General features: G+C 48.9%; 48 protein-coding genes and 2 non-coding genes across 50 annotated transcripts in view; 20 read left to right on the forward strand and 30 right to left on the reverse strand.

Moving 5' to 3' along the window:
* Positions 1-2,365: 2,365 nt before the first annotated feature.
* Positions 2,366-3,014, forward strand: P153DRAFT_356125 (uncharacterized protein; the record flags this gene model as incomplete). The annotated part of the gene is made up of 2 exons (XM_033666623.1): positions 2,366-2,425; positions 2,529-3,014. 2 exons carry the CDS (start codon positions 2,366-2,368, stop codon positions 3,012-3,014), a joined length of 546 nt encoding a protein of 181 aa, XP_033524725.1.
* A 1,039-nt stretch (positions 3,015-4,053) lies between these two features.
* On the forward strand, positions 4,054-4,628 carry P153DRAFT_365953 (uncharacterized protein). Its single transcript, XM_033667934.1, has 3 exons — positions 4,054-4,086; positions 4,183-4,446; positions 4,502-4,628. Exons 2-3 carry the CDS (start codon positions 4,195-4,197, stop codon positions 4,571-4,573), a joined length of 324 nt encoding a protein of 107 aa, XP_033524726.1. The 5' UTR covers positions 4,054-4,086; positions 4,183-4,194; the 3' UTR covers positions 4,574-4,628.
* Positions 4,629-5,720: 1,092 nt separating this feature from the next.
* Positions 5,721-6,836, forward strand: P153DRAFT_288603 (Aha1domain family protein; the record flags this gene model as incomplete). Its single annotated transcript, XM_033663603.1, has 3 exons — positions 5,721-5,943; positions 5,997-6,079; positions 6,150-6,836. The coding sequence occupies 3 exons, from the start codon at positions 5,721-5,723 to the stop codon at positions 6,834-6,836; spliced, it is 993 nt and encodes a 330-aa protein (XP_033524727.1).
* Positions 6,837-7,631: 795 nt separating this feature from the next.
* Positions 7,632-9,766, forward strand: P153DRAFT_365954 (carboxypeptidase S1). Its single transcript, XM_033667935.1, has 5 exons — positions 7,632-7,747; positions 7,798-7,966; positions 8,022-8,582; positions 8,631-9,198; positions 9,252-9,766. The coding sequence occupies exons 2-5, from the start codon at positions 7,828-7,830 to the stop codon at positions 9,727-9,729; spliced, it is 1,746 nt and encodes a 581-aa protein (XP_033524728.1). The 5' UTR covers positions 7,632-7,747; positions 7,798-7,827; the 3' UTR covers positions 9,730-9,766.
* Positions 9,767-10,004: 238 nt separating this feature from the next.
* On the forward strand, positions 10,005-14,132 carry P153DRAFT_365955 (uncharacterized protein). Its single transcript, XM_033667936.1, has one exon. It carries the CDS (start codon positions 10,475-10,477, stop codon positions 13,898-13,900), a length of 3,426 nt encoding a protein of 1,141 aa, XP_033524729.1. The 5' UTR covers positions 10,005-10,474; the 3' UTR covers positions 13,901-14,132.
* A 287-nt stretch (positions 14,133-14,419) lies between these two features.
* On the forward strand, positions 14,420-16,794 carry P153DRAFT_365956 (lipase 1 precursor). The gene has a single exon (XM_033667937.1). It carries the CDS (start codon positions 14,558-14,560, stop codon positions 16,427-16,429), a length of 1,872 nt encoding a protein of 623 aa, XP_033524730.1. The 5' UTR covers positions 14,420-14,557; the 3' UTR covers positions 16,430-16,794.
* A 683-nt stretch (positions 16,795-17,477) lies between these two features.
* On the forward strand, positions 17,478-20,859 carry P153DRAFT_375119 (uncharacterized protein; the record flags this gene model as incomplete). Its single annotated transcript, XM_033669562.1, has 11 exons — positions 17,478-17,667; positions 17,716-18,080; positions 18,135-18,646; positions 18,701-18,941; positions 18,996-19,204; positions 19,252-19,624; positions 19,682-19,829; positions 19,973-20,155; positions 20,207-20,330; positions 20,382-20,485; positions 20,537-20,859. The coding sequence occupies 11 exons, from the start codon at positions 17,478-17,480 to the stop codon at positions 20,857-20,859; spliced, it is 2,772 nt and encodes a 923-aa protein (XP_033524731.1).
* A 576-nt stretch (positions 20,860-21,435) lies between these two features.
* P153DRAFT_t56 lies at positions 21,436-21,529 on the reverse strand. Its single transcript has one exon. It is a non-coding gene; the product is annotated as a tRNA-Gly (tRNA).
* A 511-nt stretch (positions 21,530-22,040) lies between these two features.
* On the reverse strand, positions 22,041-23,231 carry P153DRAFT_384624 (monooxygenase; the record flags this gene model as incomplete). The annotated part of the gene is made up of 1 exon (XM_033670358.1): positions 22,041-23,231. The coding sequence occupies one exon, from the start codon at positions 23,229-23,231 to the stop codon at positions 22,041-22,043; it is 1,191 nt and encodes a 396-aa protein (XP_033524732.1).
* Positions 23,232-24,015: 784 nt separating this feature from the next.
* P153DRAFT_384625 (ATP-dependent metallopeptidase Hfl) lies at positions 24,016-26,321 on the reverse strand (the record flags this gene model as incomplete). Its single annotated transcript, XM_033670359.1, has 2 exons — positions 24,016-26,241; positions 26,298-26,321. 2 exons carry the CDS (start codon positions 26,319-26,321, stop codon positions 24,016-24,018), a joined length of 2,250 nt encoding a protein of 749 aa, XP_033524733.1.
* A 281-nt stretch (positions 26,322-26,602) lies between these two features.
* On the forward strand, positions 26,603-27,702 carry P153DRAFT_365960 (DlpA domain-containing protein). The gene is made up of 3 exons (XM_033667938.1): positions 26,603-26,844; positions 26,898-26,955; positions 27,012-27,702. Exons 1-3 carry the CDS (start codon positions 26,788-26,790, stop codon positions 27,617-27,619), a joined length of 723 nt encoding a protein of 240 aa, XP_033524734.1. The 5' UTR covers positions 26,603-26,787; the 3' UTR covers positions 27,620-27,702.
* A 140-nt stretch (positions 27,703-27,842) lies between these two features.
* On the forward strand, positions 27,843-28,513 carry P153DRAFT_288472 (ubiquinol-cytochrome c reductase complex 17 kd protein-like protein; the record flags this gene model as incomplete). The annotated part of the gene is made up of 3 exons (XM_033663598.1): positions 27,843-28,137; positions 28,283-28,399; positions 28,449-28,513. 3 exons carry the CDS (start codon positions 27,843-27,845, stop codon positions 28,511-28,513), a joined length of 477 nt encoding a protein of 158 aa, XP_033524735.1.
* A 318-nt stretch (positions 28,514-28,831) lies between these two features.
* On the reverse strand, positions 28,832-30,406 carry P153DRAFT_384627 (MFS general substrate transporter; the record flags this gene model as incomplete). Its single annotated transcript, XM_033670360.1, has 2 exons — positions 28,832-29,722; positions 29,774-30,406. 2 exons carry the CDS (start codon positions 30,404-30,406, stop codon positions 28,832-28,834), a joined length of 1,524 nt encoding a protein of 507 aa, XP_033524736.1.
* A 499-nt stretch (positions 30,407-30,905) lies between these two features.
* On the reverse strand, positions 30,906-32,471 carry P153DRAFT_430584 (uncharacterized protein; the record flags this gene model as incomplete). The annotated part of the gene is made up of 3 exons (XM_033672844.1): positions 30,906-31,240; positions 31,346-32,065; positions 32,110-32,471. The coding sequence occupies 3 exons, from the start codon at positions 32,469-32,471 to the stop codon at positions 30,988-30,990; spliced, it is 1,335 nt and encodes a 444-aa protein (XP_033524737.1). The 3' UTR covers positions 30,906-30,987.
* Positions 32,472-33,733: 1,262 nt separating this feature from the next.
* On the reverse strand, positions 33,734-37,392 carry P153DRAFT_314146 (ubiquitin-protein ligase E3A; the record flags this gene model as incomplete). The annotated part of the gene is made up of 4 exons (XM_033664909.1): positions 37,207-37,392; positions 35,256-37,153; positions 34,688-35,206; positions 33,734-34,641 (listed from the first exon to the last, which is right to left on the reverse strand). Coding segments are annotated over exons 1-4 (3,477 nt in total), but the record flags the coding sequence as incomplete, so codon positions are not given.
* Positions 37,393-37,630: 238 nt separating this feature from the next.
* Positions 37,631-39,604, forward strand: P153DRAFT_365963 (uncharacterized protein). Its single transcript, XM_033667939.1, has one exon. The coding sequence runs from the start codon at positions 37,780-37,782 to the stop codon at positions 39,409-39,411; it is 1,632 nt and encodes a 543-aa protein (XP_033524739.1). The 5' UTR covers positions 37,631-37,779; the 3' UTR covers positions 39,412-39,604.
* Positions 39,605-40,027: 423 nt separating this feature from the next.
* Positions 40,028-40,167, reverse strand: P153DRAFT_t55. The gene has a single exon. It is a non-coding gene; the product is annotated as a tRNA-Thr (tRNA).
* Positions 40,168-40,524: 357 nt separating this feature from the next.
* Positions 40,525-44,563, reverse strand: P153DRAFT_314151 (uncharacterized protein). The gene is made up of 2 exons (XM_033664910.1): positions 41,160-44,563; positions 40,525-41,105 (listed from the first exon to the last, which is right to left on the reverse strand). Exons 1-2 carry the CDS (start codon positions 44,475-44,477, stop codon positions 40,725-40,727), a joined length of 3,699 nt encoding a protein of 1,232 aa, XP_033524740.1. The 5' UTR covers positions 44,478-44,563; the 3' UTR covers positions 40,525-40,724.
* A 466-nt stretch (positions 44,564-45,029) lies between these two features.
* On the reverse strand, positions 45,030-45,290 carry P153DRAFT_288811 (uncharacterized protein; the record flags this gene model as incomplete). Its single annotated transcript, XM_033663614.1, has 1 exon — positions 45,030-45,290. A coding segment is annotated over one exon (261 nt), but the record flags the coding sequence as incomplete, so codon positions are not given.
* Positions 45,291-46,246: 956 nt separating this feature from the next.
* P153DRAFT_265119 (kinesin) lies at positions 46,247-48,038 on the reverse strand (the record flags this gene model as incomplete). Its single annotated transcript, XM_033662859.1, has 2 exons — positions 46,247-47,869; positions 47,940-48,038. Coding segments are annotated over 2 exons (1,722 nt in total), but the record flags the coding sequence as incomplete, so codon positions are not given.
* Positions 48,039-48,656: 618 nt separating this feature from the next.
* Positions 48,657-49,682, reverse strand: P153DRAFT_338061 (ubiquitin-conjugating enzyme). Its single transcript, XM_033665769.1, has 4 exons — positions 49,588-49,682; positions 49,450-49,514; positions 49,103-49,327; positions 48,657-49,033 (listed from the first exon to the last, which is right to left on the reverse strand). The coding sequence occupies exons 1-4, from the start codon at positions 49,627-49,629 to the stop codon at positions 48,910-48,912; spliced, it is 456 nt and encodes a 151-aa protein (XP_033524743.1). The 5' UTR covers positions 49,630-49,682; the 3' UTR covers positions 48,657-48,909.
* Positions 49,683-50,504: 822 nt separating this feature from the next.
* Positions 50,505-52,612, reverse strand: P153DRAFT_288848 (choline-sulfatase; the record flags this gene model as incomplete). Its single annotated transcript, XM_033663616.1, has 5 exons — positions 50,505-50,683; positions 50,732-51,525; positions 51,581-51,690; positions 51,755-51,914; positions 51,966-52,612. The coding sequence occupies 5 exons, from the start codon at positions 52,610-52,612 to the stop codon at positions 50,505-50,507; spliced, it is 1,890 nt and encodes a 629-aa protein (XP_033524744.1).
* A 3,842-nt stretch (positions 52,613-56,454) lies between these two features.
* On the reverse strand, positions 56,455-58,685 carry P153DRAFT_384635 (DEAD-domain-containing protein; the record flags this gene model as incomplete). Its single annotated transcript, XM_033670361.1, has 2 exons — positions 56,455-58,258; positions 58,312-58,685. The coding sequence occupies 2 exons, from the start codon at positions 58,683-58,685 to the stop codon at positions 56,455-56,457; spliced, it is 2,178 nt and encodes a 725-aa protein (XP_033524745.1).
* Positions 58,686-59,076: 391 nt separating this feature from the next.
* On the reverse strand, positions 59,077-60,118 carry P153DRAFT_288721 (uncharacterized protein; the record flags this gene model as incomplete). The annotated part of the gene is made up of 2 exons (XM_033663610.1): positions 59,077-59,717; positions 59,764-60,118. 2 exons carry the CDS (start codon positions 60,116-60,118, stop codon positions 59,077-59,079), a joined length of 996 nt encoding a protein of 331 aa, XP_033524746.1.
* A 1,115-nt stretch (positions 60,119-61,233) lies between these two features.
* On the reverse strand, positions 61,234-61,515 carry P153DRAFT_268817 (uncharacterized protein; the record flags this gene model as incomplete). Its single annotated transcript, XM_033662889.1, has 1 exon — positions 61,234-61,515. A coding segment is annotated over one exon (282 nt), but the record flags the coding sequence as incomplete, so codon positions are not given.
* Positions 61,516-62,772: 1,257 nt separating this feature from the next.
* On the forward strand, positions 62,773-65,351 carry P153DRAFT_365973 (uncharacterized protein). The gene is made up of 3 exons (XM_033667940.1): positions 62,773-63,503; positions 63,556-64,803; positions 64,854-65,351. Exons 1-3 carry the CDS (start codon positions 63,078-63,080, stop codon positions 64,944-64,946), a joined length of 1,767 nt encoding a protein of 588 aa, XP_033524748.1. The 5' UTR covers positions 62,773-63,077; the 3' UTR covers positions 64,947-65,351.
* A 364-nt stretch (positions 65,352-65,715) lies between these two features.
* Positions 65,716-66,301, forward strand: P153DRAFT_288304 (ubiquitin-like protein ATG12; the record flags this gene model as incomplete). The annotated part of the gene is made up of 3 exons (XM_033663592.1): positions 65,716-65,863; positions 65,983-66,182; positions 66,254-66,301. The coding sequence occupies 3 exons, from the start codon at positions 65,716-65,718 to the stop codon at positions 66,299-66,301; spliced, it is 396 nt and encodes a 131-aa protein (XP_033524749.1).
* A 291-nt stretch (positions 66,302-66,592) lies between these two features.
* Positions 66,593-67,676, reverse strand: P153DRAFT_375134 (3-methyl-2-oxobutanoate hydroxymethyltransferas-like protein; the record flags this gene model as incomplete). Its single annotated transcript, XM_033669563.1, has 2 exons — positions 66,593-67,219; positions 67,272-67,676. 2 exons carry the CDS (start codon positions 67,674-67,676, stop codon positions 66,593-66,595), a joined length of 1,032 nt encoding a protein of 343 aa, XP_033524750.1.
* Positions 67,677-69,133: 1,457 nt separating this feature from the next.
* On the forward strand, positions 69,134-69,938 carry P153DRAFT_288195 (ubiquitin-conjugating enzyme E2 H; the record flags this gene model as incomplete). Its single annotated transcript, XM_033663587.1, has 5 exons — positions 69,134-69,186; positions 69,279-69,316; positions 69,366-69,480; positions 69,563-69,744; positions 69,799-69,938. The coding sequence occupies 5 exons, from the start codon at positions 69,134-69,136 to the stop codon at positions 69,936-69,938; spliced, it is 528 nt and encodes a 175-aa protein (XP_033524751.1).
* Positions 69,939-70,918: 980 nt separating this feature from the next.
* P153DRAFT_356146 (uncharacterized protein) lies at positions 70,919-71,785 on the forward strand (the record flags this gene model as incomplete). Its single annotated transcript, XM_033666624.1, has 1 exon — positions 70,919-71,785. One exon carries the CDS (start codon positions 70,919-70,921, stop codon positions 71,783-71,785), a length of 867 nt encoding a protein of 288 aa, XP_033524752.1.
* Positions 71,786-72,160: 375 nt separating this feature from the next.
* Positions 72,161-73,570, reverse strand: P153DRAFT_384643 (uncharacterized protein; the record flags this gene model as incomplete). The annotated part of the gene is made up of 1 exon (XM_033670362.1): positions 72,161-73,570. The coding sequence occupies one exon, from the start codon at positions 73,568-73,570 to the stop codon at positions 72,161-72,163; it is 1,410 nt and encodes a 469-aa protein (XP_033524753.1).
* Positions 73,571-73,849: 279 nt separating this feature from the next.
* Positions 73,850-75,843, reverse strand: P153DRAFT_365975 (uncharacterized protein). Its single transcript, XM_033667941.1, has 3 exons — positions 75,152-75,843; positions 74,762-75,100; positions 73,850-74,713 (listed from the first exon to the last, which is right to left on the reverse strand). Exons 1-3 carry the CDS (start codon positions 75,718-75,720, stop codon positions 73,984-73,986), a joined length of 1,638 nt encoding a protein of 545 aa, XP_033524754.1. The 5' UTR covers positions 75,721-75,843; the 3' UTR covers positions 73,850-73,983.
* Positions 75,844-84,920: 9,077 nt separating this feature from the next.
* On the reverse strand, positions 84,921-88,161 carry P153DRAFT_384645 (cephalosporin C acetylhydrolase; the record flags this gene model as incomplete). Its single annotated transcript, XM_033670363.1, has 8 exons — positions 84,921-84,936; positions 86,732-86,974; positions 87,028-87,127; positions 87,175-87,229; positions 87,275-87,330; positions 87,383-87,610; positions 87,660-87,858; positions 87,907-88,161. The coding sequence occupies 8 exons, from the start codon at positions 88,159-88,161 to the stop codon at positions 84,921-84,923; spliced, it is 1,152 nt and encodes a 383-aa protein (XP_033524755.1).
* Positions 88,162-89,427: 1,266 nt separating this feature from the next.
* P153DRAFT_365976 (NAD(P)-binding protein) lies at positions 89,428-90,793 on the reverse strand. The gene is made up of 4 exons (XM_033667942.1): positions 90,329-90,793; positions 90,075-90,263; positions 89,706-89,989; positions 89,428-89,644 (listed from the first exon to the last, which is right to left on the reverse strand). Exons 1-4 carry the CDS (start codon positions 90,782-90,784, stop codon positions 89,524-89,526), a joined length of 1,050 nt encoding a protein of 349 aa, XP_033524756.1. The 5' UTR covers positions 90,785-90,793; the 3' UTR covers positions 89,428-89,523.
* Positions 90,794-92,975: 2,182 nt separating this feature from the next.
* Positions 92,976-93,917, reverse strand: P153DRAFT_395792 (uncharacterized protein). The gene is made up of 2 exons (XM_033671427.1): positions 93,800-93,917; positions 92,976-93,754 (listed from the first exon to the last, which is right to left on the reverse strand). The coding sequence occupies exons 1-2, from the start codon at positions 93,910-93,912 to the stop codon at positions 93,112-93,114; spliced, it is 756 nt and encodes a 251-aa protein (XP_033524757.1). The 5' UTR covers positions 93,913-93,917; the 3' UTR covers positions 92,976-93,111.
* Positions 93,918-96,231: 2,314 nt separating this feature from the next.
* Positions 96,232-98,361, reverse strand: P153DRAFT_395793 (oryzin precursor). The gene is made up of 7 exons (XM_033671428.1): positions 97,777-98,361; positions 97,498-97,726; positions 97,290-97,444; positions 97,167-97,238; positions 96,902-97,113; positions 96,724-96,787; positions 96,232-96,631 (listed from the first exon to the last, which is right to left on the reverse strand). Exons 1-7 carry the CDS (start codon positions 98,032-98,034, stop codon positions 96,437-96,439), a joined length of 1,185 nt encoding a protein of 394 aa, XP_033524758.1. The 5' UTR covers positions 98,035-98,361; the 3' UTR covers positions 96,232-96,436.
* A 4,043-nt stretch (positions 98,362-102,404) lies between these two features.
* Positions 102,405-104,261, reverse strand: P153DRAFT_430600 (uncharacterized protein). The gene has a single exon (XM_033672845.1). It carries the CDS (start codon positions 104,136-104,138, stop codon positions 102,720-102,722), a length of 1,419 nt encoding a protein of 472 aa, XP_033524759.1. The 5' UTR covers positions 104,139-104,261; the 3' UTR covers positions 102,405-102,719.
* A 354-nt stretch (positions 104,262-104,615) lies between these two features.
* P153DRAFT_338101 (MFS nicotinic acid transporter-like protein Tna1) lies at positions 104,616-106,524 on the reverse strand. Its single transcript, XM_033665770.1, has 5 exons — positions 106,267-106,524; positions 105,971-106,208; positions 105,718-105,922; positions 105,414-105,668; positions 104,616-105,363 (listed from the first exon to the last, which is right to left on the reverse strand). The coding sequence occupies exons 1-5, from the start codon at positions 106,445-106,447 to the stop codon at positions 104,761-104,763; spliced, it is 1,482 nt and encodes a 493-aa protein (XP_033524760.1). The 5' UTR covers positions 106,448-106,524; the 3' UTR covers positions 104,616-104,760.
* A 747-nt stretch (positions 106,525-107,271) lies between these two features.
* Positions 107,272-107,964, reverse strand: P153DRAFT_395796 (uncharacterized protein; the record flags this gene model as incomplete). Its single annotated transcript, XM_033671429.1, has 1 exon — positions 107,272-107,964. The coding sequence occupies one exon, from the start codon at positions 107,962-107,964 to the stop codon at positions 107,659-107,661; it is 306 nt and encodes a 101-aa protein (XP_033524761.1). The 3' UTR covers positions 107,272-107,658.
* Positions 107,951-109,849, reverse strand: P153DRAFT_314200 (uncharacterized protein; the record flags this gene model as incomplete). The annotated part of the gene is made up of 6 exons (XM_033664911.1): positions 107,951-108,768; positions 108,842-108,876; positions 108,947-109,100; positions 109,150-109,265; positions 109,315-109,498; positions 109,703-109,849. The coding sequence occupies 6 exons, from the start codon at positions 109,847-109,849 to the stop codon at positions 108,289-108,291; spliced, it is 1,116 nt and encodes a 371-aa protein (XP_033524762.1). The 3' UTR covers positions 107,951-108,288.
* Positions 109,850-112,027: 2,178 nt separating this feature from the next.
* P153DRAFT_365983 (uncharacterized protein) lies at positions 112,028-114,070 on the forward strand. The gene has a single exon (XM_033667943.1). The coding sequence runs from the start codon at positions 112,093-112,095 to the stop codon at positions 113,740-113,742; it is 1,650 nt and encodes a 549-aa protein (XP_033524763.1). The 5' UTR covers positions 112,028-112,092; the 3' UTR covers positions 113,743-114,070.
* Positions 114,071-114,269: 199 nt separating this feature from the next.
* Positions 114,270-115,733, forward strand: P153DRAFT_338106 (ATPase get3). Its single transcript, XM_033665771.1, has 3 exons — positions 114,270-114,772; positions 114,823-115,412; positions 115,462-115,733. Exons 1-3 carry the CDS (start codon positions 114,383-114,385, stop codon positions 115,502-115,504), a joined length of 1,023 nt encoding a protein of 340 aa, XP_033524764.1. The 5' UTR covers positions 114,270-114,382; the 3' UTR covers positions 115,505-115,733.
* A 970-nt stretch (positions 115,734-116,703) lies between these two features.
* Positions 116,704-117,808, forward strand: P153DRAFT_384655 (alpha/beta-hydrolase; the record flags this gene model as incomplete). The annotated part of the gene is made up of 3 exons (XM_033670364.1): positions 116,704-116,782; positions 116,930-117,095; positions 117,151-117,808. 3 exons carry the CDS (start codon positions 116,704-116,706, stop codon positions 117,806-117,808), a joined length of 903 nt encoding a protein of 300 aa, XP_033524765.1.
* Positions 117,809-117,851: 43 nt separating this feature from the next.
* P153DRAFT_395800 (uncharacterized protein) lies at positions 117,852-119,025 on the reverse strand. The gene is made up of 4 exons (XM_033671430.1): positions 118,819-119,025; positions 118,732-118,775; positions 118,592-118,647; positions 117,852-118,522 (listed from the first exon to the last, which is right to left on the reverse strand). The coding sequence occupies exons 1-4, from the start codon at positions 118,846-118,848 to the stop codon at positions 117,903-117,905; spliced, it is 750 nt and encodes a 249-aa protein (XP_033524766.1). The 5' UTR covers positions 118,849-119,025; the 3' UTR covers positions 117,852-117,902.
* A 459-nt stretch (positions 119,026-119,484) lies between these two features.
* On the forward strand, positions 119,485-120,300 carry P153DRAFT_422303 (arad-like aldolase/epimerase; the record flags this gene model as incomplete). Its single annotated transcript, XM_033672358.1, has 1 exon — positions 119,485-120,300. One exon carries the CDS (start codon positions 119,485-119,487, stop codon positions 120,298-120,300), a length of 816 nt encoding a protein of 271 aa, XP_033524767.1.
* A 252-nt stretch (positions 120,301-120,552) lies between these two features.
* P153DRAFT_395802 (acyl-CoA N-acyltransferase) lies at positions 120,553-121,217 on the reverse strand (the record flags this gene model as incomplete). Its single annotated transcript, XM_033671431.1, has 1 exon — positions 120,553-121,217. The coding sequence occupies one exon, from the start codon at positions 121,215-121,217 to the stop codon at positions 120,636-120,638; it is 582 nt and encodes a 193-aa protein (XP_033524768.1). The 3' UTR covers positions 120,553-120,635.
* Positions 121,218-121,586: 369 nt separating this feature from the next.
* Positions 121,587-123,079, reverse strand: P153DRAFT_384659 (uncharacterized protein; the record flags this gene model as incomplete). The annotated part of the gene is made up of 3 exons (XM_033670365.1): positions 121,587-122,423; positions 122,476-122,830; positions 122,883-123,079. The coding sequence occupies 3 exons, from the start codon at positions 123,077-123,079 to the stop codon at positions 121,587-121,589; spliced, it is 1,389 nt and encodes a 462-aa protein (XP_033524769.1).
* Positions 123,080-124,540: 1,461 nt separating this feature from the next.
* Positions 124,541-126,022, reverse strand: P153DRAFT_375147 (glycosyltransferase family 76 protein; the record flags this gene model as incomplete). The annotated part of the gene is made up of 3 exons (XM_033669564.1): positions 124,541-124,985; positions 125,031-125,652; positions 125,701-126,022. 3 exons carry the CDS (start codon positions 126,020-126,022, stop codon positions 124,541-124,543), a joined length of 1,389 nt encoding a protein of 462 aa, XP_033524770.1.
* A 136-nt stretch (positions 126,023-126,158) lies between these two features.
* Positions 126,159-127,461, forward strand: P153DRAFT_365986 (L30e-like protein). The gene is made up of 3 exons (XM_033667944.1): positions 126,159-126,490; positions 126,546-126,732; positions 126,781-127,461. Exons 1-3 carry the CDS (start codon positions 126,416-126,418, stop codon positions 127,305-127,307), a joined length of 789 nt encoding a protein of 262 aa, XP_033524771.1. The 5' UTR covers positions 126,159-126,415; the 3' UTR covers positions 127,308-127,461.
* A 200-nt stretch (positions 127,462-127,661) lies between these two features.
* P153DRAFT_384662 (NAD(P)-binding protein) overlaps positions 127,662-128,777 on the forward strand; it is a gene marked incomplete at both ends in the record, with an annotated part of 1,413 nt that continues 297 nt past the window's right edge. The window contains one exon of the mRNA XM_033670366.1: positions 127,662-128,777. This exon is cut by the window's right edge and continues 297 nt beyond it. Coding sequence (XP_033524772.1) covers positions 127,662-128,777 — 1,116 coding nt within the window.

The raw sequence follows: 128,777 nt of genomic DNA on the forward strand, positions 1-128,777 counted from the left end.
GAAAGGACTAAACACGAACAGAACCTGCGGACACAAGCACTCACCACACCCTCCACCAACATTATCACATACCAATTAGCACCTTCACCACAACAAAAAACAAGGCAACGCTCCATACAGACCAACCCAAAGCCGTTCCAAACACCACTTTCACACACTACAAACCCTCTAACGAAACTTCTCCCCCCACACCACTCCCTTCTCATCAGGCTCCAAATCTCTCACATCACCCTCCAACCCTTACCCACAGCCCAAGCCCGCCCGTCACCGAGTCAAACCCGCCGTTACATTCATACCCGCAGCCCTTATCCCTGCTTGCACGTGACCCATCATCCCCAATGCGGCAACTTTAGCTTCAATCATGGAATGCAGATGAAGTGGCTTGGCGCACGGACAATGTTCGCTTTGGGGGGTGCATGCTCGGCTGTGTTGATGGCGCGGACGTGCGGGATGGTGAGGGAGGGTTTGTGGGGAGTTGGGATGTGATGTTTTGACAGGCGAGGTGTGGACTCATGCACTCATCTATGGTATGCCTTGCTTGAGAATCTCGGTATATCTATTGTTCGTATACTTGAGTGGCTGATCTTGGTTGTAGGGGGAAGTTGTTGGACTTTTCGGGTTGCTGGCTGGTGTGAGTGCGTGACCAGTTTGATGTTTCTCATTGAATACCCCGGTTTGCTATTATTGAGAGGCAGTGTGATTCCTATGACTGATTGGTTTTGATTCCACTTGGCTCTGAGAACCGATCTGGATCTTGGGAGATTGCTGCAATTTCACGGATCAGTGCCTTCCACAAGTTTCTTATCTGGTTGAGGTGCGTCCTTTCTGAGCGCAGAAGACTTGACGGGTTGCGTGTCTAGATAGATGAACCGAAAAGTTATGACCAAGCATATGCTCCCTAATTATCATTTTGACAAAGTTCTTTGACTGATCTCTTGATGCAACGAGGACGTCCTGGAAAAATATTGATAATCGACTAGATTATAATTATAGTTGCGCAGTATTCGCATCTTTACTATCCAAGGAACTGTGTCCGATGTCGAGTTGTGGCAATACCATGAATTTCCACGCATTGAAGTCGGCTACTGTTCAAGTCTGGGTCGTATCCCCGTTCTCTTTGTAATTGATTCCTCTCGGATGAAATGTTGATAGAAAGAGGGGGCATGTCGAGTCCCGACGATACTCACTACCTAGGCAGTTTTAGTAACCTATATAGAGATGCTCCAGGAGTTCTAAACTCATTGAACGCTTGCATTGGAATTTTGCACATGACGTCTCTGCCAGCAGCAATCATATCGTCAGAAGCCTCCTCGTGTCCGAACGTCGTCGCATGGCAAAGGCGCCTGGAATGCTCAGCACGAACTTCGAGGATCGCAATTGTACAAGAGAAATTGTGGCATCTTCGTCCGATTTGTAGTCACTGCGTGGCTCGAGCCGATATGTGTTGTAGCTGCGGGAGACAATAATACCTTCTGTACGATCTAAACAGCAAAATGTCTAAGATTATCACTGCCGGATCTCAAAGTGGTAAATATTTGCTTTTTTAGCTAGAGTTGACAATAGGTATAAGAGTAATTCTATTAAACCGACATTCAAGCCTCATCGTATACATTCCTGACATCGTATACTTACGTTGCGATAGGTATAGTTCGTACGGCTACTCAACGTACAAGCATCAGTGCCTTCAACATGACTTTGCCTTTACCAATCCTCAACGAAGGTGGTATTGGAGGATCGAGTACTTACAGATAAATCTGAGCGGCACTACAGCTGAACAAAAAGTACTCTTTTCTGTCGACGGACACGGTTCGTCGCGGACAGTTACTGATTGATATGGTAAATGTGAATATTCTGACTACGTCGCAGCTATGTTCTCGTTCCACTATTTTAGCGCAATATCCACGTTCATGCAGTTCGGAAGCTCTAGTAAGTTGATGTGATCTTCAAGAAAGGTAAGGTGAGCTGTGGCTTGAGTATGTTCGGACTTTTGTAGTATGTGGTGAAAACAGACTTCATTTCCACGTAAGCGAAAAGACCGCGATATTCCAGAGACTGGGCTTTCGAGGGACCAGTTTGATCATCTCCTAAGGGCTTCACAGATAAGGCGACCTGTAACAGTGTTGAGAACAAAAGGGATGAGGTTCACTTGAGCTCGACACGTATCGATAAACGATCGACCGCTAGACCGCAATGTATCTAGCCTGGGAGAGCTCCAAGCGAGTCTCCCACATGCCGCGCTTTATCGCGACGGTGACATCAACAACAATATATTCACATTTACGGCATTTCAAAGGTATTGACACGTTTGAGAAGTGTACTGGTAACACGAGATCTAATATCCATACAGAACCGTCCATCATCAACCATGTCGGATCAAAAAGCTTCCAAGTACTATCCTGCCGAGGAGGAGGCGCAAATGAAGAAGGTACGCGCCAAAAGTAGATTTAGAAGATGTTTGGAGGTGTTGGAATCGCGAAAAACATCCAAATTGTGGAAGTCGCGAACCGGAAGCTAACAATGCACACCAGGCCCGCAAGACCGTCCACCCCACCAAATACCGCGACTCTCTCGCACCCGGCACGGTTCTCATTCTCCTCTCCGGCCGTTTCCGAGGCAAGCGCGTCGTTCTTCTCCGCCACCTCGAACAGGGTGTACTCCTCATCACCGGTCCTTTTAAGTCCAACGGTGTGCCTCTGCGCCGCGTCAACCACCGCTTCGTCATTGCCACGTCCACAGTCGTCGATATCACGGGTGCTGATGATGAGGTTCTGGATCGCGTGAGCAAGGACGAGTACTGGTCGCGGGAGAAGAAGGATGGCAAGGGCGAGGACGACTTCTTCAAGGACGGCGAGACACCTCAAAAGAAGGAGACAGATCCCCAGCGGATAGAAGATCAGAAGAAGGTCGACAAAGCGCTTATGGCGAACATCAAGAAGGTGCCAGAGCTAGAGGGCTATTTGGGAGCTAGTTTCAGCCTGAGGAGCAACGAGAAACCGCACGAGATGGTCTTTTGAGCGAAGATGGGGATTGGAATACGCCAAAAACAGTTGAGAGGAAATGCATGAATGGGAAGACACGGACATAGGCTTTGCGATGTCGGGAAGATCCTCGAGGGTGTGCGAACACATTACTCCACACGATGTGAGACGAGCTGAAGCAAGCCGCATCACGACACGAATCAATACGTAGATGATACCCATGAAAAAATACAACACGATCAGGATCTCTTTCAACCAAGTCTCTGGGAGTATGCGGCAAACTGCGGTATGCTCAAAACCCATCTTAATGGATGCACACGGGAGTCGTCAGGCTGGTACGTAGGTATGAGATACCGATAACGGACTGGGCGTACGCGTTCTGAACGACTTGTTCCAGAGTTGCAAGGGAATCTTCACACACCGTTGCCTGAATCGTTATCCGTGATTATCGATAGCCACACTTGATCGTCACGGTCACTAAAGATCTTCCTTCTCCGTTCTCGCCTCCATTGCACTGTTCACCGATCTCCGCATATATGAGACTCTGTTCCGTTGATCTTCTTCGTCTCTCCGCTTTCCCAAATTCATGGGCTCGCAGTGGAGCTACCCATGTTTTCGCGGCAACGCGCGTCTGCTTCTCTGAAATAAGAATATCAAAGACTGGAAAGTCCATGCGCGTACTATGTTGATCACTCTATACGCGAAACAGCCCAGAGGTTGAGAGTGTGATTGTCGTTGAATAGTTGAGTTTTTTATATGAAAGTTTGGTAGACTATGACAACTAGTTCGAAGCTTGACCAGTATAGTTTTCTAAGGAGCCAGAATTGCATATCTTTCACAACGGGGAGCAAGTTGAGTATTGATCACCAGTTTTGAGGTGGTTGAGAGGAGAAGTTTGACCACTGTTCGTTTTTCGAATGTTCCACTCCGAAAGGCAAATGATCAAAGTTCAACAAGAATTCAATTTCGATTCCATGGCTTTGGGAAGAGGGGATTATATAATGCCACGAATACAAGTCCCCATGGACTATAAGAGAAGCTGATTCCCGTCCTCAATGTTTTATCATCATCCACCATCAAGTCTTACATTCAAATACAAGACCTTCCAGTATGTCTACATCGTTCCCTTCTCAAACACCAAGCATACCCCCACAAGATCAACTTCCATTCATTGGAGTCTTCAATATCTGACACAAACCAACAGAACACCTTCACAATGAAGCTCTCATTCCAGGCCACCCTCATCGCAGCAATGCTGCTCGCCATCGCTGTGCCGACCATCACGGCACCAGTGGCGCAAGACTCTGGGCCAGCTGAGAAGATCCTCCACGACTTGGAGGAAAACGGCAGCGATTCGGAGTCGGACATCGAAGAGGCTGGCCTCAGCTGGGAATGCCTGCCATGCGAGTTGTGGTGCAAGAAGTGGGGATGGACCGCATGCGATGCGATCACATGCTCCAAGGACGGCGTAAGTCATAAAGTAACGTCTTCTTGGATTACCAAGCTGATTTGTTCATGTGTAGGTGATGAGGGAGAATTCCGGCATCACGCCGGCATGCAGGTGGGCTGTCCGTGGTGAGAAGTGGGACCACTGAGTACCACTGAGTACCATTGAGTAGCAATGGGTAGCAATGGGTAGATGGGTCGGGGTTGTGGCTACTTAGGTAGCTCAATATCAAAAGTTTTGTCTTTGGAATGGAAATGAGTGATGCACCGTTTTTCTTTTGACTCGTGTGACAGTTGCTGCTTTGTTTATTTGTGATCCTAAGACTATTCCCATGAAGAACTGTTCATGAACGTCGTGCTTCTAGCAACTTCTATACGATTGGTGCGGTGATTGATGTTGTTATACCTGATCAAGTCCGGTTATGTGAAACGAAACTATGCTGCCGACCCATTACAGCATCAGTACTTTGAGAGGGGTGATGTGAGGAAGTCTTTGATGTGTTCTGCGCTGTGAATTCATGAAATGTAGGGTTGAGTGCACACGAGAAACAGCCCGAACGAGCATCAGTACTAAAGCTAGTAATGACGAATTCATGAGTCGTCTGGTGGAATTCCCCTAATCTCATCAATGATATTGCTCAGGAACGTACCTTAGAAGCATGCAAGTCTTCGCACAAAGGCATAGTTCTTCTATGTCAGTGTAGTCAAGAAGCCAGAAAGAGGTCTGAAAGAACGAGGTTGGGTTGGACTGTCTGGGCTGTGTTCAACATGTCTGGCGAATACCCAGGTCTCAAGTTTGAGCTGAGTCGGGTTTATTGGGGTTGCTTTCCAAAATGCTCAAGGTTGCTCACATGCTTGTGTTGAACTCCGTGACGAGCGGCCGTGTGACGGAGGGGACGGAGCATCGTCGGGCCGAACGCCTTGGCGGTGGACCTACCCTTCTCGAAGTTTCTGCTCCAACTTCTCTGTCTACTTCAACTTCGAATCACCACATCTTTGCTGCCCTTGCTGTCGCTACTTAAATTCCAGTCGCACAGCGTAGGTGCAGCTAGAGCAATATTCGGTAAGTCAAATACTGCAACTTCACGCCCAACACCCGATTGAAGGATGAGATACACGCTGGCACCAGTCTGAGAAGACTTGTACTCTTTACATGCGGATCAGCTACTTGGACTCAAAGTCTACCTCTGATAATCAATCCTCGCTTCTCCATTGCATTCGAGCTCTATGAATGCAAATGCTGACAAGTCAGTCATATAGTAAACTGTCCCAAGCTTAACGTTTCCGACTTTCACGATGGTGCTTCACAACCCAAACAACTGGCACTGGGTCAATAAGGACGTGTCAGGTTGGGCGCGGGAGTACCTCGACAAGGAGCTGGCCCAGATCTCGGCTGAGCAGGATGGCGTGTCGGCGAAGGTAGACAAGATTGTCAGCATGGATGGAGACGTGGACGTGAGCCAGCGCAAGGGCAAGGTCATCACCATCTTTGATGTGAAGCTAAAGCTAGAATATTCTGGTTGGTGAAGTCTTAGCTATGGTGCACACTTGGCCGGCTGACCTGGTCGGCAGGCAAGAACAAGGAGAGCGAGGAGACTAGCGGCACTATCACGATTCCTGAGGTCGCTCATGACACGGAGGAAGACGAGTATGTCGTATGTTCCCTCGCTCGACCTGTCTTTCTCAGTTAAGCCTGCCATCGTGATTTGGCTAACGCGTCGTTAGTTTGATGTAGATGTCTACTCTGAGGACAGCTCCAAGCAGCCTGTTAAGGAGCTGGTGCGGTCTAAGATCCTGCCACAACTGCGTACGAGCCTTGCAAAACTTGGCCCAGCGCTCATGGCGGAGCATGGAAAGGACATCCAGCACGCGCCTGGGTCCAATCCTTCAACTGGCTTCAACACCCCCAAGGTGTATTCGAGCTCCAGCGTCAACAAGTCTACCGATACCAAGTCTGGGGCGTCCAGTTCGCAACAGACTGGTTCTGGCGCTGTCGTGAATGTGACCACTATCACTGACAGCACAGAGTTTCGCACTGATGCGGCCAACTTGTTTCAGACTTTCACGGATCCTCAGCGCATTGCGGCCTTCACTCGGGCACCACCCAAGAACTTCACTGGAGCGAAGCCAGGTGGTACGTTCGAGCTATTCGGCGGCAACGTAAGCGGTGAGTTCACCGAACTACAAGAACCCACGCACATTGTCCAGAAATGGCGACTTGCACAGTGGCCTGCCGGACATTACTCGACGCTCTCTATCTGGTTTGACCAGAATGATGTTGATGCTGTGACGGTGATGAGGGTTGAGTGGAAGGGTGTCCCGGTTGGCCAAGAGGAACCCACGAAGAGAAACTGGGACCAGTACTATGTCCGAAGCATCAAGACTACATTCGGCTTCGGCACTGTGCTGTAGACGAAGAGATGCGCCTGAGGCCGTCACACCCGTGTCTACTAGCCCATCACGAGACCACGAGGCGTTTTGGAGGAATTGACGATTGCATACGAAGTGATGGATATCGATAGAATCAACGATAGCCTGAATGGCAGTAGCAGTTTGGAAGAACTGCTGCAAATGAAGATTTAGTTCTTCCCATGGTTTTGCTTGTGAGGCTCTCGTCTACTAGTTCGTCCTTCTGCGTTGTCCCAGCTCGCCTCGATCACATCCTAGTCGTGATTTCTGCATTGTTTTCTCCATCATGCCGACCAATCCAACAGCGTTCTCAACATATGTTGCCGACCGACCACCTATTTTCGAGCCATTAACGGTTCGGGTTTCCGTAACGCTTACGCGCATCCTTACCTACCTGCCTAAACCGTGTCTAGGTCGCTTTCTATGATCGTCGTCATGCACGGTACCGAGCTAGACACGCAAGCTCACACAAGCCCTGCACAAGAATGCTTGTTTTGAGGAACATGGAGTGTTCGCGATGAAGACCGAATGTCTTAATCTCAGTTACAAACGAGAGTAATCATGCTTTCAATGGAGTGATATCTGGAAATGCGGACGGGTTCGGAGGAATCGAATGCTATCTATGCTACATCCTTCGGTCGGATGCAGTGACGACATGAGGGCTCGGACATTCAGGATGGGCCGATGTCATCGATAACTACCATCCCGGTCCTTCGGCTTGAAAGAACAGTTGTTTAACCTCTAAGGGAAGGTAGTATGGACGGTTATCGCAGCTTGGGAATATGGCTCTCGAGCTTCGTGAGCTTAAGAGAAGGCCCTCCCGCTCACATCCGTAGACGTTGCGTCTCTACAATTGATTAATCTATTTTTGGCCAATTGACTTTTGGAGGGTTGTTGTTGTGTTTGCATACAAGGTAAGTCGAGCGTGCGAAATAACAAGCTGTGGAAAGCTAACGATGGATAGTAGAAATCGCAATTTCTCTTCTAGGCAACGATGGGCTTGTCAAAGTCATTTATCGCGACTTTGCTGGTCGCAAGTACGGCGGTCGCGCAATTCGTCCCTGCTCCCACGGACTTGACGACAAAGGAAGGATACGCAGGCATCAATGTTCGCTACAAGGAGGTACCCGCAGGTAAGTCCAGAAATTGATGTATATGCAGGACATTTGCTTAAATTGTACAATCTAGGCATTTGTGAGCTCGATCCCAATGTGAAGAGTTACTCTGGCTACGCGGATGTCGGCGAAAACAAGCACGTCTTCTGGTGGTTCTTCGAAGCGCGCAATCAAGATCCCTCCGAAGCCCCATTGACCGTATGGATTAATGGCGGCCCTGGATCGAGCTCTATGATCGGATTGTTCCAAGAGCTAGGACCTTGCGGCGTTGGGCCAGATCTCAAGCCGTTCAACAATCCGTATTCATGGTCGAATGCTAGCAACATGCTCTTCATCGATGAGCCTACAACCGTCGGCTTTTCTTACTCGATCCCCATTCCTGGATACAAAGATGACGGTGGGTTTATTGTCGAACTGCCCAATGCTACTTGCCCGGATTATGCGCAATCTTATGGCTCGTGTGGCACGTATTCAAAGTCGGATCTTACTTTGACGGCGAATACTACGGCTGGCGCCGCGCCGGACATGTGGAAAACGCTGCAAGGCTTCATGGGCGCATTCCCAGACTACGCGCGCAGTGGGTTCAGCTTTGCGACTGAGAGTTACGGAGGACACTACGGACCTATTTTCAACGGTAAGCACCATCTTGGGCCTTGTATATTAGCTGCTAACGTTTGCAAAGCCTACTTCCTCGATCAAAACGCGAAGAACATCACCGGAGCACACAAGATTGACCTCGAAAATGTGTTAATCGGCAACGGCTGGTTTGACCCTCTCATCCAGTACCAAGCCTACTACAACTACTCCGTCTTCCCCGGCAACACATACGATTACGACCCGTACAACGAGACTGTCAAGGCAGAATGGTACAACAACCTCTATGGCAAGGGCAACTGCGTCGACCAGACCAAGCAATGCTATGCTACGGGCGTAAACTCTGTCTGCGCTCAAGCAGACAACTTTTGCTACTCCAAAGTCGAGAACATGTATGACATTTACAGTGGGCGAGACGAGTACGATATGCGTTATTTGACACCAGACCCCTTCCCGTACAGCTTCTATGTGCAGTATCTCAACACACCAGAGGTGCAGACGGCGATTGGCGCTTACCAGAATTTCTCCGAAAGTTCAGGCACAGTAAGCAGTGCGTTTGGGAATACAGGAGATGACGACCGGGAGAGCGGAACTATCGAGGCTTGCCGGCAGTTGCTTGATGCGGGGGTGCAGGTCATGCTCTATTACGGTGACGCGTAAGTTCTTTTCATATGCAGATATTGTAGTCATTATGCTGACATGAACACAGCGATTACAACTGCAACTGGTTGGGCGGTCAAGTCGTCGCACGAGAAATCGACGCAGCCGGCTACTCCACGGCAGGATTCGTCAACATCTCCACCTCGGACGACATTGTGCACGGCCAGGTCAAGCAGTCTGGACTTTTCTCCTTCCTCCGCATCTACGAGTCAGGCCATGAAGTCCCGTTCTACCAACCGCTTGCTGCGCTGGAGATCTTCGAGCGCGCGTTAAAGCAACTTGATATCGCGACTGGCAAGGAGAAGGTGGAAGGTGGATACAAGACGAACGGTACTGCGACGAGCACTTATCGCGAGGGCAACAGTACGCTTCAGTTTGAGGTTACGCCGAGTAATGCGACGTATAACACAGCGTTGAATGCGCCTGATCCAGAGCCGACGTGGAGTGTTGCGGTGGAGGCGAGGGGATTGGAGAAGAGGGGTGGGTGGAGATTGGACAGGCCAAGATCGCCGAGGGGTGGGAAATGAACTACTCGAGGGCGCCGGTGATTGAATAGGAGCAGTGCAGAGATGATTGTTATATCAATTGTAAACTGTTCCTCAGACTCTATGAATTGGTATCCATGAACGTGGTTAAAAAGCGATTATCTTGATCATGGTGTGAGGTCGGAATTCGTGGGGCTTAGTGAGCATGCACGACATTTTGGGTCGAACGTCATTGTCTCCTGTGATGTTCTACCCCGCTACTCGAAAGACATTGCAGTTGCATCGAAAGACGTACCACTCATCATGAGTACCATGAGGTCTAACCGACCGGTACGTGTACGGTTGCAGCGGTGTTTCGGAGCTGGGCGTCTGAGTAAGATTGAAGCGGGCCGCGGGATCCCTGTAAAAGCTTGCGCAGGGCAGGCGCATCCTCAGTCGCAGAAGGCACCGCGACGCAGAATGAGCACGACAGCACCGCTTCCCTGGATAATCTACCACGAGACGCCCACGCTGCTGTACGACGCCCAGCATCTTGTGCCGTCTAATTGTCTGCTGCCCTCTTCCGCCGCGCGCCAGGACGCTGCCCTTCCGCACTGTGCCGCTGGAGTGATATCGACACAGTTCGCAGTTGTTGCGCGACAGGTCAAGCACGCCTCACTCACACACTGATGGTGCCCGCGGGCGTATGGCCTCGCTGAGAGGCACACAGAGCCCCACAGTGCTCGCATACCCTACAGCCTCGTAGGTGCAACGCGACAGCAGCCGCGCGTTCTTCGCGACGCCCAGCATGGCGCCCTCACACATGTTCTCCTACCTCAGGCCTGGCCACGCAAAGCGCAGTGCCCTGAGTCTGACCTCGCCAGACCCCGTGTCCAGCCCTACCATGCGCCCCCAGTCGCAGGACGCCGACTACTTCACCTCGCCGCGCTTCAATGCTCCCGACAATGCCAGCTTCGCCTCCTCGTCGCCCATATCGCCGTACCCCCCGCAGCTGCCCCCCATCACGCGCGTTGCCTCGCAGACCGAGAGCCAGAAGAAAGAGAGCAAAGCCTCCTCTGCGCGACCCATCTCGCACCGCACCCAGTCAGCCTCCCAGTCGTCGACGCATTTGTCCCCCTCGGTCATCTCGCCAAGCTACGCCGCGCACTCCAAGTCGCAGACCTCGCTACTGCTCAGCGGCATCAGTGAGAAGCTGACAGGCGGATCCAAGGCCACCTCGACGCCCACAGCCACCAAGCCCAAGTCCCGGCTGAGCCTGCGCAATCCCATGTCGCTCTTATCTCGACGGCGGTCAGGCCCGACGTTGGACCCACTGGCCGACGAAGCCCTGGTCACCCGCCGCTCGCCCACCGTGATGCCGCCCATGCCTGACAACTACGACCCCAGAATCAGAGGCAACATCGTGCACGACTTCAACGCGCCCAGACTCAACAGAACCCCATCGTATGATGTGAACGGGGGTAGTTCGACACCACAGGATCTGGACCGTGTCAGTCCACCAAAGATTGATAGAGCACATACGCCTGTCTTCCACGAGCACTTTGACGATGACACGAGCTTTGAGCAGTCGCAAGCCAATATCAGAGCCGAGCAACTGGCGAACAAAGATTTCGTCGCCAGAAACTCTGTGCAATTCCTTCCGCCCTCATCCTCACCTCTGCTCCCACCAACCATACCCGAGAACTCGCCGCCTGCTATTCCACAGCTGTCTTCTTCATCACCTCCACCACCGTACCAAGCCATCGCTGTTACCTCCTCCATTTTGTCTCCCGTTTACGAGGTTCATAGTCCAACGGATACCTCGCCCGACGCCACACCCAGGAAAAGGCAATCTTCAAAAACATTACCCCCCACACGGTCAAGGGCCACGTCAGTCACGGATCCCTCGTGGCAACCGGCCGGACTGCCTGCTCATCTGAGCAGTAGAGCCTCGAGGTTCAGCTTCCAAATTCCTGGGAGCGATTCCACGCAGGAGCAGGTAATGGAGGAAAGACATAAGCAGAAAGCCGCGGAAAAAGCCGCCAAGCAGGTCCACGTATCCGCGCAAACGCTCGAGGACGAATATGACGAGTATGGCATGGATGACTATGACATGGACGGCGGGTTCGAGGAAGACATTCCTATGCTTGGCGAGGAAGACGAGTTTGGTGGCCTTGGAGACCAGAGCATGGATACAGGCATCAATGCGTTCGATTTCTCGACTCTATCGATTCAACCCAGCTTATATGACTCTATGAGTCCGGCTGGACAGGCCCAGATACCCCTTGACCTGAATGGCAATCCGATTGGCTTCGCTGTGTCTGCAGAGATGCTTCGGCAACTCCAATATATGGTACCTGGTGGTAATGAAAACACTCACGAGGCCCCGACTGATGAGTCTTTTGAACCAGAATTGGTTAGTATTCAGCCTGAAACTCCACCCCAAACTATGTCCTCCAGTGCACCCACAGACAACAATCGAGGTCTCGATGACTTCGACTTCGACGACGATATGTATTTTGACGATGGTTTGATCGGAGAGCAGGAGGAAAATGATGCACCAGGGTTCGACGAGAACGTGTTTGACGACCCCGATGGTCCACTGTATGAGAGGAAAGCAAAGCCGCCTCCGGCTGAAGATACGCAGAGTCCACTCTCATCAAACGCCGTTGAATTTTTCAGCGCAGAGCCAAACCACGAAGCAGAAGATGACACTGTATCCAAGCATCTGGAAAAGTCTGAGCCTTCGCTCGCCCACAAGACGTCCATTGCGCAACGGTCCGCCATGCCCGATCTGAATGACATTGGTGCATATCACAGTGCTCTTGCTGACGCAGCACACCGTGCTGAAGCCGAGGGCCGTTTCTCCAGGAAGTTGAGTGTCGATACTCACCAGACGAGTGCAGAGGTTGATACGTCTTCTTCACAGAGCGACTCACACCCGAGCCTGGTTCCGGATGAGAGCCAGTATAGTATGAATACGGCCAATTACCCGTCATATGATGATGAGATGAACTCTACTTTCATGGACGATTACGATATGGATGAGTACGATTCTGCCATGGAAGAGGATCCCATGATCGCAGCTGCCAATGCTGAGGCGCTTGCATTCGATGATGAAGGCTTCTACGGGAGCGAGTTCGGTTTCTATGCGTCTGGAGTGGGAGACGCGCAAAACACCTGGGGTGGATTCTTTGGTTCTTCCGGCATCGGCCGCACGATCAGTGGTCGTAACGCCGTGCGAGAGCCATGTTTGACTCCCATCACAGAGCGAAGCGAGTATAGCACTCGCAACTCATTCATTGGTCTCAACCACTTCCGCGACGGGCAACAACCGCTGGCAAGCCCTGGTCTGGCACAACTTGCGCGCATGAGTCCGTTTGGTGGATGGACAGACGAAGAAGATCTGACCCTAGACGCGCTGAGGAAGTTGAGGAAGGGCGCATTTGGTGGCAGTACGGTGAGCTTGCCTAGCCAGCCGAACAGCCCACGCAACTCGTCCCCGATAGGCATGCAGTTTCTGCCTAGGGCGTCTAGTGCAGCGGGGAGCCGCATATGGGAACTCAACGAGAATGAGCCAGTGAGCGATGAGTCGGCCAACATATCGGACGACTACGAAGGCAACGAGCAAGACGACGAAGGGTTGATGGATGCCGTCAATGCCGATTATGGTGACGAGTCTGATAGCGAAGAGGACAGCGAAAATGAGACACCAGAGAGCCCGACGTTCAGGATGAGCAACAATAACTCGCTCTCCAGTCCGGCTAGTCACATCACAACGAACATGCCGCCTCTGCTCCCGGCGGCGCAAGTCCAAGCCTACCAGGGCATGTCCTTGATGTCGTCTTTTGGCCTGCCTCTGAAATCGGCTTCTAACACTCCTATGCCCATATCGCCATTCGCGATACCATTGGGCTCGCCTTTCCAAGGCCAACAACACCATCCTGCGTCACCACCGCCCATCGATACTTCGCTCTCCTCCCCCTCGAGCGGACCGCGTCGCCAATCTGTTGGGTTCGCATCACCTATCTCCATGTCGTCGCCCTTGACGCCAAATGGGAGTGGGTGGAGAGGCGGGCATTCGAGGAACGGCAGTGGGGCGGACAGCGTGACGTATGTGCGTGAGCACGATGAGGCAGGGGAGGGGAGATGGGTGCTTGAGCGGAGACGAACCGCCGAGAGTGGCGAGCTTGAGCTGATAGGGAGGGAGATTGTCGAGGGTGGGAGAATATGAAGCAGTTGGATTGGTGTTGTGGTCTTTTTCTTACTATTGCCCTTGGGCGTCTTGGAGACCGTAGTTGATTTTTTCTTTATTAGCGTGCATTGTGGGCGTTTCGATAATTTGGAGGCTTCGGTATGCGAAGATGAGCAGTGGATCAAGGCTGGTCCTCTGAGATATGATAATAGTCTTTTTAGAAATGGCAAGATGATGTTGTTGCTACACAGCATAACACGAGCCCTGCGGCATGATCTCCAAACGGCGCATGGTCCTAGTGTGGATCTCCAGCTTAAACTTTAACCTCTAGACCGCCCCGTAGTCACGATGAAAACGTCATGTCTTAAACACCAGCTTCTGCGACCGCGTTGCCAAAACGCGTTTCCCCTGCAGGACTACCTATTGCGCCCCACAAATTTTCTTTTTTCTCGAAGCAATCGTCTCTGTTCCAAAGCATGACTCAAGACGCGTCACCGCCCAGGGGAAGTTTGCCGACTCCCGTGCCTCCCAGTTATCTGGCATGTTGAAACCTGAAATGGATCGCCAACAACAACCCAACGCTGGGCATTTTCTCCCTATTGTGTCGAGTCGCCTGAACCCCCGGTTTCTTCTCTCTTCAGATGCAGACAATATCCATCTCATGATAGCCTGCCACCGACACTCTTTCCACCCACCATGGTCATTCGCATCCTCAACTCCAGCCTGATCTTCGACCGGCGCGTGGTCACCGCCATCGCTGGCGCCGCGATCCTCCTCTTCACCTTCACTTTCCTCTACTCGCCCGATCTGCGACCGAGCGCAGACTGGATACCGCCGCTGACGTCCAAGCCTCCGCCCTATTTCTCCGCTCCGCCCAAAAATGCACAAGACCCCAACATCATCGAGCTCGACTACCTGCGCATCAAGCCCAATGTCACAGATAAGGTGCGGACTTACTGGAACATCCCGTATGCGGCGAGCGCGGCGGGGAAGAACAGGTTCCGTGGCCCGCAGCCGCTGAACAGGACGTATGGCGTTGGTAGGGGAGAGAAGCCGCTGGTTTGGAGTGGGGAGTTGGGCATGTGCCCTGGCATACAGAAGATTGATGCAAATTCGAGGAACAAGAATGATATTGCAGGGGAAGATGTTCTGGGGATTAATACACGCTCTACAGAGGACTGTCTGAGTTTGAATGTCTTCACGCCGATTGATGCTGAGGCGGGAGATGATCTGCCGGTGCTGGTTAATATCCCTGGTGGTGGGTTCCACCTACCCGGGCGCAGTAATGGAGGTGAGATGGTGGAGAAGAGCCGGAGAGAAAAAGGCGTGAATGGGAAGCTGGACAAGGGCATTGTGGTTGTGACGATGTACTACCGCAACGGCATTTACGGGTTTCTGTCCGGGAAGGAAATTGCAAAGGATGGAGATTACAACAATGCGCTTAGGGATCAGAGAGCCACGCTGGAGTGGATCCAGAAGTACATTCGCTACTTTGGCGGCAATCCAGACCACGTCGTCTTGATGGGCACGAGTGCGGGCGGCGCATCGGTGCTCCTGCAACTCACCGCCAACGAGGGAGACAACCACGCCCCCATCCCCGGCACAGGACGGAAACCCCTCTTCCACGGCGCCATCGCGCAGAGTCCTGCCAGCCCGACATTCTTCACCCCCGCTCAGGCTGAGAAGTTCTGGAACGAGGTCGCAGATGGGTTGAACTGCACGGATATTGCTTGCGTGCGCGATGCCAGCCCAGGAGATCTCTACTACGAAAACTACCCCATGAACTTCCCCGACCGCAACACGCCTCCCCGCTGGATGTGGGCGCCCACCACGGAGCCCGAGGGCGGCATGTGGACAGAACCTGCGCCCGCCGCCATCATGAACGGGCGCTATGCCAAAGTACCCACCATCATCGGCTTCACGTCCAACGAGGGCACAGATCAAGTCAAGAAGACGACAGATACGCTGCAGGAGTTCAAAGACTACCTACAAAACCACTACCCGCTGCTCACAAACGACGACCTGAACCTGCTCGCGAAAACCTACCCCAACGACCGCCACTGGCCAGACAGCGGCCAATTCTGGGACGCCGTAGCAAAAGCCCAAGGCGACATCCGCTACATCTGCCCGACATACCTCGCCTCCACCGCCATGGCCACGCACAACCCCGCCAACGTACCCACATACCAGTACCAATGGGACGTAATGTGGGGCGTCGACATCGAAAACGGCTTCGGCACCAAGCACGCCGGCACCGTCGGCCAAGTCATGGTGCGCCGCCAGAACGAGATCAGCGACTACTTCATCAGCTTCGTCAAGTTCCTCGACCCAAATGTCGAGCGCACCAAGGGCATTGCGAAGTGGGACGCGCTGGACGAGAGCGGGAGGAGGCTGTTCTTTACGAATCTGAAGGAGGGCGCGAAGAGGGGCGATGGTACGAATATGCTTGGCCCTATGCGTGTTGATATGCGGGCGAGGGATCAGGCGAGGGCGAGGAGTTGTGAGGTTGTTAGGGGGTTGATGGGGAGGCTGCAGATGGAGCGGGGGGAGGCGGTGAGGCTGGATTGAGTGTGTGGATGCGGACGCGGACTTGGCTTTTGACTGCTGGGTTTGGGGGTTAAGCTTTCTGGATTAATGTGTTGGATTGGTTGTGGGTGTGCTTTTTGGCGTTTGGGGATTCTGCATAGACGTTCGGGTTGTAACGGGGTACAGATGAGCAGGTTTGGAGATTGTGGACATATACATATATGTATATGCTCGGCCTGTTGGACGGCCTCGATGCGCTACGTAGTCGTTGTGCTCAGCTGGAAGGTATAGTGGAACTATCTAGACATTGGATTACTGTGCGTCGAAGCATACTCTGTGAGTAGAAGTTCAACGTGCCAGCTATCGCGCCTGCCCGTTCGATTAAGTTGTTTGACATTGCCGTGAAGGAGAAGTGGTTAGCGTGTTTTGTGCTGACTTCACGTCTCTGCTTTGATCTTCCTGACGCTGCGGCCGTCGTTTCTACTCGCTTTCTTCCGAAATACACATCTCGCCCACGCCACACGGAGCACCATCAAACATGTGTCCGCCATCCTTACTGCTTACACTAGGCACTACGGTTCTTCACCGCGGATTCTCTGGTATTCCTCGCCACGGGACTGCAGCCGTCTCTCTCACCTTGTGCGCGCGCGTTTCGATCTTACTTCTCTCACCTCGATAAGTTAGTGTCTGAAGTTTGAATGATGGACATATAAAAAGTCGACGGCGCTTTTCAACCGTTGCTCCTCCACTCTCTTTCGTGGCTCCACCTATCGTTTACCATCCTAACTCTTTGAGCGCTTCATTCGTCGCTGTTTACACTCTACAATCCCCCTGAACACGAGGCCGAATGGCTTCCCAGACTTCTCTGGACCCGGGGATGGATCTAGATCCTGCACTTGCTGAAGATGAGAGTTCGTTGTTTGTGCCTGAGGATGGCGAGGTTTCACGGCAGAGTTCACTGGTACCTGATATCGAAATACTCGAGCCGATCCCACAGGTGTTTGATGATGTCGAACTGCCGCAACAGACCTTCCAGATGCCTGAGATTGTCGAACTACCAGAGCCGATCCTACAGGTTCCTGAAGTAGTCATGGTTGCACCTACCCCTGCTATCACGATGCTGGACACAGAGCAAGAACGAGAAGCGTCACCCTTTTGCCAGAAGCTCAAGACCATCGAGGACAACGCAAGAGCCGTAATCGCCCAATGGACTCCTGACCTATTGGGCCAAGCTACTGGTATTCAAGCAGAAACTTCAGCGTCGGGTACGAAGAGAAAAGGTGAGTGCTTTACTTTGACACGTCTTTCATTGGCTTACCCGTTTGCAGCTTCTGAGATGGACTCTGATACCAGCGACGATGACTCCGACTCTGGTTCCGACGACGATGACGACATGGTACCTCCGTACAATCCAGATTCTCAGCAGCGTCCGAAACTACCAATATATCATCCTGGCTTCAAACTTACGGAGGAACTCATTCAAGGGATTGTCGCTACATTCCTCGACTTCATCAGAGTAGCCAGGGCAAATGGCTACAACGACGATGAATCGAACATCCTTTGGAATGAGATAGTGAGGTGCAAAGAGATTCCTTACCAGGACGCAGTTCGCCTGGCTGTGGCTGGAGATACTGGTGCTGGCAAGTCCGCTTTGCTCAACGCAATCATGGGAGTGGACAACCTTACCATCGAGGTATATTCGGAATCCAAGTTTTTAGAATGATCATGAGGCTAACAAAGCACACAGGGCGATGAAGGTGGGGCTTGTACCTGCGTCATCACCGAGTTCTCACAGTCACCACCGACCCAGACAGCGCCGTTCGCTGCAGAAGTTGAGTTCTTCTGTCTTGACGTCTGTCGAAAGCTCGTAACAGATCTTTTCTCTCAATGGTTCAGAGTCAAACAGAAACAACGACAAAACCCGGAGGACGTTGACGATGAAGACACGAGTCAGATGTCAACAGCTCGAACTTGCTTGAACGATATGTTTGCTGACCGCCTGGGTTTCGAAAGTGCTGAGGCCTTCATGTCCACCGCAACATCGGCGGATGACCCAAAAGTCCTCGGACAGTTCTTGAAGTGGACTACTGACATCCACCAAATGTTCGTCCAAGATGGCGAGACGTCTGTTACCTTCGAAGCGAGTACCCCAGCAACTCTCGTTGAGCAATACCACCCTTTCACGCGAGCTATCAGTGTTGCGAACTTCAAAGGCAAACCGATGAGGTTCAGTCCCTGGCCTGTCGTCAAGGTCATTCGGTAATTACACTTCTATTAGTTGTTCACGCAAAAGACACTAACAAATAAACACAGAGTTACACTCAATTCGCCGCTCCTTCAGCAAGATATTATCATTTCTGATATTCCGGGTGCATCCGACGTCAATTACTTTCGCATTGATAACGCCAAGCGCCATCTCCAGTCTTGCGACATCACCATCGTCGTAGGCAAGATTGACCGCGTTGTAGATAATGTCTCCTTCACCAGACAATACATAGAGGCATATCGGCGAAGACGCAGTGGAAGCGTTATTCTGGTAGCCACTCGATCTGACGTAAGTGTTGACATGCCTGTTCACGCCTATAGATTACTAAGTCGCTTCATGTAGGACTTGAATGATGAAGGTGGTTCCAAACCATCAACAGACACTGAAGATCTTGCATTGATTGCCGAGAAGATCACAGAAGTGGGGCACAAGATCCAGTTGATCAAACATGAAATGGATCACAACAAACTGCACAAGAACGCAAAGGCGAACAAGACGCTGAAGAAGCAGAAAAACAAGCTCACGAAGCGAACAGAGGCTCTTGTGAAGCAGTGAGTATTGACCGGATCAAGTGTTAGCACTTTACTGACGATATCAGACGCAGGAACATCCGCATGGCTATGCGCAACAAACGAGTTGGTCAAGGGCTTGAAGAAGGTTACCGCTCTAACACCAAAGATGACGCAGGTGCTTCGGCTTATTGCGTTTCCAATCGCATGTACATGCGACATATTCGTGGATTCGATAAAACCAACGAGGGCAAGGCGCCTTCCATGAGTCGAGAAGAGACGCAGATACCAGCCCTCTGCGAGAGCATATATATTCTGCCTTCAAAGGGCAAAACAGCCAGCCTGGATCATTTCGTCAGGAACACAGTCCCAACCCTTCTGAGCATCATCCAGACCTCGTGCAGCACGACCACGCTAACACGTGTGAACCATCTGACTAGCATTGTCAAAAAGAGTCGACGAGTATGTTACATCTCATGGTTCTCCGTGGCATGAATCAGAAGTGCTAACAAACACTAGCGTCTTGAACAGAGGATCGACGAGCTGGCTCTCAAATTTCGTGCAACCGACATCAAGCTACTTCACGATAGGCTCTCGGACCATGTGTTGCAAACTATGTTCGACAAGAACGCGCTGAAGTGGCTCGGAAAATGGGAAACTTTGGTATGTTCCGACACCGATGACCATCGTTGGCTATCGCTAACTGCCCTGACAGAATGCCATGACCCACAAGGCTGTCTGCAACAAGAAGGGTTTGTACACTTTACATAGATATATTTCCACCGTGAATACCACACTGACGTCGACTAGGTATCTATGCCCAGAAGAAAAAGGGCATTAACATGAACTGGAACGAAAACCTAATGTCTGCAGTCAGACCGACTATCGATGTCACTTTCCGTACTCTCATCGATGAAAACTGTGACACCTTCAAAGCAGAGGCCGCACAAGCAAGCAAGGACACCCTTCGCGAGTTGGACCATATGCTGAAGAGTAAGTATCGAATTCTTAGCAAGTACAATAGATGGCTAACTTCCTCATCAGATGATCCCAAGGCGTTGGCCTGCGAAGCATATAAAATATGTTTCAAAGATAATCTGGCCCGTTTCGACGAGGAGATCAATAGGCAAGTCGACATGGCAGCAAAGCATCTCCGTGACAGCCTCATGTATGTTCTGAATACCGACATAAACATGCTCATACACTTACATCCTCTTAGCAAGACTCACTTGGAGTCCACTAGACTCTCAGAGGACGATTATTTTCCGGATGCTATGAGAGAGTTCTACGAAAAGGCTGTCAAAACCCCCACTGCCGGCAAGGGTAAGATTTCCACCACTTCGACATTCACATTTCACTGACATGAGTATCCAGGAGTCACGATGATGGCTGCACGATGCCGATATCTCCGCGAAGCCATCCCCGGACCCACCGGGCCTTTCTCTGAGATTGCCGGCTGGGCGAAAGAAGATGTCCAGGAAGCCGTCAACAATTTCAGTGAAGAGTTCAAAAAGGGTGTCGATGATATCTTCGTGAAGGTCCAGAATGCATTTGAGCGGATGAAGAAGAGGAAAGAGAACGATTCGCCGGAGGGGAAGAAGTTCCGGACTGAGCTCCATCAGCTGGTCGCTGAGGCTAAGAGGATCTTGGAGGGGGTTACGCGGGAGAGTCTCGAACTGTGCAAACAATACAAGTGAAGCGCAGTTTGAATGAGTTTGGATGGTGCGGGTAATTCAATGATTTTTGGGTGCGTGGATCTATTGGTAAGAGGGCTTGTTATGCGATTTCGAGACATTACTTCAGGGGTGGATTGGTTGCAAGGCATGCAAACTCACATCCACAAGGGAAGGAAGGTTCTTGAGTAGTAGAGTATTTCTGGCTGCCTCGATAGGATATCCGTATTTTCAATCATATTCAGATATTTTCTCCCATCTTCACAAATTCTGTTTCCTGCCCAGCAAGACTTTCATCCATTCATTCCGCCCTTTGACCATCTTAAACTTGGCCAGGGTAACTGCTAGGTAGAGCCGTAAAGTGTCAACTTGGAGCCCAGCGATTGTCGACTATCTTACGTGTAGAACACTACTGTCTCGTTGAAATCGAAATGGCTGCAAGTGGATGCATAAAAAAACACATTCAGAAGTTCATCAAACCTGGTCGCACAGCCCAACGTATACACAACCCCACCCACACACAAACCACACGCCAAAAAAGCTCAGAGCAAGTCTCAACCGCGGTGATCAAGGACCCTACATCAGCAAAAAAGAAATGCTTGCATCAGCCGTGAATCGAACACGGGGCTAGCCGAAGTTGCGCAACTGTGGAATTGCTTGGCAACGGCTAATTTTACCACTAAACCACTGAAGCTGAGATTGTTGATTGAATCTTGATGGAAAGATGATCAAAACTAATTTTTATATTGTGCCAAAATTTGGTAGTGCCGGGCGTGCATGTGCTAGAATGGGGCTGTTGTGGAGGTCAAGTGTGGGCCCAGATTCCAGGCCATGGGGTTGATTTTGACAGGGACCCAACCGCGGACGGAGAAGCTAGGATATTGACCTGTTGCTGTGTGGGTACGGCTTCGACTTGGTGTCTGGGTGTTTTGTAGTCTAGTGGGGGGTCATAATACAAATCAGAGGGTTGACGAATATGAACACTTACAGTCAGAAGAAAGCTCAAACATATGTCAAGCAGACAAAGATGCATAGAGTAAGTGACCCATTAAACTCCAGCTTACTGAGCACTTGCCTCAAGTAGTTCCACCACGGATGAAACCATCTAACCACCACCGTCAACAGACAGGACAAGTCATAGTATATCGTTTCATCTAATACAATAACACCCCATCTATCACCTTTTCCTTATGTCCAGCAACCCCCTACCCCACAACATAATGCGCCTTAAACCTATCCGCAAACTCCCTCGCCCCATCCTTACTAAAATGATTCCTCTTCCCCTCCAACGTCTTCCTCGCATTCCCAGCAGCCCGGGGACGCATCTCCAACTCATACGCCCCCAACGCCTCATCAACGCCCTTCTCCCCCCTCCAAGCAGCCACAAGCTCCCCAGCCAGCACCCGCGCATCCGCCATCCCGACATTAACGCCCACCCCCGCATACGGCGTCATAACATGCGCCGCATCGCCCACAAGCGTCACGCCCGATCGAAACGCCCACGTGAAACCAACAGGCAACTCGTATAACGGCCGCGGCGTGACGTCGTCCCCGGAATCCAGAATCACCCGCTGTAGGTCCGCGCTGATGTGGCTGAAGTACTTGTCGACGTACTGCCGGAGTGCGCAGCGGGCGTCGCTCCAGTCGATCCCGCACGTGGCGAGGAAGTCCTCGGGGACGCGCAGCGATGCGTAGGTTGTGAGGCTCGCGCCGTCTCCGCGCTGGGCCTGGACAGCCCAGCCCTCGCCGAAGGACATCATGGATCCCGCGCCCACGTAGTCGAGCAGCCAGGGATTGTCGCTAGCGTCGAGGCAGGTCACGCCGACGGTGGAGATGCCAGAGTACGTTGGTTTCTCCTCGGTGAGCAGGTTGCGCACGCGTGACCACGCGCCATCCGCGCCGATAACGACGTCGAATCCCGTTTCTTTCCCACCGTGCGAGAAGTGGAGATCGTACTTTCCCCCCTCGGCGGGGACAACCTCGTCCAATTTCCTCCCAAACACAACTCTCTCCCCGTCCAGATTCTCACCCAGGATCTTCATCAGCGCGCGGCGATCGATTTCCGGCCTCCCGTCGAACTTATCCGCCTCGCTGACCTCTTGCTTGTGGAGCGTGTTCTCGTCCCAGAGCACGGCGCCATCGCCAGCGACGATTTTCATGACGTCGGATTCGGGGCGGGCGTGCGTCTTGAATTGGTCCCATAGGCCTGCTTCTTTGAGCGCGAGTTGGCCTGTTTGGGGGTGTAGGTCGAGGGAGCCGCCTTGGGTGCGGAATACAGGGGAGGACTCGTAGAGGGTGAAAGGAATGCTGTTTTTCTGGAGGATGTTGGCTAGTGTTAGGGATACTGGGCCGGCGCCTATGATGCCGATTTTGAGGGGGTTGGGACGAGCTGGCATTCTGGGCTTTTGGGCTGGTGGTTGGACGGGCTGATGTTCAATTGGAGATGAATGGTTGAGTCTTGAATGTCGTGGATGTTTCTAAGGTTGAGGTTTGTCGATAAATATTAGATCGTGGAGGTCATAGGCTGTGAGGGCGACGACTGTGATTTGAACATTAACCTGCGCAATCATCGGGAATATATATAGCCATGCTGCTGCTGCCTATTTTTCCAACTGCGAATACTTCGGACACGGATTTAGGGGGTTTCGGGTTTCGGGCGCTCAGTCTGACGTTCGTGAAGCCTTTGGGCCCGAGACCCCGAAAAGAGAGATAGCGCGTTAAATCATTGTTCGCGGGAATAACGTCGCTACTGTTGTCAGAGCCTGAATGAGCGTTAATATTACTACGCTTCTTACTACAATCAGTAGTCAAGTAAGCTGCTTATCAGTAGGCTCACCAAGACTAATACTTCAAGGGAGTAGTTATTCAACCCACATCCCATCACGAGACTGACGAACAAGAACTTGAACACTCACAATCAAAAGAAGCGACACATATGTTTTTAGCTTTATATTCCCGTCCCCCTGCTAATGTGTCCATAAAAACGCTTCATATGCATGCCAGCCAAACCATTCGCTAGTCGCAAGTACACACTGATAATGTACAAAGGGATCCAAGCAAGCCTGCAGTGGCCGAGAAGCATGTGCTGCTCCAGCCCAGGCACGAGGGAAGAGGGCTTACAAAAAAACGCCATTCACTTCGTCATGTTTGATGTGCACTGTCCTTATTCTCCTCGCAAATTTACGCAAGTACCCCTGATGGTCCTGGTGGATTTGAGTCACCACCACCATCACCGCGCGCTGGCGGAAGTACTGCGGCTTTGATGTGTCTCTCGGGAAGCTTGATTGGTGTATCGGGCATAGCCATCATACGATCAGGCAACTTCTCGCCCTTGATGACCTTCAAGATCTCTTCCTTGTCCAGGGTTTCGTACTGGACGAGGGCTTCCGCTAACCGATCCAGCTCGGGTCGCTTCGTCTTCAAGAGATCTATGGCACTCGCCTTCGCCTCGTCGATCAGCCGCCGTACCTCGCTGTCAATAAGACGCTTTGTGTCGGGCGAGACCATCTCGTAATTTGACTTGAAGTCCACGTTGCCAAGCACATCGGAGAAACCACAGGCGGTGACCATGTTGAACGCTAACGATGTTGCTTGCTGAATATCTCCGGATGCACCGTCGGCTACGTTTTCAGCACCAAAGATGAGTTCTTCGGCCATCTTGCCGCCCATCATAACCTGTAGTTGGCGAATGTACTGCTTGCGCGTATGGTGGTGTTCCTCTTGAGGAAGGAAGAAAGTGATACCGGCAGCATGACCTCGAGGAAGGATAGTCGCCTTATGGACGTCGTTGAAGCCTTTTGTGTAGATACCAACAAGGGTGTGACCACCCTCGTGGTAGGCCGTGTGGATCTTGTCCTTGAGTGGAACTGTACGGGTCTTCTTCTCGGCACCCATCATGATCTTGTCCTTTGCCCATTCAAGATCAAGAAGAGAGACGTATTTGGACTGGAGCTTGGATGCCCGAATGGCCGCTGAATTGGCAAGATTCTCGAGTTCGGCACCAGAGAAGCCAGGGGTACCGCGAGCGATGGTCGAAAGGTCAAGATCTGGACTCAGGCGAATCTTCTTAGTATGATAGTTAAGAATGGCCAAACGCCCACCGACGTCAGGCAGCTCCACCTGGACGTGACGATCAAATCGCCCAGGACGAAGCAAAGCCTGGTCGAGGAGTTCGGCGTGGTTGGTAGCTGCGATAAAGATAACACCGGTGCTCTGATCGAAGCCATCGAGGTCGTTGAGAAGTTGGTTCAGGGTTTGTCGGTGGTAGTTGGCGTCGCGAGACTTCCTCTTCCCGCCGACAGCGTCAAGTTCATCGATAAAAACAATTGCAGGAGCTTTGGCACGAGCAGCCGAGAACAGTTCACGCACACGCTTGGCACCCACACCGACGTAGACCTCGTCGAACTCGGAGCCTGACATGTAGAAGAACGGAACACCAGCCTCGCCGGCAACAGCGCGGGCAAGCAGTGTTTTACCAGTACCAGGAGGGCCAATGAGGAGCACGCCCTTTGGCAGCCTACCACCGAGCTTGTTGTACCGTTCAGGGTGTTTGAGGAAATCGACGACGTCATTGAGTTCTTCCTTTGCCTCGTCGCAGCCATGGACATCGCTGAAGCGGGTGCTCTGCTGTTCCGGACGAACTTCGGCGCTGCTGGCCCCGCCAACCTTCTTAAGCACGCCGCTGTTTTCGACAAAGAGGGTAATCAATATCAGGGAGACGTAGGCTGCCAGACCAAAGGCCAAGATCCATCTGATCCACTTGGAGATGATGGACATCCAGGACTCCTCGACGACGACGTAGACTGGGCTGCTCTTCCCGCCGGTGCCTCCCGCAACGGTGCCAGTCTGGCCATCGCCAGTGTGCGCGCCGACGGCCTGACCGACAGTCTGAACCTGTTGCTGAGTGAGGCCACCGGAGCCAGTCTTTTCCAAAGCGTTGTTGAAGAGGCGGTTCACGACGCCGTTGGTCGCGAAGAGGCCCGTGTTGTAGCGATCGACAACGACCTGGGGCATGTTGGCGCGCATGCACGCCGAGTAGAAGGTGGCCTGGGTCGTTGCGCTGGTGGGGTTCTTGTTGGCAGCTTCTTCCAGACGTGCGAGCTGGTCGCGCGAGGGTGCTCCGAAGAATGATCGCCGCTGGGCTAGTCCAAGCCCAGCCATTCCCGGCGTGGGGAGCTGGCGGAGCTGCGAGAGGGGGCCATTGCGCGACAGTGACGAGAACTGCCTGGCCATGTGCGAGTGGAAAGTCGTGGACCGGGAGAGAGGGCTGCAGAGTCCGAGCGCATTCGACGTGTGCAGCTGGCGGGCGGCGGCGGCGGCGGCGGGCTTCCACCCAGCGCCTTGCCAGGGAACCCTCAGGACAGCCGCCATGATGGGCCTCAGTTCAGAGGGTGTGCAAATGGCATTCTGTGGACAGTGAGCAGTGTTCAGTGACGCCGTGTCGGACTCCCGTGGCAACTCACCCGAACGGCGGCGTGGAAAGCCATGTTGTGCAGTGATTATGCGGCAAGGCCGCGGAAACGCGTTAGGACTACCAGATTATATGTATGGAGAGAAATGAAGGCGCGGGCGGTTGCGAGGAATGTCGCGACGAGACGCCGCTGGACGCAGGCTGGTGATGGTTAGATTGTTGCTAGAATGCGGCGGAACATCGACGTCGTCCGCCGATCGCTCCTCCGCCTTGACAGCTGTCACGTTACCATTCGACCTGCTGACTAAACGGGTGTTTCCCATGCTGATACCTAAACTATTTACAACGTTCCTCTTGGTGAAAAACATTGCATAGCTGTTGACTGACACCTTCTGTAATCGTCTGTTTAGATCCAACCTAGCTGGACTCCCGCGGACATCCTGGGTTAGTGGGGCTGCCATACCATACCGAGTTCTATAAACGGCTTGCGAGACACTTGATTGCATTTTCAATACATGCCATTTCACATCATAAGAAGAACAATGGCCACTATGGCTTCCCCTAGGTGGAAGGAATTGTCCAAGTACGCAGCATGCGATGCACGTCCTCACCCTCTGCAACATCTAGTAAGGATACCAACTAAGCTGCATAGCTTGCGGATGGTTTGCTCAAGCTCAACGTCCCAGGCGTTGGCTTTCTCGCAGATATAAGTGTGTCCTATCCTGACCGTGAAATTGACCCGTTCCTCTAGACTGACACGTTCAAGGGCCAATGCCTCACACAGCCAACATCCCCCACCTTACGCCGAGGAAGATAGTTGCACCTGCATCAACCTTCCTTATGCTGCCAAAAGCCACGAAATCCTTCCCTAACCCAGCTCCAACATCTGAAAATGTCCCGGCTTCCAATCTGCCAGACTCAAGACCATATGCAGACTACACAGAAAGCGGCACCATTGTCGTCATCAGCCAGCCTGTAGGCCAATCGTGTGCAGTCGTTGGAGGCATCATGGCTGCCCGCATGAAGTATCTGGGCGCAGAAGGTCTGGTAGTCGATGGCAGAGTGAGAGATCTGGTGGCTCTGAACGAGACGCAGCTGCCAATCTGGTCAAAGGCGACGTCGATAATCGGCGCAGGCGCAGAGACCAAGTTTCACGCACGCAATGTGCCCGTCAAGATTGGAGGCTCAACTGTTGCACCTGGTGACATTGTCATGATCGACCCATTCGAGAACGGAGTCGTTGCAGTGCCCCAAGACAAGGTGGAAGAGCTGCTGGAGCTGTTGCCGAAGCTTGTAGGAGCCGACGAGAAAGTGATTGCAGATGTTGAACAGGGCGTTAGTGTCCAGGAGGCCTTCAAGCACCATCGAAACTAGCCATAACCCAGTCCCTATCTACATAGCAAAACTTATTCCAGTGATGCATGGCCGTGAACATGTCGAAACCGTCCACTGAGGTTGCGAGGAATTGGCTGACAATTAGTGCGCCAAGCATCTTCGATTTCGCTCGCGACTTCCCGGCTTGACAGCGTCAACCCTCACCAACGTCCACAACACCGCCCCGCCCGCCCCGCAACCCAATTGCCCCCGAGCCGCCACCATGGGTATCACCGATTTCTTCACCGACGTCTGGGACACGTTCGCCCACCCATCGCCCGACGCCGAGGCTCCCGTCCAGGGCGGCTCGTCCACCAAGTCGCCCGCCTCGGGCACCGACGAGGAGTCCGGCGAAGAGGCCGAAGTCAACAAGGCGGACGCCAAGAGCGGTGGCGAGTCTGAGGAGCAGGGACACCGACCCAGCCAGCCCAGCCAGCCCAGCGATGACGAGGATGAGGAGCCCGAGGAGGAAGAGGAGGAGGAGGAGGAGCCCGACCCAAAGGAGACAATCGAGAAGGGTGAGTCCCTCTACGCTCGCAAAAATACACGGGCAGCTTTCTTGATGGATTGGAGGAGCAATGGCTGATTTATGGCGGCGCGCCACCTCTATCCACCGCACGCAGGACTGTTGTGTAGAAGAACAAGGCTAACGTCATACCACAGAATGCGCCTCGTCCAAGGAGTGCCACGCCCCAAAGCACCACTACGATGAGTGCGTCGAGCGCGTAACAGGCCAGATCGACAACGACGGCAAGGCCAGCGAGGACTGCGTTGAAGAATGTACGCCACACCCTGCCACCTCTGCGTGGAACAGCTCTAACGTGTCTAGTCTTCCACCTCGCTCACTGCGCGACCCAATGTGCCGCCCCCAAGCTCTTCGCTCAGCTCAAGTAAATGTCTTGCGACAACGCCAACTGCAACCACCTGATCCACTATTTTTGCGCAGCTTTAGCCAGAAAGTGGCAGGGAGGCCCATTTGCATAGAGGGAAACGACCACGACGACGCTTCATGGACAACTGTATATACCAGGGTCATGTTTAGAATATCATGTACTATTTCCCCTCCCAAGTCTTGTCTGTACAGCAAGCGTTCACTCTTGATGATAAGACGGACGCTTACATGACATGTCGTGGGCATCATTATCTTTCCATCATCCCGTCAATTCACATTTCTTGGGCGGATTCATCCTCAGAATCATAATCCTCCAAGAGTCATTGCTCATGCCCAACCCCGCCTTCCGACTCCCCACCAACACTCCCCTCCCTATGCTCATCAACCCTCAACCGCCCCTCCCCCCCAGCCAAGCCCAGCCTCTTAATCCCAAGCATCAGCGGCAAAGGCAACACGGCCAGCGCAACAACAGCCTGAAAAACCAACGCATTGAACATGTTACCAGGCGGTCTCTCCCCTTCACTCCCAATGCTCTGCACCTGCTCCAAATCCACCGGCCGCCCATCCTTCAACGCATTCATAACAACCACAAACACAGCGCCCAGCGTCTGCCCCCCAGCCCAGCACATCGTCGAGCTCACCTCCGGACTCGCCGGATACGTAATCTCCACCAGATACTCCAGCGCAACGGGCAGCAGGCTGAACGACGCCGCGCCCAGCAACGCAGCGATGATGTACGGCGCGACGATACTGCGTGTCTGCGGCGCCCACACCATGGCCAGATACGCCACGGCGATGAGCGGACACAGAAGCTTGATGCCGCGGAGGTAGGCGTGCGTGCGATCCAGAACCGGACTTGTGATGGCAGCTACGACGAGGCCGACGACGATTAGAATCGCGCCGCAGATTCCGGCTTCGTCTTCGGAGAAGGCGTATGGGTATAGGATCTGGTTTAGCAGCGAGGAGAAGGCGTTGAAGAAGCCGACGTAGATGGAGAAGGTGAGGAGGAGGATGTAGAAGGGTGGGGAGCGCAGCATGTGGTTTAGTGAGACGAGGAGGGGGGTTCGCGAGAGTGAGGAGGAGGCTGTTGGGGGTGTGGGGGGCGAGGCGGGGATGAAGAGCGAGGGGATGCAGGCCACGGTTGCGATTATGGAGATTATGAGGACGGTCTGTGGGATGGAGCCGAAGAAGGGGTTTACGAGTTGAGCGAGCTGGAGAGAGGCGTGAGTAATGTATGTTTAAGTAAAAGAGAGTAAACTCACAGCGCCCCCAAATGGATTTGCCAAACTCGCCAGCGCGGTTGCGCCGACACGCCCCCGCTCTGTAAACCACATGTCACTGTACCGCGTCGGCGCCGCGAGCACAAACGGCTGAGACAGCCCCGTCAATATCTGCCCGAACATGACGACGCCGAAGGTATTCGCCCTTGTTCCTGCATACCGGATCCAATTCCCTATTAGCAGCAGCACCGACGCACACAGAATGCTCTCCTTCGGACTACGATGCAGCAAATACACAACGAACGGACATGCGGGAACAAACGCGAACATAAAAGCAGTAGACAGCCAATTTATCGCCGTCTCGGAGACGCCAAAGTACGCCGCCGAGCGCGTCGACACGGGCGCAAACGTCAGCCAGTCCCAGCTCACGACGACATTCAGAAGGACGAGCTGCGCTAGGCCGAACCATCGTCTTTTGTACACTTTGAAGTGCGCGTGGCTATATGTTTTTTTGCGTCGTCGTCTGCGTCCCGTCTCTGGTTCACGGGGCTCTTCGTCTGCTACTCTTTCTTGCGCGCCCGATCCAGATGGGCCGGCGTCTGTGACTTCTTGCTCGCTCTGCGCGGCGTTCTTGAGCATGTTGTGCTTGGCTTGTGTGTGCGCGAGTTCGTCCATCTTGACCCAAGTCATGTGGTTTCTCCGTGGATGGCGTGTCTAGTCGGTTCACTCAAGCTCCAATTCTTTCCCAGCTCTTGATTCTTCAGTGCACCAAAACTACAACAAAAACCAGAAATAAGCAGAGATGGAGACGGGCGCGCTGCAGTGTTATCGCCGCCCCCAAGGTTCACATCGATATCTCCCTACAAGCGCTGATGTTGAGTTGTGAGCCAAGACGGAAATGGAAAGGTGGCCCGTTGACACGGACTGACATCCTTGATCGGCGCTAGTCGACGACGAACATGCACGATTTTGATTGCTGAGGGGAACTGGAGGCGGGGCGGGACCTGGTCTGAGAACCTGGGGCCATTTCTGACGTTGGGCGAGGCCGACTGCGCTGGGAGGTACATAGGTGACTGCCATTTCGTGATCGTGGAGATTCAGGGTATGAGACAGACTGGCTCCTCCCGATGGAGAACAGCTGATCAACAACCATCCCGGAGCTCGAAGGATGCAACGTCTTGCAAGCGAGTTTACGTGCATGTCTGATCATGCCGTAATTTCCAGATCAGGACAGAAGCACATGCGTAGCGAGACACTCATCCCGATTTCCCACTCGCGTGTGCAATTGCCTTCTCACAGCGCTTGACATGCCGCTGGAAGTTATCCTTACGGTTGAACTCTATCGCAGGCGTGGCGCATCCTTCATTCGTGCAGCGAAATACCTGTTCGGATTTGAAGTGTTCTTTGTGTACGGTATGCTCGTGGCGCTCGAGGTCTTTCCGTAGACCGAAGGCTGCTGGGCATAGTGTGCAAGGGTAACGGAGGTTGTGTTTGCGGTTGTGGTGATTTCTGTAACGGTGGTGTTAGATTGTTTATTAGGGGATGGAGACGGGGCGCACTTGCCTTCTGAGACCCGCTGTGCGGAATTTGAGATGGCAGGCGGGACATGCGTACTGAAGGGTAGTCTTATCGTTGGTAAATTGGGGACGACTGGATACGGTGAGTGCTAAGCTGCTTCCAAGAGGTGACTTTGATGCTGGTGTAGGCAACAACTCCGTGTCAGGGCTCGCTTTCCCACCAATGTCACTCGGCAGTGATTTTGGCATACCAACACTGGACGACTGGCAGTATACGGTCGTATTCAGTGTTGAAGCGGGAACAAAGACCAGTTCTTCCATGGGCAGTGATATCTTGCTCCAAGGAGAGTCAATCGTGGAGCCTGTGAGCTTTGGAGAGAGGTCATCTCCAGACTCGGTATTGAGTAGAGTAAACGACGAGCTGCTAGAAGCTACCTCAGTATCCAACGAGAATATTGAGCTGCTTTCTGACGGTCTCTGAAACTCTCCTGAGCCACCATCTGATTGATGGTATTCGACTTCGATGTCTCTTCGGAGATCTAACGGTAACGTAGCTTGCGATGTATCCGTCAAGCCTTTCGAGGATGACTGAGAAGCACTCGACTCCAACGGTGCCGGCGATAGTGTGCTTAGATCCGACAAAGGGCCAGCGAGGTGTGGAAACATGACAGGATTCGGGCCGTATTCGACTTCCCATGGATCCACACTTTTACATTCTTCTTGATCCTGATGAGAACACGAAGGGGCCGGGTCATCGTACCAGTTTCCAACGCTCGCGGGAGCAGCAGTGAGGTATGAGGGTCGACCAACTATCTCACTGTCAGTTTACAGTCAGGAACAAGATCAACGCAAAGACAGTACTTGCCTTCGTAGATCGGTAAATCTCTCAGCAAAGACCTCTTGTCGATACCCAGGATTTGTTCCACAGTTGGTCGCTTCGGGATCAAAGGGTCTTTTAGTAAAGATCTGTTGTTTGTTCCTAGTATCTGTTCCACGGTTGGTCGCTGTGGGATCAGACAATCCCTCCGACCCTGCTCCTCTTGAGTTTCCTCCCGGGAACGCTTTCTCCGTCGACCTTCTCGCAAACATATATATAGGGCAGCAGGTATAGTGAAGAGTAGGCCGAGCATCACAACCCCCATAACAGCGCCAGCCTTTGCGCCGGTGCTCAACCCATTTTCGGCGGCGTGCAATGCCAACGTTGCGTTGGTAATGTTAGACATAGTGGATATGGAGAAGGATAGTCTTTAGGAGCACCCTATGTCAAATTCCGCGAAAGATGGACCTCAAGTATTCAAGAAAAATGGTCAAGGCTGAGAGAGGCATACTGATACCGTTATATCGCTTAGTCCCTTCACTGCCGTCCAATCAAATACGCCACCATCTCAGCCTCGTCTTCTTCTCATGGCTGTTTAATGATCTACCAGTAACATGAGACAATCAACGTAATCCTAGGAGTTATCCCAAAGTTCCCGTTGCTTCGTAGCTTGCATTTCCACTCCCAACGTTTCCCATCACATCCACCACAAAGCTAAACAATACCAGACGGATACAAGACAACACTCTACACCACAAACCCTCTCATTCGATTTCAGTATCCAGCAAGTTGTCGATTTACTCTTCCTAACCTCTTACTAGCTACTGTCCTTCGGCCAAGATACATGTATTTGCCTCCTAACTGCCCGCAGAAGATGAACTACCACTTTCTGGACACTGTACCAAAAGGACTAAAACACATCCAAATATCTACCTATTATTATTTTGCGTTTATAGCGTATTTATGCTTGTTACAGAGGCAGAAAGACGCAATGCAGTAGGCGTCCAGTATTGTAAATGTCTACCTATAATGTGAAGAGATCATCTTAGTGGCGAGATCCAAATTCTCTCGTACAACTAGGAGGATTACCACGCGAGATTCAGCTCTTACGCCTCACGCATTCTTATACCAATCGTCGGCATATGCGGACTAGAGAAAGCGTGGCACGATTGATGCGATATTGAGTGACATAGTTGCGTGTCAGAAGAAGGACTCTCTGGCTTGGGCTAACAAAAAGATCAAGAATGCGGGAGTAATGATCAGTCTCTCAACTAATCGATGTACCTAGGGTTAAGCTACATTCCTTTCTAGCGAGATACCAATCCTGAACTACGAGACTACACATAACGAGGAGAATGCACTAGAAGGTGTATACCAACAATACTCAACGCGTATGAATTTTACAATTTTTTCTGCATGTAGTTGTCAAGCTGTTGCAAGACATAACTGTGGCTTAATTTTGAGTATTCTGAACAACCAAGAGTAGGAATAGAGCGTACGCCTGGTAACTTCAGTACCCAGGGACCATACTCTCGCAGCCGCGAAGACAAAGTATATGGAAACTTTCAAAACTCCCTCTCTCTATCCATCCATGCATTACACATAAACACATCCACTACATAACACCACACCACCCAAAAAACCCCCCCACCCCCCAGATCATCACACAACCCCAAACCCCCTGGAATTCCCAATCGCCAACCTAACCTTCTCCCTCATCCTCCCCTCATCGCCATACTCAGGTAAATACAGTTTCCCAAAGCACGTCGAGCTAGTAGGCAAGCCCAGCGTATCGGGTCCACCGCGCACAATATGAAACGTAACGCCCTCATACCCCGTGACAGGCACGCGATCACTCGCCGTGACGAACTCAAGTAAACGGCGACAATCGTCCTGGTCGAGGTCTTCGACGACAGACCAGAAGGACTTGATGGTGGGGTGGGAGGCGGAGTAGCCTTCGTAGTATTTAGTCACGGCGCGGAGCGCGGGGATGGAGATCGTTTGTGATCCTTCGATTAGGTGGCGGAGGGTGGTGGGCGTGAAGAACGAGAGGGAGGTGGGGTTGATGCAGGTTTTGAAGCCGCGGTGGAAGGCGTGGAGTTGCTTTTCTACGGAAACGTGGGTTAGGTGGTGGATGTAGTCTGTGACGAAGGTGGTGCGGTTCGCGTTCGTGACTAGAATTGGCTCTTCGGGAGTTGTGTTACTCGAGGGTGGGGCTTGCATGTTGATGTCGATTTTCTGGCCGAATGCCTCGTAGCTGAAAGTGTAGTCGCGCATCATGACGTCTCCTACATCGCCGTCGGTCCATGAAAGAAGTTGCTCGAACGCTTTGGCGAGGCCGGGCCATCCATCTTGGATGAAATTGAGGCTCTTAGTGTCTGTTTCACGATCGCGGGAGGACTCTCCTGTGTCGAGAAGGTGGTAGTATAGAGCCAGAGGAAACGTGACAGGTAGTGTTATGCCGTTGTAAACTGCGAGACTGAAGAGAACACCAAGCATTTCGAACTTCCAGATCGGCTCCAGAGTGCCTGGTTGAAACCATGTCATCCTTGATTGTGGATCGATAGTGAACATTCCTAAGCGTGTTAGCGCGTACAATTCTAGGAGGGGCAAGATATGTACCATGTTCTGGCTTGAATGCCTCGCTGAGCACGACTCGGAAGAACTCGTACGTTACCCCACCGTGGTCCAGTCCAATCTCGCCCTCCTCTCGACCAATTTTGACTTTTAGTGGCTTCAGCATCGTTTTCCTATTCTGTCCCCACAGCAAATCGAGAGTGTCTTTCAGTGGCTGCTCTCGACTGACGTCTAACACTAGATAGTCGTTCAACGTAACTTTCAGCAGACTTTGAGCCAGCCATCGATGGGGCTCTCTGAGGTACGCATGAAGTTGACTTTGCAATTGGTGGGCGCGCGTTGTGCTATCATACTGCGTCATCATGCTTGCGAAATTGATAGTACGGAAGTACGCTACAAGGTACTCGGTTGGAAACAAACATGGGTATTGGAAGATGTGGAGAGTGTTAGGTTGCGATTCCCAGTTGAGGAACATGAGTGGTTCAACAGCCACATCAATACGCTCGTTGAAAAACGGCATGTGAAACATGTTGGAATGGACATTGAGGCGATCGCGATTCAAATCTATCAGTATCAGCTGACGTGGTATTCTAAGAGAGTATTGTTTGCTCACGAAACTTGTCGAGCAACATGACAGCGGTGCCCACGCTGTTCCATTTATTAATCTCCGCTTTGTTGTCCCACTTCTTCACAATGATGGTTTTCAGCCACTCCATGAATGTGGCAGTAACGGTCCACCCTGGATCTTCGTCTGGGTCATGAGACGACTTCATCCTTCGCTTGCTGGCGAGGGCGACGCGCTCGACCACTTCCAAGTGCTGGATAACAACGTCAACAAAAGACCCACCCGCATCATCCTGATACCTCCCTTGCTTTTGTAAGCTCTCCAAGATGTGTTCAAAGCAAGTCCGTGCTCCAATACCTCGAAGTAAGCGATCGGCAAGTCGAATGGCCGGCTCGTACTCTAACTCATCGATGATGTTCAGGTAAGGGTTTGAAAAGTCGTGGGTATTTGGAGCCGCATTGGGGATGATGACACCCCAGGATCTCAACTTGCGCAGCTGTGCCCATGTGTGTGACCACCCAACAGGAATCAGGGACGTCAGAGCATGAATGCAAATCATAACAATATGAGCCGCCTCATTGTTGTCGAGATAGCGAGCTTCTCCGGCCGTAGTTTTCTGCTGGTTCGAAGAGTGTCCAGACGAGCTATCCACAGATGCTCTCTTGCGCGAGGGTCTGAGACGAGGGCTCTTTTGGACATCGAGCTCGGGTGGTGGCGTAAACAATGCCTCCACAACAATCCATAGGCTGTCGAATATAAGAGCTCCATTTCGCCGGTTCCAATCTCTGAAAGAGTGTGTCAACCGCGCCGAGTCAAGGTGCGAGAGTGGTGAATCCTTGAAGGCTTCGTTGCTGTCATGAAAAGACTTGAGTAGTGTATCAGTGTCACTCAAAGTATAGAACAAGGACCGATTAACATATGGCTTGGTAGGTCGAAAACGAGCGTTCATGTCGTAGTCTATAACAAAATTGAAATCAGTAGACTGGTCCTTGCGATGATGATAGACCTCATCCTTGAGCTGATCGAGAACGTCACAATTCAAGTGCGAGACGATAGGCAAGACTGGATCTTTGCGGTCGGCAGGCTTGGGGTTATCAACAACACGTTGTGCTGCAGGCGAGGGCTTTGGTCTTCCCATCGCAGGTCCACTCTGTCTATCAAGGGGGGAAGGCTCCTTTCCAGTTTTTGATTTTGACAACTTGGGCGATTCAAATGTGCCGTCGAGCGACGTTGAAGTGACTGGTTTGGAAGCTTGACATTGACTTGTGGTGCTGGGCAGATGGTATGGGATTCTAAGGACTTGTTGGCCATTCTTGAGAAGCTCTGCAGCACTTTGCTCTGGATGGGGAGGACTGCTGGTCTGTGAATCTTGCTGCGATTGTCGACGAACGGTGGGCGCAGAATCATTCACGTGAGGCGTGACATGTTGCGCGTTTGTATAAAGACTGGATTCGTCATTTTCAGTCTGGTCACCTGAACGTGCATTGTCGAGAGAGCGAAGTGTAGTAAGCACTGAGGTAGGACTGGGCAGTTGCTTGGAGTAGGAGTATATCATGGTGACGCTGTCGTACAGATGCTGCCCGAGTGCGTTCTTGTCTTTTCTCGACTGGTGCCGCTGGGTGATGGCCCCTGCATGGCGTTGTTGCTGCACCAGCGTCCACACTGCAGGATAGACGCTGTACTGCGGCTCTGCACCATTGCGCCCGTGTCGTACGGCAGCACCCGCTGCACCATCAATCTCAAAGGTGGAAGGCGCGACCTTGAGCTCGTGTGGACACAGCCCGCGGTGGGGGTTGTCTTGGCTGGCGAGGTAGTGGGCCAGGGCGCGCGCGGTGAGCTGTGTGGGAGGACGGAAGGGCTTGGAGGCATTGCGCTTGTTGCAGGAGAAGCATGTGGACGTGTCGCAGTAGGCGCTCTTGCAGCCATGCAGGATCTGGGAGAGATAGCTGGCCACAGATCAGCATGTCATCTCGACTTGCATGGGACTGGAGTGACAAACTGCCGCACGAGATGCTGGAACTTTAGCTGCCTCTCCACCTGCGAGCACTCGACAACGCGGAGCGCATCTTGCACATCGATTACATTGCTCAGGCGACGCCGCGGGGCATCTGGCGGCCGTGCTAGCTGAGGCCGTCCATCTGAGGCGCTCATGTCACCGAGTGAGTGGATTGCATGGTCAGAGTCATGAGGGCTGGGTGCATCACGCAACGAGACGACCGCCGTAGGGCTGAGTGAGCTCTTACCCTGTGGCGGCGGCGATGCATGCGACGACTGCAGGGGTCATGGCGGACCCCTGTCACCCGTATCGATAAACGTCATCTCTGGTGCACACTCAATATTTTGCCGCTTCTGTCGAGTCCGCGATTGTTGCCGCCGTGACTTTTGATAAGCAAGACAAAGCCCTTCACTACCGCTCCCTAATCGTGGCTGACTCGGCGCACAAAAATTTGCCCCTCCGAACAGTCATAATTACCAGAAATCAGCGTGTGCCCCGCCATTTGCCTAATATTTCCCTCTTCCCTACACATCCTCCCCCTCCACCACACCAGACAAGGCCACAGCAGCAGACATCATGGCGTCGCAAGTCCCCACCCAGGCGAACATCCAGTCGACGCACCCCTTCACCTGCAACACGTGCCAGGTCGCCTTCCGCTCCAGCGACCTGCAGCGCACCCACATGCAAACGGACTGGCATCGCTACAACCTCAAGCGTCGCGTTGCCGAGCTCCCGCCACTGTCGTCGGAGATCTTCACCGAAAAGGTCCTTGCAAACAAGGCCTCGGCAGCTGCGACCGCCGCCAAAGCCTCCTTTGAGAAGCTGTGCTCCCCGTGCCAGAAGACGTACTTTAGCGAGAATGCCTACAACAACCACATCAACAGCCAGAAGCACCGGACAAATCTCATGAGGGCGGGCAGGGGCGCGCAACTGGACGATGCTGCCTCAGTCTCGGGCTCTGTCATGAGCTCTGCCATGTCGCTGGGCGAGTCGATGGCTGAGTCTGAAGCTACAGTCAACGGCGGCGCTGAAAAGGATGTCGCTGATGTGACAGACGGCATCAAGGACGCAAAGCTGGAGGGCGCAGACGAGTCCGCTGCCGACGACGACAAGAGCTCTGTGGCCGCATCAAGCAAGCCTCCCGCTGAGCCATTATTGGATTGCCTGTTCTGCAACTACAAATCACCAAACTTCAAACTTAACATCGATCACATGGGCCGTTTCCACGGCATGTTCGTTCCCGAGAAGGAGTTTTTGGTTGAGCCTGAGAAGCTTATTTCCTACCTCCACGACAAGGTGCACCAGCAACATGAGTGCTTGAGGTGCCACAAGGTTCTACACACAGCGTCAGGCATCCAGACGCACATGCGCGACAGGGGCCACTGCATGATCGGCTTTGAGTCGGACGAGGAGCTTGTTGAAGTTGGCGAATTCTATGACTTCCGCGCCTCTTACCCTGACGCTGACCGGTTTGACGAGATCGAGCAAGACGCCGAAGACTCGGACGATTCTTCCTCGACAAAGGAAGGTGGTGTTAAACTCGGTGCTAAACGCGCTACCGTCACCACCACCGAGGACGATGCAGCCATGTCCAGCAACGAGGACGTTGAAGACGCAGGCTGGGAAACCGACAGCACAGTGTCCAGCGTTCCAACAGACGAGATCGGCGCTGTCCCCATCGACCGCACCCACCGCCACAAGTCGCTCAACAAGTCGCGCCACCACTCCCACGCAGATCCCCGCCCACACAAGGCCGCAGATGGCTTCCACTCACACGCACACGCTACGCCTGTGGCTGTCTACCATGACGACTACGAGCTTCACCTCCCATCCGGCCGCACAGCCGGCCACAGGTCGCTGAACAAATACTACAGGCAAAACCTGCGCAACTACCCCGGCGTTGCCGAGCGCATGGAGAACGCACAACGCCGTCTGACTGGGCCCGCCTCGGACGAAGACGGCGACACCAACATGGACGGAGAAGACGGCGACCAACGCCAGGGCCGCGGTCGTGGCGGTCGCGAAGTAGCCACGCGCGCCAACGGCGGCACGGGAATGATTGGCGTCAGCGACGCGAAGAAGGCCGAGATCCAGGCCGTAGAGAAGAAGGAACAGAGAAAGGCCCAACGCCACCAGAACAACTACCAGGCCGGAAACGAAAAGCGCGGCAACTTCCAGAAGCACTTCCGCGACCATCTTCTGCAGTAGTTGGTTGGCGTGTTGGAGGAGTCTTGCGGAGTTGCGGTGGGGTATGTGTGGGTCTGGCAAAGACGATGGGATATGCGTTATGAATGATACGTGAGGGGGGCATGGGCGGCGTTGGACTTTTTACATATAGATGAGGGATTAAGACTGCAGGTTGCTCTCAAAACCCAGCAATGGCAAATCAATAAACTCGTTCAAAATTCTGTCGTCGTGCTACGTTGTGTGTCTGTCTTGTAGGCCAGTCGAAGTACCAGGAATAAGGGTGCAGCGAAATCATGCAACAGCTTGACAACTACGGCTACGTTTAGTGTCGGAATCTTGTGCCTGGATTTTAAGCAGTATACACTTTGCATGCTCTTAAAAAATTCCAATCACAGAGTTTTGCGGCTTGTAAGAGCCACAAAGAATGTAGCCTACTTCATTCACCCCCCAGCCCTTCACCTGAGAAATCCAAGCGCACTCCAGCGCTTTCACAAAGAGTATGGAAAGTACATGCCATCCGTCTCGACTACCTCAAACTCCGCTCATGCAAAAAAAAAAAACCCCCCCTCAAGCTCCAGACGAGCAAAAAATGTGCAAAAATGTGCAAAAAGACAAAAGATATGCAAAAAAGGGAAACGGGCCGAACCGGGAGTTGAACCCGGGACCTCCTGCAGACATGAGTGAAGAACCCCTGGTGACAATGTTAGTGAGAGTTTGGGTGTGTGTGGTGAAGGTAGAGCTTACAAAGCAGGAATCATGCGACTAGACCATTCGGCCGGTGATTTGATGGAGGATATTGGAATTGGATCAACTACAATGGTTGGAAACGCATATTTTGTTTACACGAAGCATGGGTACACAGGGTGTGATGTGTTGTCTGATTTCAGGATGCGGGGTAATAGTGTGGGGTCAAGACACATGGTTATGACATGTCCCCGCCTTTCGCTCGACTTCAAATACGGGCAGTAAGCTGCGTTCCTTGTGACTACTACAGGCCTCAAATTACATCAATAAAACTTACGAAAATACACCCTAGGCGTATACAGATGGCAGTAGAAGTATAAGACTACCGCACTAACCTGGGATGTAGTTGTCAAGCTATTGCAAGGCCTCGCTGCACTACCTCGTTACTTCAACCAATTCTATCAGGCCGGACACTTGGACATCAAGATTGTCAAGATTGCAGGTACTGATAAAAGCGAGTTTGGATGAATGCAAAGTACATACCCAAGAATAAAAGCAGGCTATCCAAGCCGAGACGCCTCCATACATGACCTCCCCATCGTGAATCATACAAACTCCACATGCCCGATCCGAAAAACACCAGACTCTACCTACCGCCTCCCATACACACTATCCTCCTTCTCCTTCCTGAACCCCAAACTGCCCGCCTTCCTCTTAACCCTCTCGCGCTCGACCCTCTCTCCATCCTCGCTCTCCAACACCCTCGTAGTCCTAAACATGCCTTCATCATGCACATCCGCATGCTTATCCTCGAACTCGGCATCGCGCTTGAACAACTGCATAATATCCTTCATGCTGAGTTTCCCAATCGCCTTACCGCCCTCAATGGCCGCTTTGGCAAGTTTGCGCTTTGCTTCTTGGAGTTCGAGAATGCGCTCTTCGACTGAGTTGTGGATGGAGAGGCGGTAGACGACTACGTCGACGGTTTGGTTCAGGCGGTGCACGCGGTCTATGGCTTGTTCTTCGACGAACTGTTGGACGGTTAGCTGAGTGAGTAGTGATCAGATGGGCGAGCAAGCACTTACAGGATTCCAGAATGGCTCCATGATCACGACACGGCTCGCGGCCGTCAAATTCAGACCCAAGCTTCCGCACTTGAGACTGCACAGAAGGACACGCGTGCGCTTGTCATTGCGCAGTTTGTTCAAACTCGCTTCACGCAGATCGTTGCGCATGCTGCCGTCATAACGCGTGAAGTTGTAGTCTCCCCGCTTGAGGAAGGGTTCGATGAGGTCCAACATGGAAGTGAACTGCGAAAACACAATGACTTTGTGGTCTGGGGTCTCTTTCTCCAGGATCTGAAGAAGTTGGCGGATCTTGGTCGAGGGAACAAGCTCAGAGGCATTGTACTCGTTTTCCGATTCGGTCGCTGAGCCATCTTCCTCCGAGTCCGCTTCTGAGCCAGAGGAGTCGGAATCGGTCTCGCTAGCTGATTCATCGTCGTCGTCGGAGACGAGGTTGACAACACCCGAAGGCTTTTTGGACTGCTTCTTGCGAACAGCAGGACCTTCGTCTTCACTGTCAGTATCGTGCACGATGAAAGAGTCAAGATTGCTTCTGCTCTCATCCGCACTTTCAGAAGCTTGCGAGTCAAGAGAGGCAAGCGTATCGCCACCACCATCGGCATTCTCGTCGTCTGTGCCACCAGCTTTGCCTAGGTCTTCAGCTTCCTGTTGATCTTCTGGTACCAACCACTCGCCCTCTTCTTCTTCGTCGTCACTATCCACAATGACACGTCGCTGTCGGGCAGATTGGGAGGCTTTCGGCTTTACTTCCTCCTCCTCGTCTTCGTCTTCCTCTTCTTGATCAGACTCTTGACGTTTCTTTTCCTTCTTCTCCTTGTGTTTATGTCTCCGGTGCTTCTTCTTGTGCTTCTTGGGCTTCGTGGCCGAAGCGTTCAGATCATTCTCGCATTCCATGCACCGTATCCCACCATCTGAGTTATCGCGCGTCAAAGCTCTCTGACAGATATCGCACCGCTTGGTCGCTACGCTGAGACCACCAAGCAGATCAGCAAGATCGTCAGCATCATCTCTGGCAGCCTTGCGTGGAGTCTGCAAGCTATTCTGGGCACTAGACTTCGATCCCGTAGTCAAGGCATCCTTGTCGTCCTTGACATTGCTCTTGGTGAGATTGGGGTGATTGCAAGCCTGTCGCAACCGTAGAAGTAACACTAGAGCCCCAATGTAATCCTGCTTCTCGCCGCCCATCATCTCATCGAGACGAGATTGTGCGCGGTCAGACAGGCGGTCGTAGAATGCGCGCTCTTTAGCCGTGAACTCTCCTATGATGGTCTCGACATTGCGCTCGACAATTTGAAATGCGGGCTTCTCTTCGCCTTCCTTGGGTTTGCCCCCAAAGTTGAGTGCGCCCTCCTTTTTGAGCACATCTTTTGTTCGACGCTTCATGAAGGCTTTCAGGAAGATCTGAAGTCGGCGCATGGCAAGATTGCCACGACCGTTCTTCATTGGACCAGAGATGGATTCTTTCCAGCTAGACATCTCACAGTAGGGTTGGATGCGGAGGAACTTGATCAAACTTTGGAGCTCGTCAAGGTTATTCTGCATGGGTGTGCCGGTCAAACACCATCGGTAGTGTGACCGAATCTCATAGCATGCCTTTGTCATCTTCGCGTTGCGGTTCTTGATAGTATGTGCTTCGTCGAGCATTGTGCGATACCATCCCACAGCGAAGCAGCCCTTCTTGAGACCATCGGGGCCATCTCCACAGCTCGCATGTTCCGACGCAAGAACTTGGTATGTGGTGATGACAACGTCGTAAGCCTTCAGTTTGTCCGCCGACTTGGTACGATTGGGGCCGTGATGAACAAGGACCTTTAGAGCATGCGTTTTGGAGACCTTGCTGTTGATTTCAGCCTCCCATTGCTTGATCAGGGCTAGAGGCGCGACGACAAGAGTCCCTTTTCCAGTGGAGTCCAAGATTTTGTTCTTCTTGTTTTCTGGCTCAGCCCCCTTCTCGGGTCGCGGGTTGGAAAGTATGAGAGCGATAGACTGTACTGTCTTGCCCAGACCCATGTCATCGGCGAGAATACCGCCTTTGGGAAGCTTGCCTCGCTTGTTATGAGCCCCCGTCTCTTTCTCGATCATCCAAGCAACACCGTCGACCTGATGAGGCAGAAGCTTGACTTTCAGGCCGTCGACTGTGCCGTCGTCTTCTCCGTCGTCATCTTCATCATCTTCGGCCTCGACTGCGGTCTCTGAGTCCTTAACATCAAGAGCCTTGAGTCGATCAGCCAAAGACGCACTAGCATCCTGCTCTTGCTGCTTCTTCTTTTTTCGGCCACGCGTGCGAGGGATCTTCTCGTCATCCTCTTCCAGGGCGCCCTCAAGAAGAGCTTTGATGTTTTCACTGGCCTGGCCAGCATCCACGTAAGCATGCAAGTCAGGCGTTCCGAACCGGCCACTCTGTGCGTGAATCTCTGCATCCGGATCAAAGTCGTCCTCGTCGTTCAGAATCACCGTCTGCCTGCCCTGCTGTAAGGGGTTGTGGGTGCCCCTATTCACCGGCTGGAAATCGTTCGCATGGCCGACAGAGGAGTACATCGGCCTGGGAGGTGGGTAGGATGTCTGTGTAGGCGGGTTGTATGGCATGGGCACATTCTGGGATGACTTTCGCGGCTGGAAGTTGGCAGCGGGAATTTCCATAATGTCAGAGCCGGTGGACGAGGCCGTGCTATAGCGCGACTTTGCTTGAGCAGGGGCTTTGAAAGGATGGTTGACAAAGGGATCTGAGGTGCTCTGGGATGATTGGCTGGAGGGCCTCTGACTGGCAGCGGGCTTGAATGGTATGGGGGGCTGCGAGGGTATGCGCGAAGGCGCCTGGTGGTGTTCTGGCCTTGGCTGGCCTGGCTTTGGCTTGTTGAACAGGTGAGCGTATGCATCGTCCATCGGCCTGTCCAACTTCAGTGGGTTTCTCAGAGGGCTGGCCTGCCCGAACTGTGGCCCTGGTTTTCTAAACTCCTGCAGGGGTTTCGGCGCAGGCGCAGGTGCCGGCGCCGGCGCGGGCACATTTCGCGGTGGCTCTCGCTCGCGCACCATATTGTGTGCTGTGGGCGCGTGGCGTTTGGTTGTGGTTCGAGAGTGGGCGGCGGGCGGTGGAGGGGTATACGAGTTCGCGAACTGGGTGTCGTCGAAGAGCGAACTCGAGTCGCCGAGATAGCTATCCTTGGCGGCCAGCGACGAGTTGTCTTCGCCGTCGCTGTACAGGCAGGGCAGCTGGTTGTTGCGCGTTGCACTCTCAGCCTGGAAAGTGGGCTTCTGAGCAGATGCGAATGTGTCTAGAGGCCGAAAAGGCGCACGGTGCTTGCGGGGATTGTTGCTCATCGACTAGGCCGGGTGCCTTGACGTAGCCTCTACGCTTGGATCGTGGAGTTGCCGCTGGAATTAGTTCACATCACAGGCTCGTCTCGAGGGGGAGATCGTTCTGTTTGTTTTCCCAAAATCAGGCGTCAATCTTGGCAGGAGGTTGCCATGGCGTCTTCAACCCCCACTTCTACGCGGCCGGCGCGTCTCACAACAACACGCTATCACGAGATCAGCCCCTTCAACCTTTTCATCCATTCAAGGCATGGCGCGCATCTTCACGCTCAGTTCAATACATCTATGGATATAACCCCTGCCAAATGCGGACTGCAAAGAAGAGATACGAAGCGCATCCAAACTCCCCCCGCGTGCATGCGTTCCATCACCAAACCCATCATCCATCGTCTCTTGTCGTAGGCATGCGTGACATGTCTAAGTACAGCGAAACTAATCCCGGCCTTCTACAAAGCAAAAGTGGCATGCGCCGTGAACACCTCGTGGAGCATCGCAAGCCCATTCCCAGCGCCCCTTGGGAAAAGTCGTATCCAAAAGCCCATCATAGCCTGCCATGATCTACTGCTTGTTGAAAAACCAGCTTGTGCGCTTGCCCTTGGGCTCACCATCTTCCTGCTTCTGCAAATTCCCAATAATGGGTAGCACAGGCCCTTCTTGCGCGGGTCCACCTCCGCCGCGAAGAGGTTTAGCGATGCGCGAACCCACGCCCCCACCAAACGCGAAGGACGCTCCCGAGTTTGGGGATCCAAGACCGCGAGTGGACCCTGCCTTGGCAGCTTCGAGACGCTCTTTGACGGCGGTGAGTTGGGCTTCGAACCTGTAGATTGTCAGCACGAGGTCCACAGTAAAGGCAAAGCGAGGGAGACGGACCGATGATTCGCCGCTGTGAGCTTCTCCTGACTATCTTGTAGCAAGCTCTCCAGGGATTGGATACGCTCGTTTCTGGCAATCAGCTTGCGCTCAGCAATGGCAACCTCCTTCTTGAGGCTGGAGTTTTGTTCGACAAGCTGTCTCTGCACCACGGTGAGTTGCTCGAGGTTACGTTCAAGGAACATCATCTTCTTTTGCTGAGCGCGGTTGTTGGAAGTGCGGAGTACATTGTTGTACTGTTCGCGGGTTTCGTCAAGCGAGATCTCCAGTTCGACGACCTAGGTGTGGGGAGCATGGATCAGCGCCGTAGTGTTGTATAGAAATGAGAATATGAGGGCGCTGATAATACTTACACGCTCACACCTGTTCTGTAGATCGCGCATCAGACTCTTCTTCATGTTGTCGAATTCGGCAATCTGCTGCTGGACCGTCTTGCCGTTGATACCGTTTGCAGCACCGTTAGCAATCGCGCCGCTCTTGATGCGCTGCTGTAAGCTCTCGACTTCAGTCTTGAGCTTCTGGTTCTCTTCTACACGCCGTGACAGATCGCCCTTAAGTTCCTCGGCAAGCTCGACATTGCCTTCTTGTCGGGCAGAGTACGCTTCTGCGAGTTGCGATTTGATCTCCTCCCTGTCTTCCTCGGAAAGATTGCGTTCGAGCAGCTCCTCGTACGAGCTCTGCAGCTTGGCGACACGTTCCTCCAAAGCTTCACGTCGCTTGTTGTGCACAGTGTCTTCTTCGCCGCGCGCAGTAACAGAAAGCTCAGCTTGTCGTACGATGCCCTGTGTCTCCACGACTTTCTCCCGGAGGTCCTGCAGCGCATCTGGAGCAATAACCTCGCCGGCTGAGCTCAGCTCATGAAGCTGGTCGAGTTGCTCGATGACCTTCCGAATGCTACGCTCATTATCGCTGAACACATCACCGCCAAGGTTGAAGCCAGCCATCATCTGCGCCATAGCCTCGGCCTTCTTCCGCTTCTTCTCGTCCATGGCAGCGCCAGTCTCCTTTGCGTTCATCTTTGCTTCCAGGAGTTGTTGTTTGTATTCATCGAGTTCAGTCGTGAGTTCAGCGTTTGCCTCCTTGAGCGCATCCATACTGATTTGCATCTCCTTGCTCTCAAACCGGAACTTCTCAACCTGCATGTGCACCTCGTTGAGCTCTTTCGCAACGTTCTCACTTTCCTTGTTTGTCTTGGTGTCCCGCTCTTTGTAGTATTGCAGTTCATCTTTGGTCGTTTGGAGCTGATCTTGAATCTTGGCGAGTTGTTGTTCCTTCTCTGTGACCTGATCTGACAGCTCATTCTCTCTTCTCAAGAACTCATCCTTTTCGTCCTTATCTAAAGGTATACTGGGTGTACCCGCGCGGTCCAAGTCCATTCTCGAGTCTGGTCGGGACGGTGTTTCAGAGCTCTTCGTAGCATCCAATCGTGACGGTGTGGAGGTACGCGGTGCGGACGGCGGTCGTTTTGCAGAAGTGGTGCTGGGTTCCAACGATGGTATCCATTTCTCTTTTGGAACAGCTTCACCCCCACGCCAGAGTGAAACCTCACCCTCTAGCGCGCCAACATAGGTCTCGAAAGACGTGATTTTTCCTTGTGCCTTCTTGAGCATCTGCTTGAGCTCAGCAGGGCTCAGTTCCGCGTTGATTTTGGCTTTGTTCTTGATTGCCTTCGCGCGCATACCAAACCGTAGAGTGCCTAGAGTTTCGGCATCGTTGTAACTACTTGGCGAACAATTGATGATAAGCGTCGTTCGCGAGTTACCACCGAGTGACTCTTGCAGGATACGAGTGAGTTTCGAATCTCGATAAGGAATATGCGAAGTTTTGGTGTCTGTCAAAGAGTTGATGACCATGCCCAGAGCACTCAAACTCTTGTTAATCTTCTTTGCTTCCTCTAGCGTCTGTCCGCTGGCGCCTGTCTTGCCGACCTTCTCGGAACCAGCCAGATCGACCAAGAACAGTTGTCCGCTCTTCATTGACCCTGATTCGACGTTCTTCTGCGTGACAGTAATCACGAAGATAGAGTGTGACCGCGAGGATTCCGCGTTCATGTTTGTCGCCGAGACCGCTCGCGCATTTCCACCTCTTCGCATGACCTCGTATACCTCTTCGACGCTCGAGACATAGACTTCCAGCAGACCCTTAACGTATACACCTCTGTTCTTCTCTTCGTGTACCGGTAGATTATCGTTCTGCGGCATCAGAAGATCGCGAATGCGCTCCATGTAGATCTCCATGTAGCTGACGCGAACGGTGTATTCGATGTTGCTTGGTGACGCCAGGATACTGGCGAATATCTGCTCGACGATACGCGGAATCACACCCTTGCCTACATCGTCGTCGATGTCGGTTCCCATCATGGTGTACGACTTTCCCGCTCCAGTCTGGCCATAGGCAAATACCGTGCCATTGTATCCGTTCAGGATATCGTCGACGGTCGGGCGGATAGAGTAATCGAAGACATCGGCCTGCCGCGAGCTCATGTCAAAGACGCGATCGAAGGTGAAAGCCCCGGCATTCTCTTTCGACTATGTATAACGCTGTCAGTGACCTGAACACATCCCGGAAGATCCGATATAGCCAAGGCGCTGCGCATACCTGGATCGTACATGTGTCATCCGAATTGAAGTCGACGATGGGCTCTCCACCGCTGGCTATCTCGATCTTGTTCTGCGGACGGAACCGCGCCACCACTGCATTGTCGCACAGTCAGTAGCCATCCTCAGTCTGCCCCTCGCTATATCGCATCGCACCTTTGATTGTGTTGGAGCCCCTGTAACGCCAATATTAGCTGTCTGTCTCTCATGGAGGTCTCAGCCAGTCTAATTCACTTACGACATGGTTGCTGCACGTCTCAGCAGTTTGGCCTATAAGGCCTCAACTCGAGTCGTTCCTCTCAGCGCTCCGCTGCGAGGGTCTGGTCGTAATGTCGTGCTCCCTGGGTGCGTCCAAGTAATTAAGGGACGACCCCACTTAATCGAACTGCTCCACCTAAACAGCAATGCAAAAGTCCTCACACAGACAAGAGTCGTTTCCCTTGGCCTTGGAAACAAGGGAAAGCGGCGGGCAGGTGGGCGAGGATAGCGAGGAGACTCGGAGTCGCCGCTCTGCAAGGGTCAGAGTTAGGTGCAGGGTCCGCGGGTTGTTGCTTCTTCGCGACTCACTCCCCCCGCAGACGCGATCCCTGATTAGCTTGGCGTCAATCAACACTCACTTTAGAAGTCTTCCATCGTGGTCCTGCTCATTGCATGTTGGTGGTTTGGACGGGCTATTTCAGTCACTGATAGAGACGCACATTTGCAAGGCTTAGTGTTGAGCCCATATCGTTATCATCACTTGACAGTCGTTCAAGATGGACAACAACAACCACAGAACAACTAACTACTATATGAAGGACTGTCGTGCGCTACATCTGACTACACCTAACGCCTCGCTATGAAAAAGAGAACAGAAGTAAACGCCACGAAACCGCTAAGACCATGTGTATAACCGCAATTTGTGACTCGACAACTCCCTTGCTATGCCTTGTCGCATCGTCGACCCCTCCACACATGCATGGCCAGTAGTCTCAGTCATCCCAGCTCTTCTCAACCGTCTCGCGCACACGCTTTGTGTACTCCTTGCGGTTCTCCTTGTATGCGTTCGATGCTTCGACGTTGGCCGGGCTGGACGTATTGGGATCGTTCAGTAGACTGCATGCCATCAGCATCATTCTCTCTCATGTCATCATTCTCCCATCCTCCATTCCTATCCGGACGTACCTCTGGATGCTCGTCAAGATCGCCGCAACGTCGTACGTAGGCGACCACCGGTTCTGCAGGATGTCCAGGCACAACTCCCCCGTGCCGTATACATTGGGGTGAAACATCACGCTGATGAACTTGACACCCGGTGGCTTATTCGGATAGGCTTCATCGAAGTGCATGACGAGGCGAAAGGTCCCGTCCTCGAAGGGAGTGTCAGCAGGGCCGATGATGACGGCATTCCTGCAACGAGCATGTCAGCATACATCGATGCCTGTGCCTATGTGGCAATGGAGATTTATATTGATCCGAAGGAGAAAGGCGGCGGGAGGTGTCGTGTGCGGGGAAGATGCGGCGGGCCGTACCAGGTCATGACATTGTCGGCGATCGGAGAAGCAGAGACACCAGCGGGAGGGTCGGTTTGCATGCGCTGTGTTGTCATTAGCATTCATTCTACATCGAGATACTCTCGTGATGCTGCCGGCAAGGGCGGAGTGGCGTACCTTGAAGTCGCGCATCAAGCGGCGGCGGGCTGCGGTAGACATGATTGCTTGTTAGATGGAGGTAGAGTTAGGGTAGGTGTTGTGAAGGAGGAACGTCGACGTTCGAAAGATCAAGGTGATGGTGGAGACAATCGGTGATGTCGTGTTGCGTGGAGAGGGACGCTGAGATACCGCCCGCACTTGGTTGGAGGCGACCACGCATCCCAGTGAAACACGTTGCGAGTCATGCACAGCTACTTAGTTACGCAGGCTTGATATGCCGGCCACTCGGCTGAAAGTCTACTAAGCCTCCGCTCTTGATCAAATGTTCTACACGTAATCTATTGCAGCAAGCTGCTGAAGTTGGGCATAGTTGATCGTCACCATGCTATGTCATCTGCCTGAAGCAGGAGGCCGTTCGCCACGTATTGTCACCACGCTCAAAGACTGATTAGATGTGTCATGTGCGTTGCTTTGGTGTGTGAATTGTTAGCAAGATAACATTACGACAAGGTGTATAGTCCATGGTGATCCACAGTATCATAAACCTCTACATCTGGTCCCTAATAGATGTTACCCCGGCACCCTCCGTCTTCGCTATGAAACGGAAAGCTGAGTTTGTGAAAGTATCGTTGAATCATTCTATGATGCATGGTATGTAGTCTACACAGGGAATGGGCATTCATCCTAACTCCTCGCTAATCTCGAAACGAAAAGGCTGTTGCATCAACCAAACTGCTATCGCAAATGACTACCAAAACCGAGAGAACATTACTATTGAGAGAAACCGTGATGTTTTGACCCGTTGAAAATTATCGCTAACGTGAGCGCCGTGCAAATGGTATCTTGAATGCGGATGTTGAATGGACTCGAAAGAAAGAAACCCTGTTGGTTGGTGACATTGTGCCAGTGGCCTCAGAGAGCAGTAGTTAAACGACTCATTCGTTGTTGGCTCCAGCAAGGCCATGGTGAGTGGCCATAGGTGTCTGCTCGCGGCCAAGGTAGTCAACCACTGGGAAGCGAGAGCGGCGTTCCAGATCGTCGAGAGGGATGTGCGAGCGGATGAAACGATCCCTGTCATTGTAAGGTGGCTGGTAATCCCAGGATTCCTGACGACCTGTATTCTGTTAGTCAAGCTCACTGGTTAGACATTTACAAGACTTACCAATCTGCAGAGCACTCCAAGCAATCTGCCGCATGCGCTGACTCTTCAAAGCATCTTTGTGGATCTGCTGGAAGTCCCACTTCTCGCGAGCCTCAATCTGGAAGTCGGCTAGTACTTGCTGATGATAAGGCTTTGCGGATGTTGCCAGGTCGTTAAGCTCTTGCGGATCGCTAACCAGGTCGAAGAGCTGCGGCGGGTCGACCAGAGAATACGTATACTTCCACTGAGCTCGGCGAATCATATAGGTAGGAGTGACAGTGCCTTCGCCCATGTACTCGCCAAATACCTCATCCTTGCCAGGCTCATCCGAGACGAGGTAATCGTGTAGACTGACTCCATCAATGGGAAGAATAGCCGAAGCATTTCCTCCTGCAAGATCTACAAACGTTGGAAGAAGGTCCATGGTAGATACAGACTCGGTAACACGCTTGGATTGGAACTTCGAAGGGCAGTTGATGATCATGGGTACTCGAGCGCTGTTCTCGAACCATGACATCTTGTACCACATGCTACGCTCACCAAGCATATCGCCATGATCTCCAGAGAAAACGACCACGGTGTCCTTGTCCAGGTAGCAGTTCTTGAGGATGTTCATCAGCTTTCCGACTTGGTCGTCAACGAAACTGCACGCAGCAAAGTAGGCGCGACGCGCACGAATTTTAGCCTCGTCGGGAACAGGATTGTCCCAAAGGTCGATGCACTTCAGAAGGCGTTGAGAATGAGAGTCCTGATCTTCTTGATTGATCTCAACTTTAGGCAAGGGAATGTCTACTCCTTCATAGCGGTCCCAGTACCTAGTATGGTGTAAGTAGTTTGTTAACACATGACATTGTATGGCATGGTACTTACTCCCGGATCATGGTGTAAGGGTCATGAGGATGAGTCAGGGATATAGTCAAGGCAAAAGGTTTACGACTGTCTGGGTCTGATCGAACATGGTCATAGAGATACTGCGAAGCCTGAGACACCTCATCAGCATGCGTGAAAAGAGTTGTTGTTACGCACATGATCAAGTTTTCTCACCTTGTGCATAACGTCTTCATCGTAGTCCAGCTGGTTCGATCGCACACAAGGGCCTGCCTGCATCACAGAAGACATGTTGTGGAACCACTCCTGGCGCTCATCTGGCTTGTCCCAGTTGACGGCCCAGCCAAGGTCTCCAGGATAGATGTCGGATGTGAGCCTATGGTGATGGAATTAGCGACAACCGTTGGAACATGTGGGGCTAACTTACCTGTGTTCGAATCCGTGAAGTTGGTCCGGGCCGATGAAGTGCATCTTGCCTGCAAGAGCTGTCTCGTAACCTTCACGTCGAAGATAGTGCGCGTATGTGGGGACTTCAGGACCAAGGATGGAGGCGTTATCATAACCGCCGATTTTCGAGGGAAGCTGTCCTGTGCACATAGTAAATCTGGATGGAGCGCACAGAGGGGAGTTGCAATAGGCGCTGGAGAAGACAACGCCAGTATCTGCAAGCTTGTCAAGGTTGGGCGTTTTGATGACTGATTCTGGGTCATTCATCTTTAAGAGTGGTGCGGCCATCTGATCAGCCATAATATATAGGATGTTGGGTTTCTTCGAAGTTCCATTTGAAGCTGAGTTTCTGGATGCAAAGCCCGGCGACGATTGATCGAGGATCTGAGACGCAACGAAATCCCTCCCTTCATCTTGACGAACTGAGAATCCAATGCCGTTCGATGAACCGTTGCCGCTATTGACATGTCCGTTGCCATTGGAAGATGGGGAATGGAAAGAGGAGTTCCTGCCAACAGAGCCTTGGAAATTTTGGGCTTGTGAGACACCACCTTCTGCTCTCGCCTGTTTGGTCGGGTGAGCGTATGATGGAGGCGTCTCGGGCTGCAGCAGGATACTGGGAGCCATGTCACTGTCAGGTTCAATCGATGTTGAGCCCGACAGCTACTAGGGTATCTGTTGTGTTTGATCTGGTCGGGGTGCACCAGGTGAACCAATATCGTGGTTGAATGATTGTGTACTAGAGGTTAGGTAAAGGTTAGGTGAGCACGCGAGTGATGGAGAACACGGGTCGCTTGTGGAAACGAAGTGAAAGCGAGAGAGGGAACCGCTTTCTTTATAGATAAAGCTCCCCACGCCAATCCCCAGCTGGCGCATGTGGGGAAAGAACAGGAGGGTCATCGCCGATCACGTGCGATCACGCAACCGTTTAGAGCCAATGTCAAGCGCATCTCTTCTTCGCTCTCACTATTGTTCATACCCACTTACTTCTCATGTAGACTGACCTCGACACGTTAGCGGCACATGCTAAAAGCGACGTACGCTCAAGTGTCCACCGCCTACGATCGCTTTCCATCGCCGCTACGATAACAACGCATTGACCAACGCTCGAGCACAGTTCGAATCGGCGCAGCCATCTCAAACTCTTGGACAAAAGCTTTGCCGGCTGAGTTGCAGCTCGCCAATTGCTGTAAAAGACCGGCCATACCCGACGGGTTGACAATCCGCAATGGACCGCGAGACTCCTGTCTAGCCCACGTGTCGAGACAGCATTCACAGGTACTCGCTTAGAAGGGGCCTAATGTTAGGAAGAAAGACGGAAATTGACCCAGGGTTCCGGGAAGAGCTAGTACCATGTGGCGGTATCAGGATCATCTGTGAGGATGTTGGTCGACAAGTCGGGACACGGTGTGAGGTTAAACCAGACTAATCTTGGCACTAACAAGAAACGTCACAGTTCATTGATCCGCAGTACTCAGTCTCGTCCTAGTTTCGCAACAATGGCCAGAACGTCACGCATCGATCGACATGATGAACAGCCAAAGCGTGCCGTGGCGTTTCGATAACCTCGCCGATGTACCTAAGCGTTGAGGACCCAAAGTAGATCAGGATGTTAAATACCATAGCTGGACATGTCGTAAAACTTTCGACTTTAGCTAGCAGGGATGAGAAGCGAAGCGAGATATCAAGTAAGTGGTCAACGTCACTCACTTAGCCATAGCGCGCCATCTCTGTTGTCCAATTGCTGCTTATAGCTTCACTCCGACTGTTGCTACCTAAAGTTGAGTTGATCAAGCGTTGCGGTACAGTATCCGCACTCTGCATATAATTGTTCCGATAAGAGAAGCTTCCATGTACCCCTAGCAAATAAGAAGCGTGTGTTGCATTGCTGCAGGTGCCCGGTAGCGCGCTGCACGTCTTGAACGTCAATTGTGTACGGCCACTCGAAGGATGTAGTGTCTAGGAATATTCGTCTCCCGGTCGGTCACCCCGAATCTTTGATTGACATCACAATTCTTCCTTTTCGAGTCGCACGCGGGCTTGGCATTGGGTGGCGTGCTTCTCCCATGCGACGTTACAGGGTGAGAATTTCGTAGGATGTCTCAGCGATCACACCCTTGGCAGAACTCTTTACATTCCTCTGCAGAACTACATCGAGGACTACAACATGCATTCACATTTGTCAAACATGAGCACTACACACACGGTAACATATTTTCAACAACCAAGCGGTCATTATATTTCCAGTTCTTTCCAGCCAACGTTACTTGTTTCTTTGTTCACTGCTATTAGTGTCACTGCAAGAAATGCATTGATATATATTTGTCTTCGCTGAATGGTTTTCAGGTGGGTACCATGCTTCTCGGAAGTGCTTTTCTTGCAAATGCCCTGCCTCTCCAGCCACTCTACAGAATTGCTCAACACTACACCTTGTTTCAATTCATCACTCCTAGCCTTGTGCATATTTGCTGAGGATGATCGCTAAAGATAATGTCAAGCGAGGCTTGTGTGATACATGGGTCTTGATCTGGCGTAGTCTGTAAAGACATCAGAGGCAGCACTTGAACCCAACCATCCGTTTATCTTACCAACATGGGAGCCCATTCGATAAAGCTTGCTCATCTCGCATCTGCGCCACTGAGCAACATCACTATCACATTGTCACGCCGTGATGCTACCGTTATCTCTGGATGTATTTTCCTCGACTGGACAAATTTTCCGAGCAAGTCTTGGATATACACCCTACCCCACATACGCTAACGAACACCCCTTTCGTATAGTTCTACAGTCAAGATAATGCTCACAACCATTATAAGCTCTTCCCCACATACGCTAGACAGCTCACATCGCATCGTCGCATGTCTCTGTCCTTATCGGATCGTCGGATTGTCGAAGCTGCCCAAGGTGTGTCAGAAGACGTTCAGCCAGACTTGTCAACGAATCCGCATGCTTCCCGAAGACTCGCACGCTGCATCCGTCCGGGAACAAGCATTCATGGCCGATATCACAGACTTGGGCGTCGGGGTTTGATCAAGGTGCATCGGAGTAAGACACGAAGTAACGCGACGAACCGAGCGACGAGCCGTACGCTCGCTGCCATGCTCCTACTCCACGTCTCGGATGTTCACCACCGAGAGCGAACCCCTCATGCGCCGGGATAAGTGCCAATATGGCGAGTGACATACTCCAGGGGTCGACTGTCCGCTCATCACGATCCCAGAAGTTACACCAAACAACGTTACAAGTCGCCGGTTTCCCTGCCGACGACCATGAGTAGGTCACAGACCATCATGATAAGAGTGCCCTGCTCGGTCTCGCGATGACATACGTTGCGACCGAATACGACTTCCTCATCGTTTCAACATGAACAACACAGATTTGCGACTACATCCTTGGACTCTAATCATTGATCCTATCGATGTCCAGAATATCTGGCCATGCAAAGCAAACCCCCCATACTTCAGTGACACTGCCTAGAAAACCTGCACAGAAGTTCAGTCTTCTCTATCTGCTTCTTCACTCTCCCCTTCAGACCATAATCTAGCACTCCAGTTTCAACCTCTACGTCTAAAACTCAATCCCCATATAGTATCAGGACAACATGCACTACTGTACCACTCCATCTACAACAATTCCTCCCGATCATACTTCTCTCCTCCCCCCAATATCCAGCCATCTGCTCACTAACAGCAAAGCACGTCAACTCTCACCTTCATATATCCTCCCGTTGAATGCAACAACCCACCCTGAATAAAGAGGTCTCACAACCATACATTCAAAGCAGATGTCAAACGTCGATATGACTACATACACGCATATAGACGAATATGAATCCACTCCATCCACATCCCTTCTGTTGTCGTATGAACCACATCAGCCCAGCTAACACATTGAGGCCAACGACGTCCTGCGCGCTACAGATTATGAAATAGTTTGAACCACGCAGAGCAGAGCAGAACAGGATAGACATCTCGGTATACCGTTCAGTGTACGTTGAAATATGATTGAATGAACACCATCTCCTCCACAAAGCCCACCAACCCAGCACCACACAGCAAGACCCGAACACGCAACGCGCCATCACTTAACAACATTGAACAAAAGCTCACATTCGCATCGTACAATACACTCATTTGCCATCTACATAACCATCATACGTCGTATCATCCTCTTGCCCACACCCACACCCCCAGCCACTACCCCTCCCCCAAAGTCGAAGATTGGAGATTTGTGATGAGAAAAATTTTGTAGTCCTGTCCCCGCAACCATAAACGCCGCCCAATGCAAACCCCGATACCCGCTTCCATCTATCAAAACAGACCAGACGTGGGGTATACATATAATACAAACAGTGTCAGACAGGAAAGATCATACCGGATGCGTCGTCGTCGTCGTCGACAGTCGTCGTCAACAGTCGGTTCCAAGCAGCGCGAGGCTTCAATCCAAAAAGGCGAGGCGAGTGCGCACACTTAGTAGCTCGGGCGCGATCCGCCACCACCACCTCTTCGCTCGCCGCCGCCGAAGCCACCTCCGCCTCTCCTGTCACCTCCGCCGAAGCTTCCACCACCTCTCCTGTCGCCTCCCCTGTCGCCTCCACTGAAGCCACCGCCTCTCCTGTCACCGCCGCCGAAGCCGCCGCTTCTCCTGTCACCACCTTCCCTGTCGCCGAAGCCGCCGCTTCTCCTTTCTCCACCGTTGCGGTCAGCAAAGCCGCCGCCACCGCCGCCTCGCCTGTCACCGCCAAATCCACCGCCTCCTCGGGATTGGCGGTCACCGAACGCATCAGCGCCTCCTCTACTACCGAATCCTCCCCTGTCACCGCCCCTGTCACCTCCTCGGCCACCACCGAACCCACCTCGTCCGCCACCAAATCCTCCTCGTCCACCACCACCACCGCGGCCCCTGCCACCAGAGAACAAGCTAGACGGAGGGTTGGGTGGCGATGGCATTCCCCAGCCAAACTCCGCCAGACGGTTCGCACCCTCGAGCAGACCCTGCTTGTCACCATACCATTGAAATGAGCCAAACAGACCACGGAACGCGGCGTCAAGCTGATCGGGGTAAACCTTCTTGTGCGCCTCGATGACCTCAGAGAGGATGTTGGCGACGTTCTCAGGAACCTCGGTGGCCTGGCTCATGTCGATGGTTGGAGTCTCGAGTTCATGAGTGGCGTCAATGAGGGGCAAGTCGCGGAGACGGCGGCGGACCTCGTTGCGCTCAAAGGGCGTCAAGATCAGCCAGCCCTCGCCTTCCTTGCCAGCACGTCCAGTACGACCAAGACGATGGATGTAAGAGTCGCGATCGCGAGGGAGACCAATCTGGATGACGTGGGTGACGTTAGGGAAATCCATGCCTCGGGCAGTTACATCAGATGAGAAGAGGGTTCCGCTCTTGGCAGCACGGAAGTCGTCGGCAGCCCGACTCCTTTGCATCTGGGACAGTTTGGCGTGGATTTCGTAGCCGCGTAGACCAGCCAGAGGCGTGTCGCGCTTGAAGCCGCCGCTCAGTTTGTAGAAGACGGACGATGCAAGAGTGACTTCGGCGGTTGAGTTGAAGTAGAGAATGGCCTTGAATGGGCGTCCGTTGCCGTTCCGGGTGGCTTGGTGGTGCGTCAAGATGAGTTCGTAGAGCGTGGGCATGATGTTCTCGAAACCGGCCACGTTAACGTACTTTTGCGGGATACGCTGGTGGGTCGGCTCCTCGTCTTCCTGCACGCACTTGGCGAAGTGGAAGCCTGGACGCATAGTCTTGCGTACCAGGTCTACAACATCGCGCGGGACGGTGGCGGAGAACATGAGGTTCTGGCGTTCAACAACCTCCGGGTCGGGCAAGTGTTTTCTGATCTCGTCAATCTCCTTTGTGAAACCGTCGTCGAGCAGACGATCCGCCTCGTCCATGACAAAAGCGTTGAGATTGGGAGCCTTGACGCCCGAGTAAGGGTCTGAGAGGATGTCCAACAAGCGGCCAGGCGTGCCAATCATGATGTGGCACCCCTCACGCTGCGTCTTCTGCAGCATCTGTCTCTTCTGTGTGCCACCGACTGCCGTCTGCACGACAAGGCTAGTGCCCGCAGTCACCTTCCTGGCCTCGACGGCGATCTGCTCTGCCAACTCACGTGTCGGCGAGATGACGATGGCCCTGATGTCGTCGGACTTGGCGCGCTTGTAGCCGCGAGCCTTTTCACCGAGCTGAGGGTCGTTTGTGATGATGCGTTGGATGACGGGGATGAGGAAGCCGAGTGTTTTGCCGGTACCAGTCTTCGCTTGTGCGATGCTGGGGTTCATTAGCCAGTGCTTTTTATCTATGCCAATGCTGCAGTGACTTACATGTCGACGCCGCTCAGGGCCTCGTTGATGGTCCGCGTCTGCACGTCCGTCATCGTCTCGAGCCTCATCTGCTTGGTGATGGTGTTGATGACATTGGGGTGCACAAGGCCGAGGGTTGCGAGATCCTTGAACCTCGTGACGGGCTCATCCAGGCTGGGGGCATCTTCTGCCTCTGCCTGGGCGTGTGCAGCGATTTGTTGCCACTTTGTGCTGTGGTGGAAGCCCGCCAATGATGCCTCCGTCAGGCGGTAAGTCGGCGTCCTCAGAGCGCCAGAGGACGAGAGGAGAGGCCTCTGCAGAGCCCTAGCTGAGACTGCAGTCGCGGCCAGACTCCTCGAGAGGGTTGCCGGACATCTTCGCAATGCGCCGAACATGATGGGTGCGGGGGTGTGGCAATGACTCTCAAAGGATCGATTGGGAATGTACTAGAGGACGAAGAATTGAACTCGTACAGCTTTGGGAGGGAGTGCCTCTACAAGATGGCGATTGGCGAGGGTTTGAACGACAGTGGGAGGCTGATGGTGCCGCAAGATGACTTTTCAAAAAGTTTCCAAGCCGGGCCACTCACGCGTCGCGCTAAGAGTGTGCCGATAAGACGTCTTATCGCAGAACACTGACGGGCAATGCAACCGAGACATCTTCTCCAAGTTGCGAGTGTTTCTGTTCTACGTCTATGCAATTCTTCTCGTCGCATCTCGTCTCATCATGCTAATTACCAAATCTAAATCAACGCCCAAATCGCTATACCAAATACAGACCACCACCTCACCTCCTGACTTCCTCCCTCCTCTGAGCATCCCCCTGCCTCCCCTCGCCAACAACTCCCCACCCCTCCTCGATCCCCTGCTGCAGCCCACCCGTCACCCCCCTCACCCACCAGATCACCACCTCGTTAACCGTCTGCCCCACCTTCCCATCGTTCATCCGGCATATCGTCTGGCTAAGCCTCAACCCTCTCCGCGTCAATTCATCTGCAGTATTTACGCTTGTACTCATGATCCGCTGCATGATCTTATGTTCGCGCTCGAGACGGTATGCATGCCCAAAAAACAGCTTGATGTATGGTAGCAGAAACTGTATGAACATCAGGGTTTGGAAGACGAGGATTGCTGTTACGCGGTGCAGCATTGTGGCGTCCTGTGGGGATGCTTCTTGCGACGATTGTGTATGCGAGGGCATCGAGATGAGGGCGTGGGTGCATGGGGTGGCGTACGAATTAATGATGCTTGGAGGGATCGCGGCTTGGAGGCTCGACGACTCCTCTGGCGTGAGGTGGGCTGGGAGGCCACGCATGAGGTATGTCAGGCCATGAAGATATAACGATCTTGTTAGACTGGCGCATGTCTCATCGGCGGCGATTGCAGGTGTGATGGATTCGCGATATGCTTGGCTCATGAGAGTTATTCCTGCCAGGCTTAGTTTCTGCGTCGTCGTGAAGGAATGTCGGCATACCTGAACTCGCATGCTTCCAACGGATCCCGGTCTTCTGCTCGTAGTTCGACGACATCGGTGTTACCATACCCATAGGACCGCTCGACGATTCGGGTACGTCGTCTGAGTACGCATACTCCGTCTCCTCAGATACAATCGAGTGCCTACTCGGTGTCGCGCTGCCGCTCTCAACTGTCGATGTGTATTCTGGTGGCGGGGTCTCCAGTACCGATAACTCCACCAACGAGTCGGTCTTGCTATAAAATCCTCGCTCGCGTATCCCGCTGATCGACCGTCGGATCGAGGGAATGGTAGGTATGCGATTCTGTACCACGGCAGGTAAGACTGCGAATATCATGCTGGGCCGTACGCTCATGTCTGGTTCAAAGAGGGACGCCGGGTCGAAGTCTGCTTCAGAAAGATTGGCACGTATCATGTCGTCTGCTTATCTATGTCTTGGACCGGGGTTTGCAGGATTTCGCATACACAGATAGTGGAGAGAGTCCTACGAAAAGGATCCGTGACGAGGAATTATGAGAAATTACATGTTGAGAAGGAGCAGAAGTAGATTTGACTACAATCACAGGCCGGAAATTCCCGCCTCATTTTTATGCCCGGCGGTGAGCTGAGTATCATGAATGAAGAACGAGTTTTGATGCATGTGAAAGCAAGCATGTGAAAGCCGTTGGTTTAATGTGGGGGCCAGGGTCCACGAGTGGCCGAGCGCCTGTCAGCCGCACAACGATGCCACGACGACGACACGTCTCTGCACTTCTGTGGTCCAGATTTTGAATGTATGCTGCATTCTTGCTGCATTCTTGCTATGAGTCTAGCCCTGGTCTGGCTCTTAGTCGCGAATCTCTGTCAATCACATTCCAACGGAGCCCGAGATATACCCAAGCGATACGCTCCGATGCAGAAGGCGCTGCTCGCTAAGGGGAGCTCTGGAGATATACGAGAGCCGAGTTCTATGTCCAGATATTTGATTGTAGTCGCCATTGAAAGGATGAATCGCATCATGCAGCCCGCCTAGTAATGGAGGGCATGCTTGCCAATCTTGCCTGGCCCACCTGTAGATCCCCCTCTACGAGACACGTGCGAGTCCTCTCGACGATGCCTAGGCGAGGTGTTTCGATCGGGTCGGTAAGAATCGTATTCTCCTCGACTGTTTCGACCACCCTTGCGACGAAGACGGCCGCCGTACTGAGCGCGGTCTCTTGACCTGATAGAGGAAGAGCGGCTACGGGAGTATGAGGCTGAACGAGGATGTGGAAACATGCCAGAAGGTTCGGTATCGCGATGAAAGAGCGGAGATGAAGCAGCCCTGCCGCTCTCCCTCTCGAACTGAACGGTATCATCACTCGCCTCCTCGATACGTCTACGTCTGACCTGTTCCGATTGCTCTTCCACACCCCGCTTTGAAACCTTCACAATCCTGCCTTCCTCATCCAACTCAAACTCTCCTGTCTTTAGTAGCTCGTACTCGTTCTTCTGCTCAAGTTCCCCAATGACCCTTTGTACCTTTTTACACAAATCCCACATATTCTCCGCGTCTTTCTCAATCTTCCGCACCGTCTTCTTATCCATGTTTCCATGCTCTTTGACTTTGCGCTGCCAATGCTTCAACGCCCACATGTCGTGATGAAGATGGCGACCCACCTTGCGGATACGTGGGATGTCGGAAGTATACCAGCGCAAGCCACCCTCAGCGTCGCGTGGGTAGGCTAGTACGAGATCGTAGGCGCGGGATGTTTGGCGCATGAGTGTGTCAAGGGCGGGGGACCAGAGTTGGGGGAGGTCTTCGACCATTTCTTCTACGTTGCCTTGGTCGTGGTAGTGGCCTAGTTCTTGCTCTTGCTCTTGTTCCACCTCAGGCCCTTGGTCTTGTCTGAGCTCGGGCTCAGGTGTTAGGTGAGCGGCAAGCTTGCGACGCAGACCGGGAGATAAGTTGTCTATACCGGAATGACTGGACTCCAACGGTTGCTGGCATTGTGGGTGTGTTTGCGCAGGCCGACGCTCGGGAGAGCCATGCTGTGCAAGACGACCACGGTGGGCTTCACGGACATGCTGAACAGGCGAGCCTAGAGGCTCATCGCCGGCGCGCCAGCAGTTCCAACTTGGGTTTCGGCGAGGAAGCTTGCATCGAGCCATTATTCGCTGATCAGTAATTCGATTGAGGATGCACGAAGATAGAGGTGGATCCAACCAGGTCGCTGGCGGAGGCGGGGCTGGCCTTTAATACATGTTCTAACAATAGTGAAAGTAAAAGTTGCGAGTTTGTGTTATTGTGGATTGGGATAGTGAAAGCGAGTGATAGAGACATCTCAGTGGTGCTGTTTGCTACATGACGAGCCCGTACCTTTGAGGCAACGAGCTCGGGGAAGACTGAGACGATAAGGCAGGAAGAACATAGTAGACAGAAACAGTAGCTCACACAAGAAGCAGGTCAGCGAACAATATAACTTCGACACAACCCTGTACTTTTCCTAAGCCAATCTCGACTCGCCTGAGATGATCGTAGTGTGGGGTGCATGCGTTACAAACATAGTACTTTGGGACACAAGATCGGAACATGAACGAGACTGGATAGGAAGGAAAGAGCCACACGATCAGCCGGGTATGCAGGAACCGCGTCTGCATGCCATCAGCTCTGCAATAGGCGAGGTGGTAATGCCAGCTTCTACTGGTCTTCTAAAGTCCTCGGACGTTTCGAAGGCTGTTGTTTGCACAGACCAATGAGAATGTTTATTTTTGTTCGCGTGAATCTGGAACGATCAAACTGGTCCCCTATGACGACAACTTCTTTGTGCACTCCGCATGCGATCAAAGAACGTGCATTCCAAGCAGTCAGACGTGCACAATCGAAGTAGTTGAAATAGACATGGAACAACCTCTCGGGAAATTGTCGAATATGGTGACAAGAGTGTATTGATGGTGTTGACACATGGGTGACCTGCTGGTTGCTGTGGTACTGGCACGGGCTAAGCTAACCGATCCAGCCACCGAACGCGAACGAGCAGTTCTCTCACAACAAACTCCATCTCTCGACGGCCCAATACCGGCAGCCCTGTTCTACAACGCGCTCCTCTCTCGTTCAATTGCTTCTTGTCTCTCTTCTGCCTCTTCACTCATACTCTTGGCGTGTTGTGATGGCTGCTACGCGCTGCTGAAAAACCCTCGACGTGCCTCGTACATCGCGTCGTGAGCCGCCAAATTAGGACGTGCCCCTCCACCACTCACGCTCGCGTGCCCTACCTCTCGGGCCCAGCCACCGCTGCTCGTCACTACGCATGGCAGCAGTCGCCCTGCCTCCCTCGCCTCAGGTGCCTGTCACCATGTCCAACCGACGCGTGCCCCTCGCCAGCCTGCAGAATGCCACCAACTCGCCTCTACGCGCACCTGCCATCGGAGGAAAGCGTCAACGCTCCCACGCCAGCGAGCAGCGCGACATGTCGTACGGCCAGCCCCCACCCAAGAAGCAGATCATCGAGGTCGACGATGCCGAGGCGCGTCGTCATGGACTCATCCGCCGGAGTGGGGCCCAGCCGACTGCCCTGACGCGGAAGCTCGAAGCAGCACGCGAGAACAAGGTGCCCCCAAGGCACGCAGACAAGGCCCAGCGTGCCTCGAACGACCTGGACACGATTCGACAATGGCAGCGTCATTACCGCAAGCTCTTCCCGCAGTTTGTCTTCTACTTTGACAGCGTCTCTGAGCCCCAGAAGGACAAGCTCATGAGCAGGGCTCAGATTCTAGGTTCTGTATGTCGTCCACCATTACCAATACCAGTGTACACTTGCTAACTCTCCCCAGCGAGAAAACACCTTCTTCTCCAAGGAGGCCACCCACGTCATCACAACGCGTCCCATTCCCGCCGACGTCGATTCCAGCTCCTCGTCACACGCCAAGGGCACCGTCAACCCTGCTCAGCTTGAGAATAAGAGATCCGTCTTTGATGCCGCCCTCCAGCCAAAGCCCATTCGTGGGGACGTGCTGTATAAGGCCAAGGAGCTGGGGATGAAGATATGGTCGGTGGAGAAGCTGCAGCGTATGATCGACACCATGTTCAACAAGGACACCGGAGAGGATCCCGCGGCCTACTCGCGTCATGGAATGGCTGCATCTCAGCAAAAGGGCCGTCCCTCTGACCTCCAGAGGTTGCTCCAGAATGAGAAGTTGGACCGGGACTACGTGGTTGCTTCCCAGGACATGATCCCGCTACGTGGATACTACGTCTATGTGCACGATATGGACGAGGCCACGCGACCGGTCATGACCAGAGAGTACCAGAAAGTTGAGAAAGAGAAGGGCAAATGGCCGCAATTCCGTGCTTCAGGCAATGGAAAGTGCCCATTTGTCGAGGATCCCAACTTTGGCCGTCGACAACAGGAGGAACAAGAGGCTCGACGCGTACAGAGGGCGGCAGCGGCGGCAGCTCCTCGTACGCGTGCAGCGTCCGCCTTGGAAGAGAAGCGTGCTCTGGGCGAGAATAACAACCTGGCAAGGCGACCCAGTGCTCCAGCCGCCATCGTCAATGGAGAGGAGGAGGGAGATGTGAAGCCGTTGGAGCCTCCGCGAGCGATCCCTCATAAACGTGCGGCAACAGATGGTGCACCTCCCATGTTTGGCAGCGCTCAGGCTAGCATCCGAGCCATGCCTCGATGCATCGCCGGAGAGCCAATTGCATCTGGTCTTCATCAATCAAACATTACGTCTGCTATTCGATCTCAGATGATTTCCTCGACCGCCGCTGCGCCCCGAGCTGGCAACAGCAAGGAGGTCAACCAGTTGAAACGCAAGGTTCTTGAGAAGAATAGCGTTCCATCAACAACCAGTGGCCACTCCTCAGTCATGAATGATGTGAGGGCAGCTTTCAACCAGGATCATGCTCAACCCGCAAGAGCCGCCAAGCGCAAGGCTCAGGAGAATATGGGATTGGATGAGCACGGAGAGAGGCAGGCTCAGAAGGTCGCCATTCTCCGTAGGCGCAAGGCTACTGAGAAGGAGCTCAAGCCTGGTTACTGCGAGAACTGCAGGGAGAAGTTCAACGACTTCGAAGAGGTGATTACCGGAATAGCCCTTTTAGTCACTTGAAGCTAACAATATCGCAGCATACCGTCACCCGCAAGCATCGCAGGTTCGCAACAACTACTGAGAACTGGCTCGAGCTTGACCAGTTGTTGGCTCAGCTCGACCGTCATTGAACTGCTGCATACAACACACGACTTTCACGTTGCACCGCCATCGGCATTGACACGACCTAATACTATAACGTACTTACTACTTGTACCAACTCTTGTTCACTTCATTACACCCTACGGCACCCGGCCGCTTACTCTGCGAATACCCGTTTCACAGTATGTTTGTGACCTACAGCATTGTCAAGGCGCATTCTCTTCTTGTTTTTGGCGGCTAGGCTTGTTCATCCTCTTACATGCAGTACACCCTCGACACTTGGAGGCTTACGATGCATGAGTCATTGCATATAACTATTGCATGCACCATATTCCTTTTGTGCTCTTTTTTTGTAGCCTGTTGTTGCGATTGCAGAACGGCTGGCGGATATGTTTTGGGAATACGGCATTGATTACCGTAGGCAGGTGCATTTTATCAGTGTGAAACAGACGTGGCAACGGAAATTCGATTGTCATATGGGAGGCCAGGTTATATATCGCTATCGTGTTAGATGTTTCAGAAAAGTATCAATGCGACTGTAGATGTTAAGTGTTGTCGATGCCGTTTGTGAGTGATGTTGTTGGGCTGGCGGGGTTCTTATTGGTCAGGTTGCCGTTTGCATTGCATCGCGACCTCCCTTTCCATCACTCCTACTCTCTCACCTCACGCAGTCCACATCACGAACTTTTCGAATTCTTCGACCTGCAAGTAAACTCTTCACGGGCTGTTGCCAACACCCTTACAAACTACTACCGTTCATCTTTAACTCATCCTGAGCCTTGACGCTCTACTAGCGTCATGCCTGAATCCCCCAGAGAGAAGATACCAGACGAGGATGATACAGCGGAGGCTCCATTGACCATGGCTGCTTCTGTCGTGTTGACACATCTACCCCGCGATGCTTCGAAGGCTCTCGAGACGGCGGGGAACGTGACGGTCGGGAAGAGTGCGTATGCTTCTTTGGTTGTCCGATATCTTCCATAACTCGTTTCCTATTCCTTACACTTTCTCGTATCGCTCTTGCTGGTGTCGGGCTCTTTACATTTCCGGCTGATGCACACATAGTAACCGTCCGTCTGCAACCAATCGGCTCAGCACCCCATCTCACGCAGCGCGTCTTCAAGCTCTCTACAAATCAGCGTTTCGAGACTATCGTCCGCTTTCTGCGCAAGAGGTTGGGAGTCAAGGAGCATGAGAGCGTGTTTTGTTATATTGGGAATGTTTTCTCTCCAGCGCTGGATGAAGGTGTGGGGAATTTGTGGACGGTAAGTTGGTTTGATCCCGTGAGAGATGAGAGGTTCTGCTTGCTAATGTTCATGTCCAGTGTTTCAAACAGAATGACGAACTCGTTGTGGGGTATGCTATGTCGCCTGCTTTTGGATGAAGGAACGCCTAGGTCGTCGATGTTGGTTTGACATGTCCTTTTCGTTCATATGATGAATCACTATATTGAGCCGGGACAAGCTGAACGAGATACCCAGGAGTGAATTGTAGATTCGAGAAACTTATAGACTGAGGATGTTCTAGCTATACACCAACGATATCTCACCAACGATACCTATTCCAGGAAACGCAGTTATTAGAAGTATTAAGAACGCAAGCCACTACTAACGTAGGGTGGGGTATGATACACGACAGCCTCCAACGCCAATGACTATGCAAAATGATCCCGCTATCACAAATCTGTGTTCCGCTTTTCCTCAATCAGCTTTTCGAACTCGCTAAACTCCTCCTGTGGCATCGGGTACGTATGTTCGAGTGCTGGATAGGCTCGACCCTTGACCTCGACTTTGTACTGCGAGATTGCCCTTATGGACTCGCCCCAAACATCGCCATACTTCTTGACGAATTTGGGTAGGAAACGACCAGGCGGGAAGTTACCAAGCATATCGGTCTGAACCAAGACTTGACCTGAGCAGCCGCTGCCGGCACCAATGCCTATCGTGGGAATGCTAAGCTTCTTCGTGACAAGTGTGGCAACCTCGGCAGGAACAGCTTCTACTACAACAGCAAAAGCGCCTGCCTCCTGAACTGCAAGAGCATCCTCAAGCAGCTTGAGCGCTGATGCGGTATTCTTGCCCTGAACACGGAATCCACCAAGGGAGTTCTGCTTCTGAGGTGTAAGGCCAACATGAGCAACCACGGGTATGCCAGCTGCGGTGATTTTGGCAATTGTTGGCGCCATCTCCTTTCCGCCTTCGAGCTTGACCGACTTTACACGACCGACTTTGATCATGTGGATGGCGGATGCTAGACCCTGTTCGGGAGAGATCTCATAGCTTCCCATGGGCAAGTCACCCACCTATAGTATGTCAGTAGACTGACCAACAATGACAGAGCGTATTGCAGCATACCGTGAACGCAGATTTTGTCGCGCGAGCAACTGATTTGCAATGCAACAGCATCTCCTCCATGACGACTTCGCTTGTATCTTCCATGCCTAGCGCAACCATCGCAAGACTGTCTCCGACTAGTATCATGTCTATTCCGGCATGGTCGGCGACGTGTGCGCTAGGAAAGTCGTGCGCAGTGATCATGGTGATAGGCTCGTTCTTGCGATATAGACTCTGGAGAGTGTTGATAGTGACAGGCTTGCGGACTATCGCTGGCGCAGCGCCCATAGGTGAATGAGAACTCCATCTTGATTGAGGAGTAGGCCCCAGGGCGCCCGGAATCGACAGCAACGATGAGGTGAGACGTGGTCTTGTTCGACTTATGTAAGAAGCCGTTCGAGCGGTGTTGAGTAAGGCACGCGACATCGCGACTATGTCGGGAAAGCGAGGTGGTGATTGTTATTGCAAGTAAGAAAATTTCTTCGCGCCCGCAAGGACAGTACGGACAAGTGTTGAGGAGTCATGGCTGAGGGGCGGCGCAATTTGCTTATAAGCAGCTGTTCAGAGAGTTGCGCAGAAGAGCTTATACTTGGGAGTTCTGGGGTGGGTAGCGGACCGAGGCTACAGTCCGTGCGTTCAACTCGGCAGGGTCCCCCCTTTCTTGGACTCTGCTATCTCGCGAGTCGACTGTTTGCCTGGAGCCCCCCGCATGTTTGTTCGACTCTTTCGGGTAGCGGTATGGAAGAGGAAGTCTGGAGCTTTCTGGTCGTTGGGAATATGTGTCCGAGAGTGTCTGGTTCGTGGTGATTAGAGGCCATTGTCTGTGCGTCGCGACCTCGGAGGAGACGCGGCATTGCTTCAATGCGATTGGTGTCAGCCAGCAAGCATGCTTTTGGAGTGTACGATGCTCGCTTTGTCGCCAGGAGAGGTTGTAAGAAAGCCGTGTTAGTATGTTGACATGCTAGCATACACGTACAGTCGTCAGCCTTAGAAGTTGCGTTGTTGATTCTGTAGGGGTAGCGATGCAGAGCTCGTCGTAGAGATTGACCGGCCTCCAAATTATAGGGTTTGACTTTTGGCTTCGACTTGACAGTAGAGCCTGTCGAGTGCCGTTCAAGACCGATGTCTTGGTCTTCTATCCTTTACGGTGCATCTACCAACATCTGGAAACAAGTCGTACTGACATAACAGACAGCCAAGACAGCCACTAAACAGATAAGATCAATGTTGTAGATAACAAAAATTGACGTTTTGTTCATTGTGACTACTTTACACATCCCCACTCGACTAGTCACCCGCATGACTACGCGGTGGCACCATGTCTCGGCGATGCGCTGCCGAACCCAAGCGTAACTTCCCGGCAGCGATCATCAATCGACCGCGACCAGCTCAGTACTCTTCCTTCCTACTCCCTAACTACCCCATCCTCGAGCATCACGTTGTTCCTGTATCTCGGCGAGCGTCCATCCAACACCACAAGCATCCGTTTACCGCCAACAAAGCACCGACGTAGCGCCAGCGCGTCTGCCCCTCCACCGCCCCGCGATCGTCATCCACCGCGACTTATCGGCGCAACCTGTCATAGCCCGCGATCGAACCAGACTTCAACATAAGGGACAGCGAAGAGAGACGCCTACGATAGATACTCGCCGATATGAGTTCCCCAAAGAGACGCATCGAGACGGATGTAGGTGATGTTGACACCGGGACGATGTACACTTGAGAGCAAGAGCTGACCAGCGTGTTTTGCAATGGTTGTAGGTTATGAAGTAGGTTGCCAAAGTCGTGGGGTGGTGCATAGTATGCTAATAGCTGTGCAGGATGTATGTCGAGCCACGGAATGCCTTGCGCCGCTGGAACAGCGACTAATACTTACCAGGCTCATGAGTGACTATGAGGTCACGCTGGTCAACGATAACAGTATGCCTCTTTCTTTGTTTTTGTATGGATTGTCGCTGACCTTGCTGCAGTGTTCGTGTCTCTCGTCGCTGAGTTACAAGTCCGTCGCAATGTCGCTAACGCACGCAGGCAAGAGTTCTACGTCAGATTTAAGGGCCCTGAAGAGAGTACGTACACTTCGCACTACACTACAAGGACGTGACTAACGAGATGCAGCTCCTTTCCAAGGCGGCCTCTGGAAGATCCATGTCGAGCTCCCCGACCAGTATCCCTACAAGAGCCCTAGCATCGGCTTCGTGAACAGGATATTTCACCCCAACATCGATGAACTGTACGCTATGCCAGACTCCTTCTCCATGCCTCCCTACACGTTTGACCAACTTCCTCCAAGCATGCTAACTGAATACTCCCAGCTCCGGCTCCGTCTGCCTCGATGTCATAAACCAAACCTGGTCCCCCATGTACGACATGATCAACATCTTCGAAGTCTTCCTCCCGCAACTCCTCCGCTACCCAAACCCCACCGACCCTCTCAACGGCGAAGCAGCCGCGCTGCTCATGCGGGAGCCCAAGAGCTACGAAGTTAAAGTTAAGGGTATATATACATAGCATGCGATGCGAGTGGCGGGTAGGCGCTAAAATAATACAGAGTATGTGCAGAAATACGCCTCGAAAGACATCTCGGAGGACTCGGATCAAGACAACGACGATGACGACGAAATGAGCTCCGTAGGGAGTTACGAGTCGGGTGATGAGGATGAGGCAGCGGGGAATATGGACGACATTTAGAATGTCTTTGTGAGAATCAGTTGGAGTCAGATTATGCAAGTGGACGTTCAAGGCGCTCCCAGGCGTACGGACATGATGGATCATCATTGTACGCCCTCCCTTTTCCAGTTGGGCTATTGAGTTTGGATTTGGATTACTGTTGTTCAGGGCGTGAGGTATTGGAAAGCCTTCCGTCTGTTGGGTACACTTTTGGGTGTGGTGGCGTTGGGTATTATATGTGGTAACGATATTTTCATCTATTTATACACTTGATATATTCTTGCTTCTCAACTTGCCCTCTCTCTCTCTTCGTCTTGTCGTCGGAAGTCAATTTGGTCTCAACGCAAGAATCTTGTTTATAGGTCGTTTCGTAGTTGTCTATAACATCAAGTCACTCAGTCGTTGGTTCATCCTTTTCCTCTCTACCGGTATCTGTTTTTTGTAGTATGTTTGCCTCCAGACATCACTACAACAGCACAACGTAACACCGAGTTTACTGGCTAGGCCCCAGAAAGGTTGGTATGCCCGACTCCCTCGTCACTCTAGCAGAATGCCCATAGGGAAGTTTCAAGAGGTCGGAGACCGAAACTATCGTTATAAGACGGTGCTCGTAGATATATTCCGATACTTCAAACCCGTAACACTGTTCCTGTTTGTTCTGTTTTCAAAACAAGGTCCACGGCAAAGAACGATATCCCATCCCATCCCAGCGTCACCAGGCTCCACCCCGACCCAATCAACTATTCCCTTTCACTTTCACTTTAACTTTCCTCTTCCCTTTCACCAAAGGAACCAGTCCTTATCGTCCTGTCGTCCCCCGATAACGCCGTCGCGCCAGGCAGCATATAAACAAACAACGCGCAAGGCGGTGTTATGGCGGCCACCACCACGCAACAACAAGCACACCTGAACCACAAGTGGACTCAACCAACCCCGCCAGCGCGGTGTATAGCGCTCAGGGTTTCCCCAGACTAATCAAATAGTTCTATTCTCCATTCAAGATGGCTCCTTTCTACACGCGTGGAGCGCACAGAAACACTGGCCACCGCACTGCGGCTGGTGGTGCAACAGGTGCACGCATTCAGGCCAACACGGGGGCTGGTATCGACGCTGCAAGGCGACGTGATCGAGACCGAGATCGAGCTAGAGAGAGGGTTAGAGAAGTGCAGCGTAGACGCCAGCGGGATGGACGTCGAGACCGACCGCCTCCTCCTACTCCTACACGCCGTCTCGTGGACCGCATGACGGGAGGAGAGTATGGTGCTACTCAAGATAATGCCAGTCGCACTCGTCTGACAGACAGCGTGGCGGCTCGAGACAGGCAACTTCACGTCGACCATGGCGGTACTGATCCACCTCGTCCCCAGCAAGTTGGCAGCCTACAGTACCGCTTCACCGGTGCAAAGCCCCATGGTTTTACACTCGAAGATGGCGCTCACGCGAGGAAAACTGTACACGCTCAACACAAAGACTCGAATATCAACATCGACATCACCAACAACCACATCAACTACACCACAAGTCCTTCCACCCCCCTCTTCTGCAGTTCCCAACCCACCCAGCTGGCAATCTCCCCACAACCCCCCAAGATTCCATCAAAGGTTCCATCATGTCCCTCCTTCTCCCTACCTCTCCCTTCCAAGCCCCCCGCCCCAATCCGCCTCTTCAACAAACCCCTAACGTCTCTCCCCACCACCACTACAAAACGCCCCGTCAACCCCTACCGCGGCAAAGACCCCGTCAAGAGACTCGTTCAGAATCCCAAATTGCGCGCCATTTTCGCGGGGAAGCCGCTGCCTAGGGAGCGGAAGAAGGCCCCGCTTGATCGGATGGAGTTGCGAATGGCTATGCAGAGGGTTTCTAAGTGAGCAGTGCTGTGTTGAGAGTTGCTGGGCTGCTTGCGCTTTTTCGCTGGTGCTAAGAACCGAAAGTTCAGGAAAGGGTTATATGACAGTCTCTGATAACGGGATTTGTTGACACTAGCTGGACACTTATCTGGGGCTTTGGGAATGGCGGTGGGCGGTGTGATTGATACCCCCTACTCGATGGGAGCTGCGATGTGCAGTTATGGGGCTAGATAGTTACAAGTAGGTAGTATGAATACATCTTCCCGATAAAGTGTTCCGTATGAGATGTTCTTCCTACTGCGTTGATGACCTTTCAGGAATTTCATACCCAACTCTGCCCAAAATCCAAGTGCTTCATGAATGGACGTCATCCAGCCTTGACGATTCCGGCCATCTTCAACAAACTTCACCGCCTTCGACTGGCAACGTTGTAGCAGCAGCTGCGAGCATTTCATATGCATCAAAGCTCGTAAATATGCAGTCCACCCCAACCTGGACTCCCAGCGCGTTAGCCCAGCTCTCGTCATCCAACTGCAACATGCTGCGTATTTCCCGGATCAATTCGACCCATTCCATACTCGGCCGTGCATCGTCTTCTTCGGACCCGATAATGGTTTTCTGCAGCGTGAGGGTTTTCAGGGTCGACTTCTGCCGCTGCAGCAGGGATAGCAGGGCTTCGGGAGTGGTTTCGAAATTACGCAGCGACAGTTTTCGCAGACTGGGCCACGTATATTCGGAGCGAAAGGTGCTTTCGAATATTGTAGGGTGATAGTGTACTGATTCGTCTGTGAGATTTGTTGTATCCTTGAAATCGAGACGTAGCGATTCAAGGTTTGGAAGATCTGTTAAGAAGTCTGAAAAGGAGCCTGTTGAATGATCATGGCGTGCTTGCACGATTTCGTGGTAGGAGTGAAACGAGTCATAGTTGTACTCGGCTCGTGATGTGAGTCGAATGTAGAGGGTTGTCAGGTGTCTCTTTAAAGCAGCAGTTGGACAAATTTGAGATCTGAATGCTTGCCAGCACAGGGTGTTGATCTTCAGTTCCTTCAGCCTAAGGTTGGATAGAGCGACCACGGCGGAGAATGCGCGAACGGCAGGTCGAGAAGACGCGTCGACGTGACGCCCGTTACTGAAGAGACCTTCACCTTTGCGATATACGTCAGAATCGCCTGGGTAACGAAAAAGCTCGTCGTAAATCTTTTCAACGCCTCGATGACTAGGAATTATTACGCCGTTGACGACGTCAATTCTGCCCAAGTTGTCGAATCCCACAAGCAAGCTCTCCAATTTGTTGTGGAGATGCCCTCTGGCACGTCTCTCGTCTTCTAGTCGATCTGCATATACCTCCCATTCTTGGCGGTTTCGTCTGATCCGCGTCAGGTGCTGTACGTATCGGGGCTCAACGCGTCTCCAGATGTATGTATCCTCCACTTTGTTGGAAAAATAGCGTTCCCATTCCTTAAAATCACGTACGTTGGGTATTCTCCAGGTATTGGTATCCCATATCAGAGTCTCAACATACTTGCGAAGATTCGAACTGCTTCTGAGACAGTTAAGCCGAGTTATACTTGTTGAGCTGTATTGGATCGTGATTGTCCTAAACAGTTCTTCGGCACCTATCTGCGCGAGAGCTTTGTCTGCGAGGCGATAGCTCGGGAGGTCAGCGCGGTCAACATATTGCGAGATAATGCGATGGATCTCGGGAGGCAGAAATGGAATGTTCGAGAGCATGCTGTTGGATTCCTGGGAGACAGCAAGAACGATTAGTTGATATACCTTCTCGACTTGATCGAGTCGAGTTACCATGGGTTTCTTTTCTAGCTGACGAAAAAAACTTGGATTCGAGTGATAGCACGCGACCTTTATCCAAAGTTGCTCATACGAGTTCGTGATGATTCATGCCGATAGCCATGAAGCGCTTTTTGGAGGCAGAAATGCTACATCAAAGTATATGAGAGCTGCATGTGCTAGTACTGATCGTGAAACAGCTGTGTGTAGTTGGGGTGGTAGTGTAGTGTGGTGATGGTGAGAGAAGGATAGCGATGACGCATCGAGGAAGATACCACCTAACTGTAAGAAGCTAGCTCTCAGCGCGTGAGTCGTATGAAGACGCTCACCGCGTACGGTTTGCGAAAAAATTGTGTGGTAAAATTAGCATTAAAATCACAAAATCTACTATTTAAGCAAGGTAGTAGTCTGGTTATGCTACGCTCCTGCCATTACCTTCCCTCCAACTTTAAACGATCCTTTGATCTCGTTTCATTCCGCCTCAACACCAAAAACCAAACACTACTAATCCAGCACAGCACCACGCCGATCCAGCTGTGCGCGGGCATTTTGAACATGCTCAGCATCACGAGCTGGAACGCGCTCCGGGGGACTTGTATGAAGGTCGCTGTAAGGGGGGACGTGGCCTTGACGAGGAGCAGTGTGGAGGAGAAGACGGCGAACGAACCAAGCGCGCCGCACCAGATCATGAACCAGAAGAATGGTACGTCGAGGAACGGGATGTTGTGGTAGATGGCACCGAGTTCGCCAGACAGCACGACAATAGGCGTTAGGATTATTAGAGAGAGAAGGGACGTGTAGTGCAGTGTACGGAAGTATGCACGCGTCTCCTCCCTGTTGCCGACTTCCTCAGCACTTGAGGGGTAGCCAGTGAGCACGTCGCCCAGCGGGACAAGGCCAGCTAGGAGGATGCGGTAGGTGCGGAGCAGCAGGATGGGGTACAAGGCAACGAAGAGCGAGGAGAAGACGCCAGCGACGATGGACTCCCAGGTCACTCGGACGTTCGACCGGAGAGTAGCGAAGAGAAGGTTGAGGGTTGCGACAAGGGCGGAAGAGAGGGTACCGCCGCTGTGGTTCTCCTTTTGTAGGATGCAGGAGAAGATTATGGCAAATGGTGTGACGCCAATGCGGGCGAGCTGGTAGACGGGAAGGGGTGCATAACTGGAGTCGTGTTAGCATGAAGACGTAGTATACTTCGAAGTGACGTACGCGAACGAGAAGTTGCTGAGAAGCACTTTGACGAGGAATATAACGGCGAGTGGCAGAACCTGCTTGGCGACGTGGTATTCGAATTCGAACAAACCACCACCTGCTATGCCACCCGAACCGTTGGACAACCAGCGTCCGAACTGCAGGACAGTGAGCTGCTTGCCCCCTCCCCTGAAAGCTCCTCCTTGTGGTGCGACTGGAATGGCAGGTGCGACGGCAGCACCAAGACCCAGCTTACGCAGAGGACTCGCAAGACCACGCGTGAGACTGGAGAAGGTGATGAGCATGGTGTGCGTCAGGAGGAGCTGGATGTATGTGCCTGTGAGCGGAAAGGGGAACCTGTCTCGATTAGCTTCCACAGGCCAGGCCCTGTCTGATTGAGATGCTCACTTGTAGACGCCCGTCAACATGATGAACCTATTCATGAGCAACAGGCCGAATCCACAGCCGCCCACCCAAAATACCAGCAGGCCAACCCATATCTGCCAGCCCAGCCACGTCCCAAACAAGAAGCCCCCTAGCCCCCCCTGTCTGAACACTCCCTTCCACGATGTCGCTCCTCTGCCCATGTCGCGGCTTACCAGCGGCCGTATGCTGCTCGCCGGCTCATAGTAGTCGTCCTCGTCCTCGCTCTGCGTAGCGCTGCGAGTGCGCGGGTAGGGGCTGGTGCTGCGACTGCTGATATCGATCAGCGGCACGGCAGGCTGCAGCTCCGACAGCGAGTTCTGCGTCGAGTGGCTCCGTCGTGCGCCGTCCATTTTGGCGTACTGTTCTACGTCGGAGAAGTCCGTGTCATCGAGCGAGCTGGTGCTGTTCTGGCGACGGCTCACGTAGCTGTCCGACTGCTTGCGCTTGCTGTCGCGGGCGTGTTGCGCGTTCGGTCGTGAGAAGTTGCTCAGGTAGTCAAAGGCGGGGCGGAAGCTCTTCTGGGCGTTACGGGTGAAGGGGCGCGAGTTCATTCTGCATCGTGGTTGGAAGATGCGACTGCATGCTGAGGCCTGACCTTGGAGTGCTGGAGATGCACAGATGTCTATGCGGCGCCTCGCTTGGCGTGAACCCTGTTAACAAACCCGTGTCGTGTCTTTCGTCAACCTCGCTAGCATTAATCTAATATATAATCAGACAACATTTAACTTACTACCTAGGGGCCTACAAGGCCTAGAAAACGTATTAGAATAATAGTAAAACTTACTACTACTTATCTAACTAATTTTTATACCTATAGGGCCTCTATAGCCTTTACTATTACTATATAAAGTTATTATTTTCTATTTATACTACCTACGTAGTAGTATTTTCCTTATTTATACTACTCTTTAGTTAATAGTTTTACTACTTTAAGTATATTTTCTTCTTTTTTTATTAAATTTTAAATAGTAATACTTATAAATAGGATTTATAAGTTTATTATAGTCTACCTAAAGTATTCTTTTTTTATAATATAGCCTAATTTCTTTTTTATAGTTTATTAAAAGTTATTTCTAATCTTCTATAATAGCTATAAAGTTAATAAAGAAATTATAGTATTTTATACTAATTACTTTAAGGCCTTATATTAGTTATATATAGTATATACTTTAGTAAAACTCTTCTATTCTATTATAATCTATTCTTAATATACTTATAGAATTTATATATAGATTATAACTATTAGTTATATTCTTCTTTACTTACTACTATAGAAAGACTAACTTTATAATAAGCTTAAATAGTATCTTTTTAGTATATATTAGCTTATAATCTATTTTTTAAGCTTACTTATACTTATAAACTTACTCTATTACGCCTTTATAGTCTTATAAAGTTTATATATAAAGAAGATTTCTTTTAGAACTTTTTTATAATTATATTTACTATTTTTAAGTAGCTTATTATTATAGGTATTTCTATCTAAGCTTCTGTTAGCCTACCTCTAGTAAACTTCTAGGCTAAGGGTATAAGGCCTTTAGAGCTCTAGTAGATAGTACTTATAAATTTCTAAGGCTTATACTTTAAAGATTTATCTAATTTCTTAATAAATACCTATTTATTTTATATTTTAATTACCTATTTATAGTACTCTTATAATTTAAATCCTTTATACTTCTTTTTAAAAAAAGTAGTTAATTTAAAATAAATAAAAGCTATTTTCTTTAATAAAAAAATAATGCCTCTTTAAAAAGAATAAAGTATTATACCTAAAGAAGGCCTAATAGTATTCTTATTTAGGACTAAAAGTAACCTAGCTTTAAAGTAAGGCTTAGCTACCTATATTAAAAATATAAAAAGCTTAAATAAAGAAAAAGATATATTTAAGTAAAAAGTAACTTACTTCTTAATAAAGAACTAGCTACTTAAGAAAATATATAAAAGCCTTTTAAAATAACTTTTAATTAAAAAAATAAGCTATATACTTTTCTTTAAAATATAGCTAAGAAGTAGTATTAATAAAGTTTTAAAAGTAATTTACTAGTTTAGTATTTTATAACTTTTTTAAAAATTACTTCTAAGAGTCTATATATAAGTAGCTTTACTAAGTAGTAAGTAGTATATTTAATTAATTTTAAGTAAACTTTTAAAAAAATAACTTTAAGATACTAGCCTAGAATATATTATAATTCTAAAAAGGTACTTTTAAGTTACTTTATAGTACTTAGGCCTAAGATACTTTACTACTTTAGTAAAGCCTTTCTAGTTAATATCTAATATAGTAGAAAAGCTAATTAAGGTACTTAATATAGTAAACCTTAAGCCTAAATTAGGTATAGAATTCTATATCTTTACCTCTTAATAAGTAGATTAGTAGGTTAAGAATATAAATATAGTATTTAAGTATACCTAAATACTAAAGAACTCTATAACTAGAACTTATTAAGTAAGAAGTACTATCTAATATAAAGTATACTAAAAATTAATCTAATAAAAGATTAATAAAAAAGTAATCTATACCTAAGCTAATATTTATATAAAGAAGTAGAAGCTAGTATAAAACTTAGTCTTTATATAATATAAAAACTATTTAAAGTTTTAAAACTTTAAGTAGTATACTAATAACTTAGTTAATATATTTTTACTATACTTAAATTATAAAGAATCTCTACTTTATTAAAGCTTCTTTAAGCTTATAAATAGTAGTATAAATAATAGGTTAAAGATCTTTTTAGTATAGGTAAAGGCCCTTAAAGCTTACTAATAAGAGATTTAGTATAATAGAGTATTAAAGACTATTACTAAATAGTTAGAATTTAAGTAGGCTCTTTATAATATAAAAACTACTATAGGTATAAAAATAAAGTTAAAACTATTAGACTTTATAAAGCCTAAATAAATAGTTACTTCTTTAACTTAAAGTAGCTATAAAAAAAGATATAACTTTAAACCTTTAAAATAGTACTAGAACTAATCTACTAGTACTTTACCTTAGGCCTAGAACTAAAGTAGTAGGTAAGTAGTAAATACTAGTAATAATTAAGATAATAAAGAAAAAAGTTAGTAAAAACTAAATTAAAAAACTAATACTAACTAACTTTAAAACTTAAAGAGCTAAAGCTTAAAAAAAAAGAAGCTCTAATTATAAATCTTTTTTTATTATAGCTAAAGCTAAAGTTAAAAGAGAAATAAACTTATATTAAAGTTACTATAATTTTATAAAGGTTTAATAGGTCTATAATACTTCTTTATATACTATATAACTTAGGCGTAGAGATTAATATTATTAACTAATATATAGTTAAGAAAAGAAATCTTTTTTATAGTCTATTTTATTAAAAGCTAGTAGTAAGCTTTATTAATAGTAACTATTTAAATATTCTTAAACTATATAAACTTATACTTTTATATAGTAATATAAGAAAAACTACTAAAGAAGTAAGCTTTTAGATATTCTAAGTAGTAAACTTTATAAGTTATAACTTTATACTAGAATACTTTTAGCTATAAAAGGCAGATCTAAAAATCTACTTCTTAATAAGTAAGTTTAAATAGTAGGTAAATAATACTAATAGAATTTAGTTACTTTTTATAAAATAACTACTAAATAATATAAGTTTAAAAGAAAAAGTATATATTCTTTACTCTAGTAATCTAGTATATAAGTTTCTACTTAGTAGCTAAAAAGCCTTATATAAAGAACTTTTATAAAAAGACTATAAAATACCTATACTTATAGGTAGAGTATAACTAGAAAGAAATATAGTTTAAGATATAAAGTACTATTACTAAAAGAAGATTCTTTAGTTAAAAAATAAGTTTTTAGAGATTATTAATTATTTTTACTACTATATATAGAACTATCTAAACTTAGCCTAGCTACTAAAAATAGTAGCTTATTAAATAGTTACTAGTATATATAATAAGAACTCTAATTAAGCTAGACTACCTTTAGGTATAGCTTATATTTTAACTAATAATATTAAAATAAATACTTTATATCTAGTAGTTAGAAATAATATACTTAATCTAAATAAATTAAAATTTATACTAAAAAAGCTATACTATAAGTAGCTTATATTTAGTAAGTATTAAGTAAGTATACTTTAACTTAATAAAAAATATAATTACTTTATTAACTTAAAGCTAAAAACTATAGTTTTAAATTTCTCTATTTATAACTTCTTTGGCTATAAGCTAGAAATTCTATAAGACTACTTTAATATAGCTTAAAAGAAGAAATAGATTTATTCTAGTAAATTACTTATAAGTACTTTAATTCTCTTTTTACTAAAAGCTAATAAAATAATAAGTCTTTACATAAACTATTATAGACTAAATAAAGTTATAATTAAGAATTAATACTTTATCTTACTTATAAGTAAGATATTAGATTAATTATTAAAAGTAGTTATCTTTTTTAAGCTTAACTTTTATAAAGCCTATTATAGGCTATAGATTAGAAAAAGTAATAAGTAGAAGATAGCCTTTAAAATAAAGTATAGCTATTTTAAGTACTTAGTTATATCTTTTAAATTAGTAAATATACTAGTAATATTCTAATTTTATATCTATAAAGCTTTAAGTAGCCTAGTAGATTATACCTATATAGTATATTTAGATAATATCTTAATTTACTTTAAGAATAAAGAAGATTAGAATACTTATATTAAAGAGATTCTTAATAGGCTTATTAAGTAAAGCTTATATTATAAAGTAAGAAAAAATATTTTTTTAATAAATTTTATAAAGTTTCTAGGCTTTATAGTTACCTCTAGTAGTATAGTTATAAACCTAGTAAGAGTATAAACTATTAAAGAGTAGCTAGAGCCTAAGAGATATAAAGATATCTAAGTATTTTTAGGTTTTATAAACTTCTATAAAAGATTTATCTATAACTACTTTAGTATTATATACCTACTAGTAGACTATATAATAGCTATCTAGTTTCTAGTACTAGCCTCTATAAAAGCTAGTATAGATAAGAAAAAGAAGAAAAACTTAAAGAAAACTTAAAAAAGTTTAATAAAATAGTATTAACTATAAAGTTAGCCTAATAAGGTTTATAAGGCCTTCTTCTTTATTTAATTAAAGTTTATAAAAGCCTTTATACTTTAGTACTTTAATCTAGTAAAGCTAGTAATAGTTTTAACTAATATATTAAACTTTACTATAGTAGTAATTTTACTTTAGCCTTAAATATTTAAGCTAGTAACTAATCTTTATTAAAAGCTAGTAGTATTTTAAAGCTATAAGTTTACTAGCCTATTAATTTAATAGTATATATATAATAAAGAGCTTTCTATAATTATAGAATTATTTAGGTAATAGAAATACTACCTTAAATATACTTTATTTATAATCTAAGTCCTTTTTAATTATAATAACCTTTAGTACTTTATAACTATAAAGAAACTCTTCTCTAAATAAGTATATTAGATAAAAAAGCTAGCTTAATTTAACTTTAAAGTTAAATATAAGCTAAAACTAAAGAACCTAGCTAATAGTCTTTTAAAATACTTTAACTATATATAAAGCTTTATAGTTAAAAAATAATAAGTACTTTATAATATAATACTACTTATACTTTAATAAAAGCTTTAAATATAGACTTTTTAAAAGTCTAAAGCTTAACTAATTAATTAAGTAATCTTAGTAGAAGACTACTTTAAAGGTAAGCTAGTATAGCTTTATTAACTCTTTAAAATAGTTTCTAAATAGAAATTTCTTAATAGTAGTTTAGTTACTAGTAGTATATTACTCTTAGCTGTTAATAGCTCTTCTATAAGCTATAATAGTTAGAGTTAATTTAAATTATTTAAAGCTTAAAAGTAGAACTTTAATATAGCTATAGTATTAGACTATAAGCTTAATAATTAGGTCTTAGCCTTTATATACCTTATAAATAAAGCTATATAAGGAGAAAATACTAATATACTAAAAATTCTAGAATATCTTTCTAATTTTATTAAATAGGTTTAAGAATAGAATAAAGCCTATTTTATAAATAAAGCGCTAGTAATATAGAAAGATAATAAGGTAATTAAAAGTACTACCTTATAGAAAGTTAACTCTAGTAGTATTCTATATAAAAGTAGAAAAGTATAAATTCTTAATAATATTACTTTATACTAAAATATACTTATAAAGAACTATAATAATCTTATAGAAAGTTACTATAAAGTTAAAAAAACTAGAGATTTTTTTATAAAAAAGTATTACTAGCTATACTTTAAACTAAATATCTATAAATATATTAAAAGATATACTACTTACTAGTTATATAAGATTTAATAGTATAAGCTATAGAAGATACTAGTATCTTTCTTTATATCTAATATAATATAGTAATATTACTTTTTAGACTTTATTATTAACTTACTTAAGTTAAAAGATAATCTAAGAAATATATATTATTTAATTCTAGTATTAGTAGATAAGTTTAGTAAGTATATTTACTACCTTTATATAACTAAAATAATTTTATCTTAGAAAGTAACTAAACTACTTCTTAAAAAAGTATTCTTAAAATAAAGACTTCTAGATACTTTACTATTAGATTATAGCTTAGTATTTACTAGTTAATTTTAGTTAAATATATACTACTACTTTAAAATTAATTATTACCTAAGTATAGTATTCTACTTCTAAACTAATAATTAAACTAAAAGGCTAAACTAGAAGCTTAAAATATACTTATATATCTATATAAACTATAAGTAGAATAACTAGGTTTTATTATTATTATATATTAAATATATATATAACTTTAAAGTATACTTTATATATAAAGAATACTTTATTAAAGTAGTATTTAGGTTAAACCTAAAAGGCTTTAATAGAATTCTAAATAAGTACTTATTAAGATAACTTTCTAAAGTTTAAAATAAGAATATAAAGGTACTAAAGCTTTACTAGTAAGTTACTAAAAGACTTACTTAATAGTAAAAAATATAGAAAGAAGTAAAGTAGAGCTTTAAGTATACTTAAAAAAGTATAATAAAATAGTATAATACTAAGTACTTTAAGAAATACTATACTAAGAGTAAATAAGTACTTTTTTAAGTAAAAAATATTACTACTAAGTAGCTTTTAAAGAAATTTAATATTAAGTACCTTAGGCTCTTTATAATTATAAAGTATATTAAGAAATTAGCTTATAAACTAGTACTACTACTCTTTATAAAGTATATATATTTTATATTTAATATATTATTACTTAAACTATAGTAGAAACTTTTTACTAAAAAGAGCTTCTAGCTAAAGCCTATATAACTTCTAAAAAATACTTTACTTAGAAATAAGTATAAAGTTAAAGAAATTATAAAATACTATAATACTACTACCTAAGAGTAAAAGTATAAAGTAAAGTAGCTAGGTTAGTCTAATAAAGATACTACCTAAGAACTACTTAAGAATCTTAATTACTATAATAAGATCTTCTAAGACTATTTAGTAAACTTATAAGATATATCTTAAAGTACTTATAAGCTACTTAAAGAATATAAGTAAAAGGTAAAAACTTTACTAAATTTAGAAGTTAATAATCTACTAAAGTAGAAATAAGAATATTTTAAAAAGAATATCTTAAAGAAAGAAAGAAAAGAAAGCTAAAGCTATAGTATAGTAATTACTTTTAAAACTAAAATTATAAACTAGTATAAAATAATATAAGCCTTAGTAAAAATAGAAAATTATAATTATTATTTCTTATACTATTTAAAGAAACTAAAATATATATTTACTAAAAAAACTTTTATAGTTACCTATTAAAATACTATAAAGTTAAAACTAATACTACTAAAGTTATACTTAGCTATTAAAAAACTAAAAGAGCTAGTAATAAAAGCTTTTTTAGAAGTACTACTAGCTACCTTCTAACTAAGAGTATAAGAAGCTACTAGATAAAAATACTTTTAAAGTAATAGTAAAAATAGAATTTCTTTCTTTTTAGTATTAGGAATATTAGTACTATAGTAGTAAAAGTACTAGTTAATATTCTTAAAAGTACTATTATATAGAAAGTAAGTTTTTATAGAAGTATAAATAATAATATTATTAAAATAATATAGGCTAGTAGTACTAAAACCTAACTAGAATAGATTAGTAATAGAAAGATACTAAAATAATAGTAAACTATCTTTATATTACTTTAAGTTATACTAAGTAGAAACTTAATAAGCTTAACTAAAAGCTATAGTAAAAAGACTACTATTAGTAATAGTATAGTACTTAGTATAATTATACTTAAGAAAACTCTTATAATAAGCCTTAGTATAAGTATAAGTATTTACTTAATTAGCTTATACCTAGTTATCTATAAAGAGCGTATTAAAGTTAGTAGTAAATATAAAGCTAGTAAGCTTTTAAATTTTATATAAGGTATACTTAAAGTAGTAGTTAAGAATATTAATAGTATAATAAAACTTAGGTAGAATTTATTAAAGTTAGTAATAAATAAAGTATAAATAAAATAAAATAGAAAACTTACTTTAGTATAACCTCTAGTCTTAGTATTAGAATAACTACTATAGATACTTTAACTAGCCTTATATTTATAGTACAGCTTATTACTTTATTATAGCTTAAAAAATAATATAATAGTGCTATTAAAAAGATACTTTTAAAAGGTAGTAGTAAGAAAGTTAATATAGCTTATATACTAGAAGTAAGTAAGAGTAAGCTAAGAAGCTATACTAGTAAAAAGCTAATAAATCTACTTAAGTAAAGGTATATTACTAATATAAAAAGGTAGAAGTATAGTAAGTTAATAAAAAGAAAGTTAGTATAGTAATATTAAAGTTATAAAGTAATACTTAGGTATTTTATACCTATTTATTATATATATATAGGCCTTCTAAGACTACTATAATACTATACTACTTTACTTTACTTTATATATACTAATAACTATAAAAAGTTATTAAAATATAAATAAATAATAAATACTACTTAAGATACTAGGATTAGACCTAATAAACTATTTATAAAGAGCTAATAGACTTCTATAAAAAAACTATAGTTATAAACTTTATAGAGAGTATAATAGGTACTAATATTAAAGTAAGTACTACCTATATAAAATAAACCTTTAAGAAGACTACTAGTAATATACTTTATAAGAATAACGCTAGCCTATAAATAATTATATAAGTTAGTATAAATACTAACTATAATAAAAAAGTAAATAAATAATAAATTATTATAAGTAAACTCTATATTAAGCTTTTACTTTATATAATTATATATTATAAAGCCTTTAGAATAGAGCTAAAGAAGTAATAGAGCCTAATAAACTATCTATATAGTTAATAAGTACTTAATAAAGTAAAACTTATAAAGATAAAGTTACTAATAATAATATATAGTAAGTATAACTATACTTTTAAAGATTATAATCTAGGAATAATAGTAAATATAACTCTTTATAGAGGCCTAGTAGTTACTTATAATAAACTAGGCTATACTTACTAAAGTTATAAAAACTTAGTAATAAGGATATAGGCCTAGTATAGTAGGCTTTTAGGCTAGATTTAGTAACTAGCTTAAAGAAAACTTAAATAATTTAGTACTAAATTTCTTCTAAACTATTTTCTTTTTATAAAAGGTTTTTATAAAGTTTAATTAAGGTAACTAGGTAAATTAAATACCTATTTATTTACTTTAAAAATTCTAGTAGTTTAAGATAAACTATAAGAAGAGAAAAGGCTCTATTATAGGTATTTCTATTTAAGCTCTTATTAGCCTACCTTTAGTAGACCTCTAGGCTAAGAGCGTAAGGCTCTTAGAGCTATAGTATATAGTACTTATAAATTCCTAGAGCTTATACTCTAAGAATTTATTTAATCTCTTAATAAATACCTATTTATTCTATATCTTAATTACCTATTTACAGTGCTCTTATAACCTAATACTAATAATAATATATTTAGAAAGAACAATAAGTACCTTAAATTTACCTATAAAACTATTAATTCTACCTATAATACTACTAATTCTATTTATAAAACTACTAAATTACCTAAAGTTTTAACCTATAAACTTAAAGTTTTAATCTATAAACCTAAAGTTTTAACTTATAAACTTATAGTTTTAACTAGTAAACCTTTAGTTTTAATTAATAAATCTATAGTTTTAACTAGTAAATCTATAGTTTTAACCTATAAACTTTCTATTCTACCTTTTAAACTTACTATATTAAACTATAAATCTACTCTACTAGTTTATAATACTATTAAGTCTACTTATAATTATATTAATTTTACTTATAAACCTACTTTAAAAGAGTGTAAGAAGTATAGTATAGTCTATTATTTAAATAATATTAACTAAGATACACTTAAAAATAGCTATAATTTACCTAAAAATATCTATAATTTACTTAAAAATAATATTATAAATAATAATAAGGCCTCTATATTACTTAAAGAATAGGTAATATAGTTTAAATTAATATCTAAGTAAATTACTATACTTTATAAACTGCCTATAAAATAGAAAATTATAGTTTATACTAGTTATATTATTACTTTTAATAGTAAGTTTATACTTAATTTATTTTTCTTTATAACTATTTACTAACTATTTTATTCTTTAGAATAAGCTATAAATATTAAAGCTACTTTACTTTAAATAGTTAAAAAAATAGTAGCTAAGTTCTATAAAAAAAGTATAAAAGCTATTATAGGCTATTTAATAGCTATATTTTACTTAATAAAGTATATAAAGTTAAGTATACTACCTATTATTATAAGTTTAAAAGTAAGTACTACTTATTCTAAAGTTTATTTTTTAAATATTTTCTTTTAATATAGCTATTTACTAACTATTTTATAAAAAATTACGTTTCTTTACCTATTAAAAAGAAGATACCTAAGAAGAAACTTAGCTATAAGTAGGCTTATATAGAACTAGTAGTAGTTAAAAATAATAGTATTAAGAAGGTTAAAGCCTCTATAAAGAAGTCTATAAAAGTTATAAAACCTATAATTAATTATTTAAGTATATATAGAAAGATCTATAAAGTCTATAAGTACTTATATACTACTAAAAAGGTACTTAATTCTCTTAAGAATAATTTTATAAAAATATAGTTTCTAAATATAAATAAGTAGTTTTATAGTTATTACTATAGTTTATATATCCTAGATTTAGATTCTAGAGGTATTTAACAGTCTTTTTTAGTTTATAAAATCTTAATTTCTTAGTATAAAATATATATAGGTAATTTTTACTAATAATTACTAATCTATATATACTTACTACTTTATTTTTCTGTAAATATATACTTATAAACTTTGCTTTGCTAGCCTATATATTTATATATTTAGAAACTTACAACTTCTATTCTTATATTATTATGTAAAGTCCATGAATTACTAAGCTTGATTTAATGCTTTAGCTAAGACATTACATGTCTCAACAACCTGCTAATTTGAACTACACAAACAGACACTATACACGTGATCCCACCACTACTCACTGTTAAAGTATCTTTGAATGCTCTACACAGTGCAGATCTTCACGAGTCGATGAGTCGCTTTTTGCACGTTCAATACTCACTGCCCATTTTGAAGTAGCAGATTCTTCGTGTTCTTTGGAACTCCTTTCACCACACCAATCGCCGCCATCTTACCAATCATATCACAAATCGAACTAACATCAGTATAGTTGAACCCCATCATACACGCCGCCATGCCAGCAACAAAAGGGGCAGACATGGACGTGCCTGAGAGAGTTTCGATGGATCCATCGTTCCACGTACTGGTGATATTAGCTCCCGGGGAAAGGACGTCAACCAGTGGTCTTTCAAGCATTGTTAGCATAAGCTGCACATCTAGAGAAGTTGGATGATTCACCCGAAGTTCGACCATGATACGAACGTGTCGTTTCTGTGCGTTGCGCCGACTGTGCAGGCGCTGGGCTCCGAGGCTGGAGATGAGTACTTGGCATCCATACCTATGGAATGTCAGCTCTTCATCACCGCAGATTGACTGTACTCGAACCTTCATTGCCAGCGGCGACGGCGAAGAAGATGCCCGATCGGACGGCGGCAGCGACCTAGAGATTGTTAGACGGCGTAGTCTAAAAACTGGAAAAACTCACAGCTTGATTGAGCACAGTGCTCTTATATCCACCAAGGCTAAGGTTTGCTGAGAATCCTGCGAGAGTTATTTAATACAGTTCAAACAAAAGCATTCTCGTAAAACCTACCTTTTGGGCAATCGCGAGTCTTCGCATCTTTGACCACGAAGTTAATTCCGGCGAGTACACCAGCATTCGTCCCACTGCCATAAGAGTCCAAGACCTTGACAGCGTAGAGTTTAGTCTTCTTCGCCACGCCATAAGTTGCCGATCCAACTATACCTGCAACATGCGTGCCGTGGCCTTGTTCATCTACTAACAGGTCTTCTCCAGAGAAGTCTCCGAGCCACTCGGCGCCTGTGAATGGTCAGTAAGTGTTTGCTTAGATGATATGGTGTCGACATACGTCCTCCGAAGTCCGGATGCTCAACATATATGCCCGTGTCGATGATGTAAGAGCAAGTCCCCTCCCCTGCCGTGTCGTCGTAGAAGTACGACGTGCTGCCCGGTTCCTCGGAGGAGATCCGCGCAAGACCCCAGGTCGCGTTTTCTTGCTCGACGCGATAATAAGCGTGCACCGTTGCATCCTGCTGGATGTACTCCACCTGGCACGAAATCAGCAAGTCGTTTTCTGGTAAAATCAGGGAGTGTACCTGATGAGAGGCTCCGAGACGCGCGAGTTCTTTCTCAGATAGAGTGCCAGCGAATCCACGGAATCCAGCCATTGAGTACTCATGATCTGGTTCAGTCGAGATCATGGCTTTTAGGCTCGTCATGGCTGATGTAGTTACATCGCCCTTGAGCTTGACGATCCATTTGCCGGGGATTGCGGTTGCTTGCTGTCCTGCTTTGATCAAGGGCGCAGCGAAAGAGTAGGATGCGAGAGCGAAGAGTAGGAAGATATACATGTTAGTAAGCTGAAACTGATGATCTTATAGAAATGAATGGTATATTGTGAGGAGATGACCTGAGACTTGAACTGTGGAGTGTCAAGGCTTCGCAAACTGAGCAAGCACTTCCGAATATCGGACTCATCATTAAGTACTGTAGTTGATAGATGTTTTCGGTGCGACAGTGCTTCGACTATGACGGTACTGTGTCACTGCTCCGTCGGAAATACCATAAAGAAGGCCAGTTCACACACTAGTAAGGGTCGGTGTAACCTGGAGAGCACAAAGAAAAAGATTGTTTTATGGTAAACACAAGAACACCAACCATAGATTAGACTGCAAGTTCTTCTGCGTGAAGAGTTATTGATGAGTCGATATTAGAGTGCATAAATACGTGCCCGGGTACATACGTATCTGATGTGACGAAAAAGGTACAGTAACATCTCAAGTGACACGAATTGATTGCTGTCCTCTTATCGGCCAAACAAATCCAAAACAATGTTACACACAAGAAGGAATATATCATGGTATGTTTACGCGAGACCAAGCAAAGGCCACTGCGACGGGAGTGTAGTGATAAGAACTGTGGTTGAGGAGACAAACATAATGATAGTACAAGTCGAACTTTAGATTTCTGCCCTCTGGGCTTTTGAATTTCTCGTGCGTAGGAAGCATATCTTGTAGAAAACGACGGAAATCGTAGATCAGGACAAATTCATCACAGTAGTCCTCACTGAACGTCAAACTGAGAACTAAGCATACCTTGAATCTCTGTGACATAATTGAAGTGGGTTGCGCCACCGGTCGGTTACCATCAGTTTGTCTTGTATGTTCCAACTAACCGTAAATGTGCGACCAACCTAGATGCGCATGGGGTGTGCCGTCTGCATGTACACTACTGTGACCGAGGTTGTGACACTGCAGGGCTGCATCTTTGCGCTATCAAACAGCATCGGGCCTCGACCGTTCTGAAATCGAAGATGATGCTCTGCCATACTCGACGAGTGGTTTGATCTACAATATGATAAGCACCTGTTACGGTGTCTGGGTAGTGTGGCCAGTCATGGTCTTTCGGTCAAGGATTCATGTCCATCAAGATACCAAGTACAGGAGTGGCAACGCGGGTGCGACCAGGCGTGGAACCTTTCCGTGCGGCGGGACTTGCGTTGCCAATTTAGCCAGTGTGCTTCGACGGATACGAAGGGTGTTCAAAGGATGAGGACTGCAACGTAGATACTGCATACAGACTTCAATACTAACGCAGAGGAGGGGTGGGAGACAAGAAAGGCATGTTCCACTCAAGCAAGGCTTTAAGTCTGAGGTTTCTCTCGTATTACCATAACGCCAATTTTCAAATTGCTGCTGAGGTTTCAGAGTACATTAGTCCTTTAGATGCTTTAGAATGAGCTCTACCTCAGCATCGGCTACTTCAAGAATATGCTCAGGCGCATACTTTGGCTTCCACCCAATCTTACTGGCGCGGTCTGCTTTGAGGGTACAACTGTATATCATGTCAGTAAATAGATCATAAGTCTATCAACACATCAGAATGATCCACTTACGTGCCGCCTAGCTGCACAACAATCATCTCTTTCGGGCAGTATAATGCCTGTGCCATCTTCTCCAAGGCTGTCTCGTCAGGTTTCTTGACCTCAGCACTGTCTATTACGTTGCGCGTTGCAAGAGCCCTGGCGAAGGCGGTGTAGATGTCGATCCACGCTACACTACCAGAAGACGCGAGGTAGTAACCGTTCTTGCCGTGACCGGGATTGTCGCCCGATAGAATTTTTTCGAGGAGCTTGACATATAATGCCGTGTTATCAGAGACGTGACAGACAGGCCAAGTCTTGTGTGTGATGTTAGCTCAAAACTGTTATCGAGGTATTAAGCCTCCTCGGACTGGGTGTGTAGTAGAGGATGTATATACATACTGCGCCTCCAGAGTTGACGTCATACACTGCTCCAGCTTTCTTCGCAGCCCGGACCACAGCGGTACTTTGGATAGAAATACGGTTTCCAAAGCCTTCACTTTCACCGTACACAATACACGGAATGAAAATATAGCTGTAGACACCATAAGACTCAGCAGTTTCGATGACCGTATTGTTCGTAGTCATAGCCTAGACATCTTGTCAGCGTCATTTCGTGCTAAAGGAAAGGGTCTTAGAGGAAACGGAAGGTATACCTGCGCGACCATGTCATAGGGGGCTTTTGATGATTTCTGAAATTCATAAACCTCCGAACTCGAGTCGAGAATCGTTTTATCCGTTGGATAGTTGCTGTGCTGGCTAAAGATCTTGGCGCCAGAGGTATGTAAGAAGTGTACATCCTCTCCAGTCTGCTTCTTGACTTGGCCTAGAGCCTTGATCATGGGAATTTGAAGGTTTGACGTGACCGCGTCGACAAGGAAAAAGATAACTGTTATCTTCGCATCAACGATGGTTTTGATGACCCGGTCTTGATCCTTAAGGTCGAGAAATAGAGGCTCAGCTCCGTATTCTTTGACTGCATCTGCCTGCTCTTGAGAACGAACGAGGGCATACAATGTTTTATGTGGTGGAAGTTTGGCACGGTTCAGCTGCACGAGCAGTGATCCTCCCAGATACCCAGAGGCTCCAGTAATCAAGATTGAATGAGACATGTTGATCCGTCAAGTCGTAGAGAGGGTTCATTATGGCGCTGTATGGCTTTTGTTTTATGTTGAAATGATTTGTAATCGTGCTTGGTAATGCTCTGTAATCGTGCTTGGTAATGCTCTGTAGGGCTGTCCTGAGTTTTAGTACCGTATCTTTGCACAGTTCATAGATAGCTAGACAGGAATTAAAGCGAAGCGAGTCAACTTGTAAGTGGTAGAATAAGCACAGCCACTCAGCCACTTTATATGCCCGATCGCCAGAGGACTCGCTTCGCTACAACCCCTATCTAGCTATCTATGAACTGAGCAAACTTATACGGTACACACATCGTCATTCTACCGTAGAGTTCTGATATAGGTTTTCTCCTAAGAAAATTGGCAGTTACTTCTGCAACACGACCATCACTCCATAGCATTTTACTACTAGTACTTTCTTTTGGAAATATTAGTGTGGAATTCCTACACTGATGCCAAGTTACAAAAAGAGTTCCAGCGACACGATCAAGACTCGGCAGAGTTAGGTTAATTTAAATGGATATTTCTCATTTTGAAGTCCTGCATGTTGGGACAATTGATGAGACTAAAAACTGTAGAACTGTCATCTAGCGGTGAATCTGTTGAGCAGAACTCTACAGTACTACTCGGCCCATTACAAACTTTAGGCTCGACCGCTTTTGGATGCGTTGCCGAGGTTTAGCGGCGCCAATGCAAGTCTAAAGCACTTGTAACGTAGGTAGAATGAGAAGGCATATACTACCTAAACAGAAGTGAAAATTTGGTCACGTGCTGGAAGCTAAGGCTGAAACAAAAATAATTTCTTGATAGTCAGTCGAAGAGTAAAGCGTAATGATATCAGCCTTAGTCTCTAAGAAACGCTTGCAGGACAATTTCTAGAAAAGGGGTCCACGATTTTCCCTTGTTAAGACTAAAATATAATGCAAAAATAAACGAGAACCGAAGATCACTAACTGTTAGCCACAGCTTCTATCCCAACCGGACTACACTACCAAAAGGTCTAGTGATAAAATAGCAGATATAGCCTAACATTATTACCATCCTCCCTAGCGAGTCAAGCTCACAATAAGCTCACAATTTGAGCTTTGAGTCCGAAAACTTATTTCATGAATCAAAAGATCCTCTGATACCTCGCTTTAACCCCATTCGAGCACTAAATGAACGCTACAGTACGCTACTAATCCTATACCAGTACTACTAGATGTACCATCTCGTCTCGGAAGCGGGACAGTAGGTCCCAGATCAGTGGGGATGGAGGCGCGATAGCATCTGTACAATTCGCTTCTGCACTGGGGCGGGGGAGTCACGAGGAAGTTTATCCAGGCGTTTGTACGGCAGTTAGTGCACGGTGTTGAATGTGCAAAAGTAATTGAATACTCCTGCAGCACGTTAATTGAGATGATTCCGTTTTAACACACGGCTGGGGAGGATAAAAGACGGCGAGGGAGATTGAAGAACGCATGTTGTACATACTCTTTCGCAGGCCGGACAGCTGGCTGGCGAATACGTTGGTACAATCGAAAAAAGTTAATACTTCTAAGAAACTTTGTAAGATTACTCTAATGTAGCTAGACTACTATAGTAATACAATATTTGACTTAACCCATTGAGCAAGCCTTCCCACGTTACTTTCTTATTACGTAGTGTCAGGCTTACTTGCAGTGCTATCACTGTTCTATCACTTGATAGAAGCAAACAATGCCTTGGCCACGTGATGTCCTTCCTGACCACAAGCAGTCCAATCGTTCTTCGGATTGTCTTAACAACTCTGGAACATACAGTATCGATTGGTGTTGCTCGGAGCCGTCGATGGTCCCGGAATTTGTTTGTGCACTGTGGCATTGCGTGACAGTTGACATACGAAGTAACTTCCGCACAAGCTTGCTCTGGAAGTACCGTGCAAATTGTTTCCCAATCCTGTTTGCATAAAAGGTCCACGGATCAAGGGCTCACTTGGACTTAGTGTTGCGCTTCAAAGAACTTTTTGGCATCAAATGTGAATCGGGTAAGATCATAGTCGGAGGAACAAACTTGAAAAATTACCGAAAAATTTAATTGAATGAATGTTCAAAGTTCTATCGGAGTAAATACAGCATAGTTTGGAAGAAGCCAGATTCAATTCGAATCAAAAATCTGCTATAGCTAGACAACTACATAGAAAGTCCAAACTATACATTGACTTCTCAAATCATACAGGTATACACCTGAGTTGTATGGAGTTATCAAAGTGTACCAAAATCCAGTGTGCGAGAGCAACGTGTATCCAATGATGTTTCTCCGAATACCAACCCCTCACAGGCGACCAATATCATAGTCGTTCACTTGTGCTCGCTAGCGTTAGGCGTCCAGTCAAAGCTCAAGATGCTTGCCCGAGGTTCAGCTGCAGGTCTTGACTTTGAGAACTGCTGAGCATGGAAAGCACCGCCTTTGCTGCGCTTGGAGCTCTTGTTGCGATATGTCCTGGTGGTTCCCGCTGCGTTCGCAATCGTTGGAGTCTGGTCGCCCTCAGCAGGTGGAACGATGTTGAGAGTAGGGAATTGGGTGGTGTCTGCAGCGGTGTTCTCATGCAAAGAGTAATGGTCGACGGTTCCGATTTCCTCCTCCGCCCTGGCGAGCGCGACAGTATCTTCCAAGTCCATTTCGGAAGTCTCCCCAAGCTCGAGTTCCGCCAAAGCCTCCTCAGCCGCCTCCATGTCATCTTCCTGGTAACCGTAAGACTCTGCTATAGTCATTCCCATGAGGTCTTGCATTCTGAAATCCTTGAACTGGTCCAACTTTGATCGTAGATACACAAGTAGTTTAAGGGAGTCCGTGTCATTCTTTCGCGTTGCTTCATCGAGCGTAGTAAGGTAGCTGTATTCAGCAGCGCCCAGCCAGTCGTTGGCATCATCCCAATCGTCGAGGGCTGCGACGATGAGCATGCAGTTCTCCATGTAATAATAAGGAGGAAGAGTATAGTCCCTGGAACTAATTAGCTGTGGTCATATCATGTTGCCAGACACTTACGTGAGATTGTACTTCGCCTTAGCAATCGCCAACTCGAATTTATCTTCTTCAAACGCTTTTTGGGCATCCTTGAACTGTGTTTTGTAGATCTTTCCTGGCATGGCGTCCTGCATTATGGTGTGACCGAAGTAGGGCTTGAGGCGACGAGGTGGGCTGTTGTGCGGAGTTATCGAGAAAGTAGAGGGCAGCAAACGATACCACACTACGAACGCCAAGGCTACCAAGCAGTGAGGGTAAATCTTGTCACGATAGCAAACGAAACACAGGCAGCCGTGACTAGCAAGAAAATTTTGGAACCCGATGGAAATCGAACTCGTTTTTGTATTTTCACCTCTCCCTCCAACGTCTCTCACTCCAGCAACTGAACTCTTTGGACTTACCGAACTGAGCCAGTCACCTGCGCGATCAGCCAGGACGTCAATGTTGTATAATGAAACGAGGGCACTTGCGCGACTTGCTGCAAAACATCATCTTGTTATTTCCCTGCTCTTTACAGCGTCCTCTCGTTTGCCCTGCGATAGTTGGAGGAGACTCTTGCTTGGACCGTCACAAGGCAAGTTTCTTGTTGGAGTACGATAATACGACTTCCACCGTTTGACTGATCTGCGAAACATAAAGCCTGTCACTCAGTCAAAGCGGTGTGAGCCTGTGGTCGGAAGTGAGCCTTCCGATCATGACGAGTACGGCTCTGGACGCGATGAAGTCTTTCCAGTAAGATACGTCCCACTCAGTGATGAAAAGAAAGGGGACTGGAAGGATGTGGGCATACACCCGAAGAAGAAACTTAAACCGTGGGAGACTATGCTCTCGTCTTCGATCTCTGTCGCGCCAACCCTGAAGCGGCCCGGACTACAATCGCTACGTCTTGCCTCTCCCAAAGAGACTTCTCTCCTCGAGAGTTGACCCAAAGTGCATAACAAACTCTCCGTTCAAGACCTAGAACTCCCTGACAGTCTTGCTCTCAATTCTAAATAACCAACACCTCTTACTGAACTTCTTGATATGCCAGGTTTCGAGTTCCTATTCAAAGTCAAGTCTGCTGATCTTGCGATCAATTGTATTTAGTCACAACGCGACACTACCACAAATCCTCTATAAACGTGGCAACAACCCAGACCGTAATGACCAGCTGCGATACCCTCAAGAATATTCGTTCGGATACATAGTTGAGATTTGACTTAATACTAAATCACGTGTGTGGGCTTATGACTAAGAACATCAGATATGTTACGTCATGCGCATGAAGACGGCGACGTATATCGACCGCTTTTATCATTGACATCCTGGACAGAACGTACTTGTACTAGATATATACAGTGTTGTCTTCCGTCCCCAGCGACCAGGGCAGCCTGGTCGTGTGCCAGTGCAACTATATGATGATGCATTAATGACTAGAGAAAATCGACACGGATGTTTTGTGCGTACCGTCCCGTAGCATGGAAATTTTGAAACTCGATCTCTTTATCGCTTGCGCAAATACGAATAGTTTATTTGGACGCCCTTGGCTCGGATCGTTCCGATCGTTGTGAAGCTTGTAAAGCACAGAATTCATGCACGACATTGATTAAATTCCACAAGACTGCTCTTCTCCAGTCTTCATCTGGTTGTTTCATCACCCTGAACCGATTTTAGCCTTACCCCTTCCGAACAACGGCTGTTCTCTAAACCAATTTTGACACACGGAATGTCCCGCCTGGGGAAGTGGAGACGTTGCGGCATTGCATGACTCTTGAGGAAGATTGATACCTGTACTGTGCATGCACATCTGGACGCAGGATTCGATGTGACATGGGGGCGTAGATCTGGAGAGCTTATCTGGACGTAAGGTTGTCAGTCGTCGCCTTGAGGATACACAGACTTTGCATATGTCCATTAGGAGACAACTCCGGATTGCTGTTCTACTATAGTTTAGAAGACCGGTTGTGACTACGAGCAGCGCATGTAGTCGTCAAGATGAGTTATGATGTGATGTTTAGATGTTGCAAGTTGCGTGGTACGGGTGTCCGCCCCACCCCTCTTATCAACAATATCAGCCTTCACAATTCTCAATCGGCCCGAATAAGCGTTCCAGGAAACTCACTTCTCCAAGCCAGGCCCACGAAACACTCACATCCCGCCACAACGCCTCAAGGCAGACCTGACCCTGGTAGTTTAGCTCGCGGCAACTGGAAGGATGGCATGTGACATGTCTTGTGTGACTAGACTGCTTCGATACACAGCGCGAGCTTTTAGTAGGTGTAACGGCAGTACAAAACCTATCTGTGTTATGTCAACTCCCTTTCCAACAACAGATTGTTCTCTAAGGACAAGATACTGATGTCACATCAGCTAGTGAACGCTGGTACTATATTCACATGATACATCAGTAAAACGTTGAACATAAGCTATCACAGTATATGGCATGAGATGGGTTTAGAAAGAGAAAAAGAGGTAATGGCATTGCGAGTAAGTGCTACCTAAGAATGAAAGAACAAGGCATCTTCAACATGGATGCAACAACATCATCACTTCGTAAAGAAGGACGGTACATAGGAAATCCTCCAACTCTATACCGTCTTCTGCATCTGCGACTCCTTATCCGCCACCGTGCGTCCACAATGACGGCGATTGTCGTGTCGAGACTGGGACTTTGTCCGCTTAACCGCTGGGGTTGCCGTTGAAGGCAAGGTAGTTCTTGGTGCCGCTGGGCAGGCCAGTGATCTTGTTCTTCTGGGAGAGGGCGGTGAGGCGGGCGGAGAGGGCGGCGGGTGTCTTCTTACCCTCAAGACCCAAGATGTAGGCGCCGAGGCCGGCTATATGGGGGCTAGCCATCGACGTGCCGCTGATGGTGTTCTATTACAGTGTCAGTTCGCTATTCACATAGGTATTCGTCTCGCGGAGACTGGGGTTGGCAATCTTTGTGGGGCGAAAAAGCAGTCACTTACAGTAGAGCTTCCGATCCATGTGGACAGGATGGACACTCCAGGTGCCAATATATCTACGACAGGCCTGCGACCTTGTCAGTACAAGCTGCACATTTCACCGGGGTGAAGTTCAGACACGTGACCAAAAACGATCACGTGACCAAATCCGTCAGGAGTAAGGGGTAGTTGGATGACTTACCCAAAGTTGGAGAAAGAAGCCAGGCGATCGGAGCTGTCAGTAGCACCAACGGTATAAGCAGTGGGCTCAGACGCGGGCGAGCTGTTGGAAGCATCCTGCGCCTCATTGCCGGCCGCCACAGCGAGGAAAACGCCAGCGGCGACGAGGTTGGCAGCAGCAGAGTTGACGGCAGTGGAACGCGATCCTCCCAGTGACATGTTGGCGGTAATTCCCTCAAACGATGTTAGAGATAGATCTGTTACTTATAATATGGGTAATAACATACATTAGGGCAGGAGCGGGTCCTAGAGTCGGTGGCTGCGAAGTTGATGCCAGCAATGACGCCGGAGTTGGTGCCCTTGGCTCAGTCAGTATAATGGAGAGCAAAACACCTCAGAGTACAGCATACCGAACCAGCGGCGTTGAGAACCTTGACAGCGTAAAGCGAGGTCTTCTTAGCAACACCGTAAGTCCTGGAGCCAACGGTTCCGGCCACGTGAGTACCGTGACCGTTGCCATCAGCGGTTGAGCCGTCACCGGCGTAGTTGGCCAAGAAGGTGGCGCCTACCATCAATGTCAGCATACAGAGAACATGGGTTCTAACAAAATCAACTTACGGCCCTCGAACTCGGGATGAGAAACCTGGATACCAGTATCGATGATGTACGCGCAGGTACCGGCACCAGCGGTGCTGTCGTACACGTAGCTTGTGCTACCACGCGTTGCGTGGGAGATACGGGCAATACCCCAAGGAGCGGAGGTCTGAGTAACGTAGGCCTTCTTCTCGAGTGTGCTGGATTCGCCAAGGTTGGCAGTGACGACGGCGTCCTGCTCAACATATTCAACCTGAGTAGTAGTGAGCAGATGTTTTTCCAAGTATAACTAAGATTTCATACACCGGGCAGGTTGCGGATCAGCTCGACGATGTCGTCAGCCATCTCACCAGCAAACCCACCAAAGTTGCCAAAGGTGTAAACATGGTCGGGCTTCTTCACGAGGTGCTTCAAAGCGGCATCGATGAGAGACTGGAGGTTCTTGTTCTCGAGCTTCACAATGTATTTTCCGGGGATAGGAGAACCAGCGCGGGGAACAATGATCGGAGCCGGGGCGGCAAGAGCCAGAGGCAAGAGTGCGAGGAGAAGTGAGAGCTGCATGGTTGCAGGTAGTCAAAGAACGATGCTGTTGGAGCGAAAGTCGAGGAAGGCTGATGTTGCTGGAGCGAAGACCGAAGTGATGGTTGCCTGGTGCTGTTTGGAAGGGTGTCTCGCACTCCTTATATAGATCTGATGCGAAGCCAGATAGAGTCAAGATGGAAGGCAGTGGTCTACTTTCAAATTGAGAGTAGTTGGGAAAGACAGTACGCTATCGCCTGTAGTCGCTGAATCTATGCCCGGTACAGACAGCCGTGAGCGGCTCAACTTGGCAACATGGTAGTTGTGTTGCTTCGATACCCAGATTGGGAGGTGGTACGACACTGTCCGACACTACGACGAGCTAGACCCTATGTTAACCGTGGAAGATGGTGGAGTGTTCCAGGAAACAGAAGGATCACGGAATGCATGCCAAAGATCACATGTCTGTATTCTTGGCACAATGCATCTCATATTAAGTTGCTTGCTAGTTTAGGTATGTGAGAACAGTCGCATAGACGGCTCAACCTAGAAGGTGTTCAAGATGGACGATTGGACATAGGCTTAATCGATCTATCATGCCTTCTATCCTTGAACATGTCTATGATAAGGGGGGAGGGCTTAGTGGCTGGAAGCAAGATGAACCTGCCCCGTACACGCGTCTGCCTTTGGGAGTTGTCAGATGCGCTCCCGCAGCCCCTATTGCTTGGCACTCGTAGCCCCCATTGATTTCGCCAAGCCTTCCAGACGCATAGTGATGGGGCGGAGGCGTAGGCCAGAATCAGAGTGAGCAAATTCAAGGCCTTTGGAGGATTTGCCTCATGTTCTTTCGACCATATAATATGCAACTCCTGGAGTAGACACGAGTCAGGAACCGTGGGGAACATGCTCCAGTGGCAAGGAAGCAAAGATGTCAAAGATGTCACATATGCAATAGGCTGAGCACGAGTGTCGAGATGCAGAAAGCGAAGAGATGGCTACAGCCCACGAAACATTCAAGAATTTGCAACAAGAAAACACCGCAAGAGCCTGACTCCCAGTAGATGTGTTCACACCACAGACCCTAATCTCCAGTTTCCCAGTGATGATTCTTGATGAAGTCGGGAGTAATTCCTGCCTGATGTCTGCTGATCCACCCACCATGATCGTTGCAGGGTTCGTGAGCATAATCTTGGGTTTGACCAACCGCGGGCGAAAGTTGGAATAGAACTGGGGGTTATAGCGATGGATTTGCTTGGTGTCCTTCTCATGTATTCGTCATGTTTAACGTGCGGCCCGTTCGTAGACTGACCAGGATCTCGAAGGGGGGGAATGTGGAACCGTTGAACATGCGGGTCCTTTGGTGTTCCTAAGCGAGAACAATGCTGGCTTTCATCAGCCGATCAGACCAAGAACGCTAAGGTTAAGCTTAATCTCAAGAGCACCTCCTTGTTTGGGATCTGACCGATGCAAACCAATATAATTCCGTAGCCGCAGGTCTAGGGCTCAGATAAGGCTGCGATAGTAGGGCTGGGCATATTTCATCAATGGGGCCAATAGAGATGCATTCGCAATCCAATTGGTGAAGTCACGGATGTCTCGCGGTCGATCAGCAATGGTGTGCGGGCCTCCCGGCTTTTCGCGTCATTCAGTTGATCTATTTGCAAGCTATCCGATGTCTTTCTTTCCTAGCAGACCGCGCAGGTGCTATGGGTTTCAGACAGGGTTAATCAGACCGCCAAGTGAGGAGAACGGCTGCGATGCAAATCGATAGAAGGTTGCGCGAAGCTACGGGTATTCCCTGAAGGAGCGCTCCTTCAAGCCTCCCCCAGAAAGTCCGCGGGTTGTAGTTCATGGCTTGGATAGCGCAAGGCGAGACTAGAATCCTTGTCGCGGCGTCGATCCAACACGCCGCCGTGGCGTTGAACGTGATGGCTTTGTAGATGCTCCTGCCCCTTGTGAGTCGTATCCCGCTGCTAAATTGGCTCATATGTCGCTATCGGTACAGGCTCAAGTACCGACGAGATTCCAGGGCCTGGCGTTGTGTTGTGAGAAAGCGGCGGGAAGGTTTGTTACACAGCTTTTGCAGCGGACGCCAAGACAGGATGACTTAGTGTCTTGGCGTCTGCCCCAGAAATCAACTGTCAACCTACACGCTCTACAGCCCAATTACAGCTCTGACATATAGCATCCATTGCCATACCCCGGAAGCAATGCTGCCTTTACAACTACAGGTTGTGAATCTGCCGTGCGAGACAACCCTGGACTTTCCGCCGTTTTGGTTCCATTCGCGGTTGTTGCCTAGCTTCAGAAGCGTGTGACTCGACTATGCCGTGGTCGAGTAGATTGACGACCCACCCAATCTGTTTCCCAGTCTCTGGTACTGTGGGACTGTTGAAGTCATGCAAAGTTGCACACAGGTTTACAGTAGGGGTAGTACGGTAAGAGACGTTGGTAAAGGTTCGAAGCACGCGTCTAACATTAACAGTAGCCTACATTGCAAAGGACAAGTTTGCGAATGTATTGCTGGGCAAACCCCTCCAGTGGTTCGTGGTTCAAGGATCATCGGCCTTCTTTCCATGCCTTGAACAACCAGCCTAGCCCTCACTTGCCATGGCCAACCTATCAATGCAGGTTCCTGGACCTCACTGCCCCAACCACATTGAACTCCCATGTTCATGCATCAACTATACATGTTATGTACACTGTACAAGGCTGACTCGGTGACTAAAGTAATCAAATTTCACTTCCAGTACTCGAGAGAAGATTCGAAGGTGCCCCGGCGGCGATCTATCTTCGTGACATGCCGCGTGTATCAAGCACGTAATGGAGTCAGGCGCTCACATCCGTCGCTTACCCCACACGCGAGATAGCAAAAGTGGCTTGGAGATGACCAGGACCTTGCCAAAGTCCTGAAGATTGCTCTGGCTTGCGCTATTAAACTCCAGGCCTCCTTCCTCTTCGAGTAATGACAATGCCTTGGCTCTCATCATTGTAAGCCCCCATGCAGGTACGTACTTAGACGTGCTTACAACCAACTATCTAACTTAGATACTCGTGGTTATGGAAGCGTCGTCATCTTGACTCTATGCATGCCAGACTTTGTTTCTCAGATGTCTTGGCTTTTCTTCCAAGAACAACATGACGTCTGTTTCTCAGACTTGAGTTATTGTCTCCTGCGAAGTCATGCAATGACCTTCTAAACAGCAGGTTGTAATTTGCGGTATCAGATGTCGTAATTTCACATCATAGACCAGGCTATGCAAGTCATCTAAGCCGGTACGAATTCGGCGCAGGATGTTCATCTTGCCGACTGGGTCTCCGACCACACGATATTTCCGACCTTCCACAATGAGACGCAATTGCGCTTCGTAACCGCCAGGATCGTATACAGCTATTACGCTACGCCTGTCCGAGACGGACGATCCATTCTTGGACGCTTTTCCTCGTCCTCCGTACATGTGTTTCTTTTCGCTCTTGCATCTCTAGTTCTCTGTTAGTACTCAGGCGGGCATGAGCAAGTTTAACATCCTTGGCGCAAACACTGGCAATTCCAACATCGCCGCGATCATGCCATCGTATCCGGAGTTTGTAAGAAGTGTGTTGTTGAGCAAGCCAGATTTGATCAAGTTTTCGGTCCGTCGAAGCTCCGTAATTAGTGCAGCTCATCGAACCACCAGAAGAGATCTTATAGCTGCGTGATCATACACAAACTATAGAAGTGGGTAGATTCAAAGCAGACTTTAGGACTAAATTATAGCCTTATCCACACGATTTACTATTCCGGCCTTGAAGATGACTTTGTCAACTTTTGAAAAGTTGACTTTCGTCCGGATACCGATACACCGAAAGGCGATCCTTCGAGCGGCCCGTTCCATCCTTTGGATAGATTGAGCCCCATAATTCCGATGGAGACATCGAATTCTGTCAGTCCCACAACCACTAGGCTCGAAATGGCATCTCCAAAGACAACGTGATTCTCTACTTTTGTCACGTTATCAGTCATACGTGATATGCTGCTCCTTATGGTTGTCGGACGGCTTGCACGTTGATTTCATCACGAAAGGTCATATTCACATAGGCTATAATCGGCAGATTATCGGTAGAACATCGTGATGAGTATGAAGGAGCTCCGTGCAGGAACTCGTTCCTAGTGACTGGACGCTTTGATCATGAATCTGACGAGGTGGGTCCGGTCAGTGAAAACGACCTTCCTCGTATAGTCAATGGTAAGGTGGGCCTGGATATAGTGGATCGTATGAAGGGCAAGCAACTAATCCTAAGCAACCACATGTGGCAATCACCAGACGGTTCAGACACATGTACAATGGAGCTTGTGAATGTTGAGACTCTGAACGTCTTCGAGAAAGAGGAAGGTCACACTGGTATGATATGGAAGTATCTTTCGTCATTTAGATCTTACAAAATTACTCTGACAAATACAAACACGCAGGCTAAATCCACAAAAGATATCAAGCTAGGTATCATGACCTTTGACTAACGCAATTATTAATTCCACTCGTTACATAAGATTCGTACTTCCCCTCTTCTTCAATTTCATCTTCGATGGCATCTTGTCCTAGCCCGAGCACACTGAGAACATGATCTGACTTTTTTTTCATTCTGGTGAACTCAATATCCACCGCAGTCTTATTTCCGAATCTCAATGATTCCTTGATATCCCCAAGACTTCGACTTTCTCGATTTGCACCCATGCCGATTTGTTTCTTTTACTCGTTTCCTTGATGCTGGAGTGCCAGCACTCGAGCGTCGTCTTCAAGTGTGTTTTGCTGGTTAGAATCCTTGCGAGAAACCCATTGCACAAGACCGTTTACATCGTCGTCTGTTAGGTTATGGTCCAACTTGTTTGGAGAGGACCGTTCTATTGGCCTTCCTCTTGGAGACCCTGGCGAGTCGTCATCTTGGTGTGTAGATGCCACACGTTTGCTGAGAAGGTTTGATCCCCCGTTTTTGCCGTCGTGTCGTGACATCGATCGATCGGATTGCGAAACCTCGGAATCTTCGTCCAGATAAACAGGTTTCGGTAATGCCTTTTGGCGGGCTGGACCTGCGTTTGGCCCTTCGCGTCGCGATATCCACCGCACGAGTTCATCCGCATCTTCATCATTCGATGACCCGTTGATGGCTTCAGAGTCGGACTCGGTCGACGCGTCACTATACCCGGGGAGGGGTTGTTCCTTTCCCTCCGGATCGGATTTCCTACTCGCCCATTGAACCAACTCGTCGACGTCTGAATCTCCTAGGCTCTCATGTGCGCCATGGTTCTCAGCGGAGTTCAGGTTTTCTCGCTTTCGTACTTCCCCGTCGCTGGGTGGATCTTGTCTGCTGACCCAACGCATGAGGTCGTCCAAATCGGAGTGATCAATGCTGCCTTCGTCACTGTTACGGCGATTCAAAATAGGACTTGTTTGCTCGTCTTCGTTGTCAGAGCTCGCAGTCGATTCACGGCCATCCAATCTATCATCCACACCCTCCCTGATCTGCCCCATAGTCGGCACGTCTCTGCTAGTCATGCGCCGTATCCTGGTGGTGATCCTACGCGAAAGACCATCCTTGGGTGTCAGTTCTTTCTCGGGTGTTTTTGGTTTGCCGATTTGTCTCTGATCATGTTGATTCTTCCATTCCGAAGCCGCTTCTTCCCGCACGCGGTCCTCCCGTTTGACTTCCATAAGGTTTTGTTCGATCTTAGACAAAAACAAGATACTTCGAAGTGAGTGGAAACGGTTCATATGGGGTTGTCGCACTCCCACGGACTTAGCTCCGCTCCCGGGACGCGGCGGAAGGTTGTTGACCTGACTCGAAGTTGACGTTGAGGAGGAATCCAAAGCGGACTTTCTTGGCGGATGGGTTGAAGGCGCGGCTTTCTTGGATATCGCCACCTGTTTGTTTTTATGGCCGTGATGGTTGGTGCCCTTGCTGCTATGCTTGGGCTGTATGTCTTCCTCTGACAAGCTACCTTCTTCGCTATCGCTGCTCGATCGATCTTCCAAGTCTAATTCGGCTAACAATTGTGTAACTTGCGGAGACAAAAGACTTGTTCCTGTCCACTCTCCTCTTTCGCTTTCTGGCAATGCCGTGGCCGCAGCTTTCGCTTTTGTTTGCGGTGGGAGGTCAAAGTATGACGCCATAACGGTGGAAAGTGCCGAAAGGCGTGAACATATAGATCCTACGTATTCTGTGGTAAGGCGGGTCGCTCTCAGTATGACACAAGCATATCTAGCGGTAGATGGAGGTAGAGACAGTGCTCTTGGAGTCTTGGACGTTCTTGAAGGGGAGCAGCACTAGCCAAAACGGATAGCGTGGAAGCGGGGTCGAGCCAGGTGATCGAGATTCTTGATTGGTTACGGTGTAACTGGTCTGCACACAAGCCCTGGGCAACATCACCGTTCTAGGCTTGTACTCTCGATCCACGGGAACAATGCAGCGGTTATCGAGGTGGTGTGAAAGTCAGGATGTGATTGCCAGACAGCGGAGATGGCGAAGGATTGTGACGTAGTCGAACTGATCATCCTTCACAATCTAGGCGCATAACGACAACTATGACGTTGGTTTGAAGAACTGATTTAGTGTTTCACGACGATCGTTCACTTATTGAGTACATTAGTGCTTGCTCGTCTGTGATCAGGAGGTAATGGTGCTCGCAACGTAATTACAGTGTCTTAACCTCAATTTACCTCTGCGTATTTCGTTCTTGGCCGATTCAAACTGCACGTATAACCACTGACCCAAATGAACGCTCACACAGGGTCATTAAGTCTGGAAGGCCCACCTTGGATGGCGATCTCCCAGCTTCAGGTCCTCATCGCTGTCATGAAAGTCACCCGTCTCGGGATGTTCCACCAAATGTTTTACCTTGTCCTTGTTTTCTTTTGTCAACCTCCACCACAACAAACTCACAATTACAATATTCAAGCACAGATAACCCAGCGCAAACGAATGTCCTACCAGATATCTTGGTGACATCTTCGGCCTATACAGTTGCGTACCCAGAACAGCTCCAAGATTGCCGATCGAGATCTGCATCGCGTTCGCTGTCGCACGTTTCGTCTGGCCAGATACGTTGATCGCAGGCCAACAGAGGACCAGTGCAACAGAGGGGTATATGCCCACTGCTGCGAAGAAAGTACCGACGTAAGACACGCCGGGTCTCCTGTTAGGATGTTCATTTGTCAGAAGAATGATATAGCCAATAATAGCTAATGAAGTGGTGAAGATGATAAACGGAGCGCGACGGGAGTATCTTTCGGATAAGATTGCCCAGCAGACGGTGAATATAGTCGCCACGGCATAGGGCGGAATGGTCAAGAGTTGAGACTTAGCAGACGTGTAGCCCAAGTCCTTGATGATGGTTGGCTGGTACAATATTAGCTATGTGGCAATGAACATGATGACTGCAAGCTTACCAAGAAGAGAGACAAGGTGTATAGAGGCAGGCTCATGGTGTGGAACGCTAGGCCATATAGCCAGATCTTGATATCTTTACAGGCTTCCCAGACATCACCCCAACGGAATACTTCATGGTTTGTCGAGTCGCTATCAGCCTTGAGACGAGCTTGAATGAAAGCACGCTCGTCTTTGGAGAGCCAGCTGACAGTCTCTGGATAGTTCGAGATGAAGAAGTACGCGAAGCAGGCAATTACAACGGTAAGCAGGCCTTCCTATAATATTGTTAGCGGATAAACAACAATACATCAATGTCACACATACGAGTATGAAGATCCACCGCCAGCCAGCATACCCGCCGACACCCCTCATATGGCCAATACCCCATGCCAGGATACCGCCGAAGGCGCCTGCCAAACTCGCGCAACTGAAAAAAAGTGAGATGCGGTATTGACGCTCGTTCCTCTTGTACCACATGGAAAGATAGTAAACTACTCCTGGGAAAAGGCCTGACTCTGTCACACCCAGACTATTGCATTGTTAGCCGCATCTCAAAGTTTCGTTTTTGACAACTTACAGGAACCGCACTACAAAGAACCCCGCAAGATTCTGGGTGACACCTATAAGCGTCGCCACAATCCCCCACGCCAACGTCAATGTGGGGAGCCAGAACTTGGGTGTGGTCCTTTTCAAGATGATGTTGCATGGAAGTTCGAACAGGACATAACCGACAAAATAGAGCGTCAGGCCAGTGAGGTATTGGTTACCAGTCATGTGCAAGTCGGTGGTGAGTCCTTCGATACGGGCATTGGCGACTAGGACATGTCAGGTTCGATAAACAAAATCACGTGTTGAACTCTGTCAAATCCCTACCATTGCTACGGTCCAGGAATGAAAGAAGATAGAGAATAGACACGGCGGGAAGCAGTCTCCAATCCAGCATTCGAAGCAGCTTCTTTTCGTCGATGGATCCTGGAACGACTTCGACGTCCGAACTGGACGTGGACGACGGGGTGTGCTCGCCGCTGTCAACTTGGGGCTTTTCCGAAGACATAACTGTGTCGAAGCGATCAAAGATCTGTGGGTTACGGAAAGGATTCACGACATGTTTTGTACTTGAGCCTACAGCTGTTCTACTCCAGACAACCTTAAATGATGCAAGAACGTGGATTTAACAGTCCATGCGCATCTGACGTTGATTTCACGCCAAAGACAGGCATCGACGGCTGCAACTAGGCTAGATCAAGCATACCGCCGGGACATGGCTTAATATCTACCAACAGGAATGTTCTTTTTGCTAGACACGGCATATTCTTGTAGAAGATTGGGATGTTCGCGAAATCGAGGGGTGCAATGTCGTGCTCGTAGATCTGCATGGATGAAATGCGCTAGCTATCCCGGGTTAGAGCTATACACTTCTCCGTCCCCACAATAGACTATGCTGTGGATATACGGAGTTAGTCATGCGGGTTCCGAAAAGTCGGTCCATGGGTCGCTTAAGATGCCTTGTTTGTGCCAAAGACATACACATTGTTATACGCTCTAGGGATTCTTCACGGCATTGTATCCAGGTCATACAATGCTGTCTGCTTCGGTTGAACAGACTCCATCAGTGAATAACACCCCAAGAGCGCCGATACAAGACCACCATGATGCCATCAAACCAGAACGTCAATATCGTCATTATGGGCGTCGTGGAATCATACACATCAAAGAAAACGGCCAAAGAAAGTCGATATGTAGGACAGGAAGATTAGTACTTATCTGGCCTTCGAGATGAAAGACATTCATTCCACGTAAAACGGTTTCAAAGAAGACATTCAATGGTGTATGGAGCCGATGAGATATTCTACGAATATTTTGATCTTGGTCAGACTTGTTCGCACAAACTCGTCCCGTCTTTTGTTTACGGTTTCAATGCGCTGCCTTCAGCAACGGTATGATTGGTCTCGTTTTTTGTGCCGCTCAGCGCTAGCAAACGAGGCAGCCCTATCCCATGAGGAGCCGGTCTAGACCTCTGAGCAGTATGCTTAGACATGCGCTCGCCCTTACTGCTACTACAGGGCCTCGGCGTTCTGTCCGATTCCCGCACTCCGTCTCCCGCTGTCGTCTTCGGTCCAGTCGATAGGACTACCAGTATGACTGGTGGCGACACTCGCCTGGTCCACGGTTGTTCCACGTCTTTCACTCGCAATCCCCGATGATGATTCAGCTCTCCACAACCGCAATGGTGTGCCAACACCTGATCATCTCCCAATTGTTTTGTTAGAACTGCTGTAACAACAGATTTGCGCCATCGTGCACATATCCGCTCTTCTTCACTGATAACCACGTCTTTTTCTCCGAGCTGAAAACATGCCCTGTCGATAGCCCGAATTCACCACAGCCAAACTTTAGGTGGTCATCCAAGTCACCAGACTGCAGTGTCCCTTCCAGTATGCAGACGGTCGTATGCCAGAGATCTTCAAAACGCATGATGTCGTCACTGGCGGACGTATCGGCTTGTACTGTATCGATCGTATCGTGTGCTACCGCGAGAGATTTTGTAAGATCTTTGGTAGGTTTCTCCATCGCTCATATGTGGTAAAGGCGCGCGCCCAAACACAGCCGTGCCGACGTGAGTGATGTGCAGACTGTGCGTATGGGTAAGGGACTTGGCGAGACCTTAAAGGTAGAAGAATCGCACAACCGCTGTCTTGTCATAAACTCTTCTGGGATACTCGATTCTGTTGGCGATGCGGTCAGGGTCGATGGCGTCGGTAGCAGTTCGTAGACAAGGCCCCAACAATTGGGTAGAGTGACCCATGGCGAAAAGGAGCAGGTCCGTAGCCCGACCACTGATCTTCCACGTACTTCATAGTATCAAAATCGATCAATGATCTTGCGGCTTGTGTATCATTTCGTGGGCACCGGAAGGTCCTCGAGACTGACGGACGTTGCTCCGCCAAAGCTGTTTCTGAAACTATCCTGGAGGCGCGGACGTGCAGGATCTTCATAGGCGTGTTCCACTGTGATGGTTTGCTTTATATGACGATCGTTCGAAAGATGTGCTTCGCTTGATTTCGCAACTGAGTTTTTCATACTCGACATGTCATCAAATACTGTCGCATCAGCATCAGGCATGGCGTCATGTTTGTCCTGTTGGGCGTAAATCTTCGTCGTAGTCGTACCGGTGTGCTCCGTTGGAATCAGATCAGAAGGACTCAAAGACCGTCGGTAGCCACGGCGATCCTGGCGATTTGGCGGGCCGGAAGCGCGGTGAGGCGCACGTCCTGCACGGTCGGAAGAATCATTGGACCCCATACCTGATAGAAACTTTCGAACGAGCGGACGTAGGGTTGCAATGTTTCCGGCTGTTATACCAATTCCAGGCTCCTATGAAGGTTGTTAGTTATCAAGTATCTATATGGGGACTTTGAAAACAGTTCATGAAAGAAGGAAAGCTTACCACAGTACTCCAGATTGCGATGTCAGTAGTAGAATCTGCGACAATCGTCAGCTATCGAGTGTTCATGAGAGTTTTGATAAACGATTCCTTGGAAGGGAGCCATACACAAAAAGTCTTCACTATCCATGAGACTGTCGATGTACGCCATGCGTATTACAGTGGCTGTTGATCCAATCGCGGCGAAAGCGAGGATTCCAGCGACGAGAAACTTGGTTCTTCGTTCCATCCTCAGGCCCCAGACAATGAAGAAAGGAAGGATCTGGTGATGGTTAGAATCGATCTCACGTGCAATTAGTTTGATTACTGACCCCAATCGTCCAATCTGCGATGGCATTGACAGTTGACATTGTGTACGTCATTCCAAGCATCGGTCCCCTTTGCAAACATTTGCTTGATGCAGGACGGTTATTCCAAAACTCATTAACTGGGACTTGTTAGCAAGTAGTCAATATGTAGTAGAGTAGAACACATACTGGGCCTGCATTGGAATGTGATGAGCAGGAAATATATGGCTCCAAACGAAGCAGCGCCCGCCATCATGATCCTGATTGTCCAGATATGCCAGCGCTGTAGGGCGACGCGTAGGTAGAAGAACAGTAATGAAAACTTCAGAGCGCAACTAGCCAGGACGTAGAGGAGCTCGCAAAGATACCAGAACTGGAGAATGTAAGAAACCAATCAGTGGTTCGCAAGGGCTCACTTACGAGGAGCGCAGTTCTGGCGTCATCGTCTGTCAAATCCGATCGATGTCGTCCTGTTCCATAGACTGCTGCCACTATTTGACACGCGAGATAGACTGAGAATATGCCCTATAACGGTGAGAAAAAGAAGAATGCGCTTCGTACAGAAAACAAGACATACTGTTGCAGCCAACATGAACCAGTCGTCTTTGCCCCACGTGTTTGACCGAAGATAGCCACGAACATACATTCGCAGGCCGGTCGTTAACCATGTCAACACAGAGAACAGCCCAGCCACAGCAAGCACCACGTTACGTCGATCTTCCATGGTCAAACCGAGGAGCGATCCTATGCTAGAACTCGATGGATGACAATATTAATATGGGTCCGAGTTGGCATTTATGTCGTTCTTAGCTTGCCATTAAAGTTTGTCAAAGTGAAAAGTATGGAGACACAACTTTACGAAGGTAGGTGTCAGGTAGAAGGAAGATCTCCAGAGATGTAGACATGCGGACCTAGTTTCTCCAACCGTTCCCGAAAGGTTCCAGTGACCTGTGCTCGACAAGGATCCGGGTAGAACCTTTTTTAACTTCGAAGCGCGAACCTGGAACGGGTAATGACCGCCTGCATTTGAGTCATGCTTGACTTTCTTCTCAACATGTTTTCTTTGTACCTACTAAATACTCAAACACATAACATGAAGCCTTTTGTTATAGGCCTCAACTTTCGAAGTCAAATCGAGACAAAAGATTCCGTTTGTGATAGCTAAGAGACAGGCGCAAAGTCTTTCTCACGGCGTACTACAACAATTGTTGCAGACCGATCGATTCTTGCTTCAAGCCACAGGCTACCGTTACTGGTAACTCGAACTCGTTCCCATGCATTGGTCCTTGTACCAACCCAAAGCTGCCGCACCCGTCTCGCGGAGAGCATAATTGGGGCCCGTTGAGTGGCACCGTATCCAGCAGCTGTCCCGAGTGAGTAGTTTCGTGGCAGAGGCGTTCTGATGACACAACACATGTCAGACAAGGATGCCATTCGACGAAAAATTTGGGAATATTCATCGGAGTATATTCCGCGGTGTGCTGTTGGTGATTACCAGTCGAGATGGACCATATCCTCGGTATGTCGAAGAAGCCGGAATTGACGTTGGAGCATGGGCACTACCTCATCGTAAACATTACCAATATCAGTCAAAACAAAGTATTTCATATTCATAGAGATCCTACGACCCTCTGAAACTTAGCACATTCACTGCATCATCGATATCAGTTACTTGGCAAGGATAATCACTCAGGCACAGGCATTGAAACCGGATTATATGACTGGCAAAGTGCATCGCAATAGCATCTAAACTCAGATCGGTTTCGGATCGGGCATGGCCCGGCAGGAGATGGCCGAAGCCTGCAACCCAGTGGCGATCCCCCCTATGAATATCGCTTCTAGGTTACAGTGCCCGCCCGCCCCCGGCTCGGCAGCGTAGCGACTCTGCCTAGCTCATGAAAATACGCCAGCCAGTGAGGGGGTTATAAGCACGCAGCAGTCTGTAAATCTCTGCAACTTGAGATTCGTGAGGCGGCGTACCTCCAGCCACTCAACAAGCTCTTTGACGCCCCCTATTGTGCGGAAATAACTATCCGCATGGCTGATGTTTGACGCCCCAGTGTACCCGCAAAACGTACTCCTTGGCAGACGCTACGCTTCCGAGCTGGGGAAACGCTGTGATCATCTCTGGACTCATGACTACATCGACTTTGCTTTGTCAACATTGTTCCCGTGTGCTGCCTTACCACTATTCGCGTAACTGGCAAGCGAGTTTTGATGGATTGGATAGTACTTTCGATCAACATCGCGAAAGGGCGACCCTGACAAGGGCAACCTTGATGCGATGGCCACTATCCAAGCGCCCATGCAAGCTGCAGTTAGCCGATGATGGTCTCCAGGATTCAGGAATGAGATGCCTCGGTTGTCGGATTACCCGCCAATTATTGCCGCCACTAGATTTCTCATTACGCTTCACATGTGTTATGAGCGCGACGCGAATCCGTTGCAACAGCCAAAGCTCTTCCCAATGTTGGGAAGGAACGACTGCGACACGACATGCGAGATTTCAATGTTCTCACCGTCCGCCATATCGTGTTTGTCTCACCTGGAATGTCTTGAATTGAGTAACGACCATCTGGCGGTAAGAAGTCGCGATATCCAGATATCTCTGATCTCTGCGATCCAACATCCTCGCCGCCCACAAGACAACGAGATGTATCGTCTTCTTCGAGCTCATGCCATCTTGTCAAACCCGAATCAGCAAATGCCAGTCTGGCGTGAAAGCAGCACATCGTGTCCCTGTGCTTGCCTCGTGCCGGCAACAAAGCAGCGACAACATGTTTGGCAAAACATCAGAGACATTGATTGCTGTCTCGTGCACGGTATCGACGAGTAGATATAATGTTTCCTGATCTTCTCTTCTCTACTTCATTCGTCTTCACCCAACGTCACTCCAATCTATAGCAAGTTTCGTTTGAGAAGATCATTGCCAACCTTCTGAATCCTCCTTGATCGCAGGTACTTGCAATGGCCGTTCAGCCTCCGCGGCCTTGCGCTCTACCGGAAAGTCTTCGGCATTATGTGCTGCGCGATAATGTCATGGTACCCTTGGTCCCTGTGGATCAGTTACCCTTCCAACTTCAAGGCGTGCCTCGTCGCCTGGATCACCGCCAGTTGTGTGAAGAACATTGGAAATTTGTGGAAGAAACTGATGAACCTGCATCGCCCCTTCCAATCTTGGCTCCAACCACAAGATTTCCTTCTCAGTCAACACCGTCTATCAAACCCCGGTTCCTTGCACCAGACCACCATGTTCGTACCGAGTCAGCGTCCATGTATATTGACCAGCCACGATCCGCTCGGGCGTCACTACCGCCGCCACTGCCTCTCATTGAGGGAGGATCAGGACTGCCTCGCTCCGTTAACCCAATCTCCTTCGAGCGTCCATGTTCTCCAACGGACAGCTTCGCTTCCATACATCAGAAAGATGCTCAGAGCCTCGGTTTTCGCACACCCTATCCCTCAGGCATTGAGCCCGACCCATCCAAAAAGGAGTACTGCACTCACTGGATCAAGACTGGAGAATGCGCGTTCATCTCCATCGGCTGCAAGTTCAAGCATGAGATGCCCTCAGCCGAAAAGTTGCGTGAATTGGGATTCACACAGGGCTTGCCCAAGTGGTGGAAAGAGAAATCCGCCCTTGGTGCTAGAGAATTGACTTGGATGCAGCGTCGGTTGGCGGGGACAGAGAACAGAGAACTGTCCAACGAATATCCAGTACCATACGCCTTTCCTGATACTGCAGCGTTCAGGACGAGACGAGATGCACTTTGTCCACTTGATGGTGGTCTCGATTCGCTGCGTGGCGCTCTCAAACGTAATTGCAGCGTTTCTGAGCGTGAGCGAATCACTTCTGCAAGGGGACCTATGCGCGAAGAACCGGCTTCCCCAAAGCAAGGGTCTCTACCTACTACGACTAAACCTACAGGTCAAATTGTGAATCTTCTCATCGATTTTGACGAGATACCGGCTCCTCCACCCAGCCCGCAGTTGTCGAGCAGCTCGCGCAGTGATGAGTTTTCCGATACGCAGAGTCTGTCCAATCGCGCCTCACCTTCCACGCCCGCCACTGAGTATCTTCCGTTGCTCTTGAGCAACGAGGACAAATCGGTCAAAAGGAACGATGAGAAGCTGCGGAGGATCGACGACAAGTTGTCCAAGGCCAACGAAAGAAAATCAGTCGTGACCAATCAAGAAAGGCTTCATAAATCAAACTTGGAGGTTGTGAGAGGAACTGAGTACACCGTTCGACCAAGCCTTCGTCGCCACTCCAAAGCCTCTTTGACCTCCTCGAGCGAAGAAGACACCAAGTCCAATAGGTTGGTCGCCAAGCGAAAGTCTTCACCTCCCAAGCCTTCCAAGCGGACACCTTCAAAGCAACTTGGCCTGGCCAACTCGAAGCACGCCAACCCGAGCAGGAACGTTGAGAATCACCGCAAAAACCCCAGCCACAAGCTTCTCCAGCACGAAACTCGCAATGAGGTAGCTCCCGGATTACAAGCTGTTGACATGCAGATCAGACGCGATGGCCGTCATAATGAAAGAGCGAGAAGGGGTGCAATAAGTGAGGAAGGTCAAGTGCCTGCAACGCCAGCTGCAGTCACTCGGACCAAGTGAACAGTTGTGTAAGTGGTGTATGGAGCGGCATGCTTTGGAAACATGTTTTGTTCGACAACAGGATTCGTAAGTGAATAGGTGATGGTATATGCATCTACGAGTCTTGTTCGGTATAGCACAGGGTGGTGGTTGTTCTCATCTGGGTTTTTGGTAACGGCAAAGAGAGTTGTGGTGTTTTTGACTTTCTTTCTCTTTTCCTCTATAGACTTTTGGGTTCTTTTTCACTGTACGGGTTTTATTTGGGGGTTTCCAGAGTATTTCGTGGTCGATATCGTTGATTGAATGTTTCTCTTGCTGCAACTACCAGTGGCTGATCTCTTGAGTATGACAGTGTTTGGCATGCAATGTATCATCGTCTTCGAAACTATGTAGCATGTAGATTCGTACTTAATCAGACAGAGTCACTTTAGCATCTGTCTTGTTTCCATCGTGGCGCCTGTGGTGTTGGTGCAAGCCACATGGCGGGGTGACGCACAGGCATGACAAGCCATGACGCCCCGCCTGCAACGTTCAATTATCTTGCGCAACTTCAACAACACACTTCTACACTCCAACGCATTCAGCAACGAGGGATCCTATCAGGAATCTACCAACATTCGAACAGGTTCTTGTTAAAGGTGCGCATTGATAGCAGCCCACTATGGCGACCGCAGCCATCATCGACGACGAGGTTATGGAGCCGACGCTCCAGGCCGTACTCGACCAGAAGACATTACGCTGGATATTTGTTGGCGGCAAGGGTGGTGTAGGAAAGACGACAACGTCATGCTCCCTCGCCATCCAGCTCTCCAAGCACCGCAAATCGGTCCTCCTCATCTCTACCGATCCCGCGCACAACCTTTCAGATGCGTTCAACCAGAAGTTTGGCAAGGACGCACGACTCGTGAATGGCTTCGACAACCTGAGCGCCATGGAAATCGACCCCAACGGCAGCATACAGGATCTGCTTGCGGCAGGCGGTGAGAGCGGAGAGGATGCCATGGCTGGCTTAGGAGGCATGGGAAATATGATGCAGGATCTTGCCTTCAGTGTACGTGTCTACACACAAGAAGCTGTTGTCTTACACTGACACGCAATTAGATTCCTGGTGTTGACGAAGCGATGTCTTTCGCCGAAGTCCTCAAACAAGTAAAGTCCATGTCTTACGAAGTCATCATCTTCGACACGGCCCCCACAGGACACACACTCCGATTTCTCCAATTCCCCACGGTCATGGAGAAGGCTCTTTCCAAAGTCTCCCAACTCTCCCGCCAGTTTGGCCCGATGCTCAACACATTTCTCGGTGGTGCAGGTCGCCTGCCTAATGGCCAGAACATCGATGAGATCGTTGAAAAAATGGAAGCGCTACAAAAGACTATCGCAGAAGTCAACGGTCAATTCAAAGACGCTGACCTCACTACCTTTGTGTGTGTCTGCATTCCTGAATTCCTGTCATTGTATGAGACGGAGCGCATGATCCAGGAGCTGAACAGCTACGAGATCGATACACACGCGATTGTTGTTAACCAACTGTTGTTCCCAAAGAAGGACAACCCGTGCGAGCAGTGCAACGCCAGGAGGAAGATGCAGAAAAAGTACCTGGATCAGATTGAAGAGCTGTATGATGAGTTCAATGTCGTCAAGATGCCATTGTTGGTAGAGGAGGTTCGAGGAGTGGAGAAATTGAGCAAGTGAGTATTCGGTATCCTTCTATCAGGGGTATATACTTACAGATTGTAGATTCAGTGAGATGCTCGTCACGCCCTTCGTACCCCCAGAGTAAGCTCGCGGGTCTCTGCGACACGACAATATCTCGACTCTCAGATGTTTTTCTCAGCGTTCGTGCATGCGAATTTTAGACTCGCTACAAAGAGTGCAGGTTAGTATACCTACGGCGGTTTCCCGGTGCAAGTCCAGCCTGGCGGAAATGAAAGGACCCTTGCAAGTTTATCCTAACGATACCACGCGGTTCGTATTCAAATCGAGCGCACTTGTAGAAGCAAACACTAGATACCAAACGTAGTCTCGTCAAACTAAGTAACCAATAGACGACTCATTGATTCGCATGTTCTTCCTATTCCTGACCATGTCCGTGACCAGTTGGCGTGGTTCAGAAAGGTATTTACGAGAGCTGGGAAATTAATACCTCCACTTTTGACATCAAAACTCGAAGATCGACGTTGAATTTTTCCGCGTTGGAGAATAATTCTCCGCACACATGCCGATCCTGCTAGTCTGGGTTTGGTTGCATCCCCGACGGCGTCCCCTGGTTTTCGAGGCTTCTGGACGCTTGCATGCGTATGGCATTTTACACCTACCTACTGCAGGTAAAGAAGCGAGATCGCAAACGCCGTGTTAGATGGGAACGGAAGTGTTGCTTGGACGAATTTGGGGGTTTGCATATATTGATGTACTCAACAACACCACTACACCACCAAGATGCACGCGCAACTCTAAACCGCAGGTGCCTTAACGCCAAACATTATTACATATTGGTAATTCCTATTCTGTACGTTGTACGTTGCATCACAGGCGAAAGCTGAGGACTCCGGACTCTCCGAAACATTCATCAAGCCTCTCTTCGCACCAATAAGCCCACGCAGTACCTATATGGTCTACGCGCGTTACCTCCACCTCCCATTCGAGTTCACGATCTCACATCAACAACCCCACTCCCAGTAACGGCGATGCAGCTCGGCCTAATCTAGCCGCGCTTGGACCCTGGGGTGTATGTGGAGTAAGACTGGCTTTGCTAACTAGGGGTATAGAGTTGGCGTGATTCCGGACCATGGGTGGTGGGTGGTAGTGGGGGCGGAGTATTTAGTTGAGGGGTGTTCGCTGTTATGTCTTTTTTTGGTTGTCAGTCACTTCTTGTTGTCTCTTCGTTGTCGGTATCTTGGTGCTCGGTCTTTGGTTGGCTTTGAGAGAAGAGCTCACGAGTAGACTGTCTGAAAGAGTTGTCGAGTTGATATAATGCATGTTATGAAACTGGGAGCGCTGCTCCTTGGAGCGATTGGTGGTGTGGTTGCGGCGCCAGTGGATGTAGAGCTTGGGAAGAGAGGTATGTTGTTTTCGTTTGTTCTTAGGATTATGGCTTGTGCTTCTTTCTGCTATCCAATTCACGACATTACAAATTTGTTCTCCTGTGTCACGCGTCTCAGTTCTATAGCCGACTGTTGGGTTGGACATTGAATTGACATCAAGACAGCGGTCTCTTCTACAATTCTCGACCAACTCCAGTTCTTCAGCCAGTACTCCGCCGCATCATACTGCCCAATAAACAACAACAGCCCCAATACAAAGATCACCTGCCCGCAAGGAAACTGCGCTCGAATTGAGTCAGCGAACACTACCACGCTGACAGAGTTCGAAGAGTGAGCAAATACCCAGCCTCTATCCAACGAACAACCTCGCTGACACTCAACCAAGTTCCCTCGCCTCAGACGTAACCGGCTTCGTAGCAGTCGACACCACCAACAAGCTAATCGTGCTCTCCTTCCGCGGCTCCCGCTCCGTCCGCAACTGGCTGACAAACCTCGCCTTCGCCGTCATCCCGACGACCATCTGCGCCGACTGCAAAGCCGCAAAAGGATTCTGGATATCCTGGCTAGAAGCCCAAACCACCGTACTCGCCGCCATCACCGCCGCACGCGTTCAGCACCCTACGTACCGAATCGTCGCAACAGGCCATTCTCTCGGCGGCGCACTAGCCAGCGTCGCCGCGGGCGCAATGCGCAGCCAAGGCCTCACGGTCGACTTGTACACGTACGGCGCGCCCAAAGTCGGACTGGATAGCTTTTCGAAATATCTGGGCCAGACAGATAGGGGCAGGACGTACAGGGTTACGCATAAAGGGGATCCTGTGCCCAAGCTGGCGCCCGCGTTGCTCGGGTTTAGAAATATCAGCCCTGAGTACTACGTTACTAGCGCGAACGAGGTGCAGGTCAGAACGGGAGATGTGCAGGTTGTCACGGGCAGTTTGAATTTCAGCGGGAATGAGGGGGATTTCGGGATCGATATTGAGGCGCATCGATGGTATTTTGGGCGGATTAGTGCGTGTGAGGGAATCGAGGGAATTGAGTTGTAATTCTGCGAATAAGAAGCTATGAACTAAAGTGTAAGCAGTGAGTAATGAGACAGGAGAATACTTCTCGAAGGATAATCTGCTCTTCTTCCTAACATTACTCCTTCAACTCCCTGCCCACGGCAAAACACACACCAGCCCGCACAATCTCCCGTACAACACTTACCTCGTCCTCATTCCGCGGCGCATACAACATCATCCAACTTGGCAGCGCCAACCATCCCACAGGAAACCTCTCGCCCCATCTGCGCTCCATCACTAACCTTGCGTCTGCCGGACTTACGTATACATGCAGCGAGTTCCCCGATGGATGCACATGAGCGACCTCATAAAAAGTCTTCCGCGCATCAGGATTCATACCCTCTACATCCTGCCTCACATAGATGGCCTCCCCGGCGTCCCCCTCAGCCTTGCTCGGCGCAGCATCGATATACATGGCATAGGGCGACGCGGAAGCAAACCCAGACATCATACCGTGCAGCATAGCCTTTGCTCGCGGTGTGATTTCCACCGGAAACTGGCGTTGCGGCAGCGTCCAGCGTGTTAGCTTCGGCCTGACGCCTGCGCGATGCGGAACCTTTTCTGCGTTGATGTAAGATGGCCCTGTGTTGGGAATGGGCGACGGGTCGCGTAGATTTTGGCAATGAGACAACAGATAGAGACCCCAGCGTCGGATTTTAAGGTAGCTTTTGAGCGTTGGGGGCGTGCTGCCTGTGCCTGGTGGGTATTGGTATTAGTGTGCAGGTTGAGGGAGAGAGATGAAAGGCGCGTTGCTGCGTGTCGTACCAAAGTTCTGCCAGATCGTGAAGTCGTAGTAGAATGCTAGGCCGAGTAGTGAAACGCTAGCGAGGAGGTATGGAGGCACCGTTGTCGCAGCTTCAAGAGTTTATTTTTAGATGTTGGATAGCTGAAAACTATATTCTGACGACCCTTTGGCTTCTTTGATGATGCGAATGGGCTTTTGCAGTTGCTGTTGCTGTTGTAGTCACTCGGGCGCTCATGGATGGATGTACGACTCTCAGAGGTGCGATGCTGGCAGGCATGCGAGTAGGGACAACTAAACAACCACGATTATGCGGATACGTTTCTATGGACTTTGTTTTCAAAACAAGGTTCGAGGCATGTATTTTGGGAATACCGTTTGTTTCGTAATGTCGCGATGTGATGAGAGGGAAGAGCGGACATGTGCAGGACACCCGAAAGTTTAAAGCCAGCCACCCCCTCGCTGATCTGCAGCTCATAACGACTCCGCATGCCCACGTAGGTAACACAAGGTTCTCCTTTGGCCGGATCATTAGAGGGCGGAAATTTTAAAAATTTATGCATGACTGGACGATACCGCACACAACATAACTCTCCTCATTTGACAGAATTCTTGAACACAGTTTGATCAGGCGTAGCGAATGAGAAACTGGGAAAGAGCAGGACTTGAGGAGTACTTTTTGCCATCACACCAGGAAGTTGAGATTCAAGAGTGCTTTTCTCCTGGACGACCAAGGGCTGGGACTGAAGAAGGCTCGTTCCCAGGACCACGAGCATTGCTTCACTACGGCCCTGGTTGTGGCAACGATATTTCAAACCGTATCAACGACGTTCCAACCCAAACCGACAACACCCCAATTCATACCGACGTCCTTGGTCTTACCAAAAACTTAAACAACTACTCCGTCAACGTCGCGATGCCACCCTCTCTCCCCCCTCAACTCCTCCAATCCCTCCGCCTCCTCATCCGCGCAAACCACATCCTCCACCACCACAACCTCGTCGACGCATTCGGCCACATATCCATCCGCCACCCCTTCGCCCCAGACCAATACATTCTCGCCGCGTACGACCCCGGCGCTCCAGCCCTAGTAAAATCCCGCGACGACTTCATTGCATACCGCATCTCGGATTCATCGCCCGTCGACGACGACGCACCCCAAGGCTACAGCGAGCGCTTCATCCACGGCGAAGTGCTGAAGCGATTCCCAAACGCAAAGTGCGTCGTGCACAGCCACTCAGACGTCGTGGTGCCGTTCACGCTGGCGAAGACGGCCGTCAGACCCGTCGTACATATGGCGGGCTTCTTGGGCGCGGAGCCAGTCCCCGTCTTTAAAGTCCCCGCAGAGCACGATCTCACACACGACATACTGATCAAAACCCGCCGTCTCGGGCAGGCGCTCGCCAGTATGCTGACTACTGACCAGCCTGTTGTCCTGCAGCATCAGCATGGGTTCACGACCTTCGGGGATAGCGTTGAGCAGGCTGTTTACCGCGCGGTCTACACGCAGACGAATTGCCGACTGCTGGCGCAGGCGTTGGTGTTTGCGGGCGGAGATCCAAAGGCGGTGGATTACTTGACGCCGGAACAGGCGCGTGCGTGTGCGCGTATGAATGAGAAGTGTCAGGATAAGTCGTGGAGGCTATGGATTAGGGAAGTGCAGGTCTTGCGGTTGTATGCAAACGAGGAGGGAGAGCCAGATGGAGCGGCAGTTGGGGGGATGCGAGTGTAAACGTGTATTTCGAGGGGGTCATCCGAGAAGTCGTGTCTTCAACTTCGAATTGATGATGTGACAAGATTGAGGTCGTCCTGTTTTGCGGATCAAGGATTGCATGCTGGCAGTGTTGTATATGTGAACTCTCAACAAAGTCATCTATGACCCCATCTGACAGGCTCGAATACCTGAACAACAATCCGGATGTTAACAACCTAGAAATACAATGCCGACACAACCCATCTCAACACCGCGATGCAGCCTGTACAACCCACACAAAACTGAATGCAGGAAAACCTCCCAGCCACAAACCACACAAAACTCATCAGCAGCTCATCAAACCCAAACCCCTTTCAATCTTCTTCCTTCTCCTCCCGCAACGACACCCCAGACTCAATCCCCATCAACATATGCGTCGTCCTCCAAACCGGATCATCCTCCACATCCCTAACCTCAAACCCCATCTTCTCCCAAAACCGCACCGCGCCCGGTAGAAACGGATGCGTATGCAAATACAAGCACTGCACGCCGCTCTGCCTTGCCACCTCCTCCAACGCACCGAACAACGCACTCGCCAAGCCGCAGCGTCGATACTCAGGGACCACGAACAAGCGCACGACTTCGACTATTCCGGGGCCGTGCAGCGCGAGTTGTGGAAAGCTGTAGTCGTATGGGACATAGCCGACAACGGCGATTAGCGCGTTTTTGTCATGCTGTGAAGTGGGGCGCGCGGTGAGGAAGACGCCGCGCTTGAGGGTGCGGGCTACGTCATTTGGGAGTGGGGCGTTGTTGAGCTGGAGGTTTGGGAAGAGGGTGCGGCGCGCTTTGTTGATGAAGGTTACTACTTCGTTTGTGGTGGAGTGTGTCACGGGTTGGATGGTCCAGGTTGGATGTGGATGTGGGTGGGGGAACGGTGGTGCGGATGGAGAGGACATTCCTTGTGCATGCGAATATGCCGGTGATGATGTTGTGCTTGTTGTGGGGAGTCGATCTGGGGGATTAGGCCCGATATGCGGATCCGACTTTCTTTTTTGGGAAGGAGCATTTGATGGCAAGACACGTAAGTACTTCCTCATGGACTTGAACTGATGGAAAGAGCATAGTATGGAATAAGATTCGGCAAAAGAGCAGCTGTAAGATGTTGTGATAAACTATGTGAACGTCGTGCATTTCCTATGTAACCATCTCCACCACTTCATTCCCAAAATTGCCATAATATCCTACCTCTCGTTCAAACGTCGTAATATCTTCTTCGCTCCCTCAACGCGTACAGTATTACGCTCCTTCCACCCATAACCCAACACTCACATCTCAAGACTGAACGACCGACGCCGCTTCTCCATCTGCCCAATTCTAACCAGTGGTCCCAGAACCTGCGCACCCGTTTCTCCGCAGCCCGCAGAACTAACACAGATACCCACGTTATCATCTTGAGGACCATCCGAACAATTGCAAATGCTCTTAACGCAAACTGAGCCAACCGGGCAGCCCCCAACTCTTCCAAAGGTCGTTCTACACTTCTGAAGACTAGGATCCGAGCACTGATAGCGGGCCTTGTCGAAGCAAATACCAGAACCCTGCTCCTCGGAGGCGCAGATGCAGGCGAGAGTACCATTGCCGGGCGAGCAGTACCTGTCCCAGCTGCAGTCCGAGTCGCACGGTTCTCGTGCACAAACGCCGTTGACGCAGTACATGCCAGGTGCGCATTTGTTGTCGCAACGGCCGCAGTTATCAGTGTCGGTCTTGGTGTCCACGCATCCTATGCCGCCGCAGAAGGCAACACCGGGGCCATTGCAGATTGGTGGACTGGAAGTTGGGGTGGCAATTGTGGTATTCGTAAATGTCGGCGAACTGACTGTAGTGTTTGTGAACGGAGGTAAAGCCGTCGTTGTATTGAGAGAGGGGAGCGCAGTAGTTGTTGAGTTGGTAAAAGGAGGGTCTGTGGGAAGAGAACTTGAGAATGTGGGTGTGATGCTTCCGGTGCCAGTTCCGGTGCCAGTAGAGGTATCGTCTGGGTTAGAAGTCATCGTGAGAGTAGCCATAGATGTGGAAGAATCGTGTGTCATGGTGATAGTGAAAATTGTGCTGCATGACTCGATTGTTGTGTCGGTCAACGTGAGTGTGGAGGAAGTAGTCATCGTCTGTAGGGTCTTAGGCTTGTCATTCCAGAGTATTACAGGATTTTTGACTTACAGTGCTGATCAGGGTGATGACAGTTTCGACAATCTGCTTACAACCGCAGGCACTGGCGTACCTTGCACCTTCACATACTGGAGTAGCATAAGCGGGCATGGGACCGTAGATTGTGACTGTAGAGGAGGGTCGTGAGGTTACGGCTTGACGTGCCTCGATGATCGCATTTTTGGGCATTGCTGAAGGCGTTTCTCCAGGTGAGAATGAGATTGAGATTGCAGGCTCTGTCGAAGTGACATAGGTGGGAAGACTGCTCAAGCTCAAAGAACTGCCAGGACTAGCAGAGGTTCCTGGAGTAGCAGTACAACTAGGCATTGCCGTCAACGTGCTTGTTTCAAGCACGAAAACAGTAGTACTGAAGCATGGTCATTAGCATAGTTTGTTGGGGTAAAGTGTAGGGTACTAACAGCGGATAAACTACAACAGACGTTGTCATGTACTTTTGACAGTCGGAGAAGGCAGTAAGAGTCTGATCCGGGACCGGCCAGGTGCCCCAGATAGCACTCCAGCAGTTGTCTTCGGCACATGGCCGCTGCCTGGCCTCCAATACCGTTGCGATGGCGAACGAAGAGCCTGAAAGAACGATGAGGGTGGAGAACTTCATCTTGTGATTCAAAGAACAGCTGGATGAACCTGGTGTAGAATTCCACTATACTCCGAGCATTGATCTTTATATGTCACTATGGTATGGGGCAACTGGGAGTTGCAGCTGGTACAATTCCTCGCTCATCTTGCGCTAGACTCCATCCAACAAGATACAAGCAGAAAGCCAGTGGCGCATTTACCAAGCTCTGTGTTGCTTTGGTTGTCGTCGTAGAAGTCTCTAGCTTCGATGGTGGAGTGTGAGACAGATAGCAATAATTGAGAAGTTGCGATTTGTCTGCCCCCATGCTGCGGATGTAGTTGTAAGCGTCGACATGTTTAGACGAAACAGTGTAGTGAGAAGAGTTTTGTACAAGCGAATACCTCTTGGAGCAGGTACTGCATGAGCAACGGCGCCGATATGCAGAACTTCTGGGATAAGAGTCGAAGCTGTGGCACGTCGTACCACATGAATACCCTGTTCTGTCCATGCTTGACGTACAGCACACTGTCGTGTCGACATATATACGACCAACGAGACAACAAAACAGCTCATATTAAAACATTAGGAGAGACTCAATGACGATGGCCTGTGCAGGTACCACACTCAAACACAATTTTGGCGGTCAAGTTCATATGGATCAACGTGTCGCCACATGTATTTGCCATTCCGCACACCAATGCTGTAAACACAACATATAAGAAGAACGAGCTTTGGGAACGTTCGAAGGTTTTAGTAGTACGCTGTGAATCGTCGGGTTTTGTCAGATCATCGCGTGACCAGTGTACTTGCTGATCGGCCACTACAATTGTCATGAAAAACTGATCAATGCCATACACTTTGCCGATCAGGCAATCGGCCACATGTATTCTCGTTTCGATCTATGGGGACGCTTGGGCGTGCTGCCTTCGGATCCATGATATCCCTGGACAAAATTCAAGGTTTGTAACTACCGACTCATGGATGCATCCTCGAAAAAGGAGACCATGAATCACCGCAAATGCTTCGATGTACAACATGTCCTTCGTGAACCGAGAGTCCCAAATGTGGGTTTTCCATGACCAGATTGCAACCATTGAGCGACGAGTACGACGCCTGTTCAATGAAACTGAATCCGTTTTGAGGAGAGACATCGAGGCGCCCGCATCTGTCAATTCGAAGACAAATGCTACCGAAGCTCTAGTTACCTGCCGAGTCCATGGTCCACAACCTTCTGAATCCAACCAGAGTTGAACAACGTCAGCCTGAGAAGGTGGGGGTGGCTTCCCCATACAATGGTCTTGTAAGCCGACATGTTGAGGACGACCCAAACATGCGGTTCCGAAACATGCCAGGTCGCATATCAGCTACTGAAAACAAAGCAGTGGGGTCGGATACCCACTGCAGATATAGCGATTAAAGTCTCATGCAAAGATGGACTGCTTCGCTCTTGCATCTGGTCTTCTCGATCTTGCAAAACAATGAAACACGTGTGCAGCAGAATCAAGCTGGAGGGAGAAAATTCGCAAACAGCATGCCTTGAATCATGGCATACATGATCATGCCACGAACAGCCCATTGGCCTTGACGTCGGGTTTTCTTTTCGTCATGGGCCGACTGCTCATTCAGGAGCCATGTAGCGACTGTGACGTACCAAATTGGATATCCGGAAGCGATACGATTGATGACCTGAACATGGAAGCTGGTAGCTGCGGCGACAGCCAATACCAACTGCGGCAATGCCAGCTCTGGAAGATTGTACGTGGAAGATGTACCATCGGGGTCGCGGGTTACAGTAGTCTGGGGTACAGAATGCCCATGCAACGGCTGGCGAAAGCAGTCGCGCAGTGCCGTTACACTGGACGCCACCAGCAGCCACAGCATTGGTACTGCTAGTAAGAAAAGGGGCAAGTTTGAGAGAGTCCAGTATCGGAAAAGTCCTACATCCCTAATTGAGGTCAGACTAGGAGAATACGCGGCGAAGCTAGCTTACCAATAGTAGCTTTGTACCCACGAGTAGATACTCGGGACGCTTCTCGCACACCATGGTCTGGTGGTGGAACCAATGCCTTGGCTACAAAACTCCAGATATGCTAGATATTGAGGCCCGATAAATCCAAGTGCAACAAACATGCCTGACACACATGTGACAAAGACTCTTCTCATGTCATGCAGATTGACCTGCATTGAGATTATGCGGGGTATATACCGCGCAACGTCGTACATCAAGATCAAGCCACTCAACAAGCCGTTACTTCTCATCAACGTGGCGGAAGCAAAAAACAAGCCTGAACTCAGCTTGAGAAAGTCTTCATAGAGTGTCGGACTTCCAACTTGACTTGTGGCTCTTGATTGCGCGTAACACAGCATCCCGGTGAAGTTAAGCAAGGAGAATAAGCCCTCGGCGTATGGTGAAGAGAGAAAGAGAGAGGCTGGCGTCAAAACATGTAAGACAGATGCAACAAAAGCGGTATGGCGACGTTGTTGTGGCTTTCCCACAATTACGGACAAGAGACGATACAGAACCAGTACGGAGAGGAGGTGGCAGACATTGGACACGGCGATCCCAGCCCAAACGTAGCACTGCGACGAGCATGCCGTGCCGCCAGAAATATCTTCGTTGTTGTTAACGTTAGGTCAAGATGATGAACGGATCTTCTTACATTGTCCCAGGACGCTGAAACCCCGTGAGTACGCCCAGCTAAACGCCCATTCCTGCTCATGAACTTTGGCTCGCTCAGCACCCTTGACAAAGTACAGAGCGTCCCACCGGAAAAGGTTCAAAGCGAGACGGTAGTATCGTGGAGAGGTGTCGAAGTGGTCATGTCGATTGTTGCCATTGTCAAGGGAGATGAGGGCCGAGGTATCATATCCGGGGCCCGGGCAGTAGGCTGCAAGAAGTAGAAGGAGTACTTTCCAAGCACAAAAGACCAATACGAGCTGCCTTAGCCGCCCATTGTCTGCACGTTCAGAAGTCGCTGCCATTGCAGATTGTTGACGAGGTTCAGAGTGACGCGTCGCCATTGGGTCGACTCTAGCGCCCCACTAACACTAGCGCGGCCGCAAGCGAGCCCAGCTTAGTCATCGCACGGAAAGCAGAACTTCTCGAAAACGTTGTGCCCGACTCTTTTCGAACTCCGTCAATCTCAACGTCGTCGACCGTCGCCAACAACTAACCGGTAAGCGCAACCCTCGCCTGATTGCTTTCCAGCATATCAATCGCATGCGACCGTAATGGTGCATGTCGAATACCCAGATGGCTAGAGCGTAGAATGGCAGCAATGCCTTCTTGCTCTTACGAGATTCAGAACCTACTTAGTGGATTGGACATTCGCTAATGGTTTCTGTTCTCTATGACAGCCTCGACCAGTATTCAGGATGCCTCCTAAAGGAAAGAAAGCGGCGCCCGCGCCATTCCCCCAGGGCAAGGCTGGCGGCAAGAAGGCTGCCAAGGTGAGTTTGCGTCCTGTCCTCTGCACGTCTGCCCGCAAGCTCTAACCACGCGCAGAACCCTCTCTTCGAGAAGCGCCCCAAGAACTACGGTATCGGCCAGGACATCCAGCCCCAGCGCAATGTATCGCGCATGGTCCGATGGCCCGCGTACGTCCGTCTTCAGCGCCAGAAGAAGATCCTCAACCTGCGTCTGAAGGTCCCACCTTCGATCGCCCAGTTCCAGCACGTTGCCGACCGCAACCGTAAGGCACACACAAACGCGATGAAAGAACTCAGCTAACACATCGCAGTCGCTACACAGGCTTTCAAGCTGCTCAACAAGTACCGCCCTGAGACCAAGCCCGAGAAGAAGGAGCGCCTGACAAAGGAGGCCACCGCCATCTCGGAGGGCAAGAAGAAGGAGGATGTCAGCAAGAAGCCATACGTCGCCAAGTTCGGTCTGAACCACGTTGTCGGTCTTGTTGAGAACAAGAAGGCCGCCCTCGTCCTGATCGCCAACGACGTCGACCCCATCGAGCTCGTTGTCTTCCTCCCCGCCCTCTGCCGCAAGATGGGTGTCCCTTACGTTATCGTCAAGGGCAAGGCCAGACTCGGGACGGTCGTTCACCAGAAGACCGCTGCCGTTCTCGCCCTGACCGAGGTCCGCGCTGAGGACAAGACCGATCTCTCCAAGCTCATCTCTGCCGTCAACGACGGTTACCTCGAGTCACACCACAAGGACGCCTCGCGCCACTGGGGCGGTGGTATCATGGGAGCCAAGGCCAATGCCCGCATGGAGAAGCGCAGGAAGGCTATCGAGAGCGCTATCAAGATCTAAGTGGATCGTTGAAGGCTTTGGAAGGTTCATAATGAATTTTACGGCGTGTCTCTTATCTCTGCATGTAGGCGGTCACAATACCACGGAGTTTAGGAGGGTTAAAAGCAGTCAGAGCGACTGCATTGACTGGAATCTATCACGATAACGCACGCCATTGTCACCTTTTTCTTGCCGAACTAGTGATGAATAAGCCCGTGGTGGGGCTCTTACCCTCACCCCACCTTGGGAACTCGATACTTCCTGCAATTTGTATCCTTGCTCTTGCATCATGTCTAGCTACATCATCGTTTGAATTTTTGAAGCGCCAAAAGGAATTACGATTCTTCTCGACTAATCAAACCTCAGCTGTCCAAGATGCCTTTAACGATTCTCGCAGATTCAGACGTTCGCGCTCTACTCCACAGTCTCACCAAGCAGGATATACTCGATTTGCAGCAAAGTCTTGCCGATGCCCTGCACCACTATTCAACTGCCACTGTAGATGATTCAAATGGCTGCTGCGCCGAATACCAACCCCTTCGTACCACGCTCAAACGCAATGATGGTCAGACCACGCTGTTCATGCCCGCGAGCTCTGAAGACGGCATGGGCATCAAGGTTGTGACACTGTCCGAGCCTGGCTCGAAAAAGACTTCAAAATCAACATCCGTTACATCGTCTATCGAATCGCTCTCGATCTCGCAACAGTCATCCGAAACCGCCATCTCATCCACAGCCGCAAGCACAACACCAAAAGGCAGTATCACACTGCTGGACAAGACTGGGTCGCCCAGAGCATTAATCAATGCAGAAGAGCTTACCGCCTTCAGGACTGCTCTTGCGAGCACGTTCATTCTAGGGCGTAGGGACAATGTGCATGACGTAGTCGTCTTCGGCGCAGGGAAGCAAGCATACTGGCACATCCGACTTGCGCTGTTGCTCCGAGGATCCGACATCCACCACTTGAACATTATAAATCGCGATTTCGAGCGTGTACACCATCTTCTTGAGAAGCTGTACAGTCCAAACGAACAGCCATCGCAATGGTCAGCGAACTATGCACACGTGCCTGCCTACAGGCAGGAGAACAAAGATACAGATCTCCACCGACCGAAGATTCAGATCCTCACTCCCGGCCATGGAGAGTATGATAGATTGCTCAAGTCGACAATACGTGCGAGCAGCGTAATATTTTGCACCACGCCATCACTTACCCCTCTCTTCCCCGCAGCCCTACTTACAAATGCCGAAGGCCGTAAAAAGGGCCGATACATCGCAGCCATCGGGTCATACAAACCGCACATGATAGAGATACACCCAGACATCATCCGGCAGAACGTTGCGCCAGATCACGGTCGCCATTTCCACAAACATGCTACGCAGGGTGGTGCGATTATAGTCGACAGCGTGGAAGCCTGCATGCAAGAAGCCGGAGAGATTATCCAAGCAGGCCTCTCGCCGTCCGAGGTCGTGGAAGTGGGAGAACTAGTC

The sequence above is a fragment of the Dothidotthia symphoricarpi genome (genome assembly GCF_010015815.1).
Source record: "Dothidotthia symphoricarpi CBS 119687 unplaced genomic scaffold P153scaffold_8, whole genome shotgun sequence".
Classification (NCBI taxonomy): domain Eukaryota; kingdom Fungi; phylum Ascomycota; class Dothideomycetes; order Pleosporales; family Dothidotthiaceae; genus Dothidotthia; species Dothidotthia symphoricarpi.

Coding starts and splice junctions, on each gene's coding strand:
- P153DRAFT_365983 (XM_033667943.1), top strand. CDS start 112,093: ATGGCCGTTCAGCCTCCGCGGCCTTGCGCTCTACCGGAAAGTCTTCGG.
- P153DRAFT_395800 (XM_033671430.1), bottom strand. CDS start 118,848: ATGCCTGCCAGCATCGCACCTCTGAGAGTC. Junction 118,776..118,818: donor GCATCGCACCTCTGAGAGTC/GTACATCCATCC, acceptor CAACAGCAACAG/CAACTGCAAAAGCCCATTCG. Junction 118,523..118,591: donor CACGATCTGGCAGAACTTTG/GTACGACACGCA, acceptor AATACCCACCAG/GCACAGGCAGCACGCCCCCA.
- P153DRAFT_314151 (XM_033664910.1), bottom strand. CDS start 44,477: ATGAGCAACAATCCCCGCAAGCACCGTGCGCCTTTTCGGCCTCTAGAC. Junction 41,106..41,159: donor TGGAGCCATTCTGGAATCCT/GTAAGTGCTTGC, acceptor ACCGTCCAACAG/TTCGTCGAAGAACAAGCCAT.
- P153DRAFT_430600 (XM_033672845.1), bottom strand. CDS start 104,138: ATGGCGTCATACTTTGACCTCCCACCGCAAACAAAAGCGAAAGCTGCG.
- P153DRAFT_365955 (XM_033667936.1), top strand. CDS start 10,475: ATGGCGCCCTCACACATGTTCTCCTACCTCAGGCCTGGCCACGCAAAG.
- P153DRAFT_338106 (XM_033665771.1), top strand. CDS start 114,383: ATGGCGACCGCAGCCATCATCGACGACGAGGTTATGGAGCCGACGCTC. Junction 114,773..114,822: donor TGCAGGATCTTGCCTTCAGT/GTACGTGTCTAC, acceptor ACACGCAATTAG/ATTCCTGGTGTTGACGAAGC. Junction 115,413..115,461: donor GGAGTGGAGAAATTGAGCAA/GTGAGTATTCGG, acceptor TACAGATTGTAG/ATTCAGTGAGATGCTCGTCA.
- P153DRAFT_365956 (XM_033667937.1), top strand. CDS start 14,558: ATGGTCATTCGCATCCTCAACTCCAGCCTGATCTTCGACCGGCGCGTG.
- P153DRAFT_395792 (XM_033671427.1), bottom strand. CDS start 93,912: ATGCAGGACGCCATGCCAGGAAAGATCTACAAAACACAGTTCAAGGAT. Junction 93,755..93,799: donor AAGGCGAAGTACAATCTCAC/GTAAGTGTCTGG, acceptor AATTAGTTCCAG/GGACTATACTCTTCCTCCTT.
- P153DRAFT_365954 (XM_033667935.1), top strand. CDS start 7,828: ATGGGCTTGTCAAAGTCATTTATCGCGACTTTGCTGGTCGCAAGTACG. Junction 7,967..8,021: donor CTACAAGGAGGTACCCGCAG/GTAAGTCCAGAA, acceptor TGTACAATCTAG/GCATTTGTGAGCTCGATCCC. Junction 9,199..9,251: donor ATGCTCTATTACGGTGACGC/GTAAGTTCTTTT, acceptor ACATGAACACAG/CGATTACAACTGCAACTGGT.
- P153DRAFT_365973 (XM_033667940.1), top strand. CDS start 63,078: ATGTCCAACCGACGCGTGCCCCTCGCCAGCCTGCAGAATGCCACCAAC. Junction 63,504..63,555: donor GGGCTCAGATTCTAGGTTCT/GTATGTCGTCCA, acceptor AACTCTCCCCAG/CGAGAAAACACCTTCTTCTC. Junction 64,804..64,853: donor AGTTCAACGACTTCGAAGAG/GTGATTACCGGA, acceptor ACAATATCGCAG/CATACCGTCACCCGCAAGCA.
- P153DRAFT_365963 (XM_033667939.1), top strand. CDS start 37,780: ATGGCGTCGCAAGTCCCCACCCAGGCGAACATCCAGTCGACGCACCCC.
- P153DRAFT_365975 (XM_033667941.1), bottom strand. CDS start 75,720: ATGAACTCGCGCCCCTTCACCCGTAACGCCCAGAAGAGCTTCCGCCCC. Junction 75,101..75,151: donor ATGTTGACGGGCGTCTACAA/GTGAGCATCTCA, acceptor TAATCGAGACAG/GTTCCCCTTTCCGCTCACAG. Junction 74,714..74,761: donor CTCAGCAACTTCTCGTTCGC/GTACGTCACTTC, acceptor ACACGACTCCAG/TTATGCACCCCTTCCCGTCT.
- P153DRAFT_395793 (XM_033671428.1), bottom strand. CDS start 98,034: ATGCAGCTCTCACTTCTCCTCGCACTCTTGCCTCTGGCTCTTGCCGCC. Junction 97,727..97,776: donor TGATCCGCAACCTGCCCGGT/GTATGAAATCTT, acceptor ACTACTACTCAG/GTTGAATATGTTGAGCAGGA. Junction 96,632..96,723: donor CATGGATCGGAAGCTCTACT/GTAAGTGACTGC, acceptor ACACTGTAATAG/AACACCATCAGCGGCACGTC.
- P153DRAFT_365960 (XM_033667938.1), top strand. CDS start 26,788: ATGGCCACTATGGCTTCCCCTAGGTGGAAGGAATTGTCCAAGTACGCA. Junction 26,845..26,897: donor CCAAGTACGCAGCATGCGAT/GCACGTCCTCAC, acceptor TAAGCTGCATAG/CTTGCGGATGGTTTGCTCAA. Junction 26,956..27,011: donor TGGCTTTCTCGCAGATATAA/GTGTGTCCTATC, acceptor GACACGTTCAAG/GGCCAATGCCTCACACAGCC.
- P153DRAFT_365976 (XM_033667942.1), bottom strand. CDS start 90,784: ATGTCTCATTCAATCTTGATTACTGGAGCCTCTGGGTATCTGGGAGGA. Junction 89,990..90,074: donor ACGTCAACTCTGGAGGCGCA/GTATGTATATAC, acceptor ATCACACACAAG/ACTTGGCCTGTCTGTCACGT. Junction 89,645..89,705: donor GTTGTGCAGCTAGGCGGCAC/GTAAGTGGATCA, acceptor CATGATATACAG/TTGTACCCTCAAAGCAGACC.
- P153DRAFT_365986 (XM_033667944.1), top strand. CDS start 126,416: ATGCCTCCTAAAGGAAAGAAAGCGGCGCCCGCGCCATTCCCCCAGGGC. Junction 126,491..126,545: donor GCGGCAAGAAGGCTGCCAAG/GTGAGTTTGCGT, acceptor AACCACGCGCAG/AACCCTCTCTTCGAGAAGCG. Junction 126,733..126,780: donor GCACGTTGCCGACCGCAACC/GTAAGGCACACA, acceptor AACACATCGCAG/TCGCTACACAGGCTTTCAAG.
- P153DRAFT_338061 (XM_033665769.1), bottom strand. CDS start 49,629: ATGTCTACCGCAGCCCGCCGCCGCTTGATGCGCGACTTCAAG. Junction 49,515..49,587: donor GCTTGATGCGCGACTTCAAG/GTACGCCACTCC, acceptor ATGACAACACAG/CGCATGCAAACCGACCCTCC. Junction 49,034..49,102: donor ATCTTGACGAGCATCCAGAG/GTACGTCCGGAT, acceptor GATGGCATGCAG/TCTACTGAACGATCCCAATA.
- P153DRAFT_338101 (XM_033665770.1), bottom strand. CDS start 106,447: ATGTCTTCGGAAAAGCCCCAAGTTGACAGCGGCGAGCACACCCCGTCG. Junction 105,923..105,970: donor TTCTTTGTAGTGCGGTTCCT/GTAAGTTGTCAA, acceptor ACAATGCAATAG/TCTGGGTGTGACAGAGTCAG. Junction 105,364..105,413: donor ACACCTTGTCTCTCTTCTTG/GTAAGCTTGCAG, acceptor ATATTGTACCAG/CCAACCATCATCAAGGACTT.
- P153DRAFT_365953 (XM_033667934.1), top strand. CDS start 4,195: ATGAAGCTCTCATTCCAGGCCACCCTCATCGCAGCAATGCTGCTCGCC. Junction 4,447..4,501: donor TCACATGCTCCAAGGACGGC/GTAAGTCATAAA, acceptor GTTCATGTGTAG/GTGATGAGGGAGAATTCCGG.